We start from the raw sequence: 144,179 nt of genomic DNA on the forward strand, positions 1-144,179 counted from the left end.
AACTTCTAACTTCTGTAAACCGCTTAATTTCTCACCCAAACTAAAAAACAATACTCTCTCAGCCCCTTCTCTATCTAATCCTTTTGTATTGAAATTTACTCATCGCCACGGGACAAACACACCCCCTCCCCGAGAGTGAGACTCGCACTTCCAAAGGCAAATCCCACCTCAGGAGGGAAAAAAGCGACCGCATCAAAGTAACAGCTCGTTGACGCAGGCGCACACACTCCCTAACGCTCTGAAAATACCCCTCAGCCTCTCTAAATTTCTACCCTTCGGCTGTGGAGTCAGGAAAGGAGAGGAAGGTATTAATACGATTTTCTTAAAAAAAAAAAAAAATGTAACGACAATGTCCAAGAAATTAAGAAAAGATCACTCAAGGTTTGAGCTACAAGAAATCGGAGGAAGCTGGCGACAGTGATAGTTTGTGAATATTTATTTACTCAGCCTCACTCAACTTCGCAATCAGTTTCACTCTTCAAATCGCCATGCCTCTCTTTTACGTACTAAACACTTTACTGCGCTGTTCGTTTTCACCACCCCCACTTTTCTTGCGCGCACACATACCAGCACACACAACTCCCTCTCTCACACACACATTCAGACAGCTTTCTTCTCTCCCACATACACTCATCCACCCTCCCTCCTCTTTCACAAACACAGATTCATACTCCATCCTCTCCCCCCGCACCAAATACTCACACACTACCTTCCAACACACACTTTACTGCACTGTCCCTCTTCACTCCCTAGGTTTGTCACTCAGATACACTACAGTACACTCACACCCTTCCCCTCGGCACTTTACTGATCTGTCCCTCTACCCCTCTTTGTCACACAGGCAGTTATATTGTCACTCACAACACCCTCCCCATCTCTGCACTGTCCTCCCCCCACCCCCGTCACTCTTACACTGCCACACTTACGTCCGCACCCAACCAACCCCCCTTCCCTCCACTTCTGAAGTCTTCTCAGCTTGGTCACAAACGCACACAGTTACACTGTTACCCCCCCTCCCCACTTTGTAACACACACGCAGTCACCAGCGCCCCTCTCGCTACCGCTCCGCACCCCCCCGCAGCGGCCAGCGGCAGCGCCGATGACCTCACGGCGCGCGCGCGGCGCGGCCCGGCGAGGCCGCAGATTGGCTGGCCGCGCCTCCGCGGCACTTCAAAGCCAGAGAGGGAGCTACAATTGTGGTGGAATGGGCGGAACTGATCATTGTATTGCACACCTCTAAAAAAAACACTGCCTCTGATTTATCAATATAAAAAAGATCCTCTGAGAGGAGGAGGGCACTTTTGTGTGATGGCAACTTCACTTCTAGGGGTGAGTCTCAGGATTTTCTCTTGCTGGTTTAATTAGTTTCCTTTTATTGCCGATCGGAGGGGGTTAAAGTCGCCCCGGCCAGGCCACGGGCTATCAGTCTCTATTGAGAGCTTTTTTTCCCCTTTAAATACAAGTGAGTTTGGAGAAAAGAAAGAGAGGGAGAGGGGGGCAGAGTCACTTTTTTTTCAGCTCAGGAAAAGGTTCGAAGGGCATTTAGACAAGCCACCTCGCAGAGCCAGGCGGCTCCCCGCCCAAGAGACGTGCGTCCAGTCTATTTTACTTGCGACGATTTTGGGTAAAGAGATCAGATCAAGTTTTTCCTCCTGGGCAAACTGCAGATTTTCCCTTTTCCCCTTAAAAAATTCCACAGCCCGCCTTATCTTGCAGGTATGTTGAACCCATCTCTCTCTTTTTGACTATTGTAGACTTTTTTTTTTTTTAAATGAAAATCAGGAAGAGCGGACGAGCCCTATAGTTTGACGTCTTTTGGCATCAGAGAAACAACCCAGGATGGGTTTCTGGGGGCCGGAACAGGATTTTCAAAGCTCTCTGTGGGTTGCAGGGGAAGCGCTTTTAAACGCAATCCAATGGTTTTTCCCCAGGCTTCTCTGCAAAGGAATCTTCCTTCTTTCCCAATCTGTACTTTTTGCTTGCTTGTTTCTTTCGAAGTGCCTGGGGCCTTGTGTGCACGAAAGTGTTGTTTTAGGTGAGAATACTTGTCAAACTCTTCTTTAGCATGGCGCTTTGCTCCCGAATCAGACGCCGGCAGCCAAACTTGTCCCTTCCCGTAGAGTAGGAAGCAGCCGGGCGCCGGGGCTGTTGGGGGAGCCAGGTGAGTTGGTGGCGACGCGCCGCAGCGAGAAATGGGGTGCAGTGGGGCGCTTTGGGGGCTACCGGAGGACTGATACACATTTCTCCCCCATCCCCGGCCCTTTGCCCACCTCCCCTCCCCCACCTCTTCTCCTTTCCTCCTTCTCTCAGGAAGAACCGAGGTTGGGATCGACTCCTCTGGCCATGCTTGCTGCTACCTGTAATAAGATCGGCAGCCCCAGCCCGTCTCCCTCCTCCCTCTCGGACAGCTCATCTTCCTTCAGCAAAGGCTTCCATCCCTGGAAACGTTCCTCGTCCTCCTCCTCCGGCAGCTGCAACGTAGTCGGCTCTAGTCTCTCAAGCTTCGGCGTGTCGGGGGCCTCCAGGAACGGCGGCTCGTCCTCGGCCGCGGCGGCAGCCGCGGCGGCAGCAGCCGCAGCCGCGGCCCTTGTGTCCGACTCGTTCAGCTGCGGTGGCTCGCCAGGCTCTAGCGCCTTCTCCCTAACCTCCAGCAGCGCCGCCGCCGCCGCCGCGGCTGCCGCCGCCGCAGCCTCGACCTCGCCCTTCGCAAACGACTACTCAGTGTTCCAGGCCCCTGGAGTATCGGGGGGCAGCGGCGGCGGGGGCGGCGGCGGCGGCGGCGGCGGCTCCTCGGCGCACTCGCAGGACGGTTCCCACCAGCCCGTGTTCATCTCCAAGGTGCACACCTCGGTGGACGGGCTGCAGGGCATCTACCCGCGCGTGGGCATGGCGCATCCATACGAGTCGTGGTTCAAGCCCTCACACCCTGGTCTGGCCGCCGCCGGCGACGTGAGCTCGGCCGGCGCCTCCAGCTGGTGGGACGTGGGCGCGGGGTGGATCGACGTGCAGAACCCGAATGGCGCGGCGGCGCTGCCCGGCTCGCTGCACCCTGCCGCCGGGGGGCTCCAAACCTCGCTGCACTCGCCGCTCGGAGGCTACAACTCGGATTACTCAGGCCTGAGCCACTCAGCCTTCAGCAGCGGCGCCTCCTCGCACCTGCTCAGTCCTGCCGGGCAGCACCTCATGGACGGCTTTAAGCCCGTACTGCCCGGCTCCTACCCGGATTCGGCCCCGTCGCCGCTGGCTGGCGCGGGGGGCTCCATGCTGAGCGCAGGGCCGTCGGCGCCGCTGGGGGGCTCCCCGCGCTCTTCCGCCCGCCGCTACTCTGGCCGCGCCACCTGCGACTGCCCCAACTGCCAGGAGGCAGAACGGCTGGGCCCGGCCGGGGCGAGCCTGCGGCGCAAGGGCCTGCACAGCTGCCACATCCCGGGCTGCGGCAAGGTGTACGGCAAGACGTCGCACCTCAAGGCGCACCTGCGCTGGCACACGGGTGAGCGGCCCTTCGTGTGCAACTGGCTCTTCTGCGGCAAGCGCTTCACGCGCTCCGACGAACTGCAGCGGCACTTGAGGACCCACACCGGCGAGAAGCGCTTCGCCTGTCCAGTCTGCAACAAGCGCTTTATGCGCAGCGACCACCTCAGCAAGCACGTGAAGACGCACAGCGGCGGCGGCGGCTCCGCGGGGTCGGGCAGCGGCGGCAAGAAGGGCAGCGACACCGACAGCGAGCACAGCGCCGCGGGCAGCCCGCCCTGCCACTCCCCGGAGCTGCTGCAGGCCCCTGAGCCCGGGCACCGCAACGGCCTGGAGTGACACGCACCCCAGGCCTGCCCCTCTCCGGGACCCCCTCCCCCCACCCCGTCCGCTTGGGCCTTCTGGGTCCTGGCCTCAGCTCCAGCCTCTTTCCACGGCACCCTGCTCACTCTGTCTCTATCTCTGTCCCACTCTCTTTTAACTCCCTCTGTGACATAACTGTTAAGGAAATATGGACATGTAAGTAACACGCTTGCTTTCCTGGGCCCTAGCTTTCCCTCTCCATCGGGTAACACCATCGGAGTCCAGGATAGCCCGAGTCGGTGCCTCTCTAGGCCTTTAATTCTGGTCCTGTCCTCATTCTCCCTCCGCCATCCCCAGCTGTGACGGGCATTTCTTTTATAGGGAAACGGCCTCTGGAGGTAGAGCTGGATGAATCCAGTGCCTGGGAGACCGGGGGCCTTCGCACGGGCGGGAACTCTGCTGAGCAAGGTTGAGCTGTACCGTGGGGAGGGCGAAGCAGGAGGCCCGCACGGGACCTTCCTGCCGGGCTAGCCGCCGACTTCGTTCCAGAACAGCAGTCTTGGGCCTCTCGGCTTCGGAGCGCCCTGCGCTGCAGCTGCGCCCCGCTGCCCGCCCGGCGCAGAGCCGTCTAGTGCCCATCTGGCGGCGCCGAGACCTGGAGTTTGCCTAGTTTAGCTCTCCAATGTCAGCTCTGCCTCTTTTTCTTTGTTCCCTGAGATGGAACCAATGCAAGTTTCAGCTAAGGGTAGTCTTGGCGAATCGCTGCAGCAACCTTCTTTCATCTTTGTAACTTTATTAAAACTATAAAACTAAAGAAAAATTTTAAAACAGCATCCTTCCACTTGGTTTCCCTTCTAGATTTTCCTCTAGCAGTGAGCAAGTCTTTCGAAACTGTGCTGATACTGATCCCAAAGTTATTTTGATCGCATTAACTTAACTTATGGGGTGGGGGTGGGGTGAGGGTAGGTGTCTTTCTTATGCAAAAATACCCCTTTCCGGTGAGACCAGATTAACTATCTCTGTGTTTGTCCTTTTCTACCTCGTTTTCACCACTCCGGAGCATAATCTCCCATTCTTTTTTTTTGTTTTGTTTTTGCTAGTCCAGCCGTCAATTTGTATAGTACCCATATCTGTAAATTCTTACAATTCGTTGAAGATTCTTAGGGTTAAACTTTTTTTTTTTTTTTTTGTGATTTAAACTTATAAACAAATGAGAAGCTATCGTTTATTTCAGACAAGGCTGTATGTAGTTTAAAATGCCAAAAGGGGAAATAGGAAAAAAAAAAACTTTGTAAGATATCTGAACCTAATGGTTTGTACAACTGGAGAATCGTTCTAGATTAGTTATCAATTAACTATAACTCCACCAGTGTATGGGTGCGAGGTGCAGTTGTCCAGGAGACGATTTTGTATAGTATTTTTCTTGTACATTACTTCCAGTAAATATTTGAAAATATATTGAAGTAAACTTGATTTTTTTTTTTTGTCACAGAAAATATTAAGAGTTATTCTTGCAGTTCTGATGAGCTGCAGGTTTTTTGAACTCAATTCTGGAGGTGCAGAGCCACAAACGCACTTTCGGGGCCTACTTTTGCTCGAATATGAATTTAGATAGGTATCAAACTGTAACTAAGACAATATTTGATAAATGTGGGATGACATTTAATTTAATGGAGCATGTACTTATTTGCATTTGCTGGCAGTTCAGGTATAGTTAAAGTGAGAGTTCTCTTATATTTCATAACTGGGTCTGCCAAAACCCATGTATTAAATAAATTGTCCAAGTGAAACTCAACTAACTTTGGCCTTTGTGTATTTCCTGAAGGTAATATTGTTAACTGTTAATAAACACTTCTGACACTACATTTAAGTGTTTGCAGATTCTGCAAACTATTTGCTCATTGTAATGTTGAAATAATTGGGATATTTCACATTGAAATGAAAAGCCTTTCTCTGGAACATTTTAGACTTGCATTTTAAATGCATGAAATGTAATTGATTTATTTGTAATATTTTAAATGGTATTAATAAACTCAGATAAAAGACTAGGCCAGTTAATTTGTATTTTTTTCTCTTTTAAACTATGGACATTTGCATTTTATCTTCAGTTAAATGTCTAATTTAAACAAAATATAACCCTGTTTTGTGGCAATATTTAAATAATTGCTTTTAAGATATTACTTAGATGAAATGATATATTTGGCAAAGTTGTGTTTTCTCTATTTACCAAGATAAAGACTATAGTGTCTATGAAATGTAATTAATTATTTACCAGTAGATTTAGCTCAAAGTATCAGGATTTACTGACCTCTTAAAATTTGTACAGAGTCACCAAACAATTCAAAGACATTTCTCTGTTCTACTTCCTTCTCACTTTCCAGAAGGAGTCAGGTTGTTGGCCATTGATTACATTTGGTATTTAAAAGGCCAAGCCTTACACTGAAAGATCAATACATCTAAAATAAAAACATGGGTTTGGGGATAACTTTTGTTGTTAAGGGGTGGAGGAGGTCAAGCTAACAAAAGCTTGTTTTTGGCATTCCATGTCTTAGCTAAAGATTATGTAGAGGTAAATATCAGTAGTAGATTCCTGTTGAAATGAGTTATCTGTTCTTTTAAAGTCTCTAAACAGCCACCAAAGAAAAGGAAGGTTAAACCTTAATCTATCTACTAGGCTATTGTTCGTAGGTGTCAATGATGCCAATAAAAAAACTGTCTTGTTATGTCTAAGTGCATTTAAGCAATGGGTGTTCCTTGAGCCATACTTTGAAGCATAAAATACTTTAAATGTTAATTGCTGTTATATCAAACTATTTCACTATTAGATTAATACTATTATTTTGAAACAAATTGAATAAAAAGTTAGTGTGTTCAGATTCTTATAAGTTTAGCTTCTTTCTTTCTGTTTTCATTCTCACCACCCTAAGTGCAGCTTTGGTGTATATCTTGAACTGAAAAATTTCCAATGAAATTTATATTGAGTATTTATTATTCATAAAAACAGAAGTGAAAATACAGAGTGCTATAAATGTAAATCCAGAAAGAAAAAAAAACCAAGGATAAAATATTTTAGAATAATGCAGTTTGTGCCCAGGTAGCAGAGTGCCTGAATCCTGCTGTCTGCAGATGTTTGAGACCTCCAATCTGGATGGTTTTAGGCAAGCAAGTTAGCTCTGATTCTTTGGTATACTATAGCTCTAAATAATGGTTTTAAAAAGTAAAATAGCCTTTTCTGTCACTTTCTTCCTAGGAATAACACGCAGAACACAGTTTAAGTGTTGTTTCTTTTTTACTGAAAGTTGCAGTACTGAGGGATTCGGAAAGAATGGTTGTGAAGGAGTTAAATGTAGTGGCAGGTAAGAGGAAAGCTGCTTGGTACATTTATAATATCAGTTTCATTACATACAGAATCACATTTGATTTAAGAGGTGGGTGATGGCAAAGAGCAATATTGTCTGGAGCAAGATTTCTTTGGGGTAGATGAATGGGAAGAGATTATTCTGTGGTATAGATGTTCGAACTTTCACTTTCTTCCTTTGGCTCCTCCTCCCCATTCTAGCTTTGGTTTGTTTTGTTCTGATGGTTATTGAGCAGTATTTCTAGGTTTATTTTCTGCAAAGTGGGCAGGATTCCCTTTTGGGGATGAACATCTTTTTGGAGGACAGAGGGTGATGTGCACAATTGTGGTTTCTCCCTCTTCATCTGTGCTAAAGCACCTCTTAACAGTGCCTGGAGGCTCACTCAAATGAAGTCAAAGGCTGGGTTTCACTTTGAACCAAGGGACAAGCTCCCAGCCTTGCAGATCAAGGTAGGGTTAAACTAGTTGTTGACCTAGAGGTCAGGCCAGCATGTATCAGTCCACCCTCTGGAGACTGGAATAGGGCTGCAGCTCAGTCCAGCTTTTCTGGTGACTTGCCTCATTTCTTCCCCAAACTTGAGTGTTTCTTCCTTATCCTGCTCTCTCCTTTTCTGGCTCAACTTCTTTTTGGATGATCTCTTTTGCTTAGGAACATGATTGTGATTTGTTGAGGTTGGACTATCAACAAAAATATTTTTGCTAGAAACTTCATTTAAGCAAATGTGATGAGTTATTCTTCTGTATCAACTGATATTAGAAAAAAATTCCTGGATCGGTTTGCCCTCCTTCCACTCTCCTCTTACCCCAATCTTGGTATAACTTCTCAACTGGGCTTCCCTTGGGGACAGAATGCTGAAATTAAAAATTAAAGACAAGCAGGTGATGAGACTGGACTCCTGAGCAGGCAGATCGATAAGCCTGCCATTAACATTTTTATCTCCCTGTGGATCTTTTTGTGAGATTATTGAATGGAATGTTACCGAAGGCCTGTGGAGGAATTTTTTAAAATAAATATTTAATTTTAGAGGATTAGCTCAAAGGTCAGATGATCTTTTAGGCTGGTAAATTAAGGCAGGAACTTTACAGGGGGAAAAAAGTATAGATCTGCTTATTCTCTGGTTGCCTAAAATAGTAGAGATGAATATAACAAAAGAAATTCTACATTTTGCTCAATTTTTCATACAAATAGCCTTAGAGGGGTTAATTTGATGCAAGTATTTTGAATAAATGTTTTTTTTTTTTTTAAATTTTCCTGCTGACTTTTGCTGCTTTTGTCCAAACAGGCATTATTATTTCTCCTACACCCCTAAGAAAAACTCAGGTATGATGTAATCTCTCTTTTTCAACATATGTTTCTGTAGTTGTTTGCTTTTTTCCCTTTTCTTTAAAAAATAGCCCAGCAGGTTAATTCTATCACTGTCTTTAAAGAAAACCGTGTTAAGTAAGGAATCAAAGGGAGTGAAGAATACTCATTTTAAAGTTAGTTCTGTCATTCTGGGTGGCATCTTTTGAAGACTTCTCTCGATAGACAATTGTTGCTGTTGCTTAAAAATTAAGATTCAGAATTTGCTTTCGCCCTATGTATTCCCTGCTTCCGGATTAAAGGAGAGCCGGCAATTCCTTGCTGTCCTGGGCTCCAGTCGCTGCAGTTTAAGGGGATGCGCGTCAGTGGCCATCTCTTCAGGTTCGCAACATTCCCTGTGCGCAGAAGTGTTGATTTGCTTAGCGGGGCGGGGGTTGGGGGGAGGAATCTATTTTCTTTGGTCCCTGAGCGCGTGTTTAATTTAATTTAATTTTCTGCGGAGTCTCCTGGCGGTGAGGAAGCAGCCTTGTACATTTTGCTGTGGTTCCCAACGACAGTCAGGGCTTCTGGAGCTCTAGGGACAGGGAGGAGAGCTTGGGGTAACTGGGAACCAGAAATAAAGCGCCCGCCCAAAACTGCCGCTTTTCACTGTTCTTTCAAGTTCATTGGGATTCCTTTTAAGACCACTCCCTAACTTTTTACTTCTCAGGCAAGCACTTCTCGCCGCGCGGGAGGGAATGGAGAAGCCCTCTGCTTCCCTTTGCGGGGATCGTAGCTGAGGTCTGCGCTACTCCAAGTTTTCCTCATTCTCTTATTCAAGAAATTTAAGGGGAGGTTTTGAGCCCAGGAGAATTTCCCAGCCTTTCTAAATGATACCCCCTCTTTCCTCTCCCGACTCCTCGACATGCCGGCTGCTCTCAGAAAGACCCTTGGAGACCGCCGGGAAGAATTCGGAGCCGGCGAGCTGCGTTATCCGCCGTCTGGTTGCAGCAAAGGGTGGGGCGACAGTCAGAGGTCCCCGCGAGCCCCTGCCCCGGCCTGCCGTCCCACTTGTGTTGCAGGCCCTGCCACCGCCCGCGCCGCCCGCGCCGCCCGCGCACACAAAGGCGTCGCGGCGGCCTCCGCCAGCTGCGCGGACAACGAGCGCCACCACGTGCCCCGGGCCGGCTCTGCAGCGCGCCGGGTGCGGGCGACACTGGCCCCACCAGCCAGCGCTTCCGGAGCCTCTCTGGCCCCACGCTAACCCATCCTGGGAATCGCCGCGGTGAGCCTCCCCGGCGATCACTTCCTGGCTCTCAAAAGACTCTTGGGCCGGACATGGGTGGGGAATTCCCTTCCCTTTTCTTGTCTCCAAATCCCTAGCATCCTCCCGCTGCCCTTGGTCATCTAAGTGCCTGGATCCTGAGACCTTTGTCTCACCCTCTGGTGGAGTGGCAGACCAAGAGCTGTGTCCTGCTGATGCTACCCGGGCCTGCCGCGGTGTCGACCGGCCACGGTCGTTCTTCCCGAACTTATTTGGATTTCTCTATTGGTTTTAGCGACGACTGTGCTCTTGGCCAAACTGCTCGGTTCTCTCCACCACCCCTCCCCCCTTATGCCCCATGGCGTTGGACAAAGTGCAGCGTCCTCCATCGGCGGGAAGTTTTATTCTTGTCATTTTATTGTGGGTTTGCCAGACTCGGATGAAGGAACTTGGGCACCTCTTCTCACACAGTTATCATAAGAGAAGCAAAATCAAGTCTGACTGGCTGTGAAAATTCTTCGTCCTTTTTGATTTCAGTAATCAAAAAACAGTTTAGCCACTTCGGTGACTACTTGGGAGCACCTTATCGGTACATATAGACATATAATGACTGTACTTGTTTAACAGAACTCATCTTTTCTTTGCTGCGTAGTACCTTAAAACCCAACAACCAACCTCTCCTGGGCTTTCTTCCCCTCCCTCCTTGCCCTTCCACCCTTCGGGCAGCAGGTATTTGCGGAACATAGCAACATTCTTCAGGCCCCATATTTCGTGACATCTTAAGGAAGGGGAGGATGGATCAATCCCTCAGAAAAGAGTACCATACTCCTTTTAAAGATCTTTACTTAAAGAGCACACTCGCAGCTCCCTGAGGAGCCTCAGGAACAGAGCAGGCAACTAGTAAACCTCCTCCCGACCCCTGACCCTCTTAGGAACCTTTAGGACTTAGGCCCTTTGGTCTTCAACGCTCATTGTCCAGATTTGGATACACGGGTTCCGCTTTGTACGCTTGAGGTGTGCCAAGGATTAAACCTGATTTTTATTTTTGGTTTTGCATGCAGTATCTATAAGCGTTTAAGGCACTCTGTGATGGGCTGCAGTATAAAGCATTTTCCTCAATAGAGCTGCACACCTGCGTGTGATATGACTCCGTCCACGTCCTTCCTGTGGTTAAGTCCACGGGCTCCACTGACCCGAATCCCAGTAGCAGGGAAAGGAGGGATGGTCTGCAATGAGTGTCTCGCGTGCCTAGCCCCTGAAGCTGACGGTAGAAGCAGTCTGGCCTCCGGGAGCTCCAGGATATAGTTGACACATCCACCTCCGGAGCCCCCTCTCTTAAACCAGCCGACGACGCGGCTCGCCCCCTCCCCGCCCCGCCCCCAATCCTCTCTCCAGGGTCCGGAAAGCCAAGAAGTGCTGGAATGTCTCGTTCTCTCACCCTATTGTGCCTAGGTGTTGCAAACCACTGGAGGACAGAGCTTCCTGCTTTGATCTAAAGTCTCGGTCATTCTTTAGCACAGAGGGGTGAGTTTAAATTAAATTTCTTTCTCTGCTGATAAGTTCTAATGGGCCTCAGAAGGTGAATAATTATGCAGTAACATTTCATGGGTTGTTGGAGTGGGAATTCCCACTGCGCTGTCACCAGGAACAGCATTTCCTCTGTACGCTCAATGCTAAATGAAGCTTTGCAAGTAAGCTACAAGTGTCTTTCAAATCTGCGTGCGGATGATCTCATCCTTCCCTGCTCTCACCTTTCTTGCCCCTCCAAAGCAGTTTGGCGTCACTTATTAAGTTTTATTTGTGGCTGAAAAGTACTTAAAATTTTCTACTAAAGGATCTTATGTTTGACTGTAAAAATTTTTTTTGCTTTGATGATTAAATATGCATTCCTATCAAGACAAAGTACACACTGATGAAAGCTGAGGCTGCATTTTCCTGGAAAAAGGCAGACGAAACACCTGGGGTTTACCTCCGAATACCTGGACTTAGTCTTGCCATCTCTCTTCACTTATTTTAGTGAATTAGTGCTTTTTTTGCTTGCTTCCTGAGAAAAAGGGTCAAGACCTGAAGCTGCTGCAATCAGTGTTCTGAACCTACCTGGTATGCAGTTCAGAAATGGATTTAACGGGGGAGAGGGAAGTTAAAAGGAATAATGCATTACTGCTTCATTCAAAATAGCCATCTACCTATTAGCAAATATGGGCTTAGTTCTTTAAGATTTTGATTTATATTTAATTTTTCCTCCATGACAGATAAGAAACAGCATCAACACTTCAAATATTTAAATGGATCACGACATTTTGACAGACATTGAAAATCATACTCAGCCTAAATCAAAGAAATCTAAATTTGTAATTTAAAAGCACAATGGAATTCTTTATAGTTTTTTTTTAAGAGAAAATCCTTTATACTCCATTCACGTTAGTGTTTCATTGCAGAGCATTTTCCCTGTTTACTTTTTTTCCCTCGAAATTTCTTCCTTTAAATGAACCGAGCTCCCACAAGTTTTAAGATTTCTAAATCAGCATACAGAAACTCGAGCCTGCTTATCAAGTTTTCACTCCTCTCTTGGCAACTAATTTGAAAGGGCCCAAACAATGAGTTGATTTACATTATGCTCATTTCACCCTATATTCTATGCGAATGTTGAAAATAAAGCTCAATAATTCACCTGAGGTTACCTTTACATCTTTGAGGGAACTGATCCTTCCAGCTTTAAGTTTTTTAGCCACTCCATTTTAAGCACTGTAATAGAAGAAAGAAAAATGTTGTTCCCTCCCCCTCTCTCAGAGTTCAGGTGATTGTCTAGCTCAACTGAAAATAAAGGATTTGTACCGTCCATTTTGCACCCAATTTAATGTCTCTAATTATTTGAGTACCCTATCATCAAGTTTCCCATCATTTCAGGAAGTTTTGTGCTCATTCTTCTACACTGATCAATGCTTCATTTCTTTCTTACCTATCTATCCCTTATTTTGGTGTTTTGTTTTTTTTTTAAATAAGCACTTTCCTCTTTCAAGTAAATAAACAATGGCCTTTGTAAGTGAGCGGGAACCTAGTAGGTGCAAATGCATTTAAAAGGTTTTAACACTGATTTAGTGATGTTTAAAAAATTATCAAGTCATATATACTCTTTAACAAAATTTGACTATAGATATATGAAGTCTCTAGGAAAAATAATTATTTTTATAACATTAAATTACATTTATCCCAAGCTTTTAGGAAAATAAGGTTCTTGTAGGTGACAGTTCAATAGCCTTTGTACTATGAGGCAAATTAAATTTTCCTTTTTCTACCAATAAATATTTGGTTCAAAACTGTAATGGTTAAATTAGACTAAGGTACACATATATTTCCTATGCCCTCAATAGTGACATATTTTAGTTTATTATCACAATTTAATGTTGTAATAATAATGAACAGAAAGCAGTGAAACAGTCTTGTATACATTTTAGCAACAGAGCATTATATATTCTTCAGTTGCATACATTTTGTAGAAAGCATATGATATAATTTATTTAGTATATGGTATAATTGTTAAATGTGAACACACTTTGCTAAGTGACATGTTCACCTAAATGTTTTAATACATATACCCAGGAAAACTGGAAACACTGAAGTGTTTCATTCTTAAAATTCCACCTGTTGTTTGCAGAGAAAAACTTTAGTTTCAAAAGAGAGGTATAATAGTGATCCCCATCATAGAAAAGTGGTATTTATGTCTAAGTGGTTTGGAACAACTTTTATTATTTTATATTCCAAAAGCAGTGGCAGGTGTTTTTTTTTTTTTTTTTTTTTTTTCATTTTTTAAAGTAAACTTTTCACTTTGTTATAATTTTAGATTTACAGAAAAGTTGTAAAAGTAGTACAGTGGACTCCCATGGTTTTTCTCTATTGTTAACATCTTACATCATGATGATATATTTGTTGAACCTAGGAAATTAATATTGGTATCTATTTTTTCAAATGAGTAATTAAAGGCAACAAATGCCGCACTGCATATCAGTCAGTAGTAGATTGGAGCTTAGGAAAATGCTGACCTTTTTTTGCTCAGTCCTTATGGCTACTGCACCTTTGCAGAGCATGTGAGCTACAACAGCAAGTTATGCAGAAAGCTATTCCTCAGGGATATGTTTCTAAAATATTGTTTCTTAGAATGAGAAGTTTTTAAAAATTTCTTTCATAGTTAATTAAAATTTAAGAAAATATATTTACTTCAACTTGCATTTTTATTTCATGCATGGAAACATCAGATTAAATTTGGGGTGGTTGACAGTTTCACTTCAAACTACCAAAAATGTTTTATTTGTAGCCTTAGCCTAGACCTATTTTTCATTCTGCGATTTAAAATGACTTATTTACTCATTATTGTCCATAATGTAGTAAGTACAAAATACGAATAACCTAGTGATTCTATTTATTTCCTCCATATTTTTCAAGTTAAATTTTAGGGTTATTTTTGCTAAGGAAGTGACTTTGTCAGAGTATAAATTTAAAACCTAATGGTTGAGTCTTTTTTTTTTTTTTTTTTGAGTAAAGATAACTATCTCCTACATTCCAGGGAGCAATATACTTGTATGGCTCTTTGCCTTGTTTAAGTGAGATTATAAGGAGTTTCATAAAAAAAGAAATTTCATAAAAAAGGAAAGCATTCTTTATTTATAATGTATTTTCACTCTACCTAAGATTGCTGGATAAAATACAAAATACACAGTTGAATATGAATTTTAAATAAACAACAAATAATTTTTTGGTCTAAGTATGCCCCATGCAATATTTAGAACATAACTATACTAAACATGATTTTTTTTGAAATTCAAATTTAACTAGATGTCTTGATTTTTCATTTTTTTCTTTTTGAATGAAATTCACGTACCTATAAGGACATATCTGAAAATAAAAGGCAATAATAAAAAAACAAAGTAACTCATGCCTGCTCATGAAAATGCTAGGGATAACATTCTGTATTTTAAAAGGGAAATGAAAGCCATAATAAAGTTAAAATTTACTTGTTATCTGTAGAGTGAAAATATAAAATTGATTTTCCTGTTACTCTTTCCTGTTTCTTATTTTCCAGTTTGTTTAGTTTCATTCTGGGTGATCTCCACACATTTAGACTATTCGTACTACTCTGACATACTAAGAAACTACATTTACCTAGCTTTCAAGAAAGTATTATGCTAATGTGTACTGGTCAGCACTTTCATACTTCTTTCTAATATTAATGCTATAAAAAAGAAGGTATCTAAAAAACACCCTAATTTCTACTGATTAGATTCATGCAGTTGAGATACTGAAGTTTTGCTCTGGCAAATTCTATTCCCCAGGTACTGTACACCAACCCCCTGGTTTAATTGCTCTTACTTAAACTGCCTAAATGTGGACTCCTATATTTCCAGAATGTATAAACTGTAGCAGCAGTACTCCATATAAAATTCAGTTGCTAGGTATTCCATAAATTATAGCAAAATAATGAAAAGTTAAAGTTCTCTAAACCAAGAGAGTTTGTTCTTTCTTCTGTAGAAGCATTGCTATAGGACAAAAGGTATTACCCACTTATTTATTCATGACATTTTCTCAAGAAGCAATCTATTATTCGAATATAATAGTTTTCTTTCTTGTGATTCATAAATGAATTAATTTAATTTTTCTAACAATTTTCTATCTTGATAATTATTGTTTGTGAATATCCTCAGAAATAATGAGTAAAATTCTGTGTAGCTTATACAGAATACAAGCTAATAAGTGAGGGGGAAAATGAACCTGGCATCTAAGGTTTATCCATCTTGCCTTCACACAACACAGACTAAGTAAAAACAACATTAATAGGCCATGTATGCCAATCAGATAAATCATTAAGAACAATATAGGCAGTCTTTCACCCATAAAAAGGGAATTTATCAAGGACCCAGGATTCAAAGGTAGCCACCCATTAGATTTTGCTTTTACCAGACAATACAGCTATCACTGTAAGGGCTCAGAAGAAACTGATAAGTGGGAAGTGTAGGAAAATTTATTTTGGAGACTGCCTTGATGGTAGCACTCCCTGGAAAATTAAATTGTGAACAAGTTCTTACAAAGTGCCCTACTTTTTTCCCCACTACTTTGTTTTATAAAACTAATCAGCCATTCATTTGGATTGATAAATATTTTAAAAAATATAATTACCTCTGTGAATTTTAAGGGAGGCATTCACACACAAATACAAATTTGTCAAATCATTATTACCTCCACCTTAATCCAAAAACTTTCCATTTCAATAGTTTTAGACTTCATTTTTTTTTGGAGACTATTAGATGCTCACTGAAGATATTCTAGAAAGTACAAGAAATTGTGAAGAAGCAGAGAAAACATATTATCTTAAAGCCACTTCTGAGATACAACAACTATGTCTTATCTTTTTTTCTATGTTTTTTTCTTATATATATATATGTACAAAAGTGTAACCTGCTTTTTCCCCCCTTTAATATTAAAATAAATTTCCCTTACTATTTAAAATTATCTGCAAACTTTATTTTAAATGGTTATAAAATATTGCATGGACCTCATATATCAAAATTTTACTACTTTTCTAATACTAGGCATTTAGTTGTTTCCAAATAATTGAACATCCTCATGCATGACTTTTTGTTCTAATTCCTGATTATTTCCTTGATACTAAAAGAGGAAGGAATTCTTGAGTGATAAGAACATTTTAAAGGCTCTAGATAGAGATGACCAGATTACTGTCCCTGAAGTATGTAGCAGTTTATACTCTAGCAAACATCAGATGAGAGAATCAGTCTTAAGTGCACTGAATTCTTAATGTTTTCATTTAATAAGGGAGAAATGAATCTATTGCTTTAATTTGCAAATTTTAGACTCCTAAACCTTTCTTCTAGACTTTGCTTGCCATTTTTATTCCCTCTTTTGTGAATTGTCCTTCCATGGTTATGCCCTTTTCTGAATGAGTGTCCACCTGATTGCAAAATCAGGCAGATGATCTGAGCCAGTGGAGAACATTCTGGGGAAAGAGTGCTGGCTCTGGAAGCAGAAAGTCCTTTTAAGCCTTTGCACCATATAGTTCTCTTAAACTGTAACCCACAAATCAGTTTCCTTTTGTTAGTATTAAATTAACTATGGGAAGTGGGCAGGATGGAACCTTACATATATTGTCATTCTACAAAAGAATTTTGGAAAGCAACCAGTTATATTTCCCAACTAAGAGTGGACACTGTTTTTGCTTTGTCACATGGTACTAAATATAGAATCACTTGAACATGTTAGCCGTAACTCGTTGAAAAGTTAAAAAAAAAAGATTAAATCAATGAGTTTATGGGATCCCCCCCCCACCTCCGCTGCCAAATGACTTAAGACTTTTACAGTTTATTTTTTAAACTGAATTAGCCAGATGTTTTGGCCTCTTGACTGAATGAAGCTACAGCTCCTTATAGATAATGAGTCTGATTTGAATCAGCTGTTGTAGCAGGACAAAAAGATTTAAAATTCTGTATTTTATGGCCATTGGAGAAAATAGTGTCCAAGAGTAAAGTAAAGTCTACTTAATCACTAATTAATTCTAAGTTAAAAAAATTTTTTACATAATTCTATATAATTAAGAGTTATTCTTTAGCAAGCTTGAATTTTTTGTAATACCTACATGACATATTCATTAGCCCTTGAAAGGAATGCTTAAATACAACCACTAAAGAGTCTCAAACTCTTGAGTTGTTGGGAGAAGGGAAGGAAGACGATGGTGAGTAGACTGGACATATATCATATCTCTAATATAGCCTCAGCTTGTAGTGGAGATAACAGATCTCATAGTGATACTTTAAATGATATATTTGCTTTTGTTAAAAACTTAAAAAAAATCAAATCAACAAACACTGTATGCCTACACTGTGTTCAGTACTTTGGGTTAAAAATAAGCCTTGAGCATGATCATGAATCACAGTCATAATTTGAGGACTTATAATTGTAAAACAAAAGTAAAATATTTCTTGTGTTGTTTCTTAAGGAAATAATGATCATTTGAAAAAAAATCACCCCATCATCCTGACCTGATGACTCTAAAATTAACTATTTAAAAATTTAAGAATATGAAGGCATTATAGTATTATAATTTAAAAATGCTCAAAGTGTGTTAAAATAACAAACTTTGCTCTGTGAGTGTACATGTATTTAACCAGATTTAAGACCAATCTATTTCTCTCTAAAATTGTTATAAGGGGACAGAGGTTAATTTAGTTTGTCCTTCAAATAAAGTTATTTGATCATTAAGTAAATTTAAGTATTCTATTGTGTATAACAAACTAATGGAGCTCACTGGTTTTGCTAAATAGACTTTTGTAAAACAGCTCTTTCTTCTAACTATATCTAGGAAATTCTGAATACACTGAAGAGAGACCACCAAAACAAAAAAGGATGCTAGAACCTATGTATTTTAAAAACTATACTGCAACAAAGAAAAAAAGTTAACACTTATTGGACCTCATTAATTGTTCTATCCATGCTCAAATTTACAACTTTTATTCATGAAGCCTATATTTAAAGTGGCTGATTTTGGGGACAGGTTTTTTTTTTTTTTTTTTTAAATTCTGGTCTAGAAGAAGGGCTCCCAACTTTGTTGTTGTTATTGTTAACAAGCCCCTTTTGACAATTTGATACAGGTTATGGATCTTATCTTTAAAATATGTTCATTTCAACACCTCTTTGACTCCTATAAATGGACACTAGATTTAGAGTTAGAGGTGTACTGCTGAGTCCTTAGTTTGTATGCCCTACTAAAATGTTACACATTTGAAAAGAATTTTACTTGAGTAAATCAAAGACAGTGTCTTTTATCTCTGGTTCTATAATCTCCCTTGAAAAAAATTAATGAGGACAAAGGAGACTGGAGTTTCTGTGAAGATTTCAATTTTTACTGAAGGAGCAACTTGAAACACGTATAACATCAGGGAAAAACCATCAGGGTTTTGTCCTCAGATTTCAGAAGTGTATGATTAAAATTTTGTGATGTTTGCACTTCTCTTGCTTATTCAGTATATGATGGGTTTGTGATATACTAGTGGTCACTCCAAATGTTTTAATTTTGTCTAGGTTAATGTTATAGGCCTTCTGTTAATATGGAAATACATAGACTTTTATAGTCCATCACTAAACATCCCAATTTTAAAATAATTTTATTACTGAAGCAGTATTTATTTTTACAATATTTGGAAAGTCATTCATATGAATAGGAGCCTCAGTATAGTTGAGCAAACCTGAACAACTTTTAATGACACCACTTTAGCCAACACTACCCAACACATATGTTACTTTTTTTTCCCAGTTGCAACATTTGTAAATCTGTCTTGGTTTTTGCATGATACAGCTATCAAGATCTTTTTTATCTTAACCAAAGAGAGGAATGATACATCAGCAAGTGGGTTGCAAATGGAACAAAAGAGTTATGATAAACACCCTGAAAATAAAGATAGCAGGGATGATTCAACAATGAGAGACAATCTATGTAGATATCAGGGTCTAATCTTCCTCTACACTTGTGAGTGTGTGTATCTGAAGGTAGGGAAGACTAAAGGGTTGTGGGGAGAATGTGCTATTATCCTAGCAGCTATGTTTTTAACTCTTTCAAATTGTAATTGTGTTGTATACGAGAGAAATTTTTTCAGAGTGTGGGTGGTCAGAAAAAAAATCCACCTTCACATCAGAATGTTAACCAAAGAGGAACCATGCACCTTTTATTTTTGCACTGTAAGGAGGAGGCACATAGCAAATTGTTTTCTATGTGAACAACTCAAAAATATTACCTTACCATGTCCAATTACATCTTAGAAGGATAATAGTTTAGTCGAGTGTGGATTATAAAGTCAGATTTTCTGGGTTGAATCCTTATTCTGTCACTTCCCTGGTGTTTGACCTTAGGAAGTTCCCTTAGTTACTCTGTGCCTCAGTTTCCCCATTTGGTAAAGTTGGAATAATGAAATAAATCCTGTTTTCAGTAAGTTAATGCCTATCAGTCTCAATCATATTGCCTAACAGATGACAGTACTCAATGAATGAATTTACTTTTATAAGATCTATATAAAAACTATATATAGTATATAAAAACTAGAACTTATTAACTCTAGCTTATTTTATATCATTGATCTTATCATTGCTACTACTAATGACAGGAAATGGAAGGCATTCTTTTTGTTACTTTGGAGGTTTTCTCCTTTCTCCAGTCCTGTTGACCTTGCTCTTATCTGAAGAGCCCTTTTGCTCCTGCTTTCCTTTGGTGTCCTGTATATACCATCCTTTGAGAGACAGACCTTTTCTTTTTTTGCTTATATGTTGCCCTTAACCCATCTCTTCTCAGGGGATATAGCTCTAGGAAACTGGGAAGTAAAGGAATTTATGAAACTAATGTAGGCAAAGGTGTAATTCTACATTAACTGGGGCTATGGAGCTAGGAATTTACATTTAAATTTGTACATCTTTTATTAGGCTTTCTGAGGATTTGGTGGTGGAATATTTCTTCCTTCTATTCCTAAACTGATTGCTAGAGTGTATTACATTCTTTATTGCTTAGGTATTTTCAAATAGATTTTTTCCTCTTTCTTTAGTTCGCTCTTTCTCCCTCTTTTTTAATTTACAATTGTCTGGAATGTTCTGGTAATTTAATGACTTCAACTCTTTTCCTAGAATCTCTTCTTGACTTTCAAGTGGGCAGAAAATATTTTAGCCATATATTACATTACTGTGATGTAGTAATCACAGCTGATCATCAATAAAATACCTTCATTCAATAGCAAATTTTACTTGACTTATAAAGAATAGCATTCCATCATTTACTACGTCTACACAAACACAGATCAGTTTATGAGAGACCATTCTTTTCCTTAGTCTAATAATGCAGTAGTGATTACATTCATTTAGTTTTTTGCATCTAATTGTCTAACTTTTCTTTTTCTGAAATCTCAATAAATAAACATTATCTTTAAGCAGATCTTCAAGCTGTTCAAAAAGAAAAGCATTTCAGTATGATTAAACTGAACCTTGATAATTAAGTATAAATCATTAAGAAAACATGCCTAAGAAACTCAGTTACATTGGTGATGCTCTTCAGCATATTTTCAAAGACTATGATTATGCTTTTGTCTAAGAAGGGTGCCTCTTTCAAAATTTTTTTAGCTTGGAATTCTCGTATTTCTGCAATTTTGCCCATGTAAAAAGTGCCCAAATCCACATTTATACATGTAAGTAAACACTAAAGGAAAAACATATCTCATACCTTGGGTGGAATTCAGTCTTTTTCCAGTGGTGTGAATGTACAGAGTAGTTTTAGGGTTTGGCTGGTTAATTTAATTAGACCATGTAACTACCCCCAAAACTTTAGTTTGATTCTCACATTGACCTGTGAGTATATTCCTGTGAGCAACGACTGCACCCTCAATTCAGCTAGCCATCTTCCTGAATAAATTGTGGCCAGAAGTCCTCGGTGCTATGATGAAAACTGTGTGGGCTCTGGAGTTAGACAAGGGTATGAATTCTAAAGCCCAAGCCTCAATAAGTTACTTAATTTCCTTAAGCTTCAGTTTTCTTCTCTTTAAAGTAAAGTAATAACCTATGCCATTATAGGATTGATATGAGGACTAGAGAGACAATGTATGTAACGTGCTTATTCCATACCTATGTGAAAAATTTCCCCCCAAAATGTTAGCTCTCATTAGAAGCAGTAGTTTAAAATGGTTTTAGGAAAATTCAAAAGTGTACTGATTCAGAGGTATGTGAAAGCTCATATACTTACAATACAAAGGATGCTTTTCCCACTTGCTAGCACATAAAACTATTTAATGGAAAGAGGATAAGGTTAAGAAAGTAGAGCTTGGTATAAACTTCTACTTAATAAGTCTGGTCTCAGGATAAAAGGAAATGCCAGCAGTAGCAGAACCCAGTAGCAAAAGTGAAGAAAGACAAACGCATTCCAAATCCTGGCCTAGTAATGAGGATAGGCACCATGTTGCAGTGGAAAAAGCACAGGGCTTAGAGGCAAGATATGTGAATTCTTGCTCTCTCATTAACATATAGTGAGGATGTTGGATTGGATGTTTTCAGAGTTCTCTTTGACCTTTTATTCAATAGAAATCTGAGAAAAATTGTCTGGTATTCTCCATGGAATAAGAGTTTAAATTGACAGGCTTTGTAGTAGGCTGAGTAGTGGCCCCTCAAAGATGTCCACATCTTCATTCTTGGAACCTGTGAATATGCTAACTTATATGTCAAAAGGGACTTTGCAGGTGTGATTAAGTTAAGAATCTTGAGATGGGAAGATTATCCTTCATTATCTGTGTGGGCCTAATGTAATGACAGTCTTTATAAGAGTAAGAGAGGAATGTCAAAGGCAGAGAGAGATGGAGATATGGTGAAGGAAGCAGAGATCAGAGGGATGCAGGCCACCTTCTAGACGTTGAAAAAGAGCAAGGAATAGACTTGTCCCTAGAGCCCACAGAGACTGATTTTAGGCTTTTGACCTCCAGAAAAGCAATGTAATAAAATTGTGTTGTTTTAATTCACTAAGTTTGTGGCAATTTTTTATAGCAGCAATGGAAAAGTAATACAGGCCTTATCAGTGTGGTTTTGCTAAAAGGAGGCAAGTTGTGTTACTTGAAGTACTATGTAGACATTTGATGATCCATGCATTTTTTTTAATAATTATGACTTTTAAATAAACTTTTAAATTTCTGGTAATTATTACTTCCAGTTTTCCCAGTTTCCTCCCTTAACTAGTTCTTATGAATGAACTTTCCAATCAATCTATGAGTCCACTTCACTAACCCTCTTGGAATAATAGCTCAGAATTAAAACAGTGAATACATAGGTGGACACTAACAGGTAATATTTTCATACAATAGGTCACATGCAAAGCACTCTATATGTACCATGAAAATGACACATTAAGTAGGCTAAAAACCATGTTATTAGTTATGACCTAAGTTGACTTAAATAAAAACATACCACAGCCTGTTTTAATGAGTGGCAAGATATAAAGGGGATTGGTTGGATTAGCTATAAAACAGGTGTGACATGGTGGTTTATTTTCTTTTCATTAATATCTGTGCCTTATCCTTGCTACATTATTTCTATTCCACTGGCCACCTCAATGGTATTTCAATTATTTTAAGACTTGACCTCCTTCCCAGGAAGGAAAGGAGGTGCAAAGGATAAGATGTGGCCATGGCTGAGTGCTACTATAACATGTTAACATTTAAAGGACAACTCTGACAGATCCTGACCTCTCTGGTCAGCTGCCTGCACTGTATTTAGGGCTTTCTGGGCCAGGTATTTTAACAGTCCCTTGTCCCTCCCACCTTTTTTCCCCTACTGGTACTTCATTTTTGTCTCTTGTAACATATTCAAGCCCAGAGGTAAAGTAGAAGCAGAGGGCAAGAAGGCCTGGACAAGTTTGGATTGAGGTCAGCCTAAATAAGTATTAGGCTATGAATCATGACTGGCAGAGGTCAGTGTTTTCCTGAGACCAGGAAGTCCTCGAGACTAGGGAAGAAGGTAGACTATAGGGAGAAGTCTTATGAGAAATTAGGCCCACAAGGATCTAAGAGGAATTTGGCGAGGTACACTCAAGTACTAAATTATTTCAAAATTAAATACATTAAACCAATTCATGCACTATGATAAAAGACTAAATTAATTAAATTAAAATTAAAGTTAAGTAAAGTAAAATTAAAATTGCTATGTGAATTGAAAGAAAACATTTTTATGGACTTAAGCTAGCATAGAATAAAACTAAACTATCCAGTGGGTTACCAATGATTGATAATACCCACAACAAGGAGATGCCAATATGTGATTGTTGAAGCAAAAACAATTTACAATCCACCAGCTCATCTTTTCAGTAAAATATAAGTCTCATTTTAGTATCAATGATGCATACCTGCTATAGTAGATATCTTTTTGAGGTGAATTCCCTAGTATTTATTGAATATAATTTCTAAGACACTGTAAGAAAACACGTTTTAAATTTGCTGATTTGATGCCCTGAATAATGTGGCATTCATTACTTAAATCTCTTAAGTAAATATCAAATTGTGAACTACAAACCTGAACACATTGTCATTTAATAATTAATTTATAAGAGCTTAAATGAGTGATTTAAAATTTAAAACCTAGATTCAAATCTGGTAAAGTATCTTTTCACTTCTTTTTTTTAAGGTAAAAGTCTCAATTCCTAATTTAGCTTCTTTTTCAATTATAGAATCCCCTGCTTTAAGAAAAAGCATAGGGATTAAAAAGTCAGACTTACAAAACTGTTAAGATTTGTATAAATGAGTGTTCATTTTGAAAAAATTCCTACAAGTATTCTTAAAATCCTGAGCTTACTGAAATAATTCCATAGCTGGTTGGAATATTTTTGGGGACAAGGTGTTTTGATTCTATTAAAAACACTGTTTTAATTAAAATCATATATTTAAAAGAATATTTTAAGAACAATACAGCAATTTTAAACTTTTAAATTGTGGCAGTCCCTAAAAGCAGCTGGTCTCTACTTACTTTCTTTCTGCCTTCATCAGTTGATAACCCCACAGATCCTTGTATATTATTTGGGACCCCAGTTCTCAGCATGGTTGCTTGTTCCTGTGAAGGCAGCTGACTTTAAGAGAATGCTGCCTGTGGAGCATCCTTTAAAATATTTTGAATAAAAACACAAATTAAACAGTAGTTAGGGCTGTTAATTAGAAAAGTGTTTTACTGACCTCTGTAGGTATTGCTGTGGGATTGCTATGGATAGACTCAAGGGGAAAGTTGGCATTGCTGTATTTGCTAATCTAGGAGACATTACAAATTGGAGCCTGAGCTTGTCCTACTCTGAGGATTTAAGCATATCCATACTGTAATGCCCTATCCCTCCTGCCCACCCGACTCTGGAAAGAGAAACCACAAAAAGCTCTACAACCACACAGAGCAAAAGGGCCACAAGGCTTCCAGTGTCAATGCTTTTAAATGATACATCTGTTTCTCAATCCAACCCTATTTTTATTCTGCATTTTTAAAAAAGTGGCTTAATATGCAAATGGTTTTTCACAAGATTTCAGATTATTGGCAGAGTAAACTTTAGAGAGACTGGTTCTAAGTGTCACTGTAAATGGAAGAAGACACAATTAAGAATAGAGATAAAAATCACTGGGTGAAATTACATATTGAAGTAAATGGAAAATATGACTCAGTTTACCAATATTGTTATTTACACAGAATTTTTAAATCATACACATATTAAAGTACATATAAAATTTAAACAAGTTACTTGATTTAATAATAATAAAGACATTTAAAGTTTTTAACGCATAATAAAAGTAGCTCTTATTTTAAGTAAATTAAGTATTCATACACAGGTAAGTCTGTGATTTATTCTGCCAAACCCAAAGCTCGGAATAATGATATCTTCAGAATGGATCATGTGAAGCATTTCCACTTACTGAAGTGGAAGATAACTACCTAATTCTGCCAGAAATTTTACATTGTAATTCTCTCCATCCCCCTGACAAAGGCATATAATGGGATTTTGGGAAATAGTGGATATTTATTAAAAGAAGCATTGACAGAGATAAAATGAGAGAAAGTCCTATGGTCTGGAGAAAAGGACTAGCTCAAAATACTCTAATATGTGCTACAAAATTCGGGAAGTTCCAAATTAAAATCATTCTTCCTGCAATGTCACAGACCCAACTACAACTTACTCCCTCTTTGCTTAAAATCTTCCAACTTAATTAACTGGGCACTATATTCCCAATGTTATAGCAGAAGTTGATAGGAAAAGAGAGTGACTTTGCAGCAAACTGCTTTATAAGCAAATATGCTTTTTTATAAAGTGAGGGACATAGGCATTATCTCACTTAAATGAGTTTAGCAAGTTTTTGTTTCCTTTTAAAAATCTGAGGGGAAGATGGTGTGTAAACAGAACATGTCCATACACGAATAGCATGATTCTAAGTATTGATACATGCAATAAAAGAGATCAAAGCCTGCCAAATAATTACTAAGTACTCTTTCTTTGCATTATACAAAGATCAAAATATGTGCTAAATCTTCAACAACATCACTGCACTGACTGTGCATTTACTAATTTAAAATACATATCTCGATTTCTCAGGAGCTCTTGATGAGTTCCCTGTTCCTTTATTTTTCCATTGTGCAGAACCACTATCAAATCTGCATTCTGTATTGTGGAGAGTCTGTGAGCCACCACTAGGCATGTCCTCCCCTTACTGGCCTTATCAAGGGTGTGCTGAACCACCTGGAAAAGAGAAGGACCTGTGATTGCCAGCTTGGGTTAGATGCTAATAATCTTGCCCAAGTCAAATTGGTTAAGGTAATCTAGTAACTTTCATTGTGTCTATGCTATGCTCCAAGGAAACTACCTTACTTTGTGAAATAACCTACTCAACAGAAATCTAGAAAAAGTAATTATAGACACATTACATGAGGCTTTTAATTGGAAAAGATTTTGTGACAATTAATAAAAATTAGATGGTTGTGTGTAAGTTAGGGTTCCAGAGTCAAAGCCAGAAAGTAGTATTTCCATACCTAAATGAAATTGTCTAATTTACTTATTTCATTCCTTCTCATAGTTGTTTTTTTGTTTTTGTTATTTTTTTGGTAGATTTTAGTTGTAAAACTGTCCTGGCTAAAACACCATCTCAGCTACAACGAGGATATAATGTTGTATATGTGAAATGAGACTGGAAGGTGAAAACCAACATTTGTTGACTATATAAAATATTCCAATGATAGATATCTCATTAATAACTTGCAATAACCCTGTAAAGGGTATTTTCATTTTTCTGATGAGTAAACCAATATTTGAAAAGTGCAGGTCACTTGATGCAGGTCACACTGCTAGTTACTGATGAATCCAGGATTATAGCCCAGATATGTCTAATTCCAAAAGTCCTGTTGTTCCTTTCATAACACACTGTCTCTTTGGAAATCAAGAATGAGAACCATTTATAAATGGCAGTCATGTGGTGATTAATCACATGGGCTCGTAGGTCAGACACCCTCTAGGAGAATTTAAGGAAGTGACTTAAATTTTTTAAGTCTTAGTGTGCTAATCTGTAAAATGAGCATGATAATAAAATAAGCTAATTCATCAAGCTGTTGTAAAGATTGAGATAATAGCATATAATTAGCCATTGATAAATATTAAAGATTATGATTCACTCAACCAAGGTTCATTTAACAAATAAGAACTTACTATATACAAGAAACAACCAGGGGACAAGGACATAGCAAAATTAAACAACTGGAGGAGCTTGCAGTGTAACTCTATTGTTACATGTCTTTTTGCTCCCTCCCTTCCTTCTTAAACCAAGCTATGATTGTCTATAGAAGGTAGAGTAAATAGCAGGCCCCAACAATGCAGTGGAGATCAGTCTTTTATACATGTGGATTGCCTTATTATTTTATTTGGCATCATTAGGATAATAATAAAGTAGGGAAGTAATTTTCCTTGGGCTTTTTTCTCAAGTGGAGAAATGTTTCCAGAATTGGATCCCTTTTGATAATGAGATCAATTCAAGTGAGAAAACTTTTCTAAAACATGAGATGCCCTGTATCCCAACTCCTTCCCACCTCCCCACCAGCTTCTAACATTTTTTTTAAAGGCCAAAGCTTAATTAGAACTGGTGACTCAATGACTACAGTTCTCTCCAGGTCTTATATTCCCCCAAACTGACCTTGGTCTCTTCCATGATACTCTACTCTCATATTTCACATTATATTCTGAGATGAAAGAAGAGGATATTACCTTTTCACTCTCATTGTCAAGGGCTGAAGTGGCCTCATCCAACAATAAAATTTTTGGTTTTCGGAGAAGAGCCCTTGCAATAGCTAGTCTTTGTTTCTGGCCACCAGAAAGCTGTGTTCCTTTCAGTCCAACTTGCGTGTTGTATTTCTGTTACAGGAACATGCAATTAAGAAAGCAAGGCTTGGTTATTTAAATTAGCATGGCAATTGTGGGCGAGAGCCGTCTAAATATTTCAAATTTTGCTACTCTTGAAAATTTGTGTCCCAACAAGTACTGAAATCTATTTTTAGGCTTTGTTGCAAATAAATGCTAAACCAGCAGTAAACACTACCATCTCATTTACATATCTAATTTGATCACAAACAACAGACCTTTGCCATTTTGCTTCTACAAAGGAATTGTTCAAATTAAGGCATAAAAAATATTGGCAAAAAAGGTTCCCAGTAAACACAAATCTTTTCCCATTAAGTTAAATTATCTTCTATTTTCAGGTCAAAATGATTTAATGTATCATTTTGAAGGAAACTATTGGCTTTCTTCACTTTGGCTCTTGCTAAACACCTAGGGGCACATCTCTGCAAGACGCCAGGATGCTGTTCTCAGTGACATAGGTATCTTCCTGACAGTAAATTAGGCTGGTATCTTGAGACAGCCCGTTCACCTTTTCAGGCCATGAAAGTGACATTTAGCACTTCACAGTGTTTCCACACTCTCCTACTAACTAATGACCCCGTCTTCAGTATTACCCTACATGGAAGGGTAAAGGAAATTTCTCACATATCCTGAAGCCATTGTAGTCTGCTAAATCACAGTAGATCAGTTCAGTTGGTGCAAGCAGGCTCCCACTTGCTTTCTAGATTGTCCCATTGACTATGCTTCCCTCCAAAGTTCCACACTGCTTTCTAGTAGCCCTTGCTAGTTGTCTACATTGGTACTCAGACAAGAATATGTGGATGGACAAGCTCTGCTGGGAAAGCAAGTCCAAGTGCAAAACTTTCTAAGGGTGGGTCATACAGAAGCAAAAAGAAGATGCAGCACAGGATTAATATGCTGTTCCTCTGTCTTAGTACCCTGGAGAAGCCTGAATCAGCTGACACCTCCACACCTGACTGCCTTCAGGAGGTACCATTCCAGCAGAGTGGATTTCAAGACAGCCTGTGATATAACCTTATAACAAATGTGCCTACTTCATCTCAAAGTTCATTTTTCAATTTAAAATGCACAGTTGCTTACTTTATATGAAACAATGAGTGTCTGAATTACTAACACGCAGTAAAAGCATCTTTTCTGAAGTGAATGCTCTACAAAGAAAACAGACTTCAGCTATTTCCTCTGCAATTTTATCTGGACTGCTGGGTCTGGCTAGGTCTCTTCCTCCTAAGATGCAATTCATTAAAATTGAAATCATAAGGCTACAGAATATCAGATGAAACTATGTAATTCATTTCTATACACCGCAAAGTTCCCATCTAAATTAGAGAATTTAATCTTACGCCAAAAATTGAGAGAGGATTGGATGCGAATGATAATGGGCTTGTAGCTCTTTCTGCCAGTTCAGCTTAAATTGTACACAGATTCCTCTAGTATAGCTGAAGAAGATACAATATTGGCTTGGAAATCATTTTGCATTTTTTCGCCTTCTCTGACTTGCAGGAAGATGTAAGTCTCAAGAATGAATGAATACAAATTAAATTCAGATATTTTTGCCCATCATTAAGCAGAACAGATTAAAAATGTGAATATACACATTGTCTCAATAGCAACCTAAAAACATTTTCAGATACTTAAATGGAAGGCTTTGGTTTTTTTGTGTGTTTGTTTTTAATGAAGAACTATAGAATTTTATTCTTTCCTATTTAAACTGAGAATCTAAATAAATTTTCTAGCAAACATTGGGTTTGTGAATGCCGTGGAATCAGCTGTTTTATGAGACACTCAAGGGGCAATGGCTGTTCAATGTGAATCTGGGGCTAAAAGCCAGTTAGATCCTGGAGGGAACATCAGAGAGTCTAATCCTAAACCAACTGCATTTTGGAGAGTCCCTGCAGGCTTGGGAAAGGAGTTTCAGAGTGGTTCCAGTGGTCGAAGTCCTACTCAGGGAGCCGTGATGTGGCTTGACTGAGAGCTGCCACTGAGTGAAATTGTGGGGACTAGGAGACACCTACACCTGATATGTTTCTCAGAGGATCATCAAGATCAGGGCAGTATTGCTCCTCTCCCAGGCCAATATTTCCAAATGCCTGCAGGTTATCTCCATGGCATATACCATAGATGTGTTACCCCTGGCAAGCTCCAAGTTGACTCCTTGCTATTCAAGATCACTCTCCTGGTTTGAGTCAGGTCCATAATCCTTTACCTGAAACTCTTAGAGCTACATTTGTTTATAATTCCATGTTTTTTCACTTTAGAAGAAAATATACTATAAATTGTATATACTATATAATATATATATATTTAACAAGTAATATATATTATTTAACACCCCCAGAAAAGGCTGGGGAAACAATCAGTAACCAAATATGTGAAAATTTATATAGAAATATTTGATAACTCATCCTAAGTAGGATTAATAAAGACCACATATAGACTTACAGCATTTTGGCCACCAAACAAATTTGCCCCAAACGTACAGTCTTTGTGCATGACTGGAAGAGAAGGGCATGATGTTTAAGAACTTTTGGAAACTGGAACTGGGGGAAAGAAAATGTGGACCTTCATTCTCTCACTCAGACTGTTGTAAGGTACCAGGACTTTCATGCAGTCTCTGCCATTGCCGCAGTGGCCACAGAACCTCTTAGATGAGCAAACCAAAGGCTGTGCTTCAGCAGCAATTTTTTCCTTTAAGAATTTGATCATGTCATTTCTCTGCCTAAAAATGTCTAGTGGTTTCCTATTTCCAATTATACAGAGTCCAAACTTAGCCTGGCATATCAGGACCTTCACGTTTAGTCCCTGCTCATATTTTGTTTGGCCCCTTCTCAATTCCCCAGTTTATGCTTTATACTCAGGGTTTTAAATTTATTCCCCCACAAACACCCAAAACTCTTTTCCATGTATGTGTTTCTACATGAACTTATTCTGTCTCCTAAGCATGGATTTATCCCTTGTCTTCCTAGTAAACTCCTACTCATTCTTCAAAACCCAGTTCAAAGCAACATCCTCTTTGTGATTTTCTCTGGGCTCCTGGAGTCTTTGTCACTTCTTCCTCTGTACTCTCATCACATGCTCTATGTGTTTTTATTCCAGTAGGCTGCCATCATGTAATTTCTTGCTCACTTTCAACAGACAATGTGGAACTAAGTCCTGACAATCCCACTTTTATGATATCTTTTAAAGCCTTTTCCTTGTTTTATTTCACCTTATAATTATTAATTCAAGCCTTCATAACTTAACCCTGGAAATAGCTCCTAAGTGATCTTTCAAATGCCCTGTCTCTTCTTCACTCCTAAACAGTCATTTACATTGCTGCTAGACTACTAGTTCCACTGTCCTGTACCAAAATGACATTTTTGGCATCAGCTTTCTTTATGTTTCTACATATTTTGGGGCAAACAGTGATATGAAGGTAAACTAAAGTTAAATTTAAAAACATTTAAAAAAAGCTATTCTTTCTTTTGGAAATAACATCATCTTGATCTCAAAGTTTGTTGTAAAAAGCACATTATCTCTGCAATATGTAATTTTGAGTATATCTGAGAATTACAATGAAAATAATGAAAGATAACACAGAATTTAAGAATAAAAGTCAAATGGTACAAATATAAAATGGATAGCATTTTACCATATATGTCAGGGTTATGTGGGTAATAATCTGACCGTGAATCAATAGTGCAATGAGTGCCTTGGTAAAAAAGGGAAAGACATAAGGTCACAATATTTATAAAAAATATGTTAATCCTTCTATTATACTTAGTACTGAAGAACCTTATAGGAGTAAGGGAAATTGTGTTAATGGCTCATTTCTAGTTACAGGAACCAATTAGTGTGGACAGGAGATGGTGACGCAAGATCTAGTAGTGTAAAAAGAGTATGGTGACCATTATTCTCCCCCAAGGAACGGGACACTAAATTAGCTGTTTAATATAATAGTTATTAAACTTTGGCATTTCCTTTTAAAGTGAGCTAGAATACCACATTATGAAAATTTGTTTCCAATCTAAAGTACGTATCTATATTTTTATTTTATTTGTGTGTGCATATAGATATAATCAGATATTGCAAGAACTTTAAGTTGCAATCACAATTAGTGTCTCTGTGTATTACTTCTGGATTTGTAACAGTGCTTGCTATGCTAAAGTTATCTCTATAGTTTGCCAAGATTTTTAACTTTTCTGAGATTTTGTGTCATCTGTCACAGCCAATACAGAGAGATGACCAAAATGGCAGGCAAGGACCTAACACTTTAGTGGGGACAGGAGGCCCTAAAATAGTCAATAAACACCAGTGTAATTTTAGACTGTGATAAGTGCCCTGACGACTATGTGATAGGCAATAGGGGTGGTGAGGACTTTTTAAAATAAGGTAGCCAGGGAAGGCCTCTGCAAAGGTGACATTTGAAAGAGCTTGAAAATTAAGAAGTTGACTTTTCAAAGAGTCAGAGGAAGGGAGGTCCCAGCTGAAGAAACAACAAGTATAAATGTCCTGAGGTAGGAAAGAACTTGGCACGTTCATAACACAGAAAGGGCCAGTGTGGCTGAAGCAGAGTAAACATATGATGAGCAAGGAGCTGGACCAGCAAGCAGGGCCAGATCACAGAAGGTCTTGCCAGCCATATAAGGAGTTTTGACTTCATTCTAAGTGCAAAGGGATGCCATTAGGAGGTTTTAAGCAGGGACAAGTAGGTTTTAATTTATGTTTTTAAAAGATCCTTCCAGTTGCTTTAAGAAAGAAGAATTAAAATGGGACATTACTGGAAGCAGGAAGACAGATTAAGAGGCTACAGGCATGGTCCAGGGAGGGATAATGGTTGTGTAGACATGAGTAGAGTATAAATGGATAGAAGGTGAAAAATCAAAATATGAAAATTAATTCAGTGAATATTAATACAGTTCAGTCTTGGCAAAAATAGTCACACAGAACTCTCAAATTTTTCTTTTCACATCTAACTTTACATTAGATGCTGGCAATAACTAAATTGAATAATCCAAGGAACACATAAGAACCACCACTTAGGCCCAGTAAAATATTTGGGCTTATTTAGGATTCTTGTAGTTCAAGATTTCAGACATTTTCTTACCTCGGGGAGACCCTCAATAAATGAATGGATATTTGCTGCACTTGCTACTTCCTTTATCTCATCCAATGACACAACACGGCTGTTATCACCATAGGCGATGTTCTCAGCAATGCTACAGTTGAAGAGCACAGGCTCTTGAGAAACGATTGCTATTTGGGAACGGAGCCATTGTACATTCAATTCCTTTGCATCCACACCATCAAACAGCTGCCAAAAGCAGAATGGAGAATGGTATGTGAAGATCCACCAACTGTATCATGTCATGGTTCACTGTATTCAAACATACACAAATCATAACAAAGTTAGGAATTCAAGCTGTTTCACAGTACAATGTTACCCAAGGAAGGCTCATAAATCATAAGTTGTATAGAAGCAGACGGCATGTAACTGACTAAAGTGCAGAGTCCTAAACTTACTTGACATTTCTAGGAATGGCCATATATTCTAGAGACCTGCCCAGAGTCTAAAGTCTGGTGCTTTGTACTGAAGTCAGATGAAAAATGACCAACCTCCACTGTAACAGGATCTCACTTTATTAAAGCCCTGGGGAAGAGTAGATGTAAATAGTAGTCCACATGTAGAAATATGTCGTTTTGTACAAAGCCATGTTTATTCACAGGGACATATAACAAAATTCAACTGACATTTGATGAACACACCTACTATGTGATGGGGACCCTTCAGGCACTGGGGAAACAGTAATAAATAAGACAAAGCTTTTGTCCTCCTGCAGCTTATATTCTAGTGAAAAGGCAGGCAATAAGCTCACTAATAAACAGTAAGTTCAGAAAAAGAAAGTGTCATGAAGGCAGAATAATGGGATAGAGTGACTGAGGATGTGGTGAGGATTTGGGAAGGAGGTGGGTGGATGCATTATTTTTTACACTATTACCTAAGGAAGTAGCATTTAGACTGAGATGTGAATGATGAGAAGGCACTGACAGAGAAGTTAGAGTAAGAACATTCTAGAGAAAGGAATAGCAAGAACCAACACCCATCAGTGTGTTTAAAGAACATAAAGAAGCCAATGAGACTGACACACAGTGTATAATGAGGTAGGATTGATAGGAGAAGAGTTGAAGAGAGAGGCAGGGGCCAGATCATGAAGGACCTTGATCTAACAGTATGGACTCCAGTTTATTCTAACTGCTGTTGGAGAGTTTGAAGGAGGGAGTGTGCTATGCTATGTGTAAATAAATAGTTTTGGTACTCATTAGTTCATTGTTTTCACTAGTAACAAGAGAGCCATTTTGGAGTGTTCCATTTTGCATAGTCTTTGAGATTCCACAATGGGGAAATGGCTATAAATTGCAGCAGAAGGATGACTAATATGACAGTCTTTGACTTTTATGGACTTACAGTTTTTCGTGGGGGTAGGAGGAGGCAGAATCCGAAGTTGTCTTTGTGTATTTGTAATGTAGTGGTGGTTGCAGGGAAACAATAATTGAAATCTTGAATATTAGATAGATTAAGAAAAGTGCCAGGTGACAAAAACAGTCTTTGGAATGCAAATGAGGGAGAGGTTGCATTTTTTTTTTTGAGATCAGGATGCAGAACTAATGCAGCTGATTCAGAGAAGCTCTAATCATGCATAAAGTTTTAAAAGTTGGGTAGAGGGAGTGGAGATGGCCAGAGTGAATAGCAGGAAGCCTGTACCAGGGAGGCAGAGAAACTATCTCTGTCTTAAACCAGAACAGAGTAATGAAAGAGCCCAGAAGTGAACATTAGAACCATCTTCCAACACCTGTATTCTAAAATAATTCTATGGCTTCTAAGATCAAAATTTCTGCTAATAGTTGAATAATGTTTGGATCTTTGTTCTTAGCCTCAAAGTCCTATTCATCATTTCTGTTATTGGTTTGCTTGTCCTCTTAGTTAAGGGATAAAGTTTTTTTTTTAACTTAATGCATCATTTGCCTTCTCCAAATCAGTGATGATGCTTAAGCACAAGGGAATGTTTAAGAATAGCCCTACTAACCCCCAGACAAATTGTATTTAAATTCAGCCTTACCACTTGTCCTTTCACTGGGTCATAAAATCTCTGTAGAAGTTGGACAGAAGTGCTTTTCCCACAGCCACTGCTCCCAACAAATGCTACTGTCTTCCCTTTCTCAATACAAAGGGATAAGCTGCGAAGGATGAGGACATCTGGGCGACACGGATAGAAGAAAGAGACTTCGCGGAACTCTATATTCCCTTCACATATGTCCTGTGAAAGTTGACAGTGTTTAGAAGGATGACTTAGAAAAGTTGTGACAAATTATAGCACACTGGCTGAGTGCTTTCTAAAAATTGTGCATATTTCTACAACCAATTTAATTTTAAACATCGTATTTCTCTTTGTAGAGTTGATGACTGCACATTGGTTTCTGTCACTTTTGTTGAGATTTTTATATCTGTACTTCTTGTTGTCTTCACTACTGGACTTCATCAACTTCCTAAAAACACTTGTATCCTTTGGCTTCAGTACCAGTCACAATCCGATTTGCAGATTAACTGTTTGACCAGCTGCTCTAAATAAATGTATCTTTAAAAAATTAGTTTGTGCTTTATAGACATTTATTGCTTAATTCAGAATAGCTGGGGTCCTCATAAACTTTATGCATAAATGTTATTTTTGTAAGTTGGACCATGTTTTACAGTTACCATACATTCTATTTTTTACGACTTTTTGTATGTATATTTTTATTGAAGTATATAGTCAGTTCACAATTTTGTGTCAATTTCTGGTGGACAGCACAATGCTTCAGTCATATATGAATATACATATATTCGTTTTCACATTCTTTTTCACCATGTTACTACAAGATGTAGAACATACTTCCCTGCGCTATACAGCATGAACTTGTATGTTTATCTATTCTATATATTATCAGTTAGTATCAAGAATTCAGATTTATCTTTGTTTTTAACTGATCATTATTTGTCAGTGACACTTGCCTGAAAGTTCATTTTTCTTTCTATACGTCAATCTATTTAGTGGTTGATAATTTGTAAACAAATACTTATATATACCAAGGATGTTTATAAAAGACTTTCTAGAACTATCACTAAATGATGATTAATTTTCCCTTTATATATTTGGTTCATAAGATTTTAGGTTCTTTTGACCTTCATGTTTGCCCTCAATCAACTGTAGTTTAAGGTTTAAGAGTCATGCTCAGCACATTCTGAGCCCAGTGTATAGGTAGGAGGCAGGGGTAGATAGAGGGGAGGAGCACCAAAAAATGTCTGTCGATGAGATTATTCTGTTGTCAAAAGAAAGAAATGTTAACATGTGGTTAATTAAGGGTTCTAGAATTAGAGAAAAATATCTGGAAGGATATATGCCAAAATATTGTTTAGCAGTAGTTTATTTTTAGCTTATTCAATGCTTTCTGTGCTACCTACTACAACACCTGAATGTTATTAGTGAAAAAAGTTTTTTAAAAAAACCCAGAATACTGCAGAGTAATGGAGAGTACAGTTATTTCTGTGTATGCTCTTGTGCCTTTTGGAAAGGCATAGAGAGATGTTCTACACTTCTAGACTTTAATATACTTAGAAATTTATTCTTACTATTTTAAACATTTTATTATGGAAATTTCAAACATCTGTAAAAGTAGAGAGAATAATGTAATGGACTACTACATACCTATTTCCCAGCTTCAATAGTTACTGATATTTACCAGTTTTGTTTCGCAAGATTTTAATTTTTTAAAGCACAGGAAATGATTTTTAGAAGTATTTGTACATTAAACAAAATGAAGGTTAAATAACTTAATTTAACTTAATTTTATAGTCTTTGTAAGGAACATTTCCACTTTCTATGCCTTGTATACACTTCTATGAGGACATTTATCAGTGAGATGCTCAATCCCTCTATTGAAATGCTTAGAAAGAAATAAGCAGTAATATTATTATATATCTAAACCCTAAGGTTAAAAAAAAGTTTCCTACATACTTTACCTTCCAAAAGACAAGAATGAGGGTTTTAAGAGATTTTTTTATGGGGAAGGCAGATTTATTAATTTATGAAAAAAAAATTTTTTAATAGAGGAACTCAGGATTGAACCCAGGACCTTGTACATGCTAAGCGCACACTCCCCCAACAAAAGACAAGTATGAAATCTTATTTTGACTATGATGTATCTTAGAGTATTCTACTTTGAGATTTCAAGATGTTTTTATTTCTGTCACTAACAACTGGCATTCCTTTTAATAATTATGTAATTCTAGTGCTAATGTACTATTTTAAGCTGCTATAGATAAAAATCTTCTATTAAAATTCTAGAGGGGAATACTTTTAAATAGAAATTTTCTTTTAGGTATATACCTAATAGCTATTCTTTTAAATTTAAAATATCTTGAAAGGTCTTAAAATTAAATATATATTAAATTTATAAGACTACTATTGAGAGGCTTATTTTGAAACCGTACAATCTCCCTATTATTTCTCTTTTGATATTCACAGTCTTTTAGAGTTTGTGACTAAATATGTGTTTTAATATTTAATAATTAATAAATATAGTTCCCTTTTCCCTCTTCTGTTTGCAGATATATTTCCCATGAAACATGGGATCTGAGGCAGCAGGGCATTATTTACTTTGCTTATATTATCAGAGGAAAAAAGTGAATAAATCCTAATGTAAATCTTCATCCAAGACTAAAACTTTTGCTATCTAAATAAAATTAAATATATAAATCAATCCTTTGTTCATGAACATTCTCACGGCATCAGGCAAATAAACTAGAAGTGTATATTTTTAATATAAAATATGTACATTTTAGTAGTAGAGGTGAACATTTGATTGATTAAGACCCTCCTTTCTCCCTTTGTAGCTGTAACAATTATTTATATAAGCTTTTAATTCTTTATAGCACTATCTTTTGCAGTTATCAAATAATGCCTTCAGTTAAGTCTCTATTTAGAGAGCTTGCATATGAACAACTAATAATAAGTGGACATTTAAAATCATAGTTGTGCTTACTGGTTTTTTCCCTTCTTGACTATAGCTGTCTATAGATGGTTTCTTTTCCAACAAAGCAAACAGATGTGCAGCCCCAGATTTGGCTCTCGAATATTCAGGTGCCAAAACAAGTGTTTCTCCAGTGGCCATAGCTCCATATGCAATTGCAGTAAAAACTCTGCCAAAAGATAAAGCATTCAAATCTCAATTAGGCCCATTTTCAAACAAGAGCTCTGCAAGTAAAAGAAAAAGCAGGCACAGGTATATAATCTTTTGGCTCAGACAACACCACTAATGCTGAAGGCTCCCAAATGATACCTCTTTTGTAATTTGTAATTGTTTACCACACAGTGATCTTTCCTTGCTCTGTACACCAAAATAAACTTTGGAGCTCAGGTAATCTTAAAAAATTCTCTTTCAATTAGAAACACAGATCAAAGGCCCTAACTGGTGAATATAAAACCTCTTTGCCTCCTTGATATAAGGCTCATTTGCTTGGAGATTTGACAGAGAATTCAACTAACAATAGGAAGAATGAGTCTCCAGTAGTAAGATCTGAATTTACACAGTAGATACGAATGTTTTTTTTCTTCTCTTTTTGCATATAATGTAGTTAGAACAAATAATTGATGCCAGATGATTAGTTATCTGCCTGGAGTGCTACATGATTTAAAGAGAATAAAGCATGGAGATTGGACTTTGTTCAGGTCCTCAAAACAAAATCTGACTATAATACACCTTAGCAAGACTAGAAGAAGAGCTTTGATCTTTTCAGTCTGCTTTAGATTATTACCTCAGTTTCAAAATATGTTAATAATAAAATGGTAAGTATGCAAGCGATGTTTGGAAGCACACAGAATAGTCACAGAAATGTGGCATATCACGTGGCCATGGTTAAATATTTTTCTCTCATTTTCTTTTTCATTTTAGACATGAAAACATATTACTGGAATGAAAAATAATGCATCTCAGTGGCAGAGGTAAAGGTAAAATTCAGCTGAGACTGGACAAGTTTCACTGACAGTATTTAAACATTGGGCAGTAAAAGGACATTATAGAACCCAAGTGCTTGTTTGCTGTGCTGGATTATAGCAAGGTTAAACATTCTGGTCTCCTTGTGAATTTCTCCAGAGATGGAAACTACCAAGGAGTAGATTTTGATACAATCTCTTCAGTGACCTAGACCTCGGATTTTGAATCTTGTTGTCTTACAAAGGTCAAACACTGTATAAAATATAAAAACAACCAGTTTATGGGGGTATGTGATGCTAAAATTATTGTAGCCAATAGTTGTGATGTCAAGGTATTTTTAGTACCAATATTTACTGAAATTATTTAGAGCTCAAAATGCCATTCAAAATACTTAATACACAGCTATAAATATCAGAAGTGGTTATTGAATTAGGTAACATAGCAGAGTTTTATTTTTTTTTCTTTAATGCAAGGAAAAAAATCAGAACAAACAAGACTCAGTCTGATTCAAGAGTCAGCAGGTGAGATGGGAAAATAATTGGATTATAAGTCAGGAGATTTGAGTTCTAGTCCCACAGGGATGGTGGATTTTCAGAGCAACTTTCCTCCTCTGATTTGAGATATGCCAAGATATCTACCTGTCCTAAAATTTTTACCATTAAACTTAATTTAAGCATTTGGTATAAATGTCCACAGGCTAATGTCTTTGTTAGGTCTCCCCTAAAGTGAAATTCACTGAGAAGGGGAGAAGGGCCTTCCTTTCAGAACTTGTATCTGTGAGAGGTAAATGACCTGAAGGGTGCACAATAGCACAAGAAGAAGTTTTAGAAGAGAGGGAGAGTACCAGCTAAAAGCCCTGATGCTGTCCTTATTGTGTATGTGTTGAGGGGAGGCTAGGTGGGATAGGGGTTGATGTTGATAAGGATTATATTGAGGAACCTAATTTTGTGGTGATGGGACCACCTGGAGGCTGAGTCAGGGACATTCATTTCCTCTATACTATTTTTTCCAGGTGTATTCTTTATAAAGAGGCCAAGGCTGGTCTTCTACAGAATTTATCCTGGTCCAAATAGCTAGAGTGAACTAAACTGCCATATACTTTCACTTAAAAAGTATTTATTGCACAATAACCAGAGCTGTAACTCCATGAGACAGTTAAGCCAGATCCTTCAAATCAGTCTGAGCTCGTAGAGGCTTCTTAACCAAGAGCTTACTCCAGAGAAATGTTCAGGCTGACTGCCTATGCCACTGTTGGTATTGGGAATTTCACCCATTTAGGATATATAAAGAGGAATAATTTTCTATAATGATAAATGTTTTAAAGTCACTAAAACGCATTTGTCAAAGTATTATTAATCTATAATAAAGACTTATATAGCCCCTTCATGCCTATAGATAAGATTACAAGAAATAGTTCAGAAGTGATTTTCATGTTGAAATAACTCTTGAAGCAAAAATATATAAAGTAGGAATTAAAAAACCTAAAAATTAACTTCCATAATTTTCTTAAGCTTAAATTGTCTGTAGGAGAAGAAATCTTAACTACAGTTTATCTCTGTATGGATTTACACTGAATTTATACTGCTTTACTGAATTTATAGTAAAATCCTTTGGGTTGCCTGGGGTTGAGGGAGGAGAATGTTGAGCAGGAAGAGGTCTGGAGAGGGTTTTCAGGTGCTGGGCTTCTACTTTCCTAGGTTTATGGATTCTCAGTGGGTTCATGGGGCCATTGTCACTGCAACCTCGCTACAATGATCCTTTCAGGCATTTCCAAGCAATGGGGAAATCCACTTGCCCATCACTGCTGCTGAAATACAACTGGAATTTTAAAAAGATCTTCTGGCTAGAAACAATATGAAATAGCACAGAAATGAACAATCCTAATTTTAATACAACTGATCCAAATAGAAATACCCAGCATAGTTACTGGTTCAGATCCATTTGTCTTCCCTTAACTCTGTTCCCATACCCAATTTGTACACCTTTGGTGACTTACTCTAAGAAGAAGTACACTGGGGAGTTCAGGGACGGTGCTCTGATGCCAGACCACTGGGATTACATCCGAACCTCAGCATTTATTTACTAGCTGTGTGACCCTGGGCATGTTCTCTGTGCTTCTGTTTCCTTATTGATAAATAGGAGCTAACAAGACTATCTACATCTTATGGGGTTGTTGTGAGAATTAAATATATTAATAATATAAAATGTTTAGTATAGTACTCAATAAATGTTTACGTTATTACTATTCCTCTCATAGAACTTAAAGTTAATAGGACACTTTCTCTTGGACAATAAGCTCTTACATTTTTATAGATATATGTAGATTAGCATTGCAGGTCAAACCAAAACTGAAGTTCCCACTCAGTAAGTTTAATTGTTTTCTTGTTTTTGTTTTTGTTTGATTTGAAGGCAGAGTATCTTGTCTCGCAGAGGCAGTGGTTAAATTATTCCCATACTCATACTGTTTTCCCTTAACATCCATATAACAATCCAAAGATAACTTTTTTTCCCAGCCTAAATGCCTTTCTCAATGGAAGGGAGCAAGAAAATACACAACTTATATTTATTTGGTACTTTGGGTTTTATAGAATGTTTTTATATACATGATACCATTTGATCACCTAGGAGTAAGGCAGGAACTCCTATTACTTTTTAACAAATGAGAAGACTCTAACTCAGATAAATAGCAATTTGTCCAGGATCACATAGCTATGAAACTGCAGGACTGGAACTTGAACCTCTTTGTTCATTGTGTTTTCCCTTACACAGTGCTCCTTCCAGTAGAAAGCCGACCTGAACTGTCTTTCCTTGAGTGTTGGGGTTTTTTACCACTTGTTTCCCACTTTAGAATCTTCAGAGAACTCTAGATATCAAGTCTCCCTTGATTTGTCTCCTTTAGGTCACTTCAGTGTTTGATTCCTCTATCTGGTCTCCTTACCTTGTCCTCCTCTCTTCTGGATAATCAATCTGTGGGAGAAGTTGGGTGGCTGCCATGGCAGTGAACACTGAAAGAAGACTTTCCTGTTTTCCTTATTTTGGCTAACTAACGTTGCTTTCCTAATTTTAATGTCACCACAGTTCCATGACTGCCTGGTCTACCAGAGCAAACATGGTAGTGGAGGCATAGCTTGCTTCTTTCCATCCTTTTTTACTTCAAGCTATTAACCAACTATTAATATTCACCGAAAACCCACTGTTCTTTTGGCCATTAATCACATTTAATACTCAAAGTCCAATATGATTTCCTGTGAAGAACTACATTTGGATTTTTGGAGGACTAGGCCACAACACATAAGCTGCCTGGTTCTGCTTTTCAGGCAGTTTTCAAAGCTGAGGCTTGTATTACTGTACCGAAGCCTGTCAGGCCTTGATTTGTTTTACTCATCTGCTCTACCTAGGTTCCTGCTAATATGCATAGCAAAGAAGGAAGAAACAGAGAGAGAGTTAAGTTCTGAAGTGGAAGTATGAAGAGTTGCAGAAACCTCTGATGGGCACTAATGGTTTCTGGACTATACTGAAAAAGGTAAGTTGGCTGGAAGCTAACCTAAAGGCACTAAAAATCAGACAGGAGTAAAAACTTATGTTGCATTTCTCAAAATCTGTACATTTATTCTGAAGTAAATCCAAAGTGTTGCCAGGGCTAACAGAGGCAGAAGAGGAGAGGTTTACTGCATGTATGTGTATGAGAACATAAGCAAGAGATTTTCTAAAGGCTAATGCATTGACTGCAAGGCAGGAGAATGAAAATGTTATCATCTTTTAAAAAATGCTCGTTTCAGAGAAATGTCTACAGTCACAGAGATAGGTGGAGACAGTTTCTACCCTAAGAAATGTATGTTGCCTTTATTTTTAAAGAAGAAAAAGCTAAGGCTGATAGTAGCTTTGCTGATAAACTAATATTATGAGTACATCAAGGGATTCTGCTGTTAAAACCCTCTTTGTGTGTCTTCCTCTATAAGACACACTGTCATTTCTGAAAGAGATACAGCTTACCCATCCCGGTAGCTATAAATCATGAAAATACATTCATATTTTATAGAGAGAATAAAACATTTTTATTTTACAGAATAAACTAAAATATGACTTCTCCAACTTCTAGGAAAGTTTTTAGTAATGGCCAAAAAACAAAAAAAACAAAAAACCCTGAGGTTTTAAGTAGCTATGGGGATTTAGTCCCTATGCTCATATTTCTTAAGGTGTGATTTTCAGATTCTGTGCCTCAGAATAATCTGGAATGTTTGGTAAAATGTAGGTTCCTGGCCCTACACCAGATCTACAGATCTCTGCGTTAAATTTGTGGAGTGAGCTCCAGGTATCTGCAGTTTTAACCAGCTTCTTGATTAGTGAGTTGGGAAACCATTTATTTAGAGAATGGTACAAAGTTCTTTTTACCTAAAGAGGGTTCTAGTAAGAAGGAGTTTTCTTTGTGAACATCTTCTATTTAATTAGCTGGTCAGACAGAAAGCTGTCTGTCACCATAGATTCTGGAAGACACAGAGTCCTCTAGTCCAGGTATAATTTAGTGTGTCTAAAGGGACAACTTGTAACACATTCATGACAGTTGGGGGGCCACTTAGGTCTCTAAGAAAGAAGAAGACTTTGCTGTTGAAGACAAATCTCATCTATTCACATTGTGCACAGCCCAATACCCATATTTCCCAGAGCCTCTTTCCTTTGTCCATGCTATGGAAGTATAGTTATCCTTGATTTGTTTGTAGTCTGGCTGAATAAAACTCAAATAACAAGTGATACTAGTGGCCCTAGTTCAGATAGCTCCTCGTTTCTTCCTTCCTTCAGGGTACTGGAAAATACCAATGTAATACTGTTCATTAATCAGTGCTCTCATGTTAATAGTCCTACATATGTTCACACAGCTAAAATGTGTATATGTTCAGAAATGATCCTTTATAATGAATTTAATGGAAAAAATTCAGGAAGTGTGTTAGGCTAGTAGGAGGAGAAATTTTTGTATGGGGGGGATCCTTCTGATTCTCCTGTATTTTAGGGTCATTAAATAACATTAAGCAAGTTACTTGTTCCATTTAAGTTAAGAATCAGCCCAGTTCTGGATATTCAAATGTTTTGAAAAATACACAAGGATTTAAAAAACAATAATTTTATAGAAAGGTTCTATGAAGGTTTGTCTACAGAATTAGTAATAAAAATAATAAATAATAATAAATGTCTACTAAGCAAAACCTCTAGCACCTCGATTCATGAACTTGAATCTGTGCTCTGTCACTTGCTAATTAAGTGACTTTGGACAAGATAGGTAACCTCTTTGCGTTTTAATTTTCCCCAGCTGTAAGGTGGGAATCATAGTATTTCACAGGGTAGTTAAGAAGATTAAGTAGATTATGTCTGACAAATCCTTAATACTGAGTAAGAACTCAATCATGATTTGCTGTATAGTGATTATCATATGAAACAGAATGGCTGGCAGTCTTGAGAGGCCCCTTTCAAGAAATATCCCGCCTCATGTTATTTGCAGGCATGATAGTGATTGCATGATTTTGAAGTTGTATCATTCTTTAACGAAGAACAATCTTTGTTAATTTTAATCTAAACAGATCTCAATATGGAGAAGTAGACTCCCAATTACAAACATCCTCTTTTTACATAAGTGGCTGTCTTTGACTTAGACCCAGTCCTTCTGCCAATGCACCTGGTATTAGACATTTGGATACAGAGGGAAGAAACAAAGAAGAATCTGTGAAAAACAGGAATAGTGTGGAAAAGTTGACTCTGGAAACATATTTCCAGTAATGACTTGACTGCCTAATTATGCACCACTCCAAATTACTCCCTTTATTTTTGATTCAGTTATTCATTCAATGAATATTTATTACGTGTCTATTATGTGCCAAGTTCTTGTTTTTGGCTCTAGGGAAACATCAGTGACCAAAATAGGCTAAGCTCTGCCCTGACTGACCTTAGAGTCTATGCACTTGATAAATATAGAAACAAAAATGATAATTTCACATAGTGGTAAGTGCTATACATAAATTAAAACATGGTACTGGGATAGAGAGTGAAGAAGAGAACGGGTAAGGGGACTACTTTGGGTCAGCAGCAGAAGTCTCTCTGAGGAGTGGACTTAGGAGCAGAGGCCTGTTCATTAATCAATGCTCATTGATTGGTGAGAAAGTAGCAGCCCAACAAAGAACTGGAAAATGATTATTCTAGGCAGAGGAAAGAGCAAGTGCAAAAACACTGAGATGGGAGGTCCAGGGACAGAAATGCAAGTAGGGGGCTGATGTGCAGTTCACAAAAAAAAAAAAAAAAATAGTGGTGGATGAATTTGGAAAGGAGGGCAGAGGCCCAAATGTATAGAGCTTTTAGGTCAGAATAAGGAATGTAGTTTTATTCAAATTTCATTGGGAATTCATTAAAATATTTTAGTAAATTGGTAGAAATGGATTTGTGTTTTAAAAGATCAGCCTAGCTACTGTGTGGAGAATGGATTATAGGGAAGCAAGAGTGGGCAAGGGACATCAGTGGGGTGGTTGTAGAGGTCCAGTTAAGACACGCCAGAAGGTAAAAAGGAGGATAACATGAGTAGAGATGGTGAGAAGTATTTTGGAGTTAGAGCTGTTAGGACTTGGTGCTGTATGTGGTGGGTGAAGGAAAGAGAAACAGTAAGGGCAACTTTTAGATTTTGGGGCTGAGGAAATGCATGGATGGTGGTGCTGTTTATTAAGATGAAGAAGCCTTGGGAAGAGAACCTTTGGGGAGGAAAAACCTCAAAGTGTGTTTTGGACACATTAAGATATCATTAGATATCTAAGTGGACATGTCCAGTACATAGTAGAATAAATGTATGGTGTCAAGGAGTAGGGTCAGAATTGGAGATACACTGAATGGAGTCATCAGGACACAGATAATATTAAAAACCATCAGACTGGATGAAATCACCAAAGTGTGTAGGTGAAGAGCACTGAGAGCTCTGAAGCCCTCCAACACGTGGAGGCCCGGGAGAAAAAACAAAAGCCAGCAGAAGAAATAGAGAAGGAGGGGTCAATATCAAAGGAGAAGATCCTAGAGAAGAAAATGTTTCAGGGAGGAGACTATCAAACACTGCTGAGAGGTCAAGTTAAGTGAGATGGCAGAACTGAACGTCAGTTGGCTCTGTGGGTGGCCAAGATGGAGGTCAGTGATGACCCTGATAATGAATCTTCCTATTGGCATGGTGGGAACCAAGGCTTGATTGGAATGAGTTTAAGAAAGATTGGAGGTGAAAACGTGTATATAACAAGCACAGGCAACTCTTTGGAATTTGTTTTGCTACAAAGGAAAGCAGAGCCATCAAAAGTAGGCAGAAGGAGACTTAAGATCATGGGAGAGATTTCTTTCTTTTTCTCAAGACAGGTGATTATACAGCAAATAAATAGTAGTGACAGAAATTGATGTTAAGGGATGATTGCAGAAACCCACTGTAGAAAAGGACTTTAGTTCTTCCAGGAAGATGGCAAGCATGGTGGATCATGTGGTACCTAATGTGTTTGGTAATGGAAAGATGAGGTGGTTCTCTCTTGATTGCTTTGTTATACTACCTTCAGATAAACCCATTAGAAATGAATTTGGATTGTAATTGCTTTTAAAAAGGAAAGGTCTGTGAGAATTGATAAAATCATCAGACATTCTGTATTAGCACAAATATATTTAATTCGCTTGCTTTCTACTAATACCAAGGACCAGTTATTTGAAGGAATGGTGCCCTGGGGATTTAAAGATGGCTGCAGGAAGTTTAGAGCAACATTAAGGAAAACATGTTTTGAGTTTCAAACAACCGGCTTGCAAACAAACTTTTGGAATACAATCAACTTTTAACCTTGTAATTGCCTGCATTACCTAAGAACATTGGACAAACCTTGCTAATATAGTGTAGGCTGGTGAACTGAATAAATTAATTCACGTAATTCTACATTTGCTTTCTTATTAATTTATCTGTGTAAACTAATCTGTGTAATCAGAATGAAGCCTAAGACTAAACGTCATAATTATGGTTTATATGTTCACACAAGCAATACTGCATATTGTTTTAGAGGGTACAAAAACATGGTAGAATAGGGAGCCTAAAACTTCTGTTGAAATTTTAAATACAGAAATTTTACAAGGAAATCTCCTTCAGGAAACCTTTCAGTGGCCTTACAGATTCAAGAATATTGGATTGGTGAACTGTGGACTCTTCTTCTGAGTGCCTAGTAAAGAAACTTCCTGGGAACTCAGTCAATGTTTGATAAATAAATTAATAAATAATCACATGAAAAGGAACTAAAAGTTATTCTAAGTTATTCTTAAAGTATTTGGCTTCAAATGACTTTTGGTCATTTCCTCCAACTGAATATATCCTCAAAGTACAAATACGTGCCACAAATGAGGATATTCAAAAGAACATTCCTGAGTCTTGAGAGGTAAATCCCAAAGAGGAGTTCTCAACGTTTTGCCAAATGACAACATTCTTGACAACATTCTTGTAATCTCTCAAGTCATTATTTTGAAGAGGCTGATGTTTGCGTTGATGTGTATGTTTTGGTGGTCTTGTTAAAAAACCATAAAGTTACTTTTTGGAGTCAAATATTGTACGGATTTCTCTAGTCTGTATGTTTAGCATATTAGATTAGTGACAATCTTACATTTTAGGGAGACTTAGGAAGCTTAGCATTAAAACTCAAAATTAATTTTTCTAATTTTAGAAGTTGAATGTACGTGTTTCTATGAAGGAAAGAAATTCATAACTATGTGAACAGAGTTCCAAAATAGAAGCCCCAGCAAATGCTTTGGGAAGAGGCAGCTTCATTGGGATGCTATGATCAATTCCAAATGTGGCCTTTCTGAAGAGAAATACTCATTTGCATGTGTTTCTTCTGGAGTATTTGCTTAGCAAGGAACCCACCTCACTGATTTACAGTCTTATTTGATAAAGCTATCTCCACCTTGGGAGTTCCATGAAGTCTCAAGTAAAAGGAATGGATAACAGGAAGGCATATTTTATCCCTATATTCCCACATTCTAGTAGACTGAAGCAGGAAGCAATTCATTTGGGAGTTTAACTCATATTACCTGTGTTATATCACTATTTTACCAGCTTGACAGTACTTATAGATACTAAATAACAACAAAATTTTTAAAAATTTCCCCAGAATGTCTTTCACACATATATGATTTAAATGATAATGCACTATAAACTAGACATCTTTCTGGTTAGTTTAAGTACATAACTAATTTACAGGGTTTATCTATTTATATGACTTACATGAACATGCCCTCTGGGGTCATTCGGCCAGATTGAATTAAATAGGTTCCAAATCGAAATCCTGCTGCATAGGCAAAATATACAAAGGCATGGCTGAATGCATAACAGACTCCAGTGATCTGTGCTTTCTTCAAGGTATTTCTGAAATGCACAAAATTTACTAAATGATAGGGCATGAAGTATAGAGAGATTATTTAAATAATAGTAGAGTAAAGAATATAGAAGATAAGACATGTTATCATTTAGGGGATGTACATTTTCTTCCCTAAGAATTAAAGACAAAGTGATCTTTTTAACTACTGCGAATTACTCCAGAGAAAATAGTAAATATAATGATTTTCTCTGTAGCTATAGACTATAGTTCAGTGTGACAAAGTTGCCTCTATGTATTTTCAAATGAATAGGCAAGGTCTGTGAAAGGACAGATAATGAGTTAAAGGGATTTGTTTTAAAAATATTTTCTATCCTAATCTTGCACTAAGAGAATAAGTAGTGGAAATTAAAGGGCGGTACCAACCACAAGCATGCGTGTAAAAGAATAGAAAGCTATCTTTCTGATAAAGTAATACAAAGAGTATCACTAAGGAAATGTGATAAGGAGGAATAGTTCAAAATTAAAAGGAATGATCACATTTGTTGTGCATATATATTCATCTTAAAATGTGAAAAATTTTAGAGATTCAATATAAAGGGCTGAACAATATTACTGTCTTTCTTAAATATGTTATTTCCTTAATGTTGTTTCAGGGTAATAAGAAAAATATGCACACTTAGTCATAGTTCATGGCAGTGTGGGAGGACCTAAAACATACATTCTAACGGTGTTTGCTCTCAAACTCCTCTTCTAGTCTCTTGGTGGAGTTATATGAGAAATTATGACATGTTATCATTATTAGGGAAGATTCCAGAGCAAAGTAGTTGGGAGGAAAACCACTAGAGTCATCCAAGAGTACTACGTTTACAGGAACAAACTATAGTTAATACAATCAGTATGAATCTACGATCACCTGTGCTGAGTCTGAAGCATCTCTTCATACATTTGTTCAAAGGCTTTTTCCCTTGTTAATGACACTATAGTACGTATATTCTCCACGGCTTCGGTTGCTATCTTATAAAACAAGACAATAAAGTAGAAAAATAAAGTTAGTAGTGGCTAAACTTCTCCTGGTTTTGAATTCCAGTCACTTACAATGGGAACATATTAAGTACATCAAGTCAGTAAGTTTTTCTGATGAGTTTTCTTAGCTCCTTTTTTTCTTTCCCCCCAAATAAAATAGGAAAATAATATTTTAGGATAAAAGTCTCAAGGAAAATTTCTCTTGAAAAGATTTAATCCACTGATCTAAATTTAGCCCCCTTCAAGTCTTCACTGAATTTCCATTTAAACTGGTTCTATGGGCAGTTGGATCAAACATTACTGAGCACTATGTTCATACGCAATTAAGCAAAGGAGATATCCTATGAATTATGAGATAATTTAAGAAGACAGCAGAAAGAATTAAATAAATAATTATTTTATTCTAGCAGAGAAATGCAAATATCAATCAGAGGACTCAGGAACATTGCTATAAACTAACATGGAGTGTGGCTTTTGAATTCTGTATAAGATATTATGTAATTGTTTATCATTTTGATATCTGTGAACTTAAAAAGATATTTCATTCAAATATAATTAATGCTTATCCATATTCATGTAGTTTTCAAACAGAAGGCAGATCCAAAATGGAGGAGACTTTTTGCTCAGAATAACTTTTTGGACATGAGAACACATGTTGCCTTGAAAGAGAAACTTCCTGCTTTCACATTCTATTTCCAGACTGGCAGAGTGGACTGAGGGACAGAGGAAGACCCTGGTGGATACCCAAAGTTATCTGAAGAACATGGGTTATAAGAGAGAATTAGGTAACTAGACTATGGTCAAAACATGTTGATTCTCCTCTAAATATTCATAATTTTAAAACGAACTCAAAGAAACCTCCATTTGTAACATGTAGTTTGCGAAAATGGATAAGCATACTGAAAACTTGAGGAAAATAAACAAAAAACTCTTGTGGTCAATTTTTACAATGGAGAAAGGACTAATACCATTAGAGGACCTTAGAAAATAGTCTTTTTAAAAATGCTAATAGGGTCATTTTAAATCTGAAACATAAAACATTTGATAATTTATCCAAACCTACACATGCAACCAAAGAAGGACCAATATGTTTTATTGGTCCATATTCTAAGTTTTGGAGTATGGTAAATTGACTAATTAAAAAGCTGGTGGGAAAGGACACAGATTGCCTATTTGTTTGGAGTTACTGACAGTATAGTCCAAGGTTACTATAATAACAATAATAATAATAAAAGGAAAAATCAAAGGCACATATACAATGAAAGTACATAACAGAAAAATTAAGATGGGTAAATATAACTAATTAGGGCCAGATTATTTTGGAAATTGTGATAATTTGCACATAGGGAGGGCTGAACAACTTTTCACTGTCTTTAAGGCAAATATATGCGAAGTAGTTCAGTCTGTAATGCTCAGGCAGACATTCCAAAGATCCTGATCTAGTACAGGAAAGGTGGAAAGGGTCACGAAAACCAGATGTCCTTGAGTTCTCTGCTTGGTTGGATCCCTATCTGTGAATATTCATGTAATGTGATACAGTCACTGTGATACAGACCATAATGACATTAAATCATTTTCATATTCAGGAATGTTCCCCAATGTGATACAGATCTTTAAAACTATACCATTAAAGGAGCTGGTGCTGAATGGCCAAGAGAAGACTTGGCATTTACATGGTGCAGCTTAAAGGCTGTCGTGAGAAACAAGTTTTGGACCTCTGCCAAGAAGACAAAGCTAGAAGGCTACCAAAAAAAAAAAAAAAAAAAAAAAAGAAGAAGAAGAAGAAGGAAAAGGAGGAGGAAGAGGAAAAGGAGAGAAAGAAGAGGAAGACGAAGAAGGAGGAGGAGGAAGAGTAAGAAGAAGAAGGAGGAGGAAGAGGAGGAGGAGAAGGAGAATAAGGAGAAGGAGAAGGAGAACTGCCTGCCATCCATATCCAAGGGGTAGGCAACAGTCTAGGAAAGTAAGACATAGCCTGGCCCTGGAGGAAAGGGTGAAAAAGACACTTGACAGGGATATTGTATAAGAGATTCCTACTTTGGGTGAGTGGCTGGAGCAAATGACATTGCTTTCATTTTTTAGATGTTATGATACTACATTACTGTTTTCCTAAATCTCCACCACAATGTTTATTTTATGAATATGATTGATCCTGAGAAGCTTAAATATGTGAAAGCATTTTCCAAGTAAATAAATAATTCTTCTTTATCAGTACAAAAATGGTCCTTGTCTCTAAAACTTTGTTTTAGACACTACCAATATCAGTGCCTTGCCTTGTATTCAGTAACTATTATATTTCCTTTTTATTTTGAAAAATAAAATACCCAGAATTGCTCAAGAAATTTAATTGTTCAACAATCAGAGAATAGGGAATCATGATGTTAACAAATTCCCCAACAACTGACATTATTGAGTGCTTACAGTCTTCCAGATCTATTGCATATAACAACAATGCTAGCTGTTTTGTGTAGATCTGTAAGTGAATACTATTTTATTCTCACTTTACAGGGGAAGAAACTTAAGTCCAGAAAGGTTGATATAATTTGCTCATACCACATATTTGTTAGTGATAGAATATGGATTCTAATTCAGCCTATTTGACTCCAGAGCCCATGCTCTAAATCACACACCCTATTGCTGTAACATGTCTATATCCCACCCTCATCCTAAACTGATCTGTATAAATTACAACACATTTATAGATTCCTAAGAAAGGCAGTCAACATATTGTAAAGATGGGACCCCTTATTAATTTTCTCTTAAAATGTTATGATGGCTAACAACAGTCTTTATCTTACCTTTCCAGCATGCTTAAGTTCTTGTTTATCCTTGTTGGCAAATCCAGTCATTGCTGCAGTTTCAATCATTCCTGACAGAGCAAGTACTGGAGCAATACTCAGAATCAAGAGTGTCATCTCCCATCCATGTATGAAAGAAATGATAACTGAAAGTCCCATGTTAGTTGCATTTTGTATTAAGACACCAATCCTTGAACCTGTTGCCTACATCAGATATATTTTGGAAAAAAGTCAGTTAATTTTAAATTTACAAGAATTGCTGTTACAGTTTCTTGCAAAATAAGGTAGTCTTTCTTTTTTTAGGATTTATATAAAGATTTTATTTTGAATTTATACTTGGAGATTAAATAATACTCATAGTTTTAAAATGTCTTATACTAAGAAGTCACTATGTTTTATTTGTCTGCCTTATATCTCATATTGTTGTTCTTTGACATGTTCCTATCTTTATTTGTATGTTTTTACTTTCTGACACAAAAAGATTTTCCAGGCCCTCCCCCTGGAATCTGTCATTTCTCCAAGGAGTCCTGGCTCCTTTTAGTAGAGAATGTTATTTAGAAGTCAATATATAGTGCTAGTTGTGCTCATTATTAGTGGAATGTTAATGAGCAGAACTGGTAAGTATGTGCATGTGTGTGTCTGTGTGTATGGATGCGTGCACACACTGAAATCTGTATTTATTTCTCTATTTACATTTCTTGAAATCCATGAGTTTATAGCAATACCTTCAGTTCCAATCCAAAACCACAAGATTATTTCCCCCTTCTTCCTCCCAATCCTTGTTATTCTTTTCTTCAACAGTGAGAAACTTGGCTCTCATTTTCCTTATTAGAGCTATGTGATCAATCTCTTTCATAACCAATCTGCTATCATGGTCCCTGCCTCTTCCCTGTGTGGATATCCTCCTCACTCTGGTCTGGGCTGGCTTTCTCATATGAAGCTGCTTCCTTACATGGATGCCCAGCTCTCCATACGTGGGCTCCAAAACCCAGCCTTAACTGCTCCTCTTTCACTGAAAAAGGGCCAGTATTCCTAGCCACTATACCTAGCCACTATACCATAGTAGTGCTGAACTGAATGACTGTTATTCCTTGAGGTGTATACTTTGGATAGGATACCTTGCATTCTCCTTTCTGCATTTTATAACTTGGTTTCATTCAGCAAAGGTCTAGAGAGGCAATATTAAGATGGGAAAGGAGTTGGAAACATGATATAAGGTAAATTAAAAGAAATTCAGAAAAAAATCTTACGTAGAAATAGCTTTATAACTGTTTTATGAGAACAACATGTCTTATGAATTAACTTTTAGTGGGACATGTGATAAGTAATAAACTGAAATGCTATATTCCTTTATGCTGGGATGAAAACATGGAACCCCTATTTACCTAGAAACAGCTATAATTAACCAAGACATCAATTCACATTTTAAAACATACGTTTTGTTCTGATCATGGAAACATGGCCATTGGAAAGGGTTTAAATAATGTTAAAATTTACATCCTTCCAGATATAAATGCATACCCACATTCAGATGTGGATTATTGTGTGTTTACAGCTTTGTACCCTGCTTTTTTCCCTTTACGTTATATTGCAAGCTTTTTCCTGGGTCATTAAATAGTCTTCAAAAAATATTTAGTAGATTGTTTCCAATTTTTCACTATTAAAAATAAAGGCATACTGAGCATCTTTGTGCAAATCTTTGTGCTCATCTTTTATTTCCTAATGTTAAATTCCTAGCGTGGAATTGTATGTTAAAGGGTATATACTCTTGCATTCTTCATAGATATTGTCAAATTGCTTCTCTAAAAGATTACATCAATTTTCACTGAAGCACCCCCCAGATTAGTATCATCCTTAAAATAACAACAATAAAAAAGCCCTCTTTCCCCTCAAGGCTCTGACTAATTCCTAAAAAACTTCAGTGGTTTTAGTTTCAAGACTGTATTTGATAATGATCCACTATTTCCCCACTTTTCACTAAACTATCAAAGAAAACTCTGAAAAAGTAAAAACAAATAACAGCAAACACCAGACAAACCACTAAATATTGAAAACTCAGACAGGTAACCTATTTTAAATGCCTTAGGGTATTATACACTAACTCTAAGCTATGAAGCTGAAATAGGAATGTCATTTGGTATTTAATGCTGACTTACACTCTGTTTCTTGAGAGTTTAAGAATGATGCAGAGATAAATGATGCTGTATATTATGAACTGAATTGTCCCACAACCCCCACTCAAATTAATATGTTGAGGTCCTGACCCCCTAATTCCTCAGAATGTGACTTTATTTGGAGATAAGGCCTTTAAAGGGGCAATTACATAAAAATGATGTCTTTAGGGTAAGACCTACCCCAATATGACTGGTGTCCTTAACAAGAGAAGAAAATTTGGATGTAGACATGCTGGCACACAGAAAAGACCATGTGTGGACACAGCAAGAAGACAAGTATCTACAAGTCAAGGAAAAAGGGCTCAGAATGAAATCAACCCTACACCTCTAGAACTGTGAGAAAATAAATTCTGCGTTAAGCTACTCAGTCTGTAGTACTTTGTTATGGCAGCCCTAGCAAATTAATATACTGTACTTCCTCCTCTCCTCCCACCCACACCATGAGTTCCAGTGTTATGCAGATCAGATAGCTGGATGAAGAGGCGTGGAACTTAAGCACTTGTACTGTTGGAGGTCCCACCCAACATCACATTAACTACTGAATGCTCCTACAGCCACATAAAACGTATGTGTTTTTGCTATAAAATAGTGAGAAGTATTTTTAAAAATTACAATTAAGTTTTTTTAAGAATAAGATATTCATTATTCTTTTAACATAACATTTATCTAAATATTACTAAGAAATTACTTGCCATTAGTTACATGTGAGGCTATGTTTTGTAAGCCTTTATACATTTATTAATTTTCACTTTAAAATTTCTTTTCATATTTTGACAGCAATGACTTTTCCTTATTCAGATCTCAGTTCTTGGCACTATATCTATAACATCAAAAGTGTAAAACATATCCAGTGGGCAGTTATTTTTTTCTGTTTGTATATTTCCTATTAGGTGGCCATAATATGGTTCCTTTCCTCACTGACTTCCTCTGCTTTTATCCTATTTACTTTAAAAATTATGACTTTTGACTGTAAATCAAAAGAAAATGAAGTAAGAACTAGAAAATGGGAAAAGTAAAGACAGAAAGCATGCTGAGAATTGTAGTTTTTGTGTATAAAATTATGTAGTGTGTTGGAGAAAGAGGCAGAGGTACTTAACAGAGCCACACTAGATGAATATTTGAGAGTCACTTAAAATTAATCTAAGGACTATGCGTACCAACCTCATTTCTAAAACATCCAAGTGTAAACTTGGCAAATTTTTGATGGGACAGTCTTGTATTTAAGCTTTTTCTCGGAGACATAAGAACTTTCTACAAAGTGACTTGCACTTGCATAACATTGCTTATTCGATAAGCTTGAGTTACTCACTCTTGTACTAATCTGCTAAAATATGATCATATAACTTTCTATATGGCAATTTAGCTTAAGCTACTGGAAACTTACTGAACTCTTCAGTCAATGCAGCCAAGGCAGGCCACAAACTCTGCCTTTTGGTGATGGTAATAGGATAAGAAGGATCTGAATATGTATTTTCCTGTTTTAGGAAGAACTAACAGAAAACAACAGATATTTGGTCTTGAAAAATACTACAAGAACTAAAGGAAAATAAAAAATGATCTTAAAGACCTAAAGGAATAATGTACTTTTAGAAAGAATTTAGAACTGGAGTCAGAGAAAATTTGATTAACTTCCTTAGATTCTTTAGCAACATGCACAAAGATAGAATTTTTTTCTTGGAAATTAAGAGCGGAAAGCATAATTAAATAATTCTTAAGATAACAATTATTTATGGAGTATCTACTATGTCTAAGGTACTATGCTAAATGTGGGGAACACAACTTTGATACGAAAATTCCAGAGGAATGGCTACCATAAGAAAATAAATGAAAAGAAGCTCAGTATGCAATTATAGAAATAAAATTCTATATGGCAGGATTTCTGCTTTTGGTTAATATGAAGAAAGGGAATAGATTTGTCCTCCCATCTGAAACAAACAAAAAACAGACAAAATACATGAACCAATATTTTTCAAGATACTGCAACCAAGGGCAGAAATGGGAAGCAAATAAGGTGGGTACCATCTTTTCCCCAGCTTACCCCTTGAAAGAGCATTCCGGCTGCAGAGTAGGAAGAGTGAACTCAGACAGAGCCCAGCAGACTCCATAAGTTGAATAAACAAAGCTGAGAGTCTGGAGAGCACAAGTAAGCTAGAGTTTGCAGCATGTAATATGGAGACGAGAGGGGTACACAGAAAGAGAAATCTGGATATCTGCAGAGAGTCCTCCTTGAGTTCCAGTGAGCAATGCATGAGTGAGGGCCAGGAATAATGCTTGGCCATATGAGACTGACTGGATAACCTCATGATTCACTGGGCATTGGGTAGAGTATATAGAAGGGAATTCCCTTGGTAGTAGGCTCCAGTCCTGCTTAATAAATCTGAAAATCAAGACCCCCAAAGGATCAAACTGTTCCCAGGTAACTTAACTACATCACAGAACAAAAAAAGAGCATTTATAGAAATACAAGAATATCCAGTACCCCAAAATATTAAATTCACAATATGTGGCATCCAGTCAAAAATTACCAGGTATGCCAAAAAGCAGCAAAATAGGACCCATAACGAGCATAAAAGTCAATCAACTGAAACTGATCCAGAACTGACACAAATGTTAGACTTAGCAGATAATGACATTAAAAGATATTGTCATTATATAACATATATTCAAAAAGTTAAGAGATAAGGAAGATAAAAAAGACCTACATTAAAATTCTACAAATGAAAATTTCAGTGTCCATAAAGTTTTATTGGAACACAGCCAATTCTTTTGTTTACCTATTGTCTATGGCTGTCTTAGCACTATAATGAGAGTTGAGAAGTTGCTAGAGAAACCATATATGCCATTCTCCTCACTCTGTACTGCTGCTCAGCATGCTACAAATCTGTGATGCGATTATAATTTAGTCGCATGTTAAGTGCCACGTGTATTGCTATACTGTGACATTTTATCTTAGTTTCAAACATTACCATTGCATGTCCCTCATCTACAGACAAGAAAGGAAGAGAAAAGTGCACTTTGAATGTCCTGCTTTTAAGGCACAGTGGACTACGGATCACGTTGTGTTCTACTTAGATGCCACAGTGTTGTGTTCATTATGCCATGATACTATATAGTCCTAAAAATATACAAAACAGGTCAACATTACCAGACTAAGCACTCATCACAAAATTTCTAATTCACAGGAAAGTAATATTCATGGAAATTAGAAAATTTTAAATGGAAAATTCATCTTAGCAGAATTTCTTCGTAAAACTTAAAAGTGAAAATGAGACAAACTAAAGAAAGTTTCTGAGTGGCTCATTTATTAGCTAAGCAAAGAAAGTCACTTACAGATAGTGAGTTAATTAAATCGTGTTTGATTGCAATAGTGGGAGAAATGTGTTCAGAGAGCATGAACTCAGACAATTAGCCTTCTGATGAGAACAGTTGTTCAAAAATTTGAGAACACTGACAGCAACATCAGTCATCAATTAAAAACCAAGACAGATCATTTTGAGTAGTTTTCCCTGGCTCTTGATAGGTTGACATATGTTATTGATACTGCTCAATATTGTTGGTTTTTTGAGGAATCAATGCTGAGTTTGAAGTGACTGAAAAATTAGCTGCTGTGAATAGTCCATGTGGAACTACAGGTGAGAATATTTTCAAAGAAGTTGAAAAAAAAAAAACTGTGTGAGTACAAACTGAAGTGTCATCTGCTAAGATGTATTACAGCTCATGGTGGTAAAAATATCTGTAGAAGAAAAAAAGGCTTAGTTGGGCAAATTTACAAAGTTTCTGAAAATGTAAGGTGTTTAAAGCTTATTGTTTTTCATTGTATTATTCATTAGTATTTTGTGGAAAATAAAAAAATTTACCAGACATTATTGGACTAGTGTATTCAATGGTGAAGTTTATTTGCTCATATTGACTTAACCATATTTATTTCTGTTTTTTTCAAAAGTGGAAACTGAATATCTTTATTTGTCTTCCCACACAATAGTTTGAGGGTTTAGTAGTGGTAAAGTTTTACTTCAATGTTTTGAGTTCAGGGCTGAGATTGAAATTTTCCTTTACAAGAACCACCATCTTTAACCACTATGGTTTTGGATATTAGCTTTTGCTGTAGACTTCATAATGTCTCCTAATGAATTCAACCTAAAATTGTAAGGCAAAACAGCAATTATATGCTAACCTTATACTGTGGTAGTAAAGTGACTTCAATGATTACTCACACTGTCTAACTCATAAGTAACGGTAAGATATTTTATATACTATCCATGCCGAAAAGTTAAATGAAGAAGTGAGGTCACCACTGTCCAGGTAATGCTATCCTAGTTCTATCTAATCAGTCTACTGGGCTTTCTGTATTAATAAACAAAATTTTTATTTCTTGGGGCAATGTAACTATAGTTCTGATGAGAAGAATTCTTAGAACTAACATTGTGTCTGTCAGTGGTATAGCAAGTGTACACTGTGGTATCAATAACACACTTTCTTGTGGACAAAAGTGAGGTAAGACTTTTGAATGATAAAAAGGGGTTGCTAAAATATGCAGAAATACCTTGTAATTTTAGGGACTTTAGTCTCCCAAAGAATCTAAAATGGTCTTACACATTTAATAAAACTACATATTATGCAAAAAACAGTCTGTTGACAGATGTACTGGCAGTAAGTCATTATCTTGGTTTGAAAAAAATCAATTAAATTGGCTGTATTCAATCAACTATTTCAGGAATCATTTTGTCCCATAACTTTATTTCACTAACATGTTTTTCTCATGACTCTCAGAGTATTAGAATGCCTAAAAACAGCCAGGAGCTTACATTTTTGGTCATTAGTAAAGGCTTCAAAGTAGTATTTATCATTATTAATGAGCTATTTTATGAACAGCCACCCTAATACATTTGATAAAATAACATTTAACTGAAATAACATGATGAAGAAACTGAGATAGAATATGTCTTACTTAGGTTGATATGATAGGAAACATGATCCTGAATTTTTGTTTCTTGATTCATCTCTAGTGCAGTTTGTCTTTGTGAGACAAGAAATAGTGGACAAATAGGATTGGTAAATAATTCTTCCTTTGATTGAAAGAGTATCCATTCAAGTTAGATATGAATCTGCCTATATATGGCAAAGCAAGGGTTTATATGAATTACATGCTGGTAGATACAGTCTCATTCTTGGAATCCTTCTCTGGTTGTTTTGCTTTTTAAATTCTGCAATTTAAAATTTGCCATCAGCGTGCTACCCATTTAGTCTTTAGCTACTAGTTCTCATTTAATGAAAATGATTTGACTTGTCCAGATGTTATCATGAGACCAACATTTACTAATTGCAAAAGGAAATTTTCAAATGATCAACCAGTGGTATTAGTAAGATACTTACAAAGAATCACACTGACAAAAATTCTCAGTAATTTCTCTCAATGAGAGACAATGCTATTTATTAGAAACAACTAATGAAAGTTAGGAGAGTGATGATGTTTAGTATTAATTTGTTCTTTTGGTTGAAGTAAATACTTGCTAAAAGAGATGTCTCACATATAATGCAGAGCTGCTACTAAGAATACCTATGTCACAGGATTTTTAAAAGATCTTAATGATGATAGGTAGTAAAGCAAAAACATTCACACAGCAAAGGGAAAAAAAAGTAAGTTTTGTGGAATGGAGATTCAAAGGGAATTATAGGGATTGATATTTCTGCCCAAAGTAGTGAACCCTGGAATTTCTAAACACAGATGTTGTCATTGAGATAATTCTACTGTGATATGGAAGATTAATGCTATGCTCATTACTTAACTATTAGCTGAAATTCTATCCATCATTTTTTTCACCTATACCAATAAAATAGAGCTCCTCAGCCTACTTTAAAATTTAAATACTGCCTAATGAAATTTAGAGCCTTGTTTTCAAAATTTCAAAAAGAGTTTCAGGAAGAGATGATGATGATGATGCCCCCTTTCCTCTGGAGCTCTTTCTACATCATAAAATTAGTTTTCCATACCAATATCGAAGCATGTGAATATTCAAAACTGTAACCTACTTGTTTTATTCTCTGGTAATATAAATATATCCTTGCATGTAGGTATTGAACAAAGAGGTCTTGCAAAAGTTACAAAAGTTAGAATAGTGGCCATGTCCTGTGGGAATAGTTTCCAAAAGAAAATACAATCTTGAAGAGCTGTTTTAGTTGACCATTGTTTTTTGGTAGCAATGCTATAATCAACATTTTGGTATTTCTAAACAGAAAAAAATACTTTCAAGACTTTTCTGTTATTCAGAGGTACATCATTGACTTTCCTTTCCTCCCACATGCATGATAAAGAAAAGGGAAAGTCTACAACTCTGCTAGAGTTCTTATTTTAACAAGGAGATAAAAAAATTCTCACTTAAGTTAAAAGTGGGAAATCTTGTTTTATACTCCTTTTCTCAATCATAGTTGAAATCTCCCTTGTGATATAAAGGTTAATTTTATTAAAATAATTGGAAGAAAATTAATAAATTACTCTTTATTTCTTCCATACAACCTTACTCCCTATACTTATTTAAGCATCACTTTGACATACATTCTGTCACTGATTTTGAATATGGTACATAAACATGCTTTTTATTTACACACAATGTGATCAGACATAATCACACATATCTTTTTAACTTGATCTGTATAACAACTAGCACAGAATCATTTCCAGATGTACATATGAATTTAACTTGCTAGGCCTTATGTTTAAAAAAATCCTATTTTCTGGGGGAAGGAAAAACTAAACTTCCCTCTTTTATTAAAACTTAAGTTATGTGTGTGTGCTTTCATGTTGTTATTTTTTCTTGTCTTACTATTTAATTCTGAGCTGTTTTCTCTAATTCACTCTTGGTATCTTCTTTAGTCCTCTGATTATCCTATTACAGGCTCTGAATCTCCTTTATTTTTGATTAAAATTATCCAGAACTGAAAGGCTTCCTTCTATCTTTCATTGAGAGCTCCTTGTCAGTCCTGAGACTTACCTGGTATCCTTAATGTGTGTATGTGCATGCACGTACACCATATACATAAGCTATTTAAAAATAAAAGCAATATACATACTCCTTGAATTTGTGCTATATCTATGGCTAATATTGTTGTTAAGGCTCCTGGGCTGTTTTCCTTATCATCAAACCAGGAAATATCCTAGAGAAAAAAGGGAATTAACATATGGTTATCAAAAAGATTCTTCCCTGACTTGTTATTTTGCTGTATTAACTCAGAAGGCCTCCTCACTCACAGGCATTCATTTCTTGTCAATACTATGGATCAAATAACTTTTGTTTCTTACTTTAAAAAGATCAGTATTTAGATACAAATGGAAAAACTTAAGCCCAACAGCTTGGACTCAATACCATGCTACAAAATTGTATAATAATCAGTGCTTAAAATGGTCTTTTTCAACTAGCAAGTAATTTGTAATTTTATTCCACAATTAATTTGTGGAGAGCAGACTCTATTTAAAAAGTAAGGTAATACAAGACACAGTTCAGAAATATTTCCAAACCTTTCTCTCTAAAATGATAAATGATTTTTAAAAAAGTCTATTTCCTTCTCTTTAGCACCTAGATAGGCAAGATTTTCCCTGACACTTCATATTACCCCCTAGATCTTATAAGCACTGGACATTGTGAGAAGCTAAAAAGGAAAAAAGTCTGCTGTAAAACATCTACAGTCAAAAAGCATGCAGTTTGAAGAAAGAGACAGGTCAAAAATACAAGCAATAAAAGCATACTTTTATAACCAATTTCATTTTCAACAGCAAATAGAGACAGCACTTCTTAGCACTTCTCAACCCAAGGAATTCTGATTTCCTTTTATTAGCTATTGAATGTTTCCTCCCATGCACTCAAACCACTTATATCTCTTGTGGATTAAAACTATGTGGAGACTGTCTCTGAAAAATGACTTATTTTTAGTGAATGAAGAGCATAAAGCCATGGTACTGATGATGCCCAGGTTTCAAGCCTCTGCCAACTAGAGAAACAAAAGCAGAATAGATAAAAAGCTGTAAATTAATCATGCAGTCCTGTGAGAAGAAAGCTCCCATGGAGGAATGTGGCTAGGGGGAGTACAACCCCAGCATGACAGCAGTACTCCATAAAGCTCTGCACTGGGAAAGTGTCCCAAAGAGTTTAGGGTCCTAAATGCCTGAAGGACTTTTTATAGAGATCATGATCTGCATAACACAGTAGCCACTTTGAAAACACAACCCCAGTCAAGAGCCTAACATATCTGGAACACGTATCAGCAATGATAATAACTACAGCACTCTTGATATGGAAGACATTACCTGTTTTCATATCATACACTCAAAAAAAGATACATTTTCTAAATATTTCTATATTTCCACATGACATGGAATACAAACAATTTTTAGACATAATATCAAGTAAAAGTATAGAAAAGAATTTAGTATTGAATATTACATTCCTAATTCTATAGTAACTTGCTATAATACACAAGGCGAAGGATACATATGTGACTAGTCTTAGTCATTATCTGATGTTCAGTCAGCAAGATATCCAAACTTGCTTTTGAACAAGCCAGCAATTATGTACTCTAGGAATTGTTTTCCAGCATAGACATTATGTGCTAAAACACTTGACAGAGTTTCTGGAATGTAGCTGGTATTAAGTTAAAATTAGCTTGCTTCTTCTCTTCCTGGTGGTAAAATGATTATAAGTAAGGCTATCAGGGTTTTTTTTTTTTTTTTGATACTAGTAAACGCATTTTTTTCCTGCCAATGATTCCATTAGAAGTAAAAAATTACAGTAGCACTATGATTAAGTGCTTGGTATGACTTTTCGCATTTTATCATCACAACAACTCTATGAGGTAGATAATATGATTATCCATATTTTTATAAATGAGGAAACTGAAGTATTGAAAGATTAAGTAACTTGCCCAACACCACAGCTGGCAAGTACTGAGGCCAAAGTTTGAACCCAGGCAACCAAATGCCAGAGTTTTTAATCAACTATCCTGTTCTGCCTCCCATTTAACTGAAGCATTATAGTTGAGTTTCATTACTTGTTTCTCCTGATTCAGGACTTGTTACCTTGAATCCTTTTGGAAATAGCTTCTTGGAAATAGCTTCTTGAGATCTCTTAGTGATCACAACTTATGATTAGAAGACCTTCTCCCCCCAACCCAGAAGCCCTAGCCAACCCAATTTAGACAGAAACAGGCAAAAATAAACTTCATGTCTTAAAAAAACTGAACAGATCTACAAGACAATATTTATCACTAAGAAATATAAATTAAGCTTTGAAACACAATAAGCAATGGATTATTTACAACGACTGAAGTCAGCAACAATTAGAACATTCTTTTCAACTGGAAGGATCTCAAGTAATCAAATAAAATATAGATTTTATACCTACAAAAAGACCACACCTGATTCCTTAAATACCTCTACCTCAAATGAGGTTTCAAAATGGTTATAAAAAGCACTGCAAGTCTCGGCATGTTTTCTAAGCCTTAAAAAATCTTATCTTAGGGAAAAAACCAGGTAGTAAGAGTTAGGCAAAACTGCACATTAGGAACTTCCCTTACTAGAGAAAGGAGTGAAATTGGTAAGGTATTTATGAAGAAAAGGTCAAATATATAACTCTTTTCTTTTCTTCCAATTAAAAAAGCAAGGAAGCAAGAAGAATGCTGAAGAATGAAGGGGGAAAACAAATGACAAGTTGAAAGGGGCTAAGTTGGATTTATGGGACAATTTAATAATATCTGCTGAATAGCAGAGTTTCTCTCTGTATGTTTTTGTGTGTGCATGTGTTTTGAAGAACCAGAGTTTATGGCTTACAGATTGGTGTATTCTTAGGGGCAGAAGTTACTTTATCCAGGAACATTACTGTCTGGTGTTCACATGGCTAATGCTAGGCAGAGGATTAGTGTCCAGAATCAACCATTAGGATATTGGATTAACAATATCCACTGGTTAAAATGGCTTGTGAACTTGAGACTCCTCCACCAAAGCATCCTGTGAACCTCTAGAAAGGAAGTTCAAAGTGATGCTTGGAAAAGTTAGTTTATACTCTTCCATTTAAAACACCTAGGGAACATTTTCAGAAGTTTCTGGAATTGAAAATAAATTTCACTGAATGTGGAAAAATACAAGTACATTAAAAAAATGAGCAGAAAGTGTCAACAAGCATGAAATATAATATTAGTTAATTAAAGTTCCACTTTATTTCATCAAAGGTTTGAGGTAAAGATATAAAGTGTTCATAAATAAAAAAGAAAACTAAAGTACAAGTTTAATGTGAGCAAGATGAGATGTGCAAATATTAAATAATTTTATGATCCCTCAAGTAGATTTTTGTTTTTCTGGATTAAGGAGTGTCTCTGATAGGACCTTTTTGAGAGAAGGTGTTAGTCATCAAATGCTTCAGAGCATCAAGTTGCTAGGGGAAACCTCCCATTTGCTTCATTTTGTATCTTGTAGTTCCCTAAGAGCACAAAGGCAGAGGAGTTTTGTTACTCAGCAGTCCTTTGAACACTACTGCTAAAAGTCACAAGATGTAAAAACTGGTTTTGACGACTGGGCTGGAGTGACAGTAACTATTTTTGAAAAGAAATGACCCTGGCGGGAATCTATTTGCTCCTACACGGTGAGTTCTGATGACAGAAAGTGTGGCAAAGGGCTCCAAATGATTACTGGCTTTCAGGGTAACCCAATATACCTCAGCCTCCTGAAGGAATTTTAGAGGTACCAACCTGAGACATTCCTGCCATTTGCCCCCAAGACTTACTTTTCCAGGTTACTATTTGATCCACCTAGCTTTAGTTATTTCACAGGTGTGAATGTTTATCTGTGTGTGGCAGGCCAACCTGCCAGCTAGACTGATGTTACCTGAATTCAAGACTCTTCTGATGAGAGCAGAGAGATTGGTTGCTTTAAGAAGTGTGCAGTGAAAACACTTAAGCTGTGCACATGGATAAGAACTACAGAAATTAACTCCTCCTTTTAAAACATGTTCCTCAAGATACCGTAGCTCTTAACTCTCCCTTTTAGATTTAATTAGTCCTCCATTCTGATCCTAGAACACTACATTATACATTAATAGAAAGATTTGTAAAGATAAATGCAAGCGACAAGGAGTGGACTCTAAATCCTATTTTCTATCAGTTGCATTTTTGAACATAACAATTTTGGACTTGCTTCTACTAGAAAAATATACTACAAGAATTCTGACGTCAGATGCTGCTTGGGACACAGAAAGAATGCTTTTATATGATCAAAGGAAAGATTATGTCAAGAAATCGACTTGAAGAAAAACTAAAAGCTAGAATATTTAAAAACACATTTCAAACAAAATTAGAAAAAAATCAACTAAATACTGACCTGATATAACATGGCTTTAAATGCCAAGTGTCTTAATCTCATGGTTAAAATTTCCCCTGCTCTGCCATAAAACAATCCCTGGAAAACAAACAAACAAAAAACCTACATTTATTCTTAACTCTCTTCTCTATCTCTTTGTAACATTTGGATACTACATTTACTTATTTATATTTTGTTTAGTCATTATAATTAGTTACTATTTTTAACTTAAATAGGATGACATAAAAAAGTAATCATGTACAAATTTGTTTAATTCATTAAAAGCTTACCTGAATGAAATAACTGACAAAGCAAATAACACCCAAAATGACAAATATAATGGAATATATTTCTGCATCATGTTTTAATGTGGTTTTATCATCATTTTCAAACATCTGGAAAAGAACAGATTTTTTATCAGGTGGTTGGAGGAAAAACATAAAAGAAAGTGAAAACACTAAAACGTCTATCCAGCAGGATTTTAAAAATAAATTTCAACATAATAATTTGCACACATTTCTGGGAAAAAATGCACCATTATTCGTTCTATCCTCTACATTCATCACACACAAAAAAACCCTCACTGCTAATTTTCTCACTTAAGCTATATAAATACGGCATCAGACAAATGAGTCCTCTAACTCAGTATATTTTAAAAGAAACTGAAATTAGTTTTCTAATTGAATTATTATTTCTAATAACTTCTAATAACTCAGGTTTCTTAATATTCCTCTATTAAAGTACTACCTGCAGTATGAGACCTTTAAACATGTCCCTGGAAATTGTTTCTAAAATTAATAATTATACATATATTGACATCTATGCTGACACAGTGTAGTAACAGTCCAGGAGACTGAAGACAACATGGCTCTAATAAGATCACTGAATCCGTCAACTCTCCTAGGTCTCCCAGAACAATCCCAAACTCTTGTTATTTCCTCTGAGTTGACTGGTAATAAAAAATGGCCATTGTTCAAACCGGTTGAAAGAAGAGTAGTTGTATTTGTCTATTTTATTGCTTCAGTGCTTTAGAATGCTGATACAGCACTAGAGTCAAAATTAGAAAACAAAGCAATTTCTTTACTGATTGCCCAGTCAACAAGGCCCAGACAAACACTTCACAATAGAGGGTGGCTTATCCCCTGAGAACATTAGTTAACCTTTCTATCGTGGATTCCACACTAGGGGTGACACACTACATGTTCCAATTTTCCCCTTGCTGGGTCAAAGTACAACAGACCTGTTCTCTCAGGTTACACTTTAAATTTGTTAAAGAGATTATCAGGTTAGTTTTACTTACAGTTACGATTTTTGCAAAGATGATAGAAAATACTGGATGAACAGTTCCATTTAGAATAGAAGCCAATGTCCCCAGAACCACAGAAGACCATTCAGGTTTGTTTAATTTAAAAATTTTTAATAGAGAAACTTCAGGAAGACTTGTCTATAAATAAAAAATCTTGGTTAGAACCCCAGTTTGAGAGCATAATGGAACCTAATGGAGAAGTTAGCCAGTATTGAATAGATCTAAGATGGAATATCATGCTCTAGCATAGGACAAAATCTAGGTAGAAACTAAGCAGAGACAGAAGGTAAAAGTTTTAGTCACATTTTAAGCTTGAGTTTTGCACTTCTGTGACTAATTTATGGAAACATTTTTTTAACATCTTGGTTAAAAGCTGGTTTGGGAGTTCCCATTTATAAGTAAAATGCCACAATATCAGAGTATGCTTATAATCACTAAGCCTCAGTTTACTCATCTTTCTGAGTTTCCAAGGAAGATAAAAATTCCTATCTTATAGGATTGTTTTCAGAATTATTAAGTCAGTGTTTGCAAAAATAAGTACCCAATAATGTTAGTTGTTGCTGATGCTATTAGAGGAAGGATAATGTTACACAAAATATCAGGTCTTATACAAAGAATGAACATTGCAAGAAGCTCTGATATCTGCCAGCCCTTCCTGGAATCCTTGGAGGATGCCATGGGCAGGTAGCAGTCATGATGATCAGAGGACAAATAACACAGTAATGATCTCTCCTCGCTCTTGTCTGGAATATGCAGGGAATTTATTTCAGAAACTTAAAAAAAATCTTGTGAATAGCTTTATGATGAGTAATTATTTTGAATATAAAGGTAGATAGCAAACTTTTAGGCATTTCATATGTTAAAACTTACTCATGTCATTCACTCTTGAAGTAATAACATTTATGAACTTGATAACCCAAGAAAGTCCTCAGAAGAGACTAGAAAGTAGTTTATAATTCTTGGTTTAATCTTAGTATGGCAAGTATAATGTAAGCTCTATTGTTTAAACAATAGAACTTTTAAAATTCAAAGTCCTTGAAGTTTATTTTCAGAATGGCTAAGCTGAAATTACATTGGGTTATTTAATAATTTGACTATCTATTATCTTAGTTTTTAAAGTTTTCTGAAGATCACCCTCATAAACAGCCTCACTTTTCAGTTAAGTGACTGTCCCACAGAATATATATATTTTAAATTTTAAATTTTAATTTTTAAAAGTTCCATTCCAACTCTTCATGGAGCACTGAACACAGATTTTCTTTTTTGTCAAATTCTTTACAAAATTAGCTCAATTTGTAATGAAACTAGGCTTAATATGTCCCAGGACACAATGCCAGGAAATCACATGTAGAGCCAGTACATGTTGGAGGGCTATCTTGATTCTATAGAATAATTTATACTTTTGCCTCTAAAAGTACACAACAGATTGAAAAAAATGGGTAGTACTTAAAACAATGTTATCAAGGTAGAAAAGAATAAAATGAAATAAGACAGTAACAAAATGAAAAAGTTTAGTAAAATCATGAAAAATCTGTGCTACCTAAATATGCTACAGGTTATATAGCATGTTTTAAGAGAATGGGACATAAATTATACATGAAATTATAGGTATTTTGTAAAGAGATAGGAAAGAGCTTAAAATTTAAAACTTAATCTTTCATACAACAAGCTGCACATATTTAAAATGTACAACTTGACAAGTTTAGACACAACTGCATACTTAAGAAACCAGCACCACAGTCAACATAATGGTTCTGGGGGGAGGTAATTAGGTTTACTTATTTATTTTTCAGAGGAGGCACTGAGATTGAACCCAGGACCTTGTGAATGCAAAGCATGCACTCTACCACTTGGGCTACACCCTTCCCCTACCACAGTCAATGTAATGAACATATCCACTATCCCTGTAAGTTTTCTCCTGCCTTATATAATCCCTTTCTCCCATGCCACTCAGCTGCCAGTGCTCTTCCCCTATAACAACTGATATGTTTTCTGTCACTATAGATTGTTCTGCATTTTCTAGAGTTCTATATAAATGGAAACATACAGTATATACTTTTTTCATCTGTCACAATGATGTTAGAGTAAAGTTCAGGAAAGACTTATATTCTATAAACTAGTGCTATAATAACATTTTACATTTAATAAATTCTAAATATTGTAAGGATTGTATCAAAATTCACTGGAGAACATGTGGGCAAAACTTGTTCTCAGTTGAACCATTACCTCTTTACATTGGATGGATTCCTCAGACTTATCAGCAAAGTCTGACTTGATGCTATTCATAGAGCACAGAGGAATTGAACTGGTATTTTTTTCAGTAGAATATGCCATTGTTTCCATCTCTTCATCAGCTTTTTTAATATCCTTAAATGAAGAATATACATGTTACCACCAGAATAATGCCTTAAAAATTCAAAGGAACTTTATTAAGCATGCCTCTGTTATTGAAAGTGGTGTATTCTTCATGGGGGATGGCGATGGGAAGGGACAGACTGGGAGTTCGAAATCTGTAGATACTGACAGGCATATGTAGAATAGATAAACAAGATTATACTGTATAGCACAGGGAAATATATACAAGATCTTGTGGCAGCTCACAGCGAAAAAGAATGAGACAATGCATATATGTATGTACATGTATAACTGAAAAATTGTGCTCTACACTGGAAAATGACACAACATTGTAAACTGACTAAAACGCAATTAAAAAAAAAGTGGTGATTCTTGTGCAGTTCTTGCTGAAGTTTTCAGGATGATAGATATCTAGTAAGTCCAACTCATCCTATAATGTTAGTGAGTGACAATATCGTACTATGCCTTTTTTTCCAAATACCTGTATAATTAACGGGAGAAAACAATGTCTTAATCTAAATCAGTTATTCTATTAGCAAGAACAGGTCTTAGTAAAAGGAGTTTTGGAGGAAGATGACTCAAATATACTGTCTCTGACCCCTTCTTCCTAGCCTTTTCTGGAGCTTGTAAATTTATAACATGTAGCTAGCACTTAAATGTGAGGCTGGTCCTGGGCCTGAGAAAGATCTTAGGAGACAGTAACATTTTCCAGGCCTGCCACCTCTGCTCATTTCAAACTGATCAAAAAGAAAAATTGGTGGGACCAGCTCCAAAATAATAAGAAATGCCAAAGACATCAAGTGAATCTTAAAGACTATTTAAATCACAGGATAGAATGAGGTTCTAATTCTAAACCAGATTGCTCTAAGTTAGTTTTTGTTTTTCTTGCTCCTCCAAGAAATGAGACCAATTTTAGTGATATAACCGATTTACATGTCTGCTTATCTGAATGTGTTGTGAGTAAACTGTGACTTCCTCATGAAGAGATGGGAGGAGAGGTAAAGACAGAAATGAAGAGCCTAGTTAGGATGATGGGGGCCCAGATCAGAATGAAGTGAGGAGATGGACAAACTTAGATTAAGGTGCAAAGGAGAATATGCACACTGAAGGCTTCCCAGGGAAACTGGGATTCTTTAAGATTAACAACTGCTAATCAGTCATTTCAAAGTCCCATGAACTTTAACCAGCCTTATACTATCCTAACATCTTTAATCAGACATTCTTTTATGCTATCACTTTCTTTTTTTCCCTATGAATTTCTCTAACAAGAAGGAAATCTTTTATTTGGCTTTTTTTTCCCCCAGGAGCTACTTACTTTGTGGCAAGTTTAAAATAAAATTTGATTTCTTCTCATAATAAATTTTTCTAAAGAGGTGCTTTAACAGGTCAAAGACCTGAGAAGGCTCCTAGACAAAGGAACAATGATGAGAAGTTTTGGTATGTATATATCTCTACCTGTTTTTATTCCATTTTTACATGGAAACTCACTAGAGGAAACTTGCAGACTCACTATGTTTATAAGTAATTGTACATTCTAGATAGATAATTTTACAACATTAGTCTATACATGATTATAGTTTATAATCATGGTTTGAACTTTTCTGAAAAGTTTGATTAGATAACAAATGCTAATGTTAAAAATAGTAATATAATAACATTTTTTATGCCAACAATAATTCTAAGCACTTTACATGAATGAACTCACTTAATACTCATTGTAATTCATTAATAGGTTACTATTATTTTTCCCATGCTAGAGATTAGAAAATTGAGGCACAGACAATTTAAACAACTTATCAAAAAAAAAAAATAAACAACTTATCAAGGTCCTAAAACTATTAAATGGCTGAGTAGGGATTTCAACTTGAAGTGTCTCCAGAGCTTGTAACCTTAACCATTCTGCTATGTTGCTTTTTGGTACTGATTTTCTTTTCTTTTAAAAATTTTTAAAAAATATACTTAATTTTTTTTAGAGCAGTTTTAGGTTCATAATAAAACTGAGCAGAAGGTACAGAGATTTCCCCTATACCCCTTACCTTCACAAATGCACAGTCTCCCCATTACTAACATGGGGTTGATTTTCTTAGCAGCATTAACTTTGTAATACTTACGATAATCATGAATTGTCATAAATTGATTCATTTGGACACTACAGACATAGTGGCAAATAAGTGCAGCTTTTTATAAATATTACTATTTATGTAGATATCATGTATGTTATGCTAATTACACAGTATCCAGAATATCAGAGTTGTTCACTAAAAATTAATATTTAAAATGATATTGTTATATCACAATGAATGTTATTTTAAGTAATCAGAGAGTACTAATCCATTTTGAATAAGGTGTTTTTAATTTTTACACACTTATACCACAAACACTCCATTTTTGTTTCCCTTACATTGTGAAACTCTTTATTAACACCTTATAATGGAGTTTTAGTTTAGTTACAGTAAAAAATAAAGAAGTATTACTTCAAAGAAAGATCTTAGTGTAGATTTTACAAATCTCAAAATAGGGTTTAGTTTGACTATAGTTGTGTTTTTTTATTGTTACAATGATTTGTTTGAAAATATTGAATTTAATAACTTAGTAAATTATTAAGTATACTATGGAATGAAAATCATGCAAATTTAACTGACAAATTACACCTATATTTTATCTTTAGAGGAAATATGGCCTAATATGAAACAAAATTGGAATCAAGCAGTTTTCAAATCAATGTAAAATTACATCTTCAATTTTTTTAAACTATCATTTCTTTATAGGATGTATTTACAAATTCTTCACTATAGCATTGTGAAGAAAGCTAGGGTTTGAAATTTTAAGTCTGATGAGATGGAGGCTCATAACTTACTGAATTTCCTAATTTGTAAAATAATAATGTTGACATCAAACATGTAATCAGATAGTTGAAGAAGTAAAAAACTGAAGAGTTGAGATTAGTTGTCTGTAGAAGACCTCCTGGAAAGAATGCTGCCTTCCAGACTAAGAGAAGAAGGCAGAATGAAGAAGATAGCTAGAGCCTAATTCCTACCACGTAAACTAAGGTGCCCTAACAAAAAGCTATGTGAAATTCAGTAGGGTAGGTCACATAGTTTGCAGAAATTTAGATCCTAAAAAACAGGAATTTGCCTTTGTGTCTCCATCATTATCATGCCTCCTCTGATTGCCTAACATAAGCTTTCTAGTCCACCTGTGAGAATGTAATATGTACATGGTATGGACATGTGTGTGCATCCTTTAACTCCGCAGATATTTTTTGAGTGGCTACTGTGTGCCAGGTACTGTATTAGTCTCAACTTTTCCATTATCTGACTTTCATTATCCAACTCTTTTCCATTATTCCCTCAACACTCATTGTTACTTATGGAAGGCTGGTCTCCTTTCTGTTTAGTTTCAAACTAAGTTCCTTCTTACCTCCATACCATCTAGATTTCTCCTCCTTTTCCACCTCCTACTTCCTTGCCTTCAAGACTTCATGGATCTTTCCATGGGTAATCTACTTCCTCATGTTCCCACCAATTTTGCTTCTTATTTCTACAACTTGTAACATCTGTATGCATGACTTTGCATTTTGCCCCTATAGCTAAGCCTTTAAGTAGAGATTGTGTGTTAAGTGTCTCTGTGTTCTGAAGAAAAGATTACAGTATATATAGAGTATATCAGACTGTTTTAGATCTGCCACATACAAGCTTTGAAGCCTATTTGTAGTGTGCCTGAAAAATATTAGGTGCTATGTCTCAATTAGTTCTTTAACTTTCATCATATTATCTAGCACAGTATTGAGGATTTTAGATACACCGAATTTCTCCACTGAGGAACTATAAATAAATCTTGGTTCTTTGTGAAACCTAAGATTATAATTCAGGACTTCTGTTTTCTAGCATGGCATGCTCTCTGAAAAGTTTTTAAAAACCCTGCAAATAAAACATTATGTCATATAAACATTACCTGTGACATTGCAAGTGAATAATATAGACCTTGTTTTGCCATTAGTTCAGCATGTGTTCCTTTTTCCACTACCATCCCATCTTTTATGGTCACAATCATATCTGCATTTCGAATAGTGGAAAGTCGGTGAGCTACCATAATTGTAGTCCGACCTTTGCTTGCCTATAAAATAATAACCATAGAAAATAAACGTAAAATTAGCAGAAATAACAAACTAAATATTCAAGAAAACCTCTAGTAGTAGTATTTAAATATCAAAGAGTCTTACCTTTGGATATAGAAGTTTGAAAACTTTAATCAATTAGGAAAACCAACATAAATAAAAATAAAAAGAAAGGTAGGAAGTTAGATTCCAAATGGGAGGATTTATAATACCATAATATCTTAGAAACAGACAAACATAACATCTTAGAAACTAAAGACCATTTACTCTGAGCCACCTACTAGCTGCCTGGTTATTAGAAACTAAAAGTAACTAGGAAACTTAAGCTTACTATTTCTCATTTTCTTCATCTCTAAAACAGTGATATTACTTAACTAGTTGGGTACAGATTCAAGATAAAGCATATTTTAAACTTTTTAACAAGTATTATATACACAATGGAGAAGTACATGTAAGTGTTAAGATCAGTTCACCTTTACAAACCAAATACATCCAGATGCACAGCACCCAGATTAAGAAACAGATCAATACCAGTCCCCAGAAACCTGCTTCAGGTTCTCTTCTAATCTCTGTTGCCATTCACCCACACCAACATTACCCACTATCCTGACCTCTAACAGCTTAGATTAATTTCGTTTAGTTTTTTCTTTTATATAAATGGAATCATGCAGTATATACTTTTTTGTTCAACATGTTCTTGAGGTTCATCCATTTTGTTGTATATAGTTGTAGATCATTCTTATTGCTGAATAGTAGTCCATTGTGCAAATATATCACAATTTATTTTCCACTCTACTGCTGATTGGCACTTGGGCAGTCTCAGGGTTTTTCCTATTATGACAAGATTCCTATACATGTTTATTTGGTGGACATATGTACACAATTCTATTAGTTGTGTATCTAAGAGGGGAATTGCTCAGCTTTTTAAAATTCTGCCAAGCAGCTTTCAAAATAGTTGTCCCAGGTTATGTTTCCTCAACAGTGCAAGAGAGTTATGGTTACTCTATATTCTCACCAACACTTGGTTACTTCTTTTTCTAGTAGGAAAATACTATCATAGTGTGGCTTTTATTTGCATTTTCCTGATGACTGATAAAGCTGAACAACTTCTTACACGGTTACTGACAATGTGGATAGTCTCTCTTGTGAATGGAGGTTTTTGCTCATTTTTCTTTTTTTAAATGCCTTTATTGTGGTATGGTTCCTGTACAGTAAACTACACATATTTCAAACGTACAATTTGATGAATTTTGATAGACGTATATGCTAATGAAACCACTACCACAATCAAGATAGCTAACATTTCCATCCCTCTCCAAGAGGTGCGATTTTCAAATTCTCAATTTATTCCTTCCTACTATCTTTACTCCCTGGTAACCATCAGTTTGTGTCTATGTCTGTGAGTCTGTTTCTGTTTTGTAGATAAGTTGATTTTTGCCCTTTTGTTTAGATTCTACATATAAGTGATATCACACGGCATTTTTCTTTCTCTTTGTGGCTCATTTCACTTAAAATGACAATCTCCAGGTCCATTCATGTTGCTGCAAATGGCATTATTTTATTCTTTTTATGGATGAGTAGTATTCCATTATATAATTGTACCACATCTTCTTTATCCAGTCATCTGTTGATGGACATTTGGGTTATTTCCATGTTTTGGCTATTGTAAATAGTGCTGCTATGAATGCTGGGGTGTATTGAATTACATTTTTGAATTACATTTTTCTCCAGATATATGCCCAGGAGTGGGATTACTGGATCACATGGTAAGTTGATTTTTAGTTTTTTAAGGAACCTCCATACTGTCCTCTGTAGTGGCAGCACCAATTTATATTCCCACCAACAGTGTAGGAGGGTTCCTTTTTCTCCACACTCTCTCCAGAATTTATCATTTGTAGACTTCTTAATGATGTCCATTCTGACTGGTGTGAGGTGATATCTCATTGTAGTTTTGATTTGCATTTCTCTAACAATAAGTGATGCTGAGCATCTTTTCATGTGCTTGTTGGTCATCTGTCTGTCTTTTTTGGAGAGATGTCTATTTAGGTCTTCTGCCCATTTTTTGATTGGGTTTCTTGTTTTCTGATATTAAGGAGTATGAGCTGTTAGTTTATTTTGGAAATTAGTCCCTTGTTGGTTGCATCATTTGCAAATATTTTCTTCCATTCTGTAGGTCGTCTTTTCATTTTGTTGATGGTATCCTTAGCTGCGCAAAAGCTTTTGAGTTTAATTAGGTTCCCTTTGTTTATTTTTGCTTTTACTTCCATTACCCTAGGAGCTGGTTCAAAAAATACATTGCTGTGATTTATGTCCAAGAGTGTTTTGCCTAAGCTTTCCTCTAGGTGTTTTATAGCATCTGGTCTTACATTTAAGTCTTTAATGCATTTTTTAGTTTATTTTTGTATATGGTGTTAGAAAATGTTCTAATTTCAGTTGTTTGCAGGTAGCTGTCCAGTTTTCCCAGCACCACTTATTGAAGAGACTGTCTTTTCTCCATTGTGTATTCTTGCATCCTTTGTCACAGATTAATTGACCATAAGTGTGTGGGTTTATTTCTGGAATCTGTACCCTGTTCCATTGATCTACATGTCTGTTTTTGTGCCAGTACCATTCTATTTTGATTACTGTAGCTTTGTAGTATAGTCTGAAGCCAGGGAGTGTGATTTCCCCAGCTCCATTCTTTTTCAAAACTGTTTTGGCTATTCAGGGTCTTTTGTGTTTCCATACATATTTTAACATTTTTTTGTTCCAGCTCTGTGAAAAATGTCATTGGTAATTTGATAGGGATTGCACTGAATCTGTATATTGCCTTTGGTAGTATGACCATTTTAACAGTATTGATTCTTACAGTCCAAGAACATGGTATATCTTTCCATTTGTTTATATCATCTTCAATTTCTCTCATCAGTGTCTTATAGTTTTCAGAGACAGGTCTTTTGTCTCCATGGGTAGGTATTTTATTCTTTTTGGTGCAATGGTAAATGGTATTGTTTCCTTAATTTCTTTTTCTGCTATTTTGTTGTTAGTGTATAGACATACAACTGATTTCTGTATACTAATTTTGTATCCTGCAACTTTACCAAATTCATTGATGAGTTTTGGTAGTTTTCTAGTCACTTCTTTAGGGTTTTCTATGTATAATATCATGTCATCTGCAAACAGTGACAGTTTTACTTCTTTGTTTCCAATTAGGATTCCTTTTCTTTCTTTCTCTTCTCTGATTTCTATGGCTAGGACTTCCAAAATTATGTTGAATAAAAGTGGTGAGAGTGAGCATCCTTGTCTTGTTCCTAATCATAGAGGAAATGCTTTCAGCTTTCCCCCAATGAGTATGATGTTAGCTGTGGGTTTTTCATACATGGCCTTTATTATGTTGAAGTATACTTGACTTACAATATTATATTAGTTTCAGTTGTACAACATAGTGATTCAGTATTTTTAAAGATTATACTCCACATTCAAGTTATTATAAAATATTGGCCATATTTGCTGAGCTGTCATTCCAGCCATTGTTAAGGGCAAGATCTTCCTGGATCTGAGAGGCCAATTTCTTCTGTGTCACTATTCTTCCATGCTCAGAATTAGATTGCTTTTCTTTCTTGTAAAATAACATAATTTTATATCAATTTTAACCTTTTAAAGTATACAATTAAGTATACTCACGTTGTTGTGCAACCATCACCACTATCCATCTCCAGAACTTTTTCTCCATCCCATACTGAAACTCTGTACCCTTTAAATCATAATCCCCTATTCCCCGCTTCCCTCAGCCCCTGGTAGCCTCTATTCAACTTTCTGTCTATGAATTTTACTGTTCTAGGTATCTTATATAAGTATAATTATACAATATTTGTCTTTTTGTATCTGTCTTATTTTAGTTAGCATATGTGTTCTAGGGTCATCCATGTTGTAGTTTGTGTCAGAATTTCCTTTTCTTTTTAAGACTGAGTACTACTCCATTATATGTATATATCACAATTTGTTCATCCATTCATCTGTCAATGGCTAATTGCATTATTTCTACCTTTTGGGTATTATGAATGATGCTGTGAACAATGGTATACACATATCTGTTTGAGTTCCTCCTGTCAATTATTTTTTGGCTATATATCCAAAAGTGGAATTGCTGGATCATGTAAGTCAGTCTATGCTTAATAAAAGGCTAGTTTTGGAGAATGATCTGATTTCAAATTTAGTTTCAGTCCCTAGCAGATTTAAAATCTTGATGGACTACACCACGGTAGTTATGTCAATGAGCTAGAGGGCCCACTGACTGGGTACAGGTTCTGGCTTCACTGCTTCCTAGCTGTTACTCAACCTCTCTGTGCTTCACTGTGCACATATGTAAAATAGGAGATTAAATGTTCATATCACTGAGTTCTTGTAAGGGTTAGTTATTATTGTCCACTTGTTCCTTTATTAAACCTAAAATAATGACTTATGAACAGTTCAGGGGGTCTATGAATCTCTCAATATTATATATAAATCTTTGTGTACAGGTGCATTTGTAGATTATTCTGAAGAGTTATAGTGGTTTATTTTTCACTGTCGTAGATTCTCTATGGGACCTTGATCTATCAAAGGGAGAGAAGCATTATTCTAAAAGAAGTTAGTGGCCTATAATTTAACACCAAGCCTTTCAAATGTGAACTTGATTAAGCAAGCATATAAAATGTCACATGTTGCTTTTGGGATGAGGTATTCTCTGTGTTACTTTTGTTCCCCTGGCTAAATTCCAGCCAAGAAAATTCTCTTGCAGAAATCCCCTTTCTCTTTTCAACTATTATAGGGTTGCTACAAATGGTAAAAAAAAGGAATAAAGAAAGGAAAAAGGAAAAGGAAAAGAAAAAAAAAAACTAAAAAGTTCCTAATTCCTTTTTCTTTTTTCCTGTGGGCTAGGCCGTTATCATGCTGCAGGGTCTGAGAGTTCTTAGACGCGCAGAAATGAGACCTGCTGGATGTCCTACCTTCCTTAGGTGGGGGCCTCTTTAAAGACTTGATTCCATAACCACCATCTATGTGGTATGTGTAGAGAACTCTTATGGCACTGGAGTGTTCATTACTTTGCCTGTATCTTAACTCTCCTCTTCACCACAAGTCAGTTATATACTGAGCTGTACATAATTAATCCATTTACTGTGCTACTTGTCACCTCATTTGTTACCAGTTACCCTCACTCCACAAAAGACCAGCAAAACCTACTTAAAGCAGCTTCATACCTATACATCTCTACCATGTATAGAGGGATGTATTGTAACCTCTTTAAAAACTAGAAAACAATAGCAGTAAATGAATTAAAAATATTAAATAAAAATAAGTTATATATGTGGAATAATAGCTTACAAACATTTTACATTCTCTTACACTTATGACATTTCATTTTAATCAGTATAAAAAAATTTCTAAGTTTATTATGTCACTAAGCAAATATTTATTTTAAAAGTATGAAGAAGTTTTGATTGCCTGAAGTGATTAACAAAAGACAATGGGCACCTTTAAACTCTAAACAACTCTAGAGCCTATTATAATATTTTAAATCTTATATATGAATGTCAATTACATCTCAATAAAACTAGAAAAACAATCAATGTAATTTAAGAGACAGTTTAGTGTAATCATTTTTCAGTATGCTCAAGCCCTAAGAAAGTAAACATCAGTATTAATAAACACAATTTGAGTGTTCTCTATAGAGCCCTGTTATTAAGTATAAAAAAATTAATAAAGCATTAGCCATACTTTTGAGGGAATTATTGTTTCTTCTCCACAAAAATGAAGGAAATTTGGCAAAGTGTCCACAATAAAGATGAATTTTTGTATCACTTATTATTTTATGGAAATAAGAAACATCATGAGCAATATGTGGCACTCTTATTATGGGATGGAAAAAAGGGTGAAAATTTATACAATCTGATTTATAAGTTGACAATAGTAACTAACAGATTTTTCAGTAAGCAGTGGGGTACTCTGGCTGCCAGTAACCATTTGTGGCCACACAAAATCAGTGTTTAATAAGATAAACCTATAATTTTCTTAGAGAGAAAAACACTTGATACATTTTCAAACAAGCTCAAAGTAATATGTGCCATTAAGCCTTCTGAAGGGTTTGAAGGCCATGATTTAAAAGGGTTTGGCCATTCAAAAAAGAATTCCATAGTTTTTCATATCACCACATGACTCTCCCAGATGCAGTGCAGTTTGGTAGAGGGCCATGGCTGTATTGTGGACATGAAGCATGTGCAGCAGCTTGCAGTGAGCAGGAAGTCAATGTGAGGTCTGAGGGCTCAGGACTGTTGAAGGAGGATGGTTCAAGGTCAAGGCAAACCACACAGTATGCTTCTCCACTTGAAGTGAAATTAAATTAAAAGAGTACTCTGGGGTTGCCCTAAAGAGGAAAAGTGGTCAGAGAAGAGAATCCCACAGGTGTGTACAGAAGAGGCAAAGGATGGGATATGGTTATAGTTGTGATGGTGGTAGAGGTATGGGGTTACTCTGAGGAAGAAAGTATAGATCTGTTGGAATGGAGGTATGCATAGGATGACTGTTTAAATATGAGCCTCATATATATTTTTAACACCAAGTACGTCATCCTCTTTTCTCCAAATCAATTCCTATAACCATCACATAAGTTTTTACAAGGATGAATACCTTGCATCTGTACCATAAGGAGGTCTCTGAAATTAATAAACAATCTATTATGTAGCCATAGTTTCTTATATTTAAAAACAATGCTGAACCAAGAATATGAAAATAATAAATGTGTCTACTCACTTACCTTCTCCAGTGCAGCTTGAACTAGTGATTCACTTTCTGTATCTAGGGCAGATGTAGCCTCATCTAAGATTAGAATCTTCGGGTTTCGAACTAAAGCTCGAGCAATTGCGATTCTCTGTTTCTGCCCTCCACTCATTTGAGCTCCCTTTTCCCCTACCAAAGTATTAAATTTCTAATGAAAAATATGAAAGAGCACAGAAGAAGGCACCACGATCAGATGATTAGAACAGGAAATGGCACTCACAGTTACGTTTTAATGCCAGCTTAATCACTACTTCAACCTATGATTTTGTTCTTTGTAAAAACAAACAACTGTTTTTAAAAAAAGAGTCTAATGAAGAGAGAACATAAAAAAAAAATTGGCTAGGACTAAAAGGAATGAGAAAATAGGAGAATCAAGAATTTTAAGGACGATTAATAATAATTTGAACCAAATTTCAAAGTTTTAGAGATATTTTTAGAGATATTTTAGAAGGCATTGGTATTTTTAAAAGAAACATTGTAATGCAAATACCTTACTATTATTTGAAATGCTTATTAACAATTTAATATAGTATCCCCAATTTCCTTCCTGTATACTCTGAAAAATAGTATGAAAAAATTACTGCAAAAACAAACTTCTTCTCAAAACTGTTTTTAATCTTGGGAGACTTTTTAGGTCTTATTTTACTTTTTTTCATATATGCATCTTTAATAAGGCAGATGTTATTAGAGATTTGAGGTTGGAGATAATTTCTAGAACTAAAGAAGCATAGTTAGTAATATTCTATTGAGTTACGTCCCTGATCCAAAGTTCATTTCTTTAAGAATTTAAATTTAAATACTCTTTTTAAATCTTTAATTTCTAAAACTTGACTTTTCAATTATATATATATACTCACCTTATTGAGGAGTAACTTATTTGCAATAAAATGCACACATTTCAAAAGAACAGTTCTATGAGTTTTACAAATGAGTATACCCATGTTAGTATCACTCCAATAAAGATACAGAACATTTCCATCACCCTAGAAAGTTTTCTGATGATCCTTTCCACTCAAAACCCACATTCTGCCTCAGGATACCACTGATTTGACTTTTATCACTATAAATTAATTTCACTAGTTCTAGAACTTCATTTAAATAAAATCATACAATATACCCTTTTTTTAAAAAAAAATAATTTTTTAGAGAAGTTTTAGGTTCACAGCAAAATTGAGAGGAAGGTTCAGAGATTTCCCATATACGCCCCTACCTCCTCACATGCGTAGCCTCCTCCATTGTTAATATCCCTCACCAGAGTGTTTGTTACAAGTGATAAACCTACACTGAAGCATCATAATCACCCAAAGTCCATAGTTTACTTTATGATTCACTCTTGGTGCTATACATTCTGAGTTAAACAAATGTAAAATGACATGGATCTGTCGTTATAGTATCATACAGAGTCCTAAAAGTCATTCACTGTCCTAAAAGTCCTCTGTGCTCTGCCTATTCATCCCTCCACCTCTGCTGTCAAACCCTGGCAAACCCTAATCTTTACTGTCTCCTTAGTTTTGCCTTTTCAAGAATATCGGTAAAGTTGGAATCAAACACTATATAGCCTTTTCAGATTGGCATCTTCACTTAGTAATATGCATTTAAGGTTTCTCCATATCTTTTCATGGTTTGATAGTTCATTTCTTTTTAGTGCTGCATAAAATTTGGATGCATCAAAACTCACTTATCTATTCACCTATTGAAGGACATCTTCATTGCTTCCAAGCAATTATGAATAAAGCTGCTATAAACATCTGTGTGCAGGTTTTGCATGGACATAAGTTTTCAACTCTTTTGGGTAAATACCAAGGAACATGATTTCTGGATAATTTGGTAAGAATATGGTCAGTTTCGTAAGAAACTGCCAAGCCATTTTCCAAAATGACTGTCCCCACCATCAACGATGCTCTATATCCTCCCCAGCATTTGGTGGTGTTGGTGTTCTAGATTTCAGCCATTCTAATAGGAATGTAATGGTATCTCACTGTTGCTTTAACTTGCATTTCCCCGATGACATATAATGCAGAGTATCTTTTCACATGCTTATTTGCCATCTTTATATCTTCTTTGGTGAGGTGTCTGTTAAGGTCTTTGGCTTATATTTAATCAGGTTATTTTCTTATTGTTGAATTTTAAGAGTTCTTATTATATATTTTTGGTTAACAATCCTTTATCAGATGTGTCTTTTGCAAACATTTTTTCCCAGTCTGTAGCTTATCTTCTCGTTCTTTAGATGTTGTCTTCCACAAAGCCAAAGTTCTCAACTTTAGTGAACCAGCTTATCAATGACTTCCTTCATGGCTCGTGCCTTTGGTTTTGTATCTAGAAAATCACTGTCACATCCAAATCATCTAGGTTTTCTCCTATGTTAGGACTTTAATAGTTTTGCATTTTAATTAAGGTCTATGATCCATTTTGAGTTAATTTTTGTGAAGGATGTAAGGTCTGTGTCTACATTCATTTTTTTTACATGTGGATATCCAGTTGTTTCAGCACCATTTGTTTGTTAAAAAGACTGCTTTGCTCTATTGTATTGCTTTTGCTACTTTGTCATAGATAAGTTGACTATATTTACATGGGTCTAATTCTGGGCTATGTATTCTGTTCCATCAATCTATTTGTTTTTCTTTCACCAGTATGGCACTGTCTTCATTACTGTAGCTTTATAGTAAGTCTTGAAGCTGGATAGTATAGTTCTTAACTTTGTTCTCCTTCAATGTTGTGTTGGACATTCCGGATCTTTGCCTCTCCACATAAACTTTAGAATCAGTTTATCGATATACACAAAATACCTTGCTGGGATTTTGACTGGGATTGCATGGAATCTATAGATCAAGTTGGAAAGAATGGATGTCTTGACAATATTGAGTCTTCTTTTTCATGAACATGGAATATTTCTCCATTTATTTAATTTTTTTATTTTATTCATCAGAGTTTTATTGTTTTCTTTACACAGATCTGTACACATCTTGTTAGATTTATATTTAAGTGTTTCATTTTCTGGAGTGTTAATATAAATGATATTACGTTTCTAATGTCAAATTGCACTTGTTCATTGTTGGCATATAGAAAAGTAACTGACTTATGTACATTAATCTTGTATCTTGCAGTCTTGATATAATTGCAGTATGTACAGTTTTGGTCTGTTTTCTTTTACCTAGCATAGTATTTTTGAGTGTCATCCATTTTGTATGCTATCAATAATTCACTCTTATTTATTCACGGTGTAAATCTATCTTGGGTTGCCAGATTTAGCAAAAACAAAAACCCATGGAACTCAGTTAATTTTGATTTTCAGATAAATAATGAAATTTTGTAGCATAAGCATAGTTCATACAATATTTGGGATATACTTATACTAAAAATTATTCAATGTTAATCTGAAATTCAAATTTTACTGAAAGTCCTACATTTCATCTGACAACCCTATATCAATCACACTTTGTTTATACATTCAGCTGCAGATGAACATTTGGGTTGTTTCCAATTTTTTAACATGAATAAAGCTTCTATGAACATTCATATTCATGAGACTCTTGTGGTCATACTTTCATTTCCTTTGGAAAAATATGTAGGAATAGAATTCTGAGTCACAAGTGTATGTTTAACATTATAATAAACTGGCAAATTGCTTTCTAAGATGACTGTACCAATTTCATTTTATTCAGAATGAATGAGAGATCCAATTGCTTTACAACTTCACCAAAAGTTATTATTGTTATTCCTTTTAATTATGGCCATTCTACTGAGAGTGGAATTGTATGTCACTGTAGTTTTATACTGGATTTCCCTAGTAACTAATAAGGTTGAATATTTTTCATATATTCATATATATATATTTGTTCATTTAATTCTTTGTGTGAAATGTCTATTCAAGTTTTTGTCCATTTTTAAATTTTTTATCTAATTACTGTGTTGTGAAGTTTTTTATATGTTCTGCGTACACATTCTTTGTCAGAGCTGTGTACTGTGAGTATTTTCTTTCACACAATATCTTGCCTTTTTATGTTCTAAATGGTGTCTTTTAACAGATTTTAATTTCAGTCAAGTACAGTTAATCATTTTTTAACAGTAAATGCTTTTCTATCTGAGAAATCTTTTCCTAACTCAAAGCCATGAAGATTTTCCTGTAAGTTTTTATTTTTGAACTTTGATAGCTTAAGTTTTTACATTTGGTCTAAGATTCATGGCAAGTTATATATTTATGGTATGAGGTAAGGGCCACATTTCATTTTTTTTCCATATGAATATGAATTTATCTAGCACCATTAGTTGAAAAGACTTACCTTTCCCCCACTGAATTACATTAGCCTTTTCAAAAATCAATTGACTAGATATGTGTGGTTCTATTTCTGGACTCTGTTGTAGTCCACTGATCTACGTGTCCATTGTTATGCATTTAACACTGTGTTAATTGCTATCTTAAAATTAGCTATTGTAGGTCTTCCAGATTTGTTGTTCTTTTTCCAAAATTGTTTGGTCCTTGGTCCTTTAAATTTCCAAATAAATTTTGTAATCAGCATGTCAAGTTTCTACACATGAAAAAAGGCTGCTGGGACTTGTAACTGATAAGAGCATTAAATTTATAGATCAGTTTGGGATGAATGCATATTTTTAGAAATATTCAACCTCTCAATCAATGAATTAGGTATGCCCTGTTTATTTAGATATTCCTTAATGTTATTTCACATATAAGCAATGTTCTATAATTTTCACATAGAAGATTTACGTATCTTTCATTACATTTACTCTATTTTATATTTTTTGATGCTACTGTGAATGCCACTTTTAGTTTTAATTTCATTTGTAACTGTTGCTACTATTTAGAGATCTAGTTGATTTTTTTTCATAGTTATAGGTCTTATTAAGGTTATCTACTTCTTTTCGAGTAAGTTTTGGTAGTTTATGCCTTTCAAGGAATTGACTCTCATTTAAGGTGTCAAATTTATAGGCATATCTTTGTTCATACTATTCCTGCACTAACCTTTTAAAGTCTTTGGGATCAACAGTGATGTACCTTCTGGAAATTAATCCCTTGTCAGTCACATCGTTTATAAATATTTTCTCCCATTTTGTAGGTTGCCTTTTCGTTTTGTTTATAGTTTGTTGTGCAAAGGCTTATAAGTTTAATTAAGTCCCATTTGTTTATTTTTGCATTTATATCAGAGAATGTTTTGCCTATGTTTTCTTCTAGGAGGTTTATGGTGCCCTGTCTTATGTTCAAGTCTTTAAGCCATTTTCAGTTTATTTTTATAAATGGTGTGAGGGAGTGTTTGTTCTAATTTCAGTGATTCACATGCAACTGTCCAGTTTTCCCAACACCATTTGCCAAAGAGACTGTCTTTTCTCCATTGTATGTTCTTGCCTCCTTTGTCAAAGATTAATTGACTGTTAAGTCTGTGGGCTTATTTCTGGGCTCTCTATTCTGTTCCATTGATCCATATGTCTGTTTTTGTGCCAGTATCACACTGTTTTGATTACTGAAGCTCTGTAGTATTGTCTGAAGCCTGGGAGGGTTATTCCTCCAGCTTTGTTCTTTTTTCTTCAATATTGCTTTGGCAATTCTAGGTCTTTTGTGATTCCATATAACTTTTAGGATTATTTGTTCTAGTTCTGTGAAAAATGTCCTGAGTACTCTGATAGGAATTACATTTAATCTGCAGATTGCTTTTGGTAGTATGGACATTTTAACAATATTAATTCTGCCAATTCAGGAGCATGAGATATCTTTCCATTTCTTTAAATCAACTTTAATTTTCTTAATCAATGTTTTATAGTTCTCTGTATATAAGTCTTTCACTTCCTTGGTCAAATTTATTCCTAAGTTATTCCTAAGTATTTTATTTTATTTTTTTTGATGAGATTTTAAAATGGGTTGGACAAGAAAACAAACAACTCAATCAAAAAATGGGTGGAAGACCTAAGCAGACATTTCTCCAATGAAGACATACAGATGTCCAATAGGCACACGAAAAAATGCTCAATATCACTAATTATCAGAGAAGTACAAATTAAAACTACAATGAGGATCATCTCACTCTTGTCAGAACAGCCATCATTAAAATGTCCACAAATGATAAATCCTGGAGAGGATATGGAGAAAAGGGAACCCTCCTACACTATTGGTGGGAATGTAGTTTGGTGCAGCCACTATGGAAAACAATGTGGAGAATCCTTAAAAAAACTAAAAAGAGATTTACCATATGATCCAGCAATCCCACTCCTGGGAATATATCCAGAGCAAACTCTAATTCAAAAGGATACATATACCCTAATGTTCATAGCAGCACTATTTACAATAGCCAAGACATGGAAGCAACCTAAATGTCTATCAACAGATGATTGAATAAAGAAGTTGTGGTATATATACAATGGAATACTACTCAGTCATTAAAAAGAATGAAATAATACCATTTGCAGCAGCATGGATTAACCTAGAGATTATCATACTAAGTGAAATAAGCCAGAAAGAGAAAGAAAAATACTGTATTATATCATTTATATGTAGTATCTAAAAAGTACATGTTGTTCAAGGGTCAGCTGTAGTTCACAAATACTGATACCTTGCATTTTCATTTTTATTTAGTTCAAAATAGTTTTTAATTTTCCTTAAAACTTACTCTTTCATCCATAGATTGTTTAAAAGTAGGTTCTTTAATTTTCAAATATTTGTGGATTTTCCAGATGTATTTCTGTTATCGATTTCTATACTTTAATTCTACTATGGCTCAAGAACATATTTTATATGTTTCCTTTGAAATTGTAAAAAGCTTTTTCTTTTCATGGTCCAGAATATTGTTTATCTCAGTGAACATTCCATGTGCACTTGAGAAGAATATTTTCTGCTTTTACAGGATGGAGTGTTCTACAGATATCAGTTAGATCTAGCTGGCTGATAGTATGGTTCAGGTCATCTATATCATTAATGATTTTCTGCCTACATGTTCTATCAAGTACTAAAGACTTCAACTAAAATTGTGGATTTGTCCATTTCTCCTTTCAGACGTGTCAGTTTTTACCACATGCATCTGAAGCTTTTCTTAAGTACATAAATACTTAGATTATGTCATCTTACCTATGGATCATAGTTTCCTGTTTCTTTGCATATCTAGGTATTATAGAATATATACTGAATTCTGTGCTTGTCATGTTGAAGAGACTTTGAATTCTGTTTTCTTTTGAAGAAAATGTTGATTTATGTCCTAGTGAGCAATTCAAATACTGACTAATCCTCTTGAACTGTGTAATCTTTGTTTTATGCTTTGTTGGGGTGAATCTGTAGAAAGTCTCAAAAATTGGCAGAACCCAACATCCAAGTTCTGTCTCCTTCAGGGATCTTGTCATGGCTTGGGTTTTGGATTTGTTAGGGCAGGTCTAGAGTCAGCCTTACTCTAAGGTGTGGTCTTTACTCCTAAGGTGTGGCTTTTTTTTTTTTTTTTTTTTTTTGGGTGTGTGTGTGTGTGTCTTAGCTATATGCCTGAGGTATTAAAACAGTGTTATGTGATCTCTACACTCAGGACGGGCTGTGTTTTCAACATCTTCGCCACACTGCTTTACTTCTAGTATCTATGTTCTCATCTCAGATTTATATCAGCTGCTCTCTGGTAAGCCTTAGGTAGTCTTAGCCTCAGAGGATTCCCAAGGGATGCCTACATGGATTTCTGCCCCCCATGTTCTCATGTCCATCTCATAAACACAGCTCTCTCATTGCCTCCCTGGTTGTTTAAGCTGCCAGAAATTCTATCTCTGCTTTTCAGCTCAGTGGGACTGCCATATTCTGTCTAGATTCCATTTTACAGATGTGGTCAGGAATTTGTTCTCCGGCAGCACACTGAAAAATCATGGACTTTCTTAAGTTTCCTTTCTCTCAGGATTCACAGTTTTGTGCCACTTTTTGTCCAATGCTTGGAAACAATTGTCTCATGCCTCATATATTTTAGCCAGTTTTATGGCTGTTTATGGGAAAAGGCTAGCAAGTATCAGTTAATCCTAATATATTAATTTTAAAATATTTGTATATCATGGAAGGAGTAATGGTATTTATTTGTGTGCTTTCCCTATGTTTTCACCTATATGAATTAACCACTTCTGGAACTTTTATTTATTATTATGCTTATTCTTATTTCCTTGGTTAACTGTGGCTGTGGAATTTAGTTTCCATCATGATAAGCCAGTATTTTTAATTTGTTCTGTTTTACATCTTTCAGATTTACTATTAGATTTATAGGACTGGGACATACTTTGTGTAAATACTGGACTTTTAGCAAAAGCAAGTCATAAGTTACAGGGAATAATTTAAGAGGCACCAGAAAATTCCCTAATTCCAAGTGGGAAATTGAAGATCGCTGCTGTTTTGAGGACAGGAAGTCACTGAAAGTGTCAAAAAAATCAAAGAAAGGAAGTCTGCGTTTTCCCAAACTACAAGGCAAAGAATAACCTCAAGCCCTTAGTGTCCTAGTTATGACCCTAAATAACAAGGGTAGGAGGTAATAATTGGCAGAACAAAAGTTTTCGTGAAAAAAAACAAAAGTAAGTACAAAATTATCATGAGTGTGGCTTGTGTAATATATCCTTTAAAACAAACTTTTTTGTTATTGTTGTCTTCCGCGATGGTAGAATTTTATCTGTAGTTTAATTTCAAATTTCATCCTTCATATTTCACTACAATTTCAGATGATACTGATGAACAGATACTTTGAGAAATGTAAAAAAAAAGTTTTTATAGCTCTCTAGCAATTCTAAATACCCATTAGGATCTTATATGTCCTAATATCAAAAATTCAACTATAATTTCACATTTCCTGTCCAATATTAGCTCCATGTACTTCTAAAAACAATGATATTTTTCCTTTTGCCTTATCACAGAACCAATCTGAACAGTATGTGACATTCCCAGTCTTAGCCACAAGATGGCCTTGCAAATCAACATTATGAAGGTACATAATTTCTCAGCTGGGAGTGATAATTTTGTCTTCTATTTCTTTTTACGTATCCTCTTATGTATTTTAACGTATCCTCTATTTTTTTTTCTTTTACATTTGCAGTGTGAACCAGTAAGAACTAAATATGATTAAAAACTGACCATTCAATGATGTATTTCTTCTTTTGGATGTTACCATGCTCTTTCATTTATAGATGTTTCATCTAGGACAATGCAAAAACTAATCACACTCCCCTTACTCTGTAAAAGTTACTGTTTTGTTATTTTATTTTGGAATATTTTGGTGCTTTAGCTTTAAGCTAAGGACACAGGCTACATGTGTACTTACCCTGGGAAACTCCATTATAAAATCATAAGCATTTGCTTCCTTTGCTGCCTTCTCAATATCTTCATCAGTCACGCCATCTCGTCCATATTTAATATTGTTATTAATGGTGGTCCCAAACAAAACGGGCTCTTGGCTGACCACTCCAAAATGTTCTCGATAATGTTGCACATTTAAAGTTCTGATGTCATTACCATCCACCGTGATCTGCCAATTCAAAGCAATGAATCATGTTGTAATGCTTTTCACCACATTGGGTTTAGAGTCCTTTTTACTAATCCCAAACACAAGCTGAGAAGCAAGGTTTTTTAGGAATCAAAGACTGACTATATTTTGACAAAATATTTATAGCATGAATATTGCCAACAGACTTTTCCTGGTACATGGGAACTAATAAAACCTCAAAAAAAATGGCTTAAAATCTTGCCATCTGAATATCTTTATTCCAAGATCCACAAATTAGGTATTATGAAGATATGTATTCTAGGAGCCACAAATGTTATCATGTAGACACATGTAATAAACTTCTGTTTTGTTAAAGACTGATCTGACCTTCGCATTTTTTTCTTAGAAATACCCTACTTTCCCTTCAACACTCTACTCCGCTGCAAAAGGTAAAAGTGTATTCTACTCACTGCTATGAATAATAGTAAATTAACCCTGTCTTTCCCATAGATAATGCCATTACCTATTACTCCAACATATTCCAATGACAGAAGCCAAGGTTTGATAATTATAACTTTGGTATTTCTCACCAACTGGCATTCTGTCTGGGCATGGGTATTCTATGAAACTGCTTTATATATGGAATGCTTATCCAATAATTTATTGGTTCAATATTAGCATAGATACATGAGTCTACTATACTCCAAATGAAGACTTAAGAGGTCAAATTTAGTGAAATCAGGCTCTAGAAGAGTAGATCTTCTTTTAAAAATAACAGTTAAAAATTGAATAGAAGCATTAAGAATTATGCATCTGTGACTATCACAGTCTTGTTCTCTACGCCACTTACAAGGCTGAGAAAGTTAAGTGCAACATATACATTAAAGAAAAAATAGGAGAGCATATTTCCTACAGACATTATTCTTCTGGGATGTTCTGAGAAACTGAAACTCTTGATAAGTTCTGGGTACTACAAATCATTGTGTTATTTTTCTCCACAGCATTTATTATCTTTTCACATATTATTTAATTTACTTATTTTATTTATTGTCTCCTTCTACTTATTAAAATGTAAACTTCATGAGGGTAGAGAAGTTTTTATGTTTGTTCACCAATGTATTCCCAGCACCTAGAACAGTAAGTGGAACATAGTAGGTGCACAATAAATATTTGTTGAATGAATGAATATGCAGGAAGGAAAATAATATGGCTTCTATCCTAGCTCCATTGTTAAAAATTAAAAGTTGACATAGCTGTAAGCACTCATCACGTAGACTGTGTATGATTTTGCTAGGTACACTTACAAAGCCGTCATCAGGATCATATAACCTTTGCAGAAGTTGGACTGCTGTACTCTTCCCACTGCCGTTGGGGCCAACCAAGGCCACTGTCTCTCCAGACTTAATTTTGAGATTCAGACCTTTTAGAACCTATTGGAATGTATGGGAGAAAAATTTCATAAAACTAGGATAAGTACGATTACTATTTATATGTTTTCAGAAATTTAATGTATAATTATAAATAGAAAACAAATTTCTTTGGCACTTAAAAACAAATTTAGATCTTATGTTTGTTTCATGCACCTGTATAGTAATAACCTACAATTTTGGAAAATAATAGTAAAAAAAACTCTAGTCATCTTTCTATACAAAGACGAGATCTAAGTTAAGTGTACTCACAGACTATTAATAGTCACAGCAAAATTTTTTTCATATTTTCAACTGAAATAGTTTATATGAATTTCATGACTACCAATGAAGTAGTACTTTCATTGAAAATGCTATTTGAAATAGCAGTACTGAAAGTTTTATCTTTTAACTTGTAATAACTGAATGAAATCTTGCCAGATATCTCTGTGAGTTACTTATGGCAGTTCTTTCTTAGAATATATTTAACATTATTGCAAAATATATTCCAAAGTAAAGCAACTGGCAGACTTTTTAGGGACTCTTATGAATGGGATTTCACCAGTGGATCTCACAGGGACATTTCAATTTGGGTGGGAGCACTTTTAAAGTTTTTCCAATAACTGGGGGTTGCTACCAGCATTTACTGTCCCTGGGACCTGCAATATGAGCAAAACCTCACAAATAATTACTGTCCCAAATGATGATAGTAATCCCATTGAGAAAATCCCACTTATCTTTGCTTGCATTTGCCCCAAACATGGGACTATCCCCTTGGATTCTCTCACTTTTAACTCCTCATTTATAAAGAAACAGATTCTTTAAATAAGCCAAAACTAAAACCTTCAGAGGGCCAAGCATAAAATATTCTCTAAAGAAGGTGAGAAATCGGGGACCCCCAGTGGGAGTATCTTCTCTCCCACCTGCACTTTTATCTAGAATTTGTTCTTATTCTTTCTTTGGAAGAATCTGTTTTGTTTATTTAAAGTTGGTGGACATTTTTGGGTAATTATTCATTTTTCACTTAAAAAAGGTTATGTTTCAAATGTTCATGTTAAAAAAAATAGTTGTTTAAAACCTGGAGAGCGCTTTACCATGCAATATAATGGCCCAGTTGGTGCTTAAGTCTCCAGGAAGCCAACCCAAATGTAGTTGTAAAATGGTGTTAAAATGCTCTATTTATATTAAGAAAAATGATAGAAGACAATATTATTCCAACAATGGTAATTAAGTAACAAAATTTTTAAAAATCAAGGGCTTTCAAAAGAGAATGTCAATAAAAGACTTAGAGACAAATAAGGGAGTAGGAATAGGTAGATCTTTTTTGATGCAAATTATGTAGGGAATATTTGGACACTTCGAAAGATATTAAAGGTTGATGGCATTAGTAAGTTTACCAATTTCACTTAAAATCATGTCATCCTTTTTCTATGAAACAGATGTTCCATTAGTAATTGCTCTTTGCAATCTTTAACAGTAACCACTTTTTTGGATAAATATACTAACAAGTTGAAAGAAGGAAGACAATAGAAGAGACAGACATTTTTACAAGAACTTGTCAAAGGCTGAATGGTAGAGAGAGGAGGATGCACTTTACGCTGAGTGTGTTTGCATGCCTTTGTGTGTGTGCGTGTGTGTGTGTAAAAGTAAGAGACAAAGTAACTGAGGCACAAATGTTGGTTTAGTAAAAACCCTAGGAAAGTAAGAAGGGAAAGGGACAAAACGGTGTGCTCCCAAATCCAGAGTGAAGGAATTCCAGGGAGTTGAAAATGCTTTAGTCAGTTGAATACAGACAAGATAATGCAAAATGTAACTAATTCTTCCAGAGTTATTCATCCATTGCTGATCTATCCTTCCTTCTTTCCTCTCTCTCTCTTTCTCCATCTCTTTCTCTCTCTGTCTCTTCTCAAGTCTCTAAGCAAAGTAGCCAAATCTTGGTCAAACTGACCCTAAGTATCTCATAAAAGGAGATCCTAGCCAGTGGAGAATAATATTAGAAAATGATACAATTCTATAAATTAAATTTTACTTACCTTGATAGATGGTCTTGATGGGTAACTGAAAGAAACATTTTTAAATTCCACAGTTCCTTCTATGCATCCCAATTTATATCCTGTTGTTGAAAAGTTATCTATAGTAGGTTTCTTAGAAAAACAAAGAGGACATTAAAAATCTTAAAGGTACTGAGCGGACACTCTCTAGATCCTAAAAATAGCTTAAAGATGGGTTTTCTTTTGTGGTGTTTTCCTTTCTACTTTCGAAGTGTATTGAGTTAGATATAAAGGTTTCAGTAAACACAATCTCTTTGTAGAAAAGTTAAAACAATCTCTTTCCATAGCCAATTGGGCAACATAGATTTTGCCCATCTTTTTGTTTTAGTGAAATAAGTGTGCCTATGTTTTGGCTTCCTTCTTGCAGTAATGATAGTTATCTCTTAAAGCTATTAGAAGTCTTACCTTATCAATAATGTGGAAAATATTAAAGGCAGCTCCTCTAGCTATAGTGAAGATTTCAAAGTTAGGGGCTGCTGCTCCAATGCAGTAACTACTATGGATTACACTAAAGAAGACCTATGGGAACAAAAAATAATATTTATTCTTTTTCAGCTATATAAGAGGGACAACATTTTCAAAAAACCAGCTTTTGGTTTGGTTGATTTTTTCTATGGTCTTGTTAATCTCTATTGTATTTATTTCCTCCCTGTGGAAACAGCCTAAATGTCCATCAACAGGTGACTGGATAAAGAAGATGTGGTATATTTATACAATGGAATACTACTGAGCCATAAAAACCGACAACATAACGCCATTTGCAGCAACATGGATGCTCCTGGAGAATGTCATTCTAAGTGAAGTAAGCCAGAAAGAGAAAGAAAAATACCATATGAGATCGCTCATATGTGGAATCTAAAAAACAAAAACAAACAAGCAAACAAAAAACACCAAAGTGTAAATACAGGACAGAAATAGACTCATAGACATAGAATACAGACTTGTGGTTGCCAGGGGGGCAGAGGGTGAGAAGGGATAGAGGGATTTCAAAATTGTAGAATAGATAGATGAGATTATACTGTATGGCACAGGGAAATATATACAAAATCTTATGGTAGCTCACAGAGAAAAAAAAATGTGACAATGAGTGTGTATATGTCCATGTATGACTGAAAAATTGTGCTGAACACTGGAATTTGACACAACATTGTAAAATGATTATAAATCAATAAAAAATGTTATAAGAAAAAGAGGGACAACAGAATGAAGTACATACATAGTTGAGACTCAGAAATCAGATAGGAAAGAATGGAAGATGCTGCCAAATATAAAGGAAACATTAGTTAATTCAACTGCAGTTGGCCTTTTCCTAATAGAACAACTTCTAATTATCCAACAGTCTTGTTAACGCCTGCTGGGAAGCTGAGCAGAAAAATCTGCTTACTGAGGAGCACTGGCCATACAGGAACCTGGATGGGTGAGGAGGTCATGTGCACTTCCCTCCTTGCTGGTTAACTCCTCAACTTTAAGGAGAAGGATGTTATAGATTCCACTATCTTAGAGACAGTCTATTATTTATTCCAAAATTTGTCTGAATTTTTGTATTACTGGACACTTGTCCATTTTCAGACAGACACATCTCTGCCAAAAGTCGATAAGCAAAGAACTCCATAAGCTAAGTGTAATTTTCCCTATCGTATAGATGAGGAAGCTAAAACTTTGCAAGTCATTCACCTACAGTCACGCATAAACTGAGGAGAAAAGATGAGCTAAAAATTCCTCAGGCTCAAGTTTTATTTATAACAAATAAATGAAGAACTTAATGTTTTAAAAATAAAGCCTCAAGTTCAAAAGATGACTTAAGTTGAACAGAGCAGATGAATTTAGTTCAGAAAGACAAATGATTCTTAATCCTGAACTGATCTGTTTATTGTTGAAACTTGGGAGGATAACTGAATAAATTATAATTTAATGCATAATCCTTAAGAGTTTAAAAAAAACTCTAAGTTGTGATGTTGGATAGAGCTGTATATAGTCTGTTTTTAACATTACTATATGCTGAAAGGACAGAAGAAGGCAGGAGAGTCCAATCTACAGAATATTTCTGGAAGACCTGTAGCAAGGTGAATGTAGGTGTCATCTTATCTCAGCAAGATGGAAAGGAAGAAGTCTCACTAGAGACTGGTCTTTTTGACTGCTGGTTTAAGAAAACTTTATTTCTCAGTGGAGAATTCAGTTATGATTTAGAAGACACTAAAACATGCTAGGTGAGTAAATCCCGCCAATTCATAACTATAATTTAAAGATGTTTACAAATAATTTGAAGGAAATAAACATTTGTTTAGTAAAAACATTCATCTTTAAATATTCACTGTCATTCAAAGAGAAATTCTTACTAAACTCCAGGTAAGAAAAGATTACCTAGGCCAGTTACCTCTGTTCTCAAACAAGACTTACAGCAAGAACAGTTCCGATGGTATAATCAGGTTCTCCACGAAGAATCAAGGAGGTTCCATACCAAAAAGCAAGTCCATAGGTTCCATTCATAAAGAAGTACACAGCACCAAGAGAGAGTTTTGAAGCTATAGCTTTTTTAATGCCAACATCCTTTGCATCTTTTAGATTCTGTGTATACCTTAAAAAGACAAATACAATGTAATAGCCGTGGGGGAAAACAAAACCAAGCACATATTGTCATAATTAAAGGAACAGACCTTTGGATTTCTTTCTCCTGGGCCCCAAAGGTTATGACTGTTTGGATTGATGATAAGACTTCTTCTGCTACAGCCCCAGCTTTGGAATAAGCACTTAATTCCTTACTGGACAATGAGATGACTATCTGTAATAAACAAAGATCACAGTCAACCAAAGAATAACCCTGGGGCAGTAACAGTGTGCAGAGAATTTAATTCAAGTAGAATCTAGAATAACATTTTATTATTGAGAAGGTACTTGTTACTTATTCTAACTCCATTACTTGGCAAATGAGGAAACCAATGGTCATAGATACTGACTTCTTAAAGTCTCAGCAGTGAAAGAGCTTAGCCTAATGTAACCTGGAATCTAAATCTCTACTTTTCCTTCTAGTAGAGCTTCACTGTTTTCTCTATGTATTTTCAAAACCTTAGAAAATGAGTATCTATATTAACATAGTTCAGAAAAACTTGATTTGAAAAAGGATATTAGGAACATAGTTCTTCTTAATCGCACTCTGGAAATTAGTAAGCCTGATTTGACTTGATCTGATTTGTTATTATGTAAAAACAATCAAGACTTCCAGAGGGTATGAGAGACAGGGTTGTGGCAGAAAGAGGAATATGATCCTGCACATGTCTGGAGTGTGACTCCTGAAGCTATTACTGCATAATGCAGCCTGCCTAGTAAATGCTGTATCTCTATACACCAATACAAGAGATTTCAGAAAGGGAGAGAAAGTTATCACTCTTGGTGATTTTAGGCAGGTTTACCTGCTTTCTTCAAAATTTAAATCAGAATGTGCCTTTTTCTCTATAACACATCCCACTTACCACTTCTTTAATTAGTAAAGGATTTAATTTAGTAATTTAGCACAACAGTTCAATGAAAAGGAGCAGGGAAATTGTCCTCAGAGTTGTGAGTCTGTAACTACTGCTTGCTAACATAAAAAATCTACCCACTTTCAAAATACATTCCACATAATAGGAACTGATTTTATGTTAAGACATGCTCAGATATTTGTTAAAGCAGAAAGTAGCATAAACTGAGCAATATTCATTATTTTCTGAATTCATCTAATAAAGATAGTTATTTCCTTAATATATCACTGGAGGGGAAGTTGCATGTAGCAAAATGCTTTGTACATACCAGTATTACATAAATGTGTGCCCAATTAAGTTGAACTGAAGGAATCTAGAAACCATCCAGGCTGGCTTCTTTAGTCATTTGGATAATTTTTACCTTTATTTGCTACCTATTTACAATCAGTCAATACAATAGCAAAACTTAGTTTCCCCACCGCTATTATTTTTAACTCCCGGTCCACTTCACTTCTTGCTCAGTTAAGGCCCTGATTTTAGTAACACACTGGGTTAATCTTCATACTTAGGGGTCTTCATTTCAAATAAGCTGGGGATGAAGATTTTGGCAAGGGTTACAAGGTCAACACTAGAAGTCACACTAAATAAAGATATGTTGTCTAAACACCTAAGTCTATTGTTAAGGAAGTATTCAATCATAGAATATTTTTATTGCTGAAAATTCTTGTTTGGTTGAATTTGTATACTGCCAGCAAATAAATTCAGTGAATGTTATGGCTTTAACTTCCATAGAGAAAAATTAGCTTTGGAAAATTTAAGACTCAAAAAACACCCCAAAACAAAACAAAACAAAACAAAACTCCATCCCTCAAGAATACACTTTGCCTCCAATTTAGGAAATGGGTATACACTTTGGTAGAACTGCCAAAGATTTAATTTGGAGAGAGATATTAGGGATATATTGGTTGATTTTGCACTTCACATAGAACACTGGTTTAAAAACTAGGCTGTAAATAGATTAATATCTTATAAATAGATTAACATTAACTATATCAGTGCTGAAAATATAATTTAAAATGCAAATACAAAATTTGTTTTAAAAATTGAAACAGAAAAAATTGAAATAGATTTACATAGTACATAAAATAGACATTAGCAAATATTTTAAATGTCATTCAGAGCCCTATAAAAATATAAACTTGAAATGGCTGACCTAAAAAAATGCTTAAGTGTTTACTGTTTTAGGATTTTCTCATTTTGTTCTAGTGAAATGAACTGAAACACATTTGTCTGGGAATCTAGCACACAAAGCTTTCCCAGTATCCAACGTACAATGGCGTAAAATTGTATCCATACTGTTTGAAACTGTATTAGGCTCTAAACAAAGAAGGATGTTTTTTAACGTTAGTAAGATATTACAACTAAACCTCACTGTAGCCAAATAACCTGAAGATAGAAAGCGTACTGTATTTCCGACATACAATATTCCTGTCCATTTTGGGACACAGAAAATAAGTAGAAAAGCCTCTTTTGGATAAACTCAGTAAAATATCTAGTTTACATTTTTGCTTCCAATCAACACTGAATTAGCCATCTTGCCTACCCTAGAAAACATAGCTGCTGATGCAATTATAAGAGGAGATGTGGACAGAGTCACCAGGGTGAGTTTCCAGCCCTTCACCAAACCAATCGCCAGGCCAATAGAAAAAGTAGACATGTTTTGAAACAACAGAGCAATCTTGTCTCCAATACCATCATTGATTTTGTTGATGTCACTGAAACAAGTAAATAAATGCAGTTAATTCATTTATACGTCATATAAGAGAATAAAGTTGATGTATCGCACAATTATCCTCTTACTCAGTCATGCGTGTATTAAGTTCACCAATATCACAGCTGTCAAACCAGCTGATGTCCTGAGCCAAAATTGAATGAAAAAACTGTTTTCGAATTCTTTTGGTCTGTCGTGCTGCAGTCATAACCCAAAAGGAAATCTGCATGTAGCCAAAAACCCAGGCAGTAACTCCTATTCCAACATAACACAGGGTCAACCTGGAAAGAAAAAGATTATTGGAAATGTTACTGAGACCAAAGCAAAATTTTTCCCTTATTATCAAAAAAATGAAATCTGTCAGAATATTTGATGAAGAGAACTTTGCTAGAATCTATAATAAGATAACTAAAAATAAACCACTATGAGAATGAGTGAAATATACTCATGTAGGAATCTAGATTTCCCTTGTAAGACATCTAGAGTATGTCTCTCTTACATTATTAGCAAAAATTAGTGTTTCAAAACATAATTGCTATTTATATCTTCTTTCAGTATTTTTTTAATACTTTCATTTGAAAATGTTACATTGTAGTAATTATGATAGCTGTATGTGAAACAGAAGGGTAAAGAAATGATAATAGTCAAAAGCATTTGATAAAATGCTTTAAATATAAATACAGCATTAAATTAAAATTTCAACTGAAGGAACTTAGCCTAAGGAAAATATGTACAAAGATTAACCAAGATGAATGTTCATTGTAGCATTAATAACAATACCTAAAACTGAAGATATCCTAATTATCTAAGAGTAGGAGACCAGATAAGCAATGTAGTCTCTTCATACCAAAATCTATGGGATGCAGCAAAAGTGGTACTAAGGGGAAATTTATAGCAGGCTTACCTCAAGAAAAATTTCAAATAAACAATTTAACTTAACACCTAAAGGAACTAGAAAAAGAAAAAACAAATGAAGTCCAAAGTCAGTAGAACAAAGGGAATAATAAAAATCAGAGCAGAAATAAATAAAATAGAGACTAAAAAGAAAACAGAAAAGATCAATGAAACTAAGAGCTGATTCTTTGGAAAGATAAACAAAATTGACAAAACTTTAGCTAGACTTACTAAGGAAAAAGGAGAGAAGGCTCAGATAAACAAAATCCAAAACAAAATAGGATAAATTACAACAGATACCACAGAAATACAAGGGATTATAAGAGAATATTATGAACAGCTATTTTCCAAAAAATTGGACAACCTAGAAGAGATGGATAAATTCTTAGAGTCAGAAAACTTCTTAAATAAACAAATGGGACTATTCAAATTAAAGAGTTTTGCACAAAAAAGTACATTATCAATGAAATGAAAAAACAAGCTACTGAATAGAAGATATTTACAAATTATATATCCCATAAGGGGTTAATATTCAAAATATAAAAAGAATTCATAAAACTCAATAACAACAAAAAAAACCCAATTAAAAATGTATAGAGGATCTGAATAGACACTTTTCCAAAGAAAATATACAGATGGGTAGATGGTCAATATTACCAATCACTAGAAAAACGCAAATGAAAACCACAATGAGGTAAAACCTCACACTTATTAGAATGGCTATTATCACAAAGACAAGAAATAATTAGTGTTGGCAAGGATGTGGAGAAAAGGGAATCCTTCTGCACTGTTGATGAGAATTTTAACTGGTGCAGCCACTGCAGAAAACAGAATGGAGAGTCCTCAAAAAATTAAGACTAGAACTACCATATGATCTAGCTATTCCGCCTCTGGGTATTTATCTGAAGATTACAAAAACACTAATTTGAAAAGACATATGCACCTCTAGGATCATTGTAGCATTATGTATAATAGCCAAGATATGGAAACAACAGATGAATGGATAAAGAAGATGTGGTATATATACATATACACACACAATGGCCTACTACTCAGCCATAAAAAGATAAAATCTTGCCATTTGCAGCAACATGGATGGACCTTGAAGGTATTATGCTAAGTGCAATTAAGTCAGATGGAGAAAGAAATGACCACTCATTTGTGGAATATTTCAAAAAAGCAAAATAAATGAAAAAACAAAACAAAACAAAAACTAAACACATAGATTCAGAGAACAGAATAGTGGTTTCCAAAGGGGGAGGATGAAATAGGTAAAGAGGTCTACTGTGTGGTGATGAATTCAAACTAAACTTTTGGTGGTGAGCACTCTGTAATGTACACAGAACTCAAATTATAATGTATATATGAAATTAGTGTTGCTCTATGATGAAGGAATTAAATAGGGTGCTAGGTCAGGGAATAAGTGGTGGGTAAAGATGGGTTGGGAGAGCTCATGCAGATAAATAAAGCAGTTAAGAAAAATTTCTTTGAGGAAGTGGTATTATAACTAGGATCCAAAAGGACAAATGGAGTCAACCACAAAAAGGCAAGAAGAGCAATACTATTTTGACTTGAGCAAATGGGTGAATGGGGTGCCATTTATAGATGTGGAAGACTGAGAGAAGAACAGATTTGCAGGAGATACCAAATATTTTGATATAGACATAAGCATGAGATGCCTATTAAACATCAAAGTGAATATCAAGTAAGAAGTTGAAAATGGAAGCCTGAAGTGCTAGAGAGGGGTCTAGTGTGGAGATGGAAATTTGAAAGTCATCAGATTATAAGTGGCAATTAAAATAAAGTATTGGCTGAGATGATCCTCAGAGAAAGAGAATGATGTGTAGATAAAGAAGAGAAGAGGACCAAGGACTGAGGGACTCTCAGGGACTCTCCATACATGGTAGAGTTTAAGATGAAGACAAAGAGCTGGCAAAGAAAGTTAAGAAGTGGTAAATGAGGTAGCTGGAGAGCCAGGTTAATAAAGTGCTAAGAAAAACACAAACAAATATATACTTCAGCCTCATTATCCCCAGATTCTGTGTTGGCAAATTTGCCTACTAGATAAAATTTACTGGTAATCCAAAAATCAATACTAGGGTTGTTTTCATGATAATTTATGGATATGTGCAGAGTGGCAAAAATTTTGAGTCACCCAACAGAGACATTCCCCTGTACAATGAAGACTATAAAATATTGTTGGTAGAAATTTAAAAAGATCTGAATAAATGGATTGGAAGATACAATGTTGGTAAGATGATAATCTCCTCAAACTGATCTATAGATTTAATGCAATCAACCCCTGTCAAAAATCCCAGCAAGCTAGTTTTCAGAATTTGTAAGGTAATCTCAAAGTATATGTACAAATGAAAAGAACTCAGAAAAGTTAAAATAATGTTTAAAAAGATTAAATTTGGAGGATCTCCACTTCCTGATTTTATTTATTTAACTCTAAAACTGTAGTACTAAGACAGTCTGATACTACCATAAGGGAGACATAACAATAAGTGCAACAAAAATGAGAGAGCAGAAACTAACCCTTTCATTTACGGGCATTTGATTTTTAGCAAAGGTACAAAGGAAATTCAATGTAGAAGAAATAGCTTTCCTAAGGAACAGTCTCAGAACAAATGCATAGCCACATACAAAATAGAAGTTAGACTCTTTCTTACCTCACAACAGTCACAAAAATAAACTCAAAATGGATCACAAACCTAAGAGTGAGAGCTAAAATGTTGAAAATTCTAGAAGAAAATGGAGAAAATCTTCATGATCTTAGGTTATGCAAAGAATTCTTAAATCCAAAAGAAAAATCCATTAAAGAAAAACTTGATAAATTGTACCTAATCAAAATTTAAAACTTTCATGCTTCAGAAGAAATCTTTAAGAAAATGAAAAGACTAGGTACAGACTAGGAGAAAATATGTATATTTTCTGACAAATCATATATCTGACAAAGAACTTGTATCAAGAATTTATAAAGAACTCTTACAATTCAATAATAAGAATAGAAACAGCAACTTATAAAATAAATAAAATATCTGAATACACATTTCACCAAAGAAATATATGAATGCCTAAAAAAGTAAGTGAAAAAAAATGCCCATTATTAGTCACTAGGAAAATGCAAATTAAAGTCACAATATGATACCTCTTCATACCTACACAATGAGTATATAAAAAAAGACAGAATTGAAAGTATTGGTGAAGATGTGGAGAAACTGGAACCCTTATACATTGCTGGTGGGAAAGTAAAATGGTTTAGTTACTTTGGAAAACAGTTTGGCGGTTTCTCAAAAAGATAAACAAGCTTACTATACGACCCAGCAATTCCACTCCTAGGTATCTACCCAAGAGAAATAAAAACATATGTCCAGGCAAAGATTTATATATCAGTGTTTACAGAAGCATTTTTTTTAATAGCAAAAAAAAAAAAAAAAAAAAAAGAACCAATCCAAAAGTCCATCACGTGGTGAACAGATAAACTAAATGTGATATATCCTTGCAATGGATTAGTACTAAGCAATAAAAAGGGATAAACTACTGATTTGTATTATAACATGGATGAACCTCAAAAAACATTACACATAATAAAAGAAGCTAGGTTCAAAACCCTACATTTTATTTGTTGCCATGCACATGCGATATCCAGAAAATGCAAATCTTTAAAGATAGCAGATAAGTAGTTTCTTGGGGCTGGGGGTGGAAGTGGGGATTGACTGTAAAGAAGAATCTTTATAGAATGATGGAAGTGTTCTTAAAGTGGGTTGTGGTGATGGTTGCACAACTCTATAGATTTACTAGAAATCATTGAATTGTACCCTTAAAGCTGGTGAGTTTTGTAAGTAAATTATACTTCAATAAGCTATTAAAAATCATAGAAGCAATATAATTCCAATTATATTAGAATTATATATGTATATTTATATATGTAAAAAAGCTGTAATAATGTAAACCAAAATTAATATTCATTATCCAGTAGTAGTGGGATTATAAAGAAATTTATAGATTTAAAATTTAATTTTCTTTTTGCATTTTTATCTCTTCACATCTTCTACAATGAGAATATTAAGCATTTAATTAGAAAAAGTAATTAAAAGAATTTTTTAGAAGCACTGATTGCCTTTTAAAAAGACTATTCTTAAAAACAAAGAAACCCATGCAATTTATTCTGCATGGCATTTTATTTTGCATCAGGAAATCAAACTATTCTCAAGGCCTAAGGCTTCTGATTCAAAACTGCATGCAAATTAAGATTGGATTTAACAGCTCCACTTACTAAGTATTTAATATGTGTTAAATACTATGCCAGGCCCTTTACATATCTAAGTATCATTGAATCTCCAGAAAGTATTATATCACATCTTACAGATGAAGAAATTGAAGTTATTATAGAAGTTGCCTGATAGACTCTTTAGCTAGAAATTGGTGGGGCCCACGACCTGAATCCTGATATATGATTTGAATCCTGAGTTTATGATCTGAATCACATTGGCAATATTTCTGAGGAAAAAGGGTTCCCAAATAGGTTCGGGAAACACTGCATACTTAGTGAATCGCCCTCCGCCCCCTGCCAAAATTGATAATACACACTAAAATACGAAAAAAATCCCAAAGCAATGAAATAGTTTAATTTTGTTCAACCCAGGATGTTTCAGACCAGCTAACCAATTAACACTACATCCCCTCACCCCTTACCCCCATCCTTTTAAAACATATCATCTATTAACATCCCTTTGTTCCACTGTACACAATTTGGGAATTATTTTAGGTACAACTTGATACAGCAGAAATTGCCACTTATCTAATCTATCATCCAATATCTGATCTGATCTTTTTCCTAAATAAGGGAACCTGTTTTTTTTTTTTTTTGAAGTGGCTCATGCCCAGCTGAAATGGATGTGGTCATATGACAGAGGATCCTTAGTTTCTGATGACTTTTGAGTCATGTTTCATCCTTAGACTGTCCACTTTCAGAATTTTATGTGTGCGAGAAATAAATTTCTCTCGTGGTTAGGCCACTATTATGGTAGCTTTTACCTTAAATTCAGTTGAGCTTAACCTAACAAAGACTTGGTTATCTAGTTTGCCCCTTCATTTTCAATAGATTATAACAGATACATCAGAAGTAGCAAAAAAGAAGAAATAAATTGCTTAAAAGTTCATATAGAATTAATTAATTAATTCTTGACAGCAAAAGATATTCACCAGCAACAATCTTGGAACTATTTAGTCATTATGATCTGAATTCAGTAAGAAAAAAATTCAATTATTTTCAGAATAATTGTCTGATAAATAAGACAAAGGCAGAGACAACATTAAAACATTAAACCTATATAAAGCCATGAGTCATTATCTTTAGAAAATTACTTAGGTAGAATAAAATGCTTCAGTTCCAGATTATTATAAATGTTAGAGGTATTACCTTATCCCTACCAAAAAAGTTATATAAAACAGTGTTTCCCAGAAATGTGTTTGTTCATCAAAACATTAGTTCAGCAGGATGTTTAGTTTCCATAGTCAAAAAGGTTTGGAAAACATGGATTAAATTAAGTGTTTACTATACTTATCTGTCCTATGTGTGTCCAAGGAAGCTGTCATACAGTGTTTCCTAAACCAATTTGACTATGGAATCTTTTTTTAACATATATCTCAAATATTCCAAAACAGTACACTGGTTTGAGAAACAACAGCAAAGTAAATACTATATTATAAATGTTAAGAATATGTGCCTCTTGGGGATGTACAACATGGACGCTTCACTTTTGGGGGAAAAGAGTAAGGCATCACTTAGGTCTGATAAGACTCTGATATTTTTAGTGAGACATTACCTAAATCCAGTGAATACAGTCAGTGAGTTTGCATTTCTCTAACAAACTCAACACATGATAGAAGAAAGCATATTGCTTAATACACAAAACTACAAAAAAAAAAGAATGTTCTTATAAATTATTTATTTCAGAATTTATAATTTTTAGTCTTAATAAAACTTTATTATAATAGCCTGAAAGATTAGCCTCTAAAAGTAGCCTGAGTAAAGCTCTACTATTTATATTTATTTTTTAATTTTTCTATTTGTTGTACACATCTTTTTGTCTTCTAAAGTTTACAGAAGTGGCATTTTCCTGTAAGTTTCGTAAGAAAAATAATTTAAAAAAGGAAAAGCAAGTTATTTAACCTCTAGGATATGTACCTTCAGTTCTAGGTAACAAAACTGGTATAAAAATGCAAATCCTAAAATAATTTTTCTATTGATGATGATTTTGTCAAATAAAAGTGAAACCATATGAACCTGTACTCTATTCAAATAGAGAAAAACTTATGTGGTAATTATATGTTATATACCTAATGAAAGAAGAGGACATGTTTGCTTTAATCATTTATATGTAAAATTAATGATTAGACAGACTTTTCAGCTTTTTTCTTATAAATTTTGAATAATGCAGCATACAGTGAATATGATATTAATACTTCATTTGGACTTACACAATCATATCTTCATTCACCTTCTCTTGAGACTGAGTACAGTTCCGATAATTTGCTGTAAAAAAGTTTTTTAAATTGTAAAGAAAATTAATTTATAATTGGCCATGATATGTTTTATACATAGTCCATAAACCAAATATAGTACATTCTCAAAAAAATGGACTTAATGATTACACACTGGTTAATGATCATCTTATTTGCTATTCTTTAACCTAAAATTTAAAATTATTATCTCTGGTATCAAGAAGCACACATGCAACATGAAAAATTACAAGGAAATATTAACCATTTAGCTCATATGTGATAAGAATTCCTTAGAACATCTTTAATTTCAGATAACAGGTGTGTAAGTAATAGTAATAGAATTTTCCTTTCCTGTTGAGATTATGCATTTAGAATTCAGTTTGAGATACCCAAGGGAATAATTTAGAAAGTCCAAGAAAAGCAAAGAACACAAGTGAAAGTCACAGAAGTCATCTGAAAAATTTAAAAGAAGTTCATTGAAATATGTTGGGTATAAGGATAGCAGTATTTAAAATAATCCTTGGGTTACCAGTTTTCCATGTAAATTTTTCTATATATCTTCTAGTAAAAAACTACATCATATATTAATTAGTATACCAAGGTTGTTATTTCACCAACAGCAAAAAACAGTGGTCAATGTCCAGTATTATAATTTTCTTTCTTAAAGGACTATAATAAATGTTTGTAATGAATTGCAGGCATCATGCTCTTCATTTCTTGCATAACCACAATATCATCACATATGATGATGTCTATGATCTTTATTTATGTGCAAACAATGATTTTTCCTTCATTCCATTCAAGGAATTGTGGGAGGAAAAAATTTAAAGCAGTTTATTACAAATATCAGAATTATCATAGAAGTTTCAAGACTTAGTAGAAAGTTTTAATGCGATTTAACTGAGCTAATAAAGAGAATAAATATTGTTTCTAAAAATGGTAAATAGAATCACATAAAAATGGCATAATCTCATTTTGGAGACTATATTAATAGAGGTAGCATGTACAAAAGTTCAGTGCTGGCATAAAAATAGGCCCTTGATCAATGATAGCTATTATTCATATTTTCATTTGCCGAAGCAAATAATCCTCTTCTATTATCCTTCAGAAAAACCAATGTTAGAAGGTTGAGAACATATTCCTTAAGATATACTTTTCTTTAATAGTATATTATACCGATAATATTCACGTATTTATCTAAATTTAAATCTTCATCAATCTCTTTATATGTTAACTACATTTGAAAAAACACAACAATGAAACTTGAGAAACATGGAAAAGTCTTAAACAAAAACAAAAATTAAAACACAGCAACATCAGTCAGATATGTACTGACTATCATATTTAAAGCTGACAGAGCAATCAATTATAGAGCAAATGTAACCAAAGGAGTACTCTCATTCAAACAGACTGCCTTAGGTTGCTAGGTTTATCCTTCCTTCCTCTCTCCCTCTCCCTTTCTTCTTTCCTTCCTTTTCCCTTCCCTTCCTCCGTCCTTCCCTTCCTTCTTTTACTCACTCATTGAGAGAGAGAGAGAGAGAGAGAGAGAGAGAGAGAGAGAGTGAGAGAGAGAGAGAGAGAGAGAGAGAGAGAGAGAGAGAGAGAGAGAGAGAGAGAGAGAGAGAGAGAGAGAGTTGGCAATCAATAAATATTTGCTCAGTGAACTGGCAGTTCCATTTGTTTAACAAATAAAATGACATCTTCAGCCTCTATCACTAAACTGTAGAAAGGGTATCATCACATGCAAGGACTCAGAGATGGAAGAAGTGAATTTATTTCACTCAAACAAGACTGAGACATTTGAAAAATTAGGCTTCAGGTGGAAAATAAGAGTATAAATTAGTAGTTAAAGTCAAACAGGACACAGAGGAAGGTACATTGTACCAAACTAGGCTAGTGTCTAAAAGACAGTCCAGGTTTTAATGAGACATTTGTCTCAATAATAATATACAGCTATAAAGATATTTCCTAATATGTAATTTGGGGAAAAGTATGTAAAATACCAGGGAATTACTAATATTTATAATATCTACCAGATTAAAAAAAGACTTGTATACTCACTATGTCAGTGTACAGGAGAATTGCTGGAATTTATACCTAAATAATGTCACCTCAAAGGACATGACCCTGAAATAGGAAGCTACCAAGGTAATGATACATGAAGGACACCTGTAATAATGAGAAATATGAAAACACTTGATTTGATTCCCCACACCTGATTACTAGATTCCCCTCCTATCTTTATCCAGGGAATTTGTCTGCATGTTCTTTTCTTCTTTCTTGCTGCATAATGTTCTATAGTGCCATGCACTTCCAAATACTGTAAAACTCCTAGTAGCAATATGATAGATTTAGCCATTTTTTTATTTCTTCTTTTTCAAGGGTACATTATATATGAAGTGGCTTGGAATGGCCCAAGCTTTTGATTAAATACTGATATAATTGCCACTTCTGATAGAAAATTACTAGAATTTCTAGAGAAACAAGTTGAGCTATAGTGGGTCTCAGATGATTTTTTATATACTGTGAGCAAACAGCCTTTGGACTTGAATGGCAATGTCAGTTCTCTCCTGGGTCTCCAGCCTGACAAAAAAAAATTCACCTGTAGATTTTGGACTTGCCAGCTTCCATAATCACGTGAGCCAATTTCATAAGGTAAATCTCTTTCTTACACACACTCTCTCTCTCTACACATACACACATATACACACAGACCTTACTGGTTCTGTTTCTTTGAAGAATGCTGACAAATACAGATTTTGGTTATTTAGTCCCTGGTAACACAGAAGAATAAATGACTTAAATACATATTATATAGATACTATTTCACAAGACAACAATCTGTATTATAAGTTTAATGCTTGTTTGTTTTACTGAATGTTTTTGAGTCCCTAGCAATATAGAAAAGTAAATATTGTACTCACTTGTGTTGGTTTTGACTAGACATCCACTAATAAGGTTGTCACTCATTTCTCCCAAAATCAGTGACATTATAGGAAGACAGGCCCCATTTATTAGTGATGCCAGTAATCCCAACATCATGAGCGTGATGTCTAGTCCATCAGCAAAGCGAAACTGAGGAAAACAAAAAAAAAATGGTAGAATAATAGCTGTAAAAAAACCCAAAACACCAAAAATTAACACATAGTTTTTGCCATCAAGTAAACACTTTTTTTTTTTACAAATTGATGAAGAAATTAAATAGACATATAAAAGCATGGATACATATTTATATATAAAGTAAAAAAAAAAATCTTCCTGATCTTAAGGATTCACAAAGTACTTTGAAGAAATTATTGAAAAATAAAGCAGAAAAATCAGTACAAATTGTAGATCTGTGACACAAGTCAGGTCAGATGTGGATATAAATCAGAAATTTCATTCCATTTGGTTGATTCTGAAATAAATTAAGATATTTGAAAAGTATGCAATGATAATTACCTTGGCTTAATGAAATATCATGGCTTATGAAAATTGATCTTCAAATTTTCAACTCCCTAGGCTTATCAACGTAAGAGCAATGACGCAACTGAGCGTGGTGAACAATAACTATCTAGTAAAAACTAGTTCATCAAATGCAATGGATCATAATTTTCACTTTTATTTTAAATTCCTCTGATTTTTTTCTATCCAGGACAACATCTCTCTTGTAAATAAAGGTCTGTAATAATTTTCAAGTCTGTTTGGAATAAGAAAGAAATACCAGAAAGCCAATTCTGAATGCTTTGTATTGTATTCTATAGCGGGTTCCTACAGCACTATTCTAAAACCAAAAGATGAACACAACTTGAAACTGTGGATTATTTATCTTATTGAGAGAGGTTAAGATAAAATGTATGAGGTATTTAAATCAAATCAGATTTGAATAATAGCAATAGTAACTTAGTACATATTTTATGAGGGCAGATTGAGAAAATTCCATGTTTTTCTGCTTATTCATGCAATAGTTAATAAATATTTATGGAATTACTGCCATAGCACTGTTCCTGTACTACAGATCTAAGAGGGTATCTGCTCCTAAACTTTCCCTAGAATAATGTGTTATCTCCTTAATAAAGCTTGTTATGTTCTGCTATTTTCTAAGTTTTTAAAATTTAGACTTTTGAAAAAACAGGTACTATTTCGTGTGTATTCCTAATGACACTGACAGCCGGGCTGACATAGAGACTAGGATAGGTGGAAGGGATGCTTTAGGAACACATGCCTAGGAACACATGCCTTAAAATATTCCCTGAACATAATCTCAAAGAAATGTGCTGATACAGTTTTTGATGCATGGGGTTTATAAAATATTTAGATAATTATTTTTATTTTAAAAGGATTTATAAGATTTTAAAAATGATAAAAGCAACTCATATCAATATATTATCATTGGAAAATACTGAAATATAAACATACAATATATTAAGAGTCACTCATAATTCCTCACTACTCAGAAATAAGTTCTGATAATATTTATGGATGACACACACACATTTGCATGCAGACACATACATAAACATACACACAGTTTTTTTTTTTTTTTCAAAATTGGATCATTATATGGATATTATGTTATTTTTTTTATCTCTTATTGTGGAACTTATGGGTTGTTAATATATTTTTCTATTGGAAATATTAGTTTGATGAATTCTTTCCTTAAAATTCTCTTTTCTGGCAAATAGATGTAAACTATCACACACACACAATCATTCTATACACTATTGACAATTCCCTAAAATTCTTCCTGATATACAGACATGCTTTCTAACTGATTTCACTTACTATCTCAATAGGTCCAACAACTTGCTGCCTTACTTTGGGCAGCTGTTCTTGCAGTTTTCTGAAAAACAAATGTTTAAAATGGAAGGGTTATAATGTGAATATAATTTGCAAAATTTTCTAATTAAAACTGTGCTGAAGTATCAAACTGCATCCTGGTAGGAAGTTTATATCAACACCAAAATTTTAAAAACAAACAATGATAGACCGTACAAAGATTTTTAGTAAAATCACTGGGAAAGTAAGTCATTACTGGCAATCTTTTCATTAGTTAGGGTAACACCTGGAAACTCACAATTTTTTTTTATTGTGGTAAAATACATATAACACAGAAATGACCATCTTAACAATTTTGAAGTATATAATTCAGTGGTATTAAGTACAATCACATTGTTGTGCTACCATCACCATCAATCATCCATAGAACTCTCTTCATCTTGCCAAACTGAAACTCTATATCTGTTAAATAATTCCTCCCCCCAGCCTCTGCAACTACCATTGTACCTTCTGTCTCTAGGAATCAGATAACTCTAGGTACTCCATTTTGGTGGATTCATACAGTATTCTGTATCTTTTTCTGATGACTTTGTCTCATTTAACATAATGTCTTCAAGGTTCACCGATGTAGCACATGTCAGAATTTCCCTTCTTTTTAAGGCTAAATACTCAACCATTGTATATTTTGCTCATCCATTCATCAGCAATGAACACTTGGGTTGCTTTCACTTTTTGGCTATTGTGAATAATGTTGTTAATGAATATGGGTATATAAATACCTCTTCAAGTCCTTGCTTTCAATTGTTTTGGATACATAACCAAGAGCAGAATTTCTGGATCATGTGGTAATTCTATTTTTAATTTCTAGAGGAGTCGGCATACTGTTTTCAATAACAGTTGCAACATTTTACATTCTATGAACCATGCATAAGACTTCCAATTTCTCTACATCCTCACCAACACTACTTATTTTTTAAATTTTATTATTACTATCTTTTAATAGTAGCCATTCTAATGGGTGTGAAGTGGTGAATTAGAATTTTTAACCCTTTGTTAAAAATTGTTCAAGAGCAACTGTGAGCTTTAAATGAAAGAAGTTCTATTAAGTACACATTAAACAAGTGTACTGGTAATTTTGTCCTCCATTGAAAATTTGTTTTCACTCATTTCAAGGAGTTCCAGATGAAAAATGTAAATTTTATCTATTGATTTCAGGGAAATCTGTAATCTTTCAATTCAACACACACACACACGATTCTAAAACATTTAAAGAAGAGTGAAGGGGATCAGATTAATTTTTCTAAAAAAGATGTCACAGAAGGATGAACTTCTGATTCTTCTTTTCAGCTTTATAACATATTGTTCTGGCAGCTTTGACAAATCACAAGTCAGTTGATTTTATTCTACCTGAAGTTAATAATTTACTTATGTACTGGGCAATTTTGCTCTGAGATGATTCATAGATGACAAAAAATATTGCTTTAAGATTATAAAGCCCCACAATCCCTTCTCCCAACCCAATGAGGATTTTAAAGCTTAAGATTCAGAAGGCTATTTTCTTTTGATAAATTTTATTTCAGGAATATTACATAACCAGTGATCTAGAAGGAGCCAGTTTTACAGTTCATACATTGAAATGTAACACAATTATTATAGTAAAAGTAGAAATAAAAGATTTTAAACCATTACCATTTTAAATCTCTAAATTAATGAATTATAGGTGTAGGAAATTTTATAACATATATACTTACACACACATAGACACCTATCTAGTGAAAAAATAATCATAATCCAATATTTTCTTTTACTTAATGCACTACATATGGAATGAAGAATTCATACAGAATTGAAATGAAAACATTCAAGCATTTTCCCTCTATATAGTGGGTAAGCTACAAGAAATTCAGAAGAATAAATATCTGAAGTAAATACTAAATCAATAAATTCTGTACCTACTACACTTCCTAAATTTACTATTAAACCACTTATTATGTTGAAGTCCAGCAAAATGCAAACAGCACTGATATTTTTAAAAAATTATAAACATTTTTTTATAGCTGAGGAAAGGATAAGGTGCATTTAAAGTTGTATAACAGTTTCCATAGAATTTAGGCAAAGCTTACCCATTTCTCTGGTAATTTTCTTGCATTTCTTCAGCTCTTTCACAATCTGCCATCTTATTTACAATTTAATTCTTCTGAAATAAAATATTAACAAGTATATCATGATGATGTGAACTTTTATCGATCAGCTGATATAAAGCATTCTTTATATCCCTAACAGCTACTGAAAAACCATGTTGCTGAGTTTTACCTTGCCTCTCCACTCCCAACTTCAAATGAAGTTTCTGGTTATCTAGCTCACCTATTCAGATTTTATAATAAATTTATAACTTCTTTGCTTCATTTCGGGCTTAGACTTGGAGCTGACAAAAAATTCTAAAAATGGAATAAAAGGAGGAAAGCCAGCTTTTATGGACAACACATTTTTTTCCCCCGGACATTGGATTTTATTCCTACCCTGACAGTGATTTGACTGTTTTTGGTGAAAATCTTTAAATTATCTAGTGTTTAGTTTCCTCTGTAAAAAACTGATGCAGTAGTTTCTGTTAGCTGGCAGTTTGAGGGAGCAGGGTTTTCTAGTTTACCAAATAGAAGCAAGTTAGAACTTTCACCATATATGAATTAATAGCCCTTAAATATTAGAACATTAAAAACCCACTTATTAAAATAATATTAAGCATAATGTATTCTTCCTCTGGATGATATTTTAGGATCTTGTCTTAAGATTGCAATTATGTATATAAATTATACATAAATATACAGATGTTTCTGACTCAATCTGATTTGTCAGGCCATAGAACATATTACCTATATTAAGATGATTATAAAAATATGGATTTAAAAGCTTGAGTGGAATTAGTGATTAATTAAATACTACCAAAAGCATCTGTAAAAACCAATACATTTTCAAATAATAAGCTTGTCCATAAAGGAATGATCCTAGAGTGTCAGAAATAGTTTTAGCACCTCAGAAGGAAGTCATGATACAGATTGGCATATTCTTCCTTTTTTGTAAACCAAAGGTTGTAACTTCACACAAGAAATGTTCACAATTTCTATACTGATGTTACACCATCTCCAGTTATTTAACATATGTGTAAGTAATGAAATAGACTCTATGCATAATTGCATTTGATAGAAATTAACAATTATTTAATACAAGTCATAAATTCATAAAAAAACCCCAAACAATTTAAACTCACCTTGGTAAGTGCATGATCTGTTCATTTACATCAAACTCATACGTAGTTTCTCTCCTCAACAAATAGCTAACTGCACTTTCAGAACTGTGCTTTGTGAAGCTTATTTTCTGATCATGCCTTTATATCTGATTGTAACAATGGTGAATTTCCAGGTGAAGTACACCATGTCCTTGTCATACTGTACTTGGGAAACAAGGTAAGCAAAGAAAATTCATTAAGCCAGATAAATCCTCTTTTTAAAGATCTGTAATGTCTATATAACCAGTTTTCTATTTGTTTAGTCTGATAATTTTTGGTTAGCTGAATTAGCAATTACAGTAAGTAAAATAAATCTTTTTAATATCAATGGCACATTTGCACAACAAATATTCATTGACTAATAGTTTTGCAAAGCATGAATTTAATTATCTCATTGTTGTTACCTGTAACCACCTCCTTCTCTGATTTGCTTTTGAACTTTGCACAAAGCTCCATTATGTTCACTGAAGCATTCTGCCTTATATTAAGATCCCTAGTTACCTGTTAGATTATATTTATTTACCTATCCTTCATGAATTCATCAAAGCAAATATTGAGTTTATATATCAGCTACTAGTTTATAAAAATAAAAAGGTATGTTCCCATATCCTAAGGAACTCACATACCTTTTTTCTCTATACTACAGCTTTGCTACTCACCGTGGTCCCAAGACCAGCAGCATTAGTAACACTTGGGACTGTGCAGAACTAAAAAAATTTTTTAATGTGGTAAAATATACATAACATAAATGTAACATTTTAACCATGTTTAAGTGTGCAATTCAGTGGCATTAAGTACATACACAATGTTGTGCAGCCATCTCTCTATGATGATAGAACTTTTTCATCATCCCAAACCAAAATTCCATACCTATTAAAATAATAACTTTACATTTCTTCCTCTCCCCAATCCCTGGTAACCTTTTTCTACTTTCTATCTTTATGAATTTTCATGTTTTAGGTATCTCAGATAAACTGAATCATATAATACTTGTTGTTTTGTGTCAGGCTTATTTCACTTAGCATAACGTTTTCAAGGTTCATCTATATTGTAACATGTATCAAAATCTCCTTTTTTAAGGCTAACACTATACCATTATGTCTACATATATATATATATATATATATATATATACACACCACCTTTTGTTTAGCCATTCATCTATTGATGGAAACTTGGAATGCTTCTACCTTTTGGTGAGTGTGAATAATGCTGCTATGAACACTGGTGTATAAGTATCTGAGTCATTGCTTCCAATTCCTTTGGGTATATACCCAGAAGTAGAAATGCTGGATCATATGGCAATCCTACATTTAACTTTCTGAGAATCTATCATACTGTTTTTTACAGAGGCTTTACCATTTTACATTCCCATCAGCAATACACAAGGGTTCCAATTTTTCCACATCCTTATTAACACTTTATATTTTCTGGTTAGTTGACAACAGTAATCCTAAGAGGAAGAAGTGGTATCTTATTGAGGTTTTGGTTTGCATCTCCCTAATGACTAATGATAATGAGTATTTGTATATCTTTGCAGATATGTCTTTATCTGTCATTTGTATGTCCTTGCAGAAATGTGTATTCAAGTCAGTTGCTCATTAAAAAAATATTCTTTTGTAGTTGAATTGTAGGAGTTCTTTATATATTCTGAATATTAAACCTTTATCAGTTATAAGATTTGCAAATATTTTCTCCCCTTCTGTGAGTTGTCTTTTCAGTCTTGATAGTGTTCTTTGATGCACAAATGTATTAAATTTTGATGAAGTCAAATTTATTTGTTTTTTTCTTTTGTTGCCCAGGCTTTTAGTGTCATAGTCAATACATCATTGCCAAATCCAATATCATAAATTTTTTCCCCATATTTTCTTCTAAAAGTTTGATAGTTTTAGCACTTTAATCAGGTCTTTGATCTGTTTTGGGTTAATTATTTTACATGGTATAAGATAAAGGGTTTAGCTTCATTCTTTTATATGTGGATCCAGTTTTGCCAGAATTGTTGTTGAAATATTGACCTTTCCACATGAATGGTCTTGGCATCCCTGCCAAATGTCATTTTACCATATACGTGAGGGTTTATTTATGGGGCTTTTTATTCTATTTTATTGGCCTATATGACTGTCTTTATGTCAGAGCCACAGTTTTGATTACTGTAGCTTTGTAATACATTTTGAAATCAGGAAGTGTGAATCTTCTGAATTTTTTCTTTTTCAAGATTGTTTTGACTATTTGGGGTCCCTTAAGATACAGAATGAATTTTAGGATAGGTTTTCCTATGTATGAAAAAATGTAATTGGGAATTTCATAAGGATTGCATTGAATTTGTATATCACTTTCAGTAACATTGTCATGTTAATATTAAGTCTTCCAGTCCATGAATGTAGAATGTCTCTCCATTTATTTGTGTCTTCTTTCATTTCTTTCAGCATTTTTTTTTGTAATTTTCAGTTTACAAGTCTCTTGCCTCCTTAGCTAAGTATATTCCCAAATATTTTGATGCTACTGTAAATGGAATTGTTTTATCAATTTTCTTTCCTGGTCACTGTTAGTGTACAGAAAACCAACTGATTATTTTTATAATCCACATATAAGTGAGATCAGACGATATTTGTCTTTCCATGTCTGGCTTATTTCACTTAGTACGATGTCCTCCAGGTTCATCTATGTTATTACAAATGGCAGAATTTCTTTTTTTTAAGGTTGAAAATATTTTATTGTACATACATGTTACATTTATTTTATACATTCATCTGCCAAAGGATGAACACTTAGGTTATTTCCATATCTTAGCTACTGTGAATAATAAAAAGCAACTGATTTTTATGTGTTGATTTTGTATACTGCAATTTTGCTGAACTCATCTATTAGCTTTGACAGTTTTGCGCGCGCGCGCGCGTGTGTGTGTGTGTGTGTGTGTGTAATATCTGGGTTCTCTACATATGAGATCTTGTCTGTGAACAGATTTAATTTAAATTATTCTTTTCCAGTTTGGATGTCTCATGTTTCCTTTTCTTGCCTAATTGCCCTGACTATAACTTCCAGTACTATGCTAAATACGAGTTGTGAAAGTGGGCATCCTAGTCTTGTTCCTGATCTTAAGGGAAAACTTTTCAGTCTTTTACCATTGAGTATGATGTTAGCTTTGGGTTTTTTACAGAGGGAATTTATCATGTTGAGGAAGTTTCCTTTTATTCCTAGTTTATTGAGTGTTCTTATTATGAAAAGGTGTTCAATTTTGTCATATGCTTTTTCTGCATCAGTTGAGATAATTGCAAATTTTTCATCATTCTATTAATGTAGTGTATTAAATTGATTGCTTTTCATAAGTTTACATATTCTTGCAATTTGGCAATAAATTCCATTTGATCAAGATGTAAAATCATTTTAATATGCTGTTGAATTTGATTGCTAGTATTTTGTAGAGGGATTTTGCATAAATATTCATAATGGATATTTGTCTGTAGTTTTCTTTTCTTGTAGTGTCTTTGTCTGGCTTCAGTATCATGGTAACATTGGCCTTACAGTATGAGTTATGAAGTGTTAACTCATCTTCAATATTTTGAAAGAGTTTGAGAAAGACTTGTGTTAATTATTCTTTAAATGTTTGGGAGAATTCATCAGTAAAGCCATCTGGTCCAAGGATTTTTTTTATTGGGAGATTTTTGATTACTGATTCAGTCCCCTTACTAGTTATAGATTTATTCAGATTTTCTATTTCTTTATGATTTAGTCTTGTGGGATTGCCAAGATAGCAGAGTATGATGCATACCACATCCTCTCCCATGAATACACCAAAAATTACAACTACAGACTGATTGATTCACATCAAACACCTACTGAACTTTGGCAGAATATGATTTAGTCTTGGTAGGTTGTATTTCCAGGAACTTTTCAATTTCATCTAGGCTATACAATTTGTTGGTGTGTAATTGTTCATCATATTTACTTATTCTTTTTATTTCTCTAAAATTGGTAGTAATGTCTCCTCTTTCACTTCTGACGTTAGTAATTTGAATCTTCTCTTTTTTGCTTAAAGATTTGTCAATATTTTAATTTTCAAAAAGACAACTTTTTATTTCATTTTTTCTGTTGTTTTTCTAGTCTCTGTGTGTCTTTGTTCTAATATTTATTACTTACTTCCTTCTCCTAGCTTTGGGTTTAGTTTAACTCTTTTTCCAGTTCTTTAAAGTGTAAACTTAGGTTGATTTAATATCTTTCTTTTTTACTGTTAGTAATTATAGCTATAAATTTCCCCTTTTAGCACTGTTTTCACTGCAACCTATAAGTGTTGAGATGTTGTGTTTTCATTTTTCGTTTGTTTTAGGATATTTAATAATTTCCTTTCTGATTTCTTCTTGGACTCATCAGTTGTTTAAGAGTGTTTAATTTCCATAAGGCTGTGAATTTTCAAGTTTTCCTTCTGTTATTGACTTCTAGTTTTATTACATTGTGACTGGAAAAGACATTTGCATGATGTCAATCTTTTAAACATTATTAAGACTCACTTTGTGGCTTAACATATGGTCTTTCCTGGAGAATATTCCATATGGACTTGAGAAATATATGTATTCTCCTCTTGTTGGGTGGAGTGTTCTATTCATGTTTGTTAGGTTCAACTGTATTATAGTGTTGATCTTCTGTCTGGTTGTTACATCCGTTACTGCAATCAGGATACTGAAGTCTCTAATTATTATTGTGGAACTGTTCTTTCTTCTGTTCTGTCATTACTTGGATCATATACTTAGGAGTTCTGATATTTGGTGCACATGTTCTTAATTATGATATCTTCTTGGTAAGTTAACCACTTTATCACTATGTAACGTCCTCTTTGTCTCTTGTAGAAGTTTTTGTCTTGAACTCTAATCTGTCCGATATTACTGTCATCATCCCAGCTCTATTTTAATTACTATTTGCATGGAATATTCTTTTCCATCTTTCCACTTTCAACCTGCTTGTGTCTTTAGATTTAAAGTGAATTTCTTGTAGATAGGATATAGTTAGATCATTTTTTCCCCCAGCTTTATTCAGCTATAATTGACATATAACATGTAAATTAAGGTATACAATGTAATGACTTGATAAATGTTTATTTATTGCAAAATTATTAGCACAATAAGGTTAGTTAACACATTCATCATCTCTTAGTTACATTTTGGGTGTGTTTATGTGTATGTGTGTGTGTATGGTGAGAACCCTTAAAAACTATTGTCAGCAACTTTCAAATATACAGTATTGTTAACTACAGTCACCATGCTGTACATTACACCTCTAGAAGGTATTCAATTTATAACTGAAAGTTTGTAACCTTTGATTACCCTTACCCATTTCCTTCATTCCCTACCCACTGGCCCTTGCAATCACCAATTTATTGTTTCTATGAGTTCAGTTTATTTAAAGATTCTACAAATAAGTAAGATCACACAGTATTTCTCTTTCTCTGTCTGACTTATCTCAGTTAGCATAATGCCCTCAAGTTTTATCCATGTTGTGGCAAATGGCAGGGTTTCCTTATTTTTTATGGCTGAATAATGTTCTGGTGTGTGTGTGTGTGTGTGTGTGTGTGTGTGTGTGTGTGTGTGTGCTGCGCATCACATTTTCATTATCCATCCATCAATCAGTGGACACTTAAGTTGTTACCATGTCTTGGCTATGGTAAATAATGCTGCAGTGAACATGGAGGTGCAGATATTTCTTCTAGTGACTTGATTCCCTTCAAATATATATCTAGAAGTAGAATTACTGGATCATATGGTAGTTATATTTTTAATTTTTGAGGCACCTCCACTCTGGAGGTACTAGATAATTTTTTAAATCCATTCTATAAATGCAGATCAAAAATTCTATGCAGAACTACTGAATAGAATCTGCATTTTAATGAGATTCTCCAGGTGGCTTGTATGCATAACAAATTTTGAAAAGCGCAACTCCACAGCATCTAGCACAAAGCCTTGGCAAATAGATAGCACTATTTATCTAAAGGAAGTTTTATCTTTCTCTTTGCTAAATCCAAGAATATAAAAATAAAATTAAAAAATACAGGGTAATGTTAACAATATGTTCTTATTTAGTTCTATAACATGGTTTTAAAGCATGATTAAAGGACATCTGACATCAGAATTTCCTGAGGTACATGTTAAAAAAAACCATATTTCTAGGTTTTCTCTCCATGTTCTAAATGACCAGCAATGTTAATGTGTTAGGAAATCTACATTTTTAACTAGCCTAAATGATTTTTTTCACTTCGTTCTGTAAGCACATATTTTGCCTGGTACTGTTTTAAGCTTTGAATAGCCTAGAAACCTCTGCCATATATAGAACTTACTCTCTTACTTTATTATATGGAGAGTCATGATTTTAAAAGATATATATAAATTCAAAAAATGAGATAGTGTTAAGTTTTAGGCATAGAACTAAAACAGGGCAATGTGATGAAGAATAAAGTAGTAGTTATACTGTTTGGTAAGGAAAATGTTTAGGGTAAAACCTGAATACAAGAAGGAAGTTGCCATATAAAATCAAGAAGAGTATTCCAGGCAGAGGGAGTATGATTTTCACATGGTGGAGAGGAAAACTGTACTAAGACAAAGTGGCATGAGGTGAAAGAAAATCACGGAACAGTAAGGAGGTCATCATTATATGAGAAGGTATAGGTTTTAGCCATGATAGCTGCCTCCTTGTTCCTCTTTATTATCCATTTTGAAAGGAAGGTAAATTTGGTTGAAATATGTCAAATGTGAAATATGTCAAAAGTGTTAAAACTTAACACTATCTCATTTTTTGAATTTATATATATCTTTTAAAATCATGACTCTCCATATAATAAAGTAAGAGAGTAAGTTCTATATATGGCAGAGGTTTCTAGGCTATTCAAAGCTTAAAACAGTACCAGGCAAAATATGTGCTTACAGAACGAAGTGAAAAAAATCATTTAGGCTAGTTAAAAATGTAGATTTCCTAACACATTAACATTGCTGGTCATTTAGAACATGGAGAGAAAACCTAGAAATATGGTTTTTTTTAACATGTACCTCAGGAAATTCTGATGTCAGATGTCCTTTAATCATGCTTTAAAACCATGTTATAGAACTAAATAAGAACATATTGTTAACATTACCCTGTATTTTTTAATTTTATATTTATATTCTTGGATTTAACAAAGAGAAAGATAAAAAATATTACTAGCTGATTATTGATGAGATAATCAGCTAGTAATATCTAACATTATGAAGGTAATATAAAAACAGAACTCTGAACATTGTACTTGGCCAGTCCTTCCTGACTGATAACAATGTGGGGTTATTATTGTAAATACTATACAGGATATAAAGAAATACAAAATTAGAAAGAAGTATTTTGTTTACAAGGGATCTTGCTTTAAAAAGACATTTCTGGGTTCATGTTCCAAGATGAAAATTTACATGACAAAACATCTGTGTGGGAAGAAATTTCTGAGTGGCACTTAATCTTCAAGCATCCTTGGTATGATTAATCTGATGCATAGCTAAGATAGACTGGTTAGATGGAAGGCGTGGGATTTTTGACTAGATCAAGGAAGATAATGAATTTTATGGAGGCTCAAAAAGCAATAAACTAGAAGTAGGGAGATCATTGTTGAGTATGGACAAATTTCACACAAAAAAATTTTGTTTCCATCTTTTCCCTAAAGTTATTCTTTCTGAACTGAAGAAGTGTTTTATACTCTTCACAAGATCCAACTGTTTCCATGTTCTCTAATATTTATACTTTGACTTACTGCAGTTCCTCAAATGTTATTACTTTCTTCCCCCAACATGTCTACCTGGATTTCAGAGTTGAGAATTACATATAAGAGCTCTAAAAGTATATGTATCTGATGTGATGGTTAATTTAATGTGTCAGTTTGGCTGGGCAATGGCACCAAGTTGTTTGATTAAGTACTAATCTAAAGGTTGTTTTAAAGGTAATTTTTCAGATGTGATTGCACTGAAAGTAGTAGATTTTGAGTAAAGCAGTTTAATCTTCATAAAGTGGGTGGGCCTCATCCAATCTGTTAAAGCCCTAAGAGAGAAGACTGAGGTCCTCTAAAAGTGAAAGAATTCTGCTTCCAGACTGCCTTCAGACTCAAGACACCAACTTCTTGACAGAATTTCTAGTCTTCTAGCCTACACTGAGGATTTTGGACTTGCCAGCCACCACACTCTGGTGAGCCAATTCTTTAAAGTCAATGCCTGTCCCCCTTGCCTATTTTTCTCCCCCTCTCTCTTTATATATATATGCATATGCATATATATATATATATATATATACACACACACACATATACACACACATACACACACATACATTCAAATATATGGGTACATACATATAGATATGGATAAAATATATATAAATGTGTAAATATATACATACATATCCTATTGGAGAATCCTGCTATTACATCCAGCAACATAGGGAGTTATGTGGTGAATAGTACATAGAATGACTATTCCAGCGTATGAAAAGAACATTATGGCCTGAAATGGTTTCACTACACAGATGAGGAGGGCCCTGAGGTTAGTCCTTGGAGGATGATTAGGATGTCAATAAGTGGAGATGTGTAGAGGAGGAAAAAGAACATAATTTCAGGAATGCAAAGGTGAATAATCTCACAATAGAAAAATGAGACCAGTCTGGTTAGAATGAATAGTTCATGCAGAAACAGAGAAAGATATAAGGTAGATAAGACTGTAGAAGGCAATGAACCAAGTTTTTAGGGCAACTATTACAGTTCCCTGAGAATGAAAGTGACAGGGCCATTGATAATTGATATAATTAACTTGATGTCAAGGGTTGGCTGTGAAGATTTGGAAAAAGGTAAGACTCAGGTAGATCCATTATGGTCTAGTTTGATAGCAGTAAGAAAGTCATGTTTAAGAGACATTTTTAAGGGAAGGTTGACAGGATATAGTTTCAGAAGACAAGAAAGAAGGAATGAAATATAAAAGTTCAATGACTAAACTTCAGAAGCTGAGAATAAAAGAGTAGCAAAGATGAAAATGAGGAAGTCTGAAGAGGAAGTTAGTTTTGGGGAAAAGGTGACATTCAGTTTAAAAGTAAGTGTTTGGGTTGATATTAAGGTGTCCAAGTGAACGTATCTGCCATACAGATGGAGATGTGGCACTGATAACTAGAAAATCACAAAGCTAGATATATATATATATATATATACACACACACTTGTAATAATCATCTGCACAGAAGGAATAATTAAAATCTTGAGAATAAACTTGCTTTAATAATCTGACGATGTTATTTTAAAAGCACAGGCAAAATGGTGTAGTGCAGAGGACAGGAGTTTTGCTTCTAGAGCAGTGCTATCCAGCAAAAGTTTCTGCAAAATTGGACATATTCTCCATGTTGTCTGAGATGGTAGTTACTAGGCGTGTGTTGCTAATGAGCACTTGTAATGTGACTCTTGAGGGTACTGATTTCTAGTTTTATATAATTTAATCTATTTAAAGTAAATGGCCACACTTAGCTTGTGGCTATCATATTGGAAAGCACAAAGCTAGAGTCTTACTACCTAGACTTGAACTCTGGATTCCCCACTTACTACATGTATAACTTTGGGCAAGCCACTAAATCCTTACTGTACACCATTAAGCAGTGTCTACAACTCAATAACACCTCTTTTCCTTTTTTGAATTGTGACTATTTGTTTCATTTTGTCAGTTTAGGGCAAACAAGACATATAAATTACCACAAGATGTCAGTGTAACATCATGATTAAAAAAATAAGAGCAGGCAGAGCTGGAGAGAGGTTAAAATGGTGTAGAAGCTTCCTACCATCTTCCTTTGGACTGCCTTTGGAGAAGTTTGTGGGAAGTCCAGCAAAGAAGTTCCAGAATACTTCTGGAGAAAAAAAATCTGATACTGAATGGATTAAAGAGGGTAAGAAAGATGGTTTCACTTTCCCAGCTGTGCAGGAAGACACTAAAGGTACCCATTTCTTTCTTGCTCTGCCTAGAATACTGAGGTATGCTCTGTAACTAGGAGCAAGGAGTGACTGGGATAACAGCAGCTAGAGTTCAGAATGGAACATATCAAAGGGGTGCAGATCTTACTAGCCATATGGCAAGGTCCAACAAGTAGCCAGTTCATAAGCTTCTGGGGATGCCTTGCCTATACATCTCCTCAACTGGCACATGAGCACCCAACATTTTGCAGGCCTCACCCACACTCCACCACCTCCCAACTCTGTGGCTGGACCCCCTAGTGCACCTCTGAGGGTGTTCATGGAAGCAAGCCTTTGCAAACAGCTAGTGAGCATGCATGCATATGCACAGAAAGCTGACCCAAGACTGTGGGTTTGGGAAAAAGCACACAAAACCGAGTACTGACCTAGGGAAATCAAGCAAATGAGAAACTCTCAGCACGTGGTCTGGCTTTGCAGGATCAAGAGAAGGAACAGAATCTTAAGAATTTTCCTCCAAGAGAGCAAGAAATGTGGAGCAGACATACTTATAGAAAAGGTCTGAGAACACCTAACAGGTCTGATGAAGTGTATTTCTCTCCTGAAGTCAGTCAGTAAAGACTGGAGGACATGACAGCTCTCTTAATGCAAAGACAGAAATGTAAGAAATATGAAAAATAAATGAAACAGGACACCACCAAAAGAACACAATAATTTTCTAGTAATTGATCCCAAAGAAGTGGAGATCTGAGATTTGCCTGATAAAGAATTCAAAATGATTGTTTTAAGGACACTCAGTGAGCTACTAGAAAACAGAAAGACAATTCAACAAAATGAGGAGTATAATACAAGAATAAAATGAGGAGAATAAAAGAAATAGAAATCATAAAAAGTATACCAAACGAATTCTTGAGCTGAGAATAAAATGAATGAAAAAAGAAAAAGAAATATAAAGCATCAACAGCCCACTGATCAAGCCCTATAAAGTAGAAGACAGTTAATTTGAAATTACCAGTCAGAGGATAACAAAGAAAAACATGAAAATAAAATGATAAATGAATGAATGAAAAAGTGTGAAGAAGGCTTACATGAACTGTAGGATACTATCAAAAGAAAAAAAAAAAAAACTATGCATTTTTAGAGTCCTAGATGGAGAATAGAGGGAGAAAGGAGCAGAAAAATTATTTTAAAGAAATAATGAGAACTTCCTAAATCTGGGGAGAGATTTGGATATCCTAATTCATGAGGCTCATAGGTCTCCAAACAATATCAACCTCAAATGATCTCCAAGACACATTATAATAAAAATTGTCTAAAATGAAAGAATTTTAAAAGCAGTAAGACAAGAAATTCCTCATAAGACTAACAGCTGATTTTTTTAGCTGAAACTTTGCAGGCTAGGATAAAGTGGGATGATATATTCAAAGCACTGAAAGAAAAAAAACCTGCCAATCAAAAATACTTTACTGGCAAAGTTTTCATTCAGAAATGAAGATGAAATAAAGGTTTTCCGAGATAAACACAGGCTGAGAGAATTCATCAACACAAGACCAAACTATGCTGACATAATTTATTAAAGTTGAAATGAAAGGATACTAATTAGGAACATAAAAATATATGAAAATATAAAAAACACTGGTAAAAAATATAATAGTCAAATTCAGAACACTCCAATAGTGTTAAATGATGCATTAATCACTTTACTATAAAGGTTAACGGACAAAAGCATTAAAATAACCATAGCTATAATAATCAGTTAAAAGATACAGAATATAAAAAGAGTTAAATTGTGACATTAAAACATACAATGTTGGCAGGGGAGGAGTAAAACGATAGAGTTTTTGGATGGGATCAAAGTTAGGTTGTTATCAGCTTACAACAGACTGACATAAGATGTTTTAAGTAACTCACAGATAATCATAAAGTAAAAATCTACAGTAGATACAGTAGTTACAGAGAAGGGAATCAAAGCTTACAACTATAGATAATCATTAATTCACAAAGGAAGACAGCAAGAAAGGAAGAAAGGAGCGATGGAACTACAAAATAGCCAGAAAACAGTAAGATGCCATTAGTTAGTCCTCACCTATCAATAATTATTAAAATATAAAAGGAGTAAATTCTCCAGTCAAAAGGCTTAGAGTGGCTGAATGCATAAAACAAAGCAAAACAGAACAATACCCAACTATATGCTGCCTGCAAAAGATTCACTTTATCTTTAAGGACACACAGAGGCTCAAAGTGAAGGGATGGAAAAAGATATTCTATGCACATAGAAATCAAAAGAGAACAGATAAAATGGACTTCAGGTCAAAAATGATAACAAGAGACAAAGAAGGTCATTATATAATGATAAAGTGGTTACTTCATCAAGAGGTATAACAATTGTAAATATTTATGCACTCAACATTGGAGCCTTTAAATATATTAAGCAAAAACTAACAAACCTAAAGGGAGAAACATGCAACAGTATTATAAAAGTAGGGAACTTCAATATCTCACTTTCAACAGTGGATACATAGTCCAGACAGGAAATTAATAAGGAAACATTGAAAGAACTATCTTTTAGACCAAATGAAACTAAAGGATATATACAGAACAGTCTATCCAACAGCAGCAGAATAGACATTTTTCGCAAGCATGCACAAAACATTCTCCAGGATAAACTATACATTAGATCGCAAGATAAGTCTTAGCAAATTTAAGAAGATTGAAATACCAAGTAGCTTTTCTGACCATAATAGTATGAAACCAGAAATTAATAATGGAAGAAAACTGGAAAATTTCCATGCGTGGAAATAAAACATACTCCTGAAAAATCAATAAATCAAGGTAGAAATCAAAAGGGAAATAAAAAATCTTGAAACAACGAAAATGGAAACACAATGTACCAAAGTTTATAGGATGCAGCAAAAGTAGTTCCAAGAGAGATTATAATGATAAATGCCTACATTAACAAAAAGAAAAATCTCAAATAAACAACCTAACTGTACACTTCAAAGAACCAGAAAGAGAAGACCAAACTCAAGTATATACAATGGAGAAATGACAGTCTCTTTAATAAGTAGTGCTGGGAAAACTGGACAGCTACATGTAAAAGAATAAAATTAGAACATTCTAACATCATATACACACATAAACTCAAAATGGATAACAGTCCTAAATATGAGACCAAATGCTACAAAAATCCCTAGAGGAAAACAGGCAGAACACTCTGAAAAAATTGCAGCAATATTTTTTTGAACTGTCTCCTAAAGTAAAGGAAACAAAAGCCAAAATAAACAAATGGGACCTAATTAAACTTCAATATTTTTTGCACAGCAAAGGAAATCATTGACAAAGTGAAAAGGCAACCTACTGAATGGGAGAAAATATTTGTAAATGATATGACCAATAAGGGATTAATATCCAACATATATAAACAGCTCATACAACTCAACATAAAAAAAAAACAAATAAACCAATTAAAAAAATGGCAGAACTGAACAGATATTTTTCCAAAGAGGAAATACAGATGGCCAACAGGCACATGAAAATATGCTCAACATTGCTAATCATCAGGGAAATGCAAATCAAAACCACAATGAGATATTACCTCACATCTTCAGCATGGCTATCATCAAAATGAACACAAATAACAAATGTTGGTGAGGATGTGAAGAGAAAGGAACTCTCCTACAATGTTTGTGAGAATGTAAATTGGTGCAGCCGCTGTGGAAAACAGTATGGAGGTCCCTAAAGATGCTAAAAATAGAAATGCTATATGACTCAGCAATTTCACTCCTGGGGATATATCCAAAAGAACCAAAAACATTCATTTGAAAAAATACATGCACCCCAATGTTCATAGCAACATTATTCACAATTGCCAAGATACGGAAGCAACCTAAGTGTCTGTCAGTAGATGAAAGGATAAAGAAGAGTTATAGTTATACACAACGGAATACTACTCAGCCATGAAAAAGAACAAAATTTGCCATTCACAGCAACATGGATGGGCCTGGAGGGCACTATGCTAAGCGAAATAAGTCAGACAGAGAAAGACAAGTACTGTATGATATCACTTATCTGTGGAACCTAAAAAAATACAACAAACTAGTGAATATAACAAAAAAGAAGCAGATTCACAGATATAAAGAACAAACTAGTGATTACCAGTAGGGGGTAGGGAGGGCTAGTGGGAGGTCCAAATTACTGGGTGTAAGATGGGTTCAAGGATATATTGTATATAACACAGGGAATATAGCCAATATTTAAAAATAACTGTAAATGGAAAGTAACCTTCAAAAATTGTATACAAAACAAAAAAAAAATTAAAAAATCATAATGTTCAATAAGTGTAGAAAAAACTTTTGATAAGATTTGGCATCTTTCATGATACAAGTTCTCAACAAGTTAGGTACAGAAGGAATGTACTTCAACATAATAAAATCTGTCTATGATAAGCCCACAGCTGTATCATACTCAGTGGTCACAGGTTGTTAAGTTTTCCTCTAGGATCAAGAACAAGACAACAGTGGGAACAAATATTGGTTCAGCTACTAAAGAAAACAGTATGGAGGTTCCTCAAAATATTAAAAATAAAACTACCATAATGATCTAGCAATCCCACTTCTGGGTATTTATCCAAATGAAATAAAAACAGTATATTGAAAAATATCTGCATTTCATGTTTACTGCAGCACTACTCATAATAGCCAAAATATGGAAACAACCCAAGTGTCCATTAATGGAAGAACTGATAAAGGAAATGTGGTATATGTATACAATGGACAACTGTCGAGCCATGAAAAAGAAGGAAATATTGCTATTTGTGACAACATGGATGGACCCATTATGTCAAGTGATGTAAGTCAGAGAAAGACAAATACTGCATGATGTTACTTATACAGGCATAACTTGTTTTACTAGACTTAGTTTTATTGTGCTTCGCAGATATCGCTATTTTTACATATTGAAATTTTGTGGCAACTGTTTATTGAGCAAACCTATCAGTCCCATTTTTCCAACAGCATTTGCTCACTTCATATCTCTGTGTCACATTTTGGTAATTCTTGCAATATTTCAAACTTTTTCATTGTTATTATATTTATTACAGTGATCTGTGATCAGTGATCTTTGATGCTATTATTGCAAAAAGATTACAACATGTTGAAGGCTCAGATGATGATTAGCATTTTTTAGCAATAAAGTATTATTTAAAGTATGTACATGCTTTTTAAAGACATGCTACTGCACACTTAATATACTATATAGTACAGTGCACCTATAACTTTCATAATTTCTTGGAAACCAAAAATTTTGTGTAACTTGCTTTATTGCAGTGACCTGGGACCAAATCTACAATATCTGAGATATGCCTGTATGTGAAATTTTAAAAAAGCCTAATTCATAGAAACAGAGTAGAATGGGAGGTGGGAGAAATGGGGAGATGTTGGTCAATGAGTACACATTTGCAGTTAGAAGATTTAAGTTCTAAAGATCTAATGCACAGCAGTGTGATCATAGTCAACAATTATGTATTATATGCTTTCAAGTTGCTTAGAGATTAGGTCTTAAATGTTCTCACCACAAAATGAAAGCATAATTATGTGATGTGCTAATGGTAGTAGCTAATGCTACAGTGGTAATCATCTTGTAATACATAAAGGTATCAAATCAACACGTTGTACACCTTAAACTTATACAGTGTTGTATGTCAGCTGTATCTCAATTAAAAAAAAGATAAAAGAGTTAATAAAATAAATTTGAATGTTAAGAAAAGGTACTTTATTTAGATAGATTTAGGAAAATTATTGAAAGAATCACTACATGATTATCAAGTACAGTGGAAATAAAATGATATTATTCTTTCAATCTTTATAGAATTATTAAATACTAACATTCATCCTAATACTAAAAAATGTCACCATTATAAGACATTTTTTAACTTTTAAAATATACTTGAGCCATGAGTTCTTTCAGGAAAAAGTCCCTTTTGGGATTCTTTATAATTAATGAGAATGAAAAGCAGAACATCAGTTTGCCATCTCAAATATTCCTGAGGGTGAATTCTCCAAAATTGTATATAATTTTTAGACATAATTAAGAATATAAAAACTATGGAGAAGACAAAAAAGTTTGTGAGAAAATATCTCTTTCACTTAGATAAATGTCTACTTAGTAAGACAGATGTGCTGTATGACTGTAGGGGCTATTAGCAGCTGACAGTGTTTGGAGAATTATGATTCTTCACTGTCATGTTAGACTTAAATTTTCACTACCATTTTCACTAAAAAATTTAGTTATTCTTTTATATTAGAAGTTTATTTTATGATATGATATGCAGCAAAATATCAGTTTTATGACAACTTTTGGCATTGGTACAAAGTATATATATTATGTATTGTGTATATATATTCAAAACATCTCTAATATTATGGGAGCATGACACAGTAGAAAGTTTAAAAAAAAGTCTTTGTGAGAAAGTTTCTTTTAGTGACACCATGGTCACTCTATGGCCCACAGTATTGACCAAATTCTCAGTAGGTTTGCTTACCACATTTCCTCTGAATTCTAACCCTTGTTCCTCTAAAATCCATGGGAATATATTGGTCAGTTTACTTTGGTTTGAGCCTAAATGAATGCTTTAAAGCATCTCTTTAAAGAAGCGCATTAAAAAATCCTCCCACTCTGGAAGTGTTCTGCCAAGACTAACTCAAAGCCACAAAAGATTCAGGGTTGTTTCCAAACTGGAGCCTGTAAGAATTGTGTGGGCCTTTAACTCAGCAAAAATTCCATCTTTAACAAAAACTGAGAATACTAAGCATCAGAGTACAAAGAAAATTTCCATACCCAAGAGCATTTGGTATAAAACCATGGAACTCTACAAGGGAATTCCCCAAATGAAAGTTTTTCTTTTGAGTGAAGTGAAAGGATCAAAGTGATCTCTGGAGAAGAGACAAGGTCTTGGACAGGGCAGAAATCTGATCCTGCCATAGAGTCATTTTGTGATCTGGGCCTCGGTACATAGTCTCCACATGTTTACTCTGTTTCCTAATAAATTAAGTGGTTATAATAGTGACTAATCATTTGTCCATTAGGTATCTCTTCACATTAAGAAAAAATTTATTGCTTTATTCTTTTTGTCAGCAATAGTAATACCAGTTTCACATGTCAGTAGTACTTGCAGCATGTGTGGATGAATGGTTTCTTATATACTAGCTATAATCTGAGCATTACTTTGCTATGTATTATGAAAAACATTTTATGGAAGCTTCAATAAATATTAGATATTATTATTAGTATTATGAAAGTGATCTTATTTAATCATTCCTTTATTAGCCCCATTTTTATAAGAAGCTTATGAGGCTTAAAAGACTTAAACAGCATTGTCAAGTAAACACAACTATTAAAGTGGCAGAGCCAAATTTGTCTACTCTAAAGCCTATGTTCTTAACCACTGTACTACTCTGCCATTCTACAAATTTGAAACTCACCTTGAATTCTGAAGATTGCAGAAGCATCCCAGGGTACACTAATTCCTTGGCTTCAAAAGGCAAAACAAACTCCTACCCTCTCATCTGCTTTGAGGTTCCCTATGAGTCTGTGATCAAATGTTCATGGCAGTAGATTGTGATTGAATCTTATTTTAAAATTGGAGCAATATTCTATGCCCTTTACCTCACATGCACATTGTGAGAATATAATTAAATGATGTGTGTGAGTGAGCTCTGGAAACCATATAACAATTTCTTTACAAAAGTAAAACACCAGTGGGTTGTACTATCTCCACTCCTATTCTTATTCTTTGCTGAGTACTGGCTTAAATGCATTATATACAGTTCGTTTAACCCTTATCATAGTTCAGTGAAGTGGCACTGTAATCCCATTTTTAAAGTGTGAGGAAACTCATTTTAAAATGAGATTCAAAGTGTTTTACTTGCCTTGACTTGGATAGTCCATAAGTGACTGAGCTGGGTGTTTTACCCATTTACGTCTGGATCTGACGAGGTGGTATCAATAACATATCTGTATCTGTATCTAGATATCTAGATCTCTCTATAAATGTATATAAAATATATACATGCAACTAATATTATCAACCCAATGTTTAAAGAGCCACTGCTACTAAGAGATACTTTAGGACCCAAAAGCTGACAGCTAACTGCACATATGGATCAACAATGACTTTTTAGAAGCAGGTAAAGTAGGCTACTGGTTTACTAAATAAATTGTGATTCTTAGAACACCTGTGTCAGGATATAGACTGCTTGATAAAAATGAAGATTCTTAACCCTCTCCTCAGACTACTGAATCAGAATCTCTGGAGAGTATGGCCCATGAATACACATTTTTAACAAGCTCTACAAGTGATTTTATTCAAATTAGAGTTTGAGATCTACCGCATAAAGTAATGGGCACCTGGCTCTACCCCTGGTTGCTTTTTTATACAGATTTTTTTTTTTAAGTTCCTCTTCTAAATGGAGGAAAAATAACTTCTCTGGAATAATGATGTTTTTAATTTCATAATATGAATTATGAAAGACTACATTAATGTAGCTCTTGTGTGTTAATCTCCCAGCCAAGCAGCCAGGCATTCATAAATGTATTTTGTACACCACCAGGCTATCAACTCCATTCTCATTTAAACATCAATTAAAAGAAAAGATATAATTGGCCACAAGATTAAAGTCCTCCAGGGAAGGAAACACTAGCCAGTCACATGTGTGGGCCACTTGCTTCTTAATAGCTCCTTTGTAAATAAATTACAAGATTAAACCACCAGATCTGAATGAACAATTAGGCAAGATGTTACAAGTAATGTCTTTCCCTTTGAGTGTTGTAAAAATTTCTGAAATCATTTCTAATTCATAAGAGGGAAAATTATTTTTCCTTAGATGACTCACAGTATTTTATTCATATCAAAGACAGATTACAGAGACTTCTGTAGACCATTAATCCAACTTAATGGATTTTGATTATTACTGAGTTTTTCCTAAAGAATATGGAAGTGGCTTATTCCAAAACAGTCTCAGTGGGGTTGAATTTTCCTCTCTCCTTAAGTCTTACTTAAAAAGAAAAATGTATCTCAAGAAAAACCTCTGAATATTGTAGAAAATATTAGGTTAATAGTATATTTACTATGAGAAGCTATTTTGCTGAATAGTTAAAAGAATTGGGAGGTATTTTATAATGCACCCAGGATTTATTTTAGTTAGATATGGTAAGACTTACAGACATGGAAATAACTATCATGAAGGAAGAAGTTCATACTTACAGATCCCTAGAAATATGAAGCATACTACTCCACTCGGGTTGGAAAGGAGGCAGAGGGAACTGAGGAAACCGTGTGCAAGAGTCTTTACTGCAGTTTCTGTGGAAAAGGCAAGACAAAGCAGGATAAGCAGGCTTAGAATTGGCCAGTTTGAATAAATTCAGCGGACTTTGGGGTGTAGGGGCCATCTCCAGTTGTCTGGTACCTGACATTGTGGTGATTAGGGCAGAGGGATAGTGACTTGATCAGCAATGTGCTAGCCTAATAGAGGAGCTGGTTGAGGGTAGGGGCTCTGGATTTCACATGGTTTGCATATAAAAGGAGACTGTCTGCTATCTCTAGGAATTAGCTAACCCTGGGAGTAGGTAGTCCCTCTAGGGTGAATAAAGCCCCAAGATGTCAAAGCATCAGAAAGTACAGAAAACAAAAAGCATAATTAATATGGAGGAAGTTCTTGGGCTGTTGCTATAAAACAGGACAAATTCTTGAATTCTTACATTAGATATACTTGCAGCATATTTGAGAGGGTAGTTTTCTATATATTAACTCTATTCTGAGGTAATGTGTTAATGTTCTATCACTTCTCAAGGAGTTATGCAGCACTTTTAAAAATAATAGCTCTAAATTCTTAATATACTAAATATTATGGTGACATTTTAAATTTAAAGGAAGAAAAAAATTAAACTTTACAGCAACATTTGGCATCCAGGTACATTTGTTCTGAAATTTTATGTATGGCCAAAGAGATGTTGATAATTGGAGCAGCAAAGACTTGAATATCATGAGTTAAAGATGGAGGAGACCTACCCGAGGAACCTGTAAATCTGAGGAATAGCTACATCTCAACAGTTGCCACTATAGGCATTTAGATGGGGGTGAGCTAAGATTTGGTTGGTTTCTTGATGAAAGGGATAATTTCTCACACAGAGCTAATGCTGTCTAAAGAATCTCTGAGAAAAGTGGAGTTGGGTAAAGGGCCCAGCTGTGGAGCAGAAGTGATCAGAATGTAGACAAAAGGAACAGGACGTAGGATTCAGAGAAGCCTATAAGGAAAGCTCTTTGAGCATAGCATACCTCCATTTTCCAAATGTCGTCATCTGATCAGAAAGGTGGTTTTCCTTTTGCCTTCCTAGAACACCTACAACAAGTATGAGTACAAGTCTGGCTTCCAGTACCATAGAAACTTCTGCAGGTGACTGAAGGGCCTCAGCATGAAGGACAGCAGTGGTATGGCGTAAATTGTTTTAGCACTGGTAGTGTGACAATGGTTACCTACCTGGCTTACCCTTCAAATTTTATGTATTAAAAAAACAATTACACCAAAGTTGAATATTTCTGAGGAGAGTGTATTAGTTAGGACTCTCTAGGTAACAAGTGACAGAAATCTAGTGCCAAATAGCTTAAGCAAAAAACAAAGCCTTTGGGTTTGCTAGGACTAGGAAAGAGTAGTATCTTCCCCAAGTCTCACTCTGCCAGCAGATGTGGAACTCTGGTGGGCCAAAGCACTTATGTTGGAAATCTCAAGCTGCTTACTAGATTAGGATCACCTTTTTATAGGTTCTCCAGGGTGAGGATAAAGAAGAATTCTGAAAGTTGGCTGGAGAAGAAAAATTCTTCCTGGTGGACACTGAGATCATAAGTCAGTCAGGCAGTCCTAACTTTTCTTTTTAAATTGCCTAATAAATATTTATTGGCCACTTAGCTTGTGTTGCTTACTGAGGATGTGATACTGAATAAACCAACTAGAGTCTTTGCCTTCAAGTTGCTCCAAGGCTAGTAACAACTATATTAGATTTAAAATGATAAGAACAAATACTCTTCTTGATCTCAGCAAAGGGCCAGAAATGATTATGGGGAAATGGAGTGGCTAGATGACCTCTTGCTCGAGGCATTCTCTGAGCCTGGCAACAACATAGGGAACAGGATAACATCTCTTGGATAAGTCTGCTGTTCTAAGAAAGCTTTCTCTCTTTGGGAATGACCATTGATTTTTCCATTGTTAAAACACTCTTTTTGTAAAGAAAGATTCCCTAGTTTTTTGTTTTGTTTGCTATTAGATGGCCTGCCTATTGACTGATTTAAAATAAAAACAAATACTTAGTTTAAGGAAGCTCATCCATAGGAATCAATGCCATTAACTCATTATTCTAATTTGATAACTCAATCACCACTGCTGGATCCTGTGCAGAGTTTAGGGTGGAAAGTGAAGATTCACGATCCAAAGACTGGCATGACAGAAGTACTCTTTTGTGAGAGATGTGATGGCTAACAGATGTGGCCACAGGACAAGGTGTGCCCTTATCAAAATATTGGTATTAGCAATGTGACTTTCCACAAGAATCTTAGGAATGCTTAAAATTATTTTAGATGGTTTAAGCCATAAAATTGTGACAGTCACCTCATATCTCTATGTTTCAGATTGCTCATCAGTGAAACAAAGTTTCATGGATGTAACTAAAACCTTTGGGATTCAAAATTTTATGATTCTAGGGAAGCTTCAGGGATGCAAGGGCCTGTACATTAGTTTGTAGCTGGACGATGTGGGTCTGAGAGTACTTTTCTACATCACTTTAGGCCAGTGGTTCTGAACCATGGATAATCTTGCCTGTCCTCAAAGGACATTAGGCATCGTCTGAAAATACTTTTGGTTGTTACAGTTAGGGGTGGTGGTGCATCTAGTAAGTAGAATGCACAGGTCCTGCTAAATATCGGGCAATGCACAGGACAGAGCCCTGCAACAAAAATTATCCAGACCAGTAACACTTAAGTTTGGAAATGCTGATTTAGACAAATCACCTCAATTTTGGCTTCTGCATTTTGTTGAATCCTGGTTCTGAGGACAGTAAATGAGATAGTTGTGAAATCACATAGTAAATGATAAAGTGTAGCAGCATTGTGGTCATCAATCAGTGTGTTGCTTTGCAGTGACAACAGCAGAAAGGGAGGTGTGGAGGTGGAACAGAGGTCTCTGGGACACAACAATGAGGTGAGATCACTGGAATTCTCCCAACTGGGAGGTGTTCTGAAGTATAAAATACTGCTTCCTTGACGATTTTGTTACTGTTTGCTCCCCTTCCTTTTGTGGCCTATTTAATGGAATTTCCTAGAAGGCACAGGGAACACTGGGTAGTGCTGTGGCTGAGATCCTGTGTTTTAAAGTTAGACAGACTTGAGTGTGAATCCTGCTTTACCATTTCTCTGTGACTTTTCGGGCACTCAGGTTAAGATAGGTATAATATTTTCCACTTCATAAGGCTATGCTGAGGCCTCAGAGAGATAATACAGATTAAGCCAGATACTGTTATCACAGAATAAATGGGCACCCTCATCATTGTTATTTTCTGCACTCAGTACTATATAGTCACTGTAAATATCTCTCCCCTTTACTTTTCTTCTTTATTCTTCTGTTACCCATTTCTTTCTTCAGCTGAGCAAGCTTTCATTATGACTTTCTTTTGAGCAAATCAGTACCTGTTCTTCTTCCCTGATAAAAAAAATCAGCCAACTCAATTTATATTAGATTGAGATACAAAAAATGAAGTATCTAACAGAAAGCTACGTAAGCAATACAATAAAAATCCTCTGCTCCCTGCAAAAAAGGATGTCACTGACTATAGGTTACAGAATCTTGCTGCTAAAAAGGATCCTATAGCTCAGGGTGTTCTGCCTAGTTTTACATCAGAATCTCCTGAGGAGCTTTTAAAAATACAGTACCTAGAACTTTATCCCAGTCCTAGAGAATCAGAATCTTTGGCATAAGACTTAGAAAAAGTATGTATTTTCTAATACTTCTGTGCGTCCTGAGATTTAAAAATACAGACACCAGGGTTCCACATGAGACTTACTGACAGATCTCTGGGAAAGGATAAAATAACATACACATAAAATATTCATAGTCTTACTTGATCTTTACCACAATCCTTAGCTTAGGCTGGAGAGGATTGTTACTTCCAATTTTGGGGTTGAGTCTTAGGACTAAGACACCATTAGTGATCTGTTTATGGTTACAAAACATGGTATATTTTATTATTTGTTCAAAATATTTGCTGTTCTGTTGACATAAGGCTTGTCCCTATAACTTGCTCTGACTGAGAAATGTGAGTGGAAGAGGTCTACTCTACTTCCAAGCAGAAACCTTGAGTCATCTCATTTGTCAATTTATTTTTTCCCTCTGCCACCAGACTAGCATGTCCCTGTTAGTACCTGCTATTTCAGTCAAGATTGCAGAATGAAGAAGACCTGGAAAGAGTTGCAGTCAACCTTCAATGGTCATTAATGTGAGCACAAAACATACCTTTGTTTAACTTTATGGGGTTTGGGGACGATAACCTCCACTCCCTACTCTCTTGTAACAGATGAAAGAATGAGAATTAGACCCCGAGTCTTCCATCCATGCTTTGCTGTTTCTGTTATAAAACTCATCAGGAGAAGAAGAGCACTGTGTCTGGGGTAGGTGAAGAAGGGATTATTTGCTTCCATTGCTAGGGTGGCAAGTGGAGGAAGGTGTGTTTCTGGTACACTTCACTGATATTTAGAGTAGGTATCTCAAATTTTTTCCAACCAAGAAATTATTTGACACTTCCAAAGAAACATCTCTGGCCAATTTTGCTATTTGTGGGGTTATACAGTTGAGGCTTAACTGTGGCATTAATATGTGGGATTGACAGGAAAATGAATCACCACATACATCCCTTTTATGGAAAAAACATTTTCCAAGTTACAAACAATAGACAAAAGTAAACTTCTGAAACAAGCTCTTGCTTTACCTTAGGGTTCAGATACAACTTAGAATATTCAAATAATATTTTCTAAAAAAAAATTTTTAAAGGGTGATTGTGATTCACATTCTGCCCACAGGGGGTCACCCAAATCAGTACTTCACAATATTTTCTAGTGATAAATTTGTTCACATATTTTCTCCTTGTGCTTTTTTTCTCCCTCCTGAAATCCAAGTTGTCCTCACAATTTAGAATTTGAGTTAAAGAGGTAGTTCTTCAAGTTCTCTGTATAAAGATAATTTCAGTCTGTTCCAGTTCTTCTAAACTCTTCATTACTATTCAAATTTTGATGTGTATGGTAGATTAGAATTCCTATTTCATTTTCAGAGATTTAAAGTTGTTTTCTCAAACTCATTATTTTACAGCTTAAGCATATAAGAGAAACCAAGAGAGATAAGGTAATTTAATCAGAATCAAAATTAGTTATTAATGTTCCCAAATTTAAAAGCCAGGATATTAGTTTTTTAAGATATCAAATTAGAAACATGAAGGTAATTATTTTTAGCATAATGTAAATAATAACAACTACCATTTCTTGACTACCTACTCTGGACCAGAATTTTTTGGTACACAGTTCTATATAATCCTCCCCAAAGCAGCTTGGCAAGTTATATGTCCTCTTCACTGCCTGGGATGAGGAAACTGAGTCCTAGAGAAGTTAGCTGTCATAATTACCATATTGACTTTAATGGAAAGACCTGATATTTGATGCCAAGTTCCTCAGAGGCCAAAGTCCACAAGCTTTCCTCTACACCACACTGCCTTTCTCATTTGGCTTTGAAATGAGTTTCTACTCTGGCTATCATATTTATCATCTCAAGTTTCTTCCTCAATTACGTATTTTATTTCCAAAATAAATATTTATGCACAAAAACCTCTATTTCAACAGGAAGCAGGGAATTAAAAATCGCATAATTGCCACGAAAGCTTCTAGTGATCTTCCTACGGGAAAGGGAAGTTGTGGTTTTCAAGGAGCACATGCAGGGACCCCTTACCAGCAGTTTGTGGGCCACTGGACCAAAGGAGGGTGGGGAAAGCAATGGGAAGGCAGAGCACATAAACATGCATTTGAAATCTCTTCAGCAGCAAGCGTAATTGATGGGAATTATTTGAGTTCATTACATAATCTATTTCATTCTCTATAAACACAACTATTAAATTAAGTTAGAAGAATCCATGCAAACCACCAGATGTCACTGTTGCTTATGAAATGGAACGGTCCATTCTCAGATGAACACATGTTTAATAAGAGATTTAACATATGGCTCCTGTCAAGAAACTTGTGTTTTCTTTGGAAGAGCCAAGAGAAACCCATGTGAATAGTCACAGAGTATCACACGAGTGTACATTCATTTGTTACTGGTGCAAATAGGGCAGAGGTAACAGGAGCTGTAAGATCTGAGAGAAATAAATGTAAACAGGAGTGGCTGTGGAAGGTTCCACAGATGTAGGACTTGGGTGATGTTCTAATGATGAGTAACAGCGCCCTATGGCAGGAAGACAGCAAGATCATTCCTAGCAGGCGGAATTACATGAGCACAAGCAGGAGGTAGAAATAAATATTGAGTGAAGGGGAAGATTCATTTGGGGAAGAGTAGGAGCTGGTTGTGGAGGAGGCAGACTATATAGAACCAGAAATAACAAAGAGTAGGAACTTATCCTCCCTTTCGATTTGCCTCTAAAAGTTTTTGAGCAGAAGAATAATGTGAAGAACATTTCACTGTAGGAAGATGAACTGTTTGGGTATTGGGGTCAGGTGCGGATGAAGGATCACGAATTCTCTTGTTCTTGTAAACAGTTTTCTGAGGTTTTTTTTCCCCTGTGTAATTACTTTATCCTGTTTCTTTTGTCATTTTTCAAGTTCCCCTCCTGCCAAATCTTGATCTGGAAGGAGCAGCGATATCTCCTCCCCCTATCCCACGCCCAACATAACACTTGCACCTGTCTTAAGACACAGGGGCTTCTGCTTCTGGTCTGCTCTTGTCCCCGGAGGCTTCTCTACCTCTGATTGACTTTTTTTTTTTTTTTAAACGTAATCTGAATTTGTGCTTAGAGATATTCAGTCAGCTCCCCTTAAAAAAAAAAAAAAAAAAGATGCACTCTCACCTCAGTGAAAGAAACGTCTCCAAGCAAAGGCGTCTCTACTCAGCTTGTCCTGAACCAAGTGGACGACTGTTTCAAGAATTTTCTTTTTCGCCCGAACTCCACCTAATAAAGTCCTTAGAGCACGGTGGGTGGGGTGGGGCAAAACCTTTCAGCCTTTCAGGCCCTTTAATTAGGTGCTCTAGGAAGAGGGCAGAGGGCAGAGGGCGGCCAGAGAGAGGAGTCGGCGCTTCTTCAGCCCCACTGGACAACCCGGTCAGTCCTCATCCTCCGTCAGGCAGCTGGACGGTGCTGGGGCGGAAGCAGTTCCGGAGGCCACTGGCCTCTCGGACTTGCACAGGCTTCTCAGCTTCCCGGGCACCCCACCCCTGCATCCTGTCACTAGGCAGAGAAGCCCGGAGGGTCGGGCTTAGGACCGACATGCTAGAGAAGCCAAAGAGGGAGACAAGCCGCCGGTTCCGGAAGGCCACAGAAGGCCGGCGCCATCTCTGTGGGAGCCGGAGGGTGCGTCTTCAACATCCGGGTTCTCTGCGCGGCGTCCTGCCGCTTCCTGCGTCCACTTTCCCGCCAAAACCGACGCACTGGTGCCGCCGGCACAGCCCTGAGGGAGCCGGATTCCGGCCCTGAGGTGTGAACGTGGACGACGGAAGGCGCTGGGAGAGGAGTTCACGGTAAGAAGAACGCGTGCGGCTAAACAAAGCGGTAGTGACTGAGTGATAAATTATGGCAGGAAACGTGTACTTTCAACGCCCGAACTGCCGCGCCGCTCTCCCTCGGTTTTCTCTTGTTGAAATTGGGAGTTCGAGATTTACAGATACTTACTGGTATATATAAAATAGACATAGCACAAGGAAATATATTTGATACCTTGTAGTAGCTTATGGTAAAAAATATGAAAACGAATATATGTATTTTCACGTATGACTGAAGCATTGTGCCGTACACCAGAAATGGGCACAGCATTGTAAACTGACTCTACTTAAATTAAAAAAAGAAAACAAATTGCACCCCCCTATCCCCCCCCCCCCAAAACCTACGTGATGCAGAATGGACTGAACTTACACATCTCCAAACTTAAAACTTGTTAATGGTTCCTCGTCCTCAGTACTGAGGCCCTCCAGCCTCACCTAGTCCCGCACTTCCAAGCCTCTTGTGTGCTGCCTTCTGTCCTGGCATTCACCAGGCTCCAGCCTGCCAGGCCCCTGCTCCTTATGCTCTGTCTGGAACACCCTTCTATCCTTTTCCTCCTCTTGCCCCTAATGCCTGGCTAACTCATACTCTTTTTTTCAGCTTCAGCTCAACTGTCACTTCTTCAGGGAAGTCCTCCCCATGTATGTGTCCACATCTTTATGCTATGCTTTCATAGAGTCAGGTGCTTTTTCTTAATAGCATTTATCTTCTCAATTATATCCCATATTTGCGTGACTATTTGATTTACCTCTGTCCCTCCTATTAGAATGTGTGTTCCTTGGTAACAGGGTTCCTGCCTACATTTTCTCACCATTTCTACTCTCATCACTATGGGAAACAGTAAAAACACTGATATTCTGTGTTCCTGATGATTCCATGGGGATGGTAGGTGAGGTAGTTAAGAAGTTGAAAACTTCACAGCTAGATTCTTCTAGATAAGAGGGTTTTAATCCTTTTAGCTTCATTCCAAGTTACCTGAGAAAAGCACCTTTACATTTTATTAACATGAAATGAAATACTGAACCACTGTACTCTGAGTCCTGTAGGATATCGAAACCTCAGTGTCTTACAGTTAGACTGTTACAATTAAATGGCACAAGGCTAAGATTGTTGCACCCAGTAAGTGAGATGAAGCTAAAAACATTCAAGCCATTTTGAGGACATTTCCACAAATAAGAAGACTTTTCCTGAAAACCATTAGGGATTCTTGATCAAGACTTACAGAATACTACTTAGAGAAACATAGCCATCCATGCAAGCCTGGGACAGATAGCTTGAGATGGTCTTTCAATTGCAAGAATCAAACTCAAGCCTTTGGATACAATTTTTAGCTGTCTTTGTTGCAGACAGTTCATGAATGTGTTGTTTGAATTTTGTGCAGTAATGACAGGATTTCCCTGTGCCCAGCTTACAGTGTGGGTAGTGAATAACTTAAAATTCTTTTCTTGTCTTTATGCTGGTAACCCCCTTCTAGGAAGATATGAGTCAGTCAGTGATCTCATGCAGCTAATAGTGTGATTGGATCAGAAAAGAGCATTGTTATGGGAGAGGGCTATCTGCATTTTGTACTGTTCTTTCATGTTTAGAGCTGTGTCAGATTGTATATTTAAAAATGATCACAACCATATTTCCAGTTCCACATGCTCCTCCAGAGCCTTATCATACCCCATCAAGGGTTGAAATCTTTGCTTCTCTCTTTGAAATTGGGTGGCATTTTGTGGCTGTCTTGACAGAGAATGTGGTAGAAGTGACACTGCATGAGTTACAAGGCTGGGTCAAAAAATATGACATACTTTTACTTGGTTTACTCTCCTTTAGGATGCTTGCCCTTGCAACCCAACCACCGTATTGTGAAGAAGCTCAAGCCATAGGGACAGGCCAGGGCTAGATTTATCAGCTCACAGACCCAGCTAAGGTCTCAGGTTATTGCCATTATCAACTCACATATGATGAGCTTTTGTTGCTTCTAGCTCCAACCTTTAAGCTGTCCAAGATGAAGCCAGGCAGAGCACAGATACGGGATCCCCACAAAGGCCTGTCCAAATTGCAGGTTCATAAGCAAAATAACCTGTTATAAGACACTAAGTTTTCAGGTAGCTTGCTACACAGTAGTAGATAACTGGACAAATAGGCCTAAATAGGAAGCAAACCATTCTATTTAAGCTTGCCTCTGTGGTTCTGTTTCTTGGGCCTGAAGTACCCTTTCTTTTCCTTCCTTTCCCATTTCTTTCACTTGTCTAACCTTCCTACTTATCCTTCTTAAATTAACTCAGATATTAATCTCTTTAGGAATTCTTCCATAATACTTAGTCAAATACTCCTCCTATGTGTGTAAATCTCAATAACACCTAGCCACGTGGGTGATCAGTATTCATTTAAATGTCTGATGTCTACACCAGTTGGTGTACTCAACTTTGTATTTTTCATCTTCCTGTCATTAATCTTTGTATACTAAGGGACTAACATAGCGTCTGGCTCCACCATCTACTACCTGTGTGAATTTAGCCAAGTAGATTAATTAGCATATCCAGTATTTCCTTTCCTTATCTGTGAAAGGTGATAAAACCTCCAACTCATAGTGTTTTGTGAGAATTAGAGGATAAATTTATCTAAGGTGCTGTCACATAGTAAATGCTACATAAACGTAGCTATTACAATTATTAGGGTAACCTCAAAATAGGAGAAACACCAGCATTCCAGAAAGCATATCCAACAAATAATAGTTTGAAATACATTAGTCAGAGTTCTTGACCCCGCTTTGCTGCTTCTCTGCAGGGAAGCTTTGAACTCATTACCTTTTCCCCACAATATGATTTTCTTTATGCACCTACCACTCAGGGAGGGCATGAATAGCTTCCAAAAGGGACGTCAGTTGGATTGATGAATGGATTTTGAAACTTAGAGCAGAGGTGAAATTCTTGGAAGCCAAGTGCTTGAGAAAGATAAGGTACTTTAAATGCTGGGCTTTAGATATCAGAATCCAAAGTCCTGAAGATAATAAAGCATAGAGATTATGCCAAAATTGAAGAATGTATGATGATGGGTAATATAACAGTTAGTGAGAGAGACCCAAACCCTGCCCTGTATTCCCTCACTCCCACCTCCCACGCAGAAGGGAATTGGTGCATCATAACCTAGGGTTCTAAGGTGTAGCCAGGGAGACTAGAAACCTGTTAGAAGGCACTTGGTTATCATGGGTTTGGAATAGCAGACCAGTCACGGCCTGATGAATAGCCTGAGCTAATAGCTCTAAGGATCTCCTCGGAGTCTTGTGTACCCCAAGGGTTAGAGAAAGGATCCAATCAGAGTGCAGAGAGAGAGCTCCAATGGACTTGAAGGAACCTAGGGGCAAGAAAGGAAGACAGAATGTGTGTGTATGGGTGTGTACGTGTGTTTGCATGTGGTGGGGACAATGGCTAGAGACCATTAACATCAGCCCCTGCCTGCATATGCCAGTAAGCATCTGTTGAAAAGGTTCACAGCTCAGCAGACACCATACACTGTAATAGTTACTTCTTTTTTGTATGATTGGTATAAATTCCCAGGTGTGGGTGAGGGAGTAATTTGAATACAGTTTATTTAGCAGAAGGTCTTTGTTTCTTTAATTACTCCCGCTTTTGAAAGGAAGAGCCTCCATTCAAAAGTCTTCAAGTGAATGAATAGTATGGTGCTGTCCAGACTGTTGCATCAGCACCCCTCTGCAAGTTCAGTGGATTTAAGGCAAATTAGTGACCATTTCCTGTTGACAGCCCTTCCAATAGCATGAATCTGTTCAATGTAGTTTCCCAACAGACTTAGCTAGCTCCTTCCTAGGAAACCATTGCACAGGCTTTTGTGGAAGCCAGCTGAAATATCCCTCTCATGGATACGTGCAGCTTCATTAGGACTTGCAGCTCTTAGCAACATTGACCTTTTTATCGCTAATCTGAAAAAGCACATTCTGTTCTCAACAATCTTGGCAACAGGCTTTATGAGAAAATTTTGTGTAAGTT

The 144,179-nt window shown here is 35.4% G+C and overlaps 2 protein-coding genes across 2 annotated transcripts; one reads left to right on the plus strand and one right to left on the minus strand.

Annotated features, from left to right (window-relative positions):
- The first annotated feature begins 1,299 nt into the window (after positions 1 to 1,299).
- Positions 1,300 to 4,370, plus strand: SP8 (Sp8 transcription factor). The gene is made up of 2 exons (XM_032484388.1): positions 1,300 to 1,329; positions 2,311 to 4,370. The coding sequence occupies exons 1-2, from the start codon at positions 1,309 to 1,311 to the stop codon at positions 3,808 to 3,810; spliced, it is 1,521 nt and encodes a 506-aa protein (XP_032340279.1). The 5' UTR covers positions 1,300 to 1,308; the 3' UTR covers positions 3,811 to 4,370.
- Positions 4,371 to 24,581: 20,211 nt separating this feature from the next.
- On the minus strand, positions 24,582 to 112,319 carry ABCB5 (ATP binding cassette subfamily B member 5). The gene is made up of 27 exons (XM_006181974.2): positions 112,267 to 112,319; positions 110,150 to 110,207; positions 108,310 to 108,460; positions 105,362 to 105,416; positions 98,071 to 98,262; positions 97,814 to 97,985; positions 95,410 to 95,534; positions 95,153 to 95,330; positions 93,161 to 93,274; positions 92,738 to 92,848; positions 90,603 to 90,728; positions 89,137 to 89,340; positions 79,851 to 80,021; positions 72,916 to 73,077; positions 68,833 to 68,973; positions 66,601 to 66,744; positions 65,591 to 65,695; positions 65,322 to 65,399; positions 61,031 to 61,114; positions 51,789 to 51,992; positions 48,884 to 48,984; positions 47,877 to 48,017; positions 37,670 to 37,826; positions 34,711 to 34,908; positions 32,700 to 32,906; positions 27,464 to 27,610; positions 24,582 to 25,951 (listed from the first exon to the last, which is right to left on the minus strand). The coding sequence occupies exons 1-27, from the start codon at positions 112,317 to 112,319 to the stop codon at positions 25,754 to 25,756; spliced, it is 3,777 nt and encodes a 1,258-aa protein (XP_006182036.2). The 3' UTR covers positions 24,582 to 25,753.
- Between the last annotated feature and the right edge of the window lie 31,860 nt (positions 112,320 to 144,179).

Source organism: Camelus ferus, chromosome 7 (assembly GCF_009834535.1).
Source record: "Camelus ferus isolate YT-003-E chromosome 7, BCGSAC_Cfer_1.0, whole genome shotgun sequence".
Lineage (NCBI taxonomy): Eukaryota > Metazoa > Chordata > Mammalia > Artiodactyla > Camelidae > Camelus > Camelus ferus.

Excerpts from the sequence above, each read along its gene's own strand:
- ABCB5 (XM_006181974.2), bottom strand. The coding sequence starts at position 112,319 with ATGGCAGATTGTGAAAGAGCTGAAGAAATGCAAGAAAATTACCAGAGA. Across the intron at positions 110,208-112,266 it reads GAAAATTACCAGAGAAATGG|AAAACTGCAAGAACAGCTGC; the intron begins GTAAGCTTTGCC and ends TTTGTTTTTCAG. Across the intron at positions 37,827-47,876 it reads ACCCCAGAGGGCATGTTCAT|AGTTTTTACTGCAATTGCAT; the intron begins GTAAGTCATATA and ends ATCTTTTGGCAG.
- SP8 (XM_032484388.1), top strand. The coding sequence starts at position 1,309 with ATGGCAACTTCACTTCTAGGG. Across the intron at positions 1,330-2,310 it reads TGGCAACTTCACTTCTAGGG|GAAGAACCGAGGTTGGGATC; the intron begins GTGAGTCTCAGG and ends TCCTTCTCTCAG.